The 144,179-nt window shown below is 43.2% G+C and overlaps 3 protein-coding genes and 2 long non-coding RNA genes across 5 annotated transcripts; 3 read left to right on the top strand and 2 right to left on the bottom strand.

Moving 5' to 3' along the window:
• Positions 1–72,020: 72,020 nt before the first annotated feature.
• LOC308290629 (GTPase IMAP family member 9-like) lies at positions 72,021–84,544 on the top strand (the record flags this gene model as incomplete). The annotated part of the gene is made up of 3 exons (XM_080732539.1): positions 72,021–72,648; positions 83,681–83,834; positions 84,460–84,544. The coding sequence occupies 3 exons, from the start codon at positions 72,021–72,023 to the stop codon at positions 84,542–84,544; spliced, it is 867 nt and encodes a 288-aa protein (XP_080588665.1).
• A 474-nt stretch (positions 84,545–85,018) lies between these two features.
• On the top strand, positions 85,019–86,854 carry LOC308291691. Its single transcript, XR_013962355.1, has 2 exons — positions 85,019–85,066; positions 86,270–86,854. It is a non-coding gene; the product is annotated as an uncharacterized lncRNA (long non-coding RNA).
• Positions 86,855–87,271: 417 nt separating this feature from the next.
• Positions 87,272–89,081, bottom strand: LOC308291692. Its single transcript, XR_013962356.1, has 2 exons — positions 88,735–89,081; positions 87,272–87,434 (listed from the first exon to the last, which is right to left on the bottom strand). It is a non-coding gene; the product is annotated as an uncharacterized lncRNA (long non-coding RNA).
• Positions 89,082–109,947: 20,866 nt separating this feature from the next.
• Positions 109,948–110,778, top strand: LOC308290628 (GTPase IMAP family member 9-like; the record flags this gene model as incomplete). The annotated part of the gene is made up of 1 exon (XM_080732538.1): positions 109,948–110,778. One exon carries the CDS (start codon positions 109,948–109,950, stop codon positions 110,776–110,778), a length of 831 nt encoding a protein of 276 aa, XP_080588664.1.
• Positions 110,779–121,403: 10,625 nt separating this feature from the next.
• emilin3a (elastin microfibril interfacer 3a) lies at positions 121,404–134,204 on the bottom strand (the record flags this gene model as incomplete). The annotated part of the gene is made up of 11 exons (XM_080732537.1): positions 121,404–122,467; positions 123,170–123,372; positions 124,597–124,784; positions 125,742–126,107; positions 126,877–127,128; positions 128,040–128,205; positions 128,948–129,086; positions 129,657–129,944; positions 130,839–131,488; positions 132,743–132,862; positions 134,056–134,204. 11 exons carry the CDS (start codon positions 134,202–134,204, stop codon positions 121,404–121,406), a joined length of 3,585 nt encoding a protein of 1,194 aa, XP_080588663.1.
• Positions 134,205–144,179: the final 9,975 nt, after the last annotated feature.

The raw sequence follows: 144,179 nt of genomic DNA, 5'->3' as shown, positions 1-144,179 counted from the left end.
GAAGGACTTGAGCCTCCTCAGGAGGTAGTCTGCTCTGTCCCTTTTTGTAGGCAGCCTCTGTTGTTTCTCCAGTCCAGATCCTTGTTCAAGTGGACCCCTGGAACAATCTCCACGTCTAACCCCCAACCCCCCTGGATGGTTTTGGGTACTGGGGTCCTCCTCTTGCTCTGTCTGGCGTCTATCCAGCTCTTTGGTTTTCTTGCAGATGTTCAGCAGTAGCAGGTGATTTTGTTCAGCCCAATTAACTCCTCATCATTGTCATCAGTAATACAACGCACAATGGGTAAATGATAGTTGGGAACCAATTTGGACTGGGTTGGGATATGTAACTGTGACTGTGAGAGTGTACACTGTACAACATTTTTGTACACATTTCACACATTTGTACACTCTGTGTTAAATTAACATTGATTCTACAATATAAATTGTGGTCTCCAGAGATTTAAAAAAAAGAAAAAAGAATGCAGTAAATGGGGCTCCGTAGCCTAATGAATGTGGGGGTAGTAGGCTACTTAATTGAAATAAAAATGTGTCAAAGTTTGAGAACTGTTTTAACTTTCTATTCAGACAGACCAAATCACTTGATACACAACAGCCTGAAATTATATCTCTACTGCCCTCTTGTGGTTTCCCACTGTTATAGGTTTGTCATGTTTAGAACTGGTTTTGACGTGAACCAAACATCATAGCTGACTGCTCATTATGTTTACAGACAAATAGTCAGTGGTAAAGAAACTGCTTTATTTGAATATCAATTTAAAACAGCACTATACATGTGAATGACGTTATTTAAAAATAATTAGAAATACAAATGTTTATTTTACGGAATCAGAACACACAAAAAAAACAACAAACGGTATCTTGGACACTTGCTATTCTACACATTTACTATGTGCTAAAAAATAGCCTATTCAGTACACAAACACTAAACATGTAACATGTGTGCAGTGGGAGCTGGCTTCTACTTGGTCTACTAATGTAGTGATTCTCCTTTTTTTTTATTTCAAGGACCACCAAATTCATATGCGATACAGGCCACAGACCCCTATTTGACAAGATGCTTCTCTTATTCTTCTAGACTCTCAGTCTAGAGTGACACACACACACAGTGGAGGTCAGGTGACCAGGTTGGAAGCAAGATGGCGGCGCCCTGTTACCCACCGGCAAACTTCGCAAACTTTGCAGACAAAATCTGACTTTTTTCAACCTACCAAAAGCGGTGGAGTTGTAGAAAGGAAGAGCAAGGAAATGAAAAAAATGCCACTGGGTAAAAATACTCGATCAAACCCAACGATGACGACGGAGAGCGACATGGAGGAGTTCCGCAAGACGCTGGGCTCCCTGTCTACTGACATGTCTAAAGCCCCGTTTTCACTGAGTCAAACTTCTGGAAGTTTTTTCCAAAATTACGGCAATTTTGAAATTCACGCCATGTGAAAACGGCCACTTATTTTGTCTTCCGTGAGTTTTGGTGTCCCAAACGTGACGGGAAAATACCTAGTATTTTTTGATGAAAGTACTGGGAGAATAGAAATGTCCCCACAGTGAAAACGGCATACCGTGATTTTTACTTTTTTCGGACAAGCAGGTGCACGCAAGGAGCCAATATTAACAGTTAAAGTAATTGGGATTGAAAGCTTCAGAATCCATATTGCATTCGAATGTTATGTAAGCCTGCCAAACACAGAAGACAGACGTCTATTTCTTTCTACAATCTCCAGCCTATACGATACGGCCGCGGTGCTGATAAATGCAAGCTTAATGCTAGATCAATTCATGGTTCAAAATTATTTGTAGGCTATTCTATAGCCTATTTGTAATTAAGCTGTGTGGGTTTTGATACAAGTCCGCTCTGGAGACAGGAGTACAGGACGCGATGCACTCGTAATGTGATGAAAGCTGGAATCTTTACCAACTCTTTTTACGGTGCTATAGCCTATTTTTTGTCTGATTGGGACGCAATGCGCTCATTTGGCCTATGCTGTGATGAAAGTTGGAAGCTACCAACTCAAAGAGCGGCATCATTAGTTAATAGTTTCTCGTCGTAAAGTGTTTTACTGAGTGAGCAGCGAGCGAGTGGATGACCAGCATCCATCGGTGACGCGTGAAGAAAAAAAACAAGCCCACAATCCCACATGTGCAACACGTTGCATAAGCGATCCTTTCTGAACCTTATGTGACACACACATAAGGTTCACATGTGTTGTTTCATGAAGAATATTTCTTGTAACTTGTTAAATCCATTGGTGAGAGAGAAAAGGAGAGACGAACAGACGTGAGTCGCTGCTGCTTTAGCAAGCGACCAAGCGTCCAGACAGTCAGTGTGGTGCGCACTGGTTGCCATGTCTGCTAATTATAAGCGACTATGGTCTTGATTTCCGTAAAGTTGCTTGTTATATTGATCGTTTCTTGCTGCGTTTTATTTGTTGTGATCATTTAGATCGGTAATTGTCAAGTAGCTGATGTGGCGATGCTTATAGTTTTAAATGGCTTGTGTGGCCTAGATAATATCACTTTTTGGGGCTTATTTTCGTACACCTGGTTGCTTATTTCTCTCGCAAAGTCTGGCAACACGGACTTATACCGCGACAATGCTGTAGTGAAAACGAGGTATTTTATAGCTATGCCAGCATTTTTGCTCATGTGAAAACACCCAAAAAACAAGTTGAAAATGATTATGCTAATTATTTTGCAGGAAAAATTCCTATGTAGTGAAAACATGCCTTAAGGTCCTGAAACAGCTCAGGTCGCTACCAGAGCTTGTTGCAGAAATAAAACAACAACTGAAAGATACAATCCAAGAGAAGGACAAAACCATTCAGCAACTGGAAAGAAGGGTGGATGACCTGGAACAATACTGTTGCTGACGGAGGAGAAGTCACAGAAGATGCGCCGATTGAAGAGCAGTTAACGCTGGAGGAACAAGTTTTCTTCTTTGAGAGCAGGAAAATCGATATATAGATGCAAACGGCATCTCAGCGTGCCACACTCTTCCTCGCAAGGATAAGAAGAATAAACCTGCTATCATAATTCGTTTTGTGAACCGTATGAACAAGACGGCGTTATTGATGCAGTGGAAGAAGCTAAAGGGAACCCAGGTTTATGTAAATGAACATTTAACCAAGAAAAACGCAGAAATTGCACGTGAGGCTCGTCTTCTGAAGAAGGACGGCAAGATCAAATCTACCTGGACCCGAAATTGCAAGGTGCTAATCCGGTCAAATGGAACCTCTCCAGAGGAAAGCAAGATAGTAACGGTAAGAGAACTCAAAGACCTTGAACCTTACAGATAATGTTACTATCTCCTCAAAGAGAGTCAACATGGCCTAGACATGTACCTATGGAAATAGCGCTGCTATTCTTCTTCTTTTTTCTTTTTCTTTTTGGACTTTTTTCCCCCACTTCATCAGCTTGCATGGATAGCCTGGGTTTTTGCATGGAACTTTTTGCATGGCTTTTGCAGGTCGCATGTACATTCTTTCTTATCTTTTTGCTTGCATGGAACTGTGCCTTAGGATTCATCTGGGAAGGACTAAAATGCCCCAGCTATGGCTTAATTTTGTGGCCTGGACTTGGCAATCTTTTCTCTATATTTTTTGCACGGATATACTGCCCAGTGTTTTTTGACGGAACAATGGCTATGTGGGGACCTTTCCGTGCCTTCTATGGATTTCATTTTTTGCTTTTTGCTTTTTTCTTCATGGATGGACCTACTGCGTGTTTTGCGTTGGATACGGGCGGTCTATGGTGTGTGTGTGCTTGTGTGTGCGTGTGCGTTCCGGAGGGTGCGCGTGCGTGCATGCATGCGAAAGTATGGGTGCTTGTGTGCATGAAAGAAGGTGCGTGTGCGTGCGTGCAAGCGGAGGCGTGTGCGTGCGTGCGTGCAGGTGTGCGTGCATGCAGGAATGTGGGTAGGATTGACAGACATAATCCCAGTTCCACTGAGCTGGGTCCATGTGTTGGACAGTTGTGTGTGTATGCAAATGTATACGTGCGTGCGAGTGTGCGAACAAATGTGTGTGTGCCAGAAGGTGCGTGTGTGTGCAGGCGTGCGGACCAGCAGGCTTGTGTGTGCGTGCGGACTGGTGTGTGTTTGTAGGCCTGGGGCGGTATCGACATTTTGTTACCGCGATTACCGTCTTCCCATTTACCGCCGGTACTGCGGTAATTACCGCACCCCCGTATCTATTAATTAAGGTTCGGCGATAAGCCAAAATATTGCAATCATCTTCCCAAAAGTCGCCTCTCCACAGCCTGACTGCCCGAGTTATACTTCTCCGCACAGCACAGCGGGTCTGGCTTTAAAAGGAGCAGATCTACAAGCTCAGAACCATAGAGTATATCAGATACGCGTCGCGGATGAGACGTGTTTTAGATCTGTGCCCTGTCGGGTTACCATAGTAACATAGGCTCCGTACTTTTCACACAGCTGTGTGTGAACAGGGGCGTCAATTGGGTATGGCAGGGATATGCAGCTGCCTTACAGGCCTGGGTCCAGGGGGGGGGGAGATAAAAGTTAGTTCTAAATGTAAATCCATAAACGTCTCTTTGTCTATCTGTACTGGTTATTATGTTGGTAAATTACAGTAAAATAACTACAAATGCAAAATGTAACAAAATGGTCACTTTAACAAGGTATTATAATTATATTATAGGTATATATAATTATATATTATATGTACTTCTTAAAATAAATATATCATGCCTGTTGCTAAGGTATGGCAACACCAGTCATGTTGCCATACCTTAGCTTTTTCTGAACTGACGCTACTGTGTGTGAACAAACCAGAAGAGAGAGACGGGTAGTCAGGATCGTGTAGGCTACAGTGATTCTGTAAACTCCATAACTCTATGGTAAACTCACGTCTCAAAACGCAGTGATTGAGTGCTGATACAGGTTTTAGTTACAAGACTTGACAGAAAAGGTTATAAAATCGCCGACGGGGCTCATCACGCGTCGCGGTTGAAAAAGTAAAATAGTTTCATTTTCGGTTAGTCCACGCGGCCCGCGCTCCGCTCGTAATCCGTATGAATAAAAAAAGAAACAGCCACAACACAAGGTATGTATTAACATACTTGTGTCGTGGATTACAGAGAAAGTTTACTCTGTTCCGTACTCCCCTACGACGCTGCTGCTGCTGCAGACCTGCACAGCAGGGCAGCAGCCACTCGGACAGTCACGAGTGACGTACACTGTATGTGGCTTCCAAACTGTGGTATACGGCCCAGAGCAGAGCGGCATGGAGCGCATGCGGTCCTCGCTTCTCCCCTGTTTTAAAACTCGCTTGTTTTCAATAAATAAATATACAATTTTTTGTCTTTTTTGACCGCGGTAAGGACCATGACACCGCGGTAGGCCTCGGTTTACCGCGGTACGGCGGTACGGCGGTTACCGCCCCCAACCCTATTTGCGTGCAGGTGTTTCTGCAAATATATGCGGCCTCTGCAGGACCTTTTCTTCATTATTATTACTATTTGTATTTTGCTGCTTCAGTCTTTTTTGTGTGCTGACACGCGTGTGTGCGTCGGCCTGTGATTCAAATGAACTTTGTAAGGAATCCATCAAAGAAACTGATAAATGTAACACAGTAAGCTTTGTGGACTTCTCAGAGCCCACACTACTGTTTAAGTGTTGTAACTTCAGGGGCAACTATCTATACCAACATCTCAGAATGTCATTATTGTTATTACCATATACTATGTTCTACTTTACTAAAACTAAAAAGATAAATGGCAGGCCATGAAGTAAACTACGAGCTTCCATTCTGGGACACAGAGGAGGGTGATGATCTAGTGGATATAACTAACAACAGTGCCAGTGGAGATCAGCTAGAAAACCTATGTAGAAAATATGAACATTTTAATTTCAAAAATTTTGATCCCACTGAATACAAAACCCATGATCCTGGAAACGAAATAGACCCCGAAAACAACCTCTATAATAACTTAATCAACAACTGTGAGTACTATACTGATTCCCAGTTTAAAGGACTAAACATGGAAAATGCCTTCTCTGTAATACATTTCAATAGTAGGAGCTTAAACAAAAACTCCAAACAAATTAATGACTATTTGGGCAAATTTCAAAAATGTAATGTTATAGCAGCATCTGAGACTAGGCTTGATGAGGAAAAAATGCAAAGAGCAGAAATGGAGGGTTATGAGCTATTTACAACCAATAGGACAAATAGAGGTGGAGGAGGAGTAGCTATTTATGTCGATGCTGCATTTAGATGCAGTTTGGTTAAAAAAAATGACAACTAGTATTGATGATATTATGGAGTGTGTCACAGTTGAAATCTTTGCTGAGAATTCTAAAAACATAATTATTTCATGTATATATAGAAAACCAGGGTCCAGCCTTGACACTTTTAATGCCACACTAGACAGTATGTTTGGTAGCATTAACACCTCCAAGGTCCATATAATCTGTGGTGATTATAATGTGGACATTCTAAATCCTCATGGATACACCAAAATACAACATTTCATTGATACCATGTTTAGCAATAACTTATTCCCACTAATCACCAAGCCCACTAGAATAACCATAGAAACAGCAACATTAATAGACAATATTTTTACAAACACTCTAGAAAGCCAAATAACAGCAGGACTACTCATCAATGATATAAGTGATCACCTCCCAGTCTTTGCCATTTTTCATAACTTATTCAATAAGGATCCCCAACACACTACACCCACCCAAGTGCTGACTCGCCAAAGAACGCCTGAAGCTATAACTTCCCTTAGAGATGATCTTTATACGCAGACTTGGAGTGGGGTTTATGCTGCAAATGAGCCAAATGAGGCCTATGAAGCCTTCTTGACTACCTTCATAAAACTGTATGACAAGCACTGTCCCTTTAAAAAGCCCTCACACAAAAACAAAATAAATAAACAAAAACATGAAAAGCCATGGATAACTAAAGGTATACACAATGCATGTAAAAAGAAGAATTTACTCTATAAGACATTTTTAAAGCACAGAACTATAGATACCGAAACTAGATATAAAATATATAAAAATAAATTAACTAATATAATAAGAACTAGTAAAAAAGATTATTATCATAAGCTATTAGATCAGCATAAAAACAACATTCAAGGCACATGGAAAATACTTAATGGTATAATTAAAGAGGGCGCAGGAAAACCCAAATTTCCAAACTTCATTAAAAAAGACGACAACATCATTGAAAATACAAGGGAAATCGCAAATGAATTTAATAATTTTTTTGTCAGTGTAGGACCAACTCTTGCTAGGGATATTGAGCAGCATAGTGATCAGGGTGGTCTGGGTGAGAGTCTCATTAACATGAACCCACACTCCATCTTCATCGGTGCTGTAACGGAACAAGAAATATTAAAAATTGTATACAAATTTAAGAATAAGACATCTACAGACAACACCAACATTGATATGAAGATAATTAAAGATATCATAGACACCATTGTAATACCATTTACCCATATTTGCAATCTATCATATTTCAAACAGGCATCTTCCCAAATAAAATGAAAACGGCTAAAGTAATAACAATATTCAAAAGCGGAGACAAACAACAACTCACAAATTACAGACCGATTTCTCTTCTATCTCAATTCTCCAAAATAATAGAAAAACTCTTTGTGGAAAGGCTTGACAATTTCATTGACAAACATCATCTTTTAAGTAAACACCAGTATGCCTTCAGAGCACAAAGATCAACTTCAATGGCAGTGGTTGAACTGGTCGAAAATATCTCATCATCCATAAACGATAAAGACTACACGGTGGGGGTCTTCATTGACCTTCAGAAGGCCTTTGACACAATTGACCACAGCATACTACTTAAGAAATTAAACAGATATGGAATAAGAGGCATTGCCTTGGCTTGGCTCCAAAGCTACCTCAATGAAAGAAAACAATTTGTGCATTTAGGTGGAGTAGAGTCCAATACCCTACCAGTTACTTTTGGAGTCCCTCAGGGCTCTGTCCTTGGTCCAAAGCTATTTATTCTATACATAAATGACATATGTGAAGCTCTACAGGACATGCAGTGTGTACTATTTGCTGATGACACCAGTTTATATTGTGCCGGGGCGGACCTCGAACATCTCCTGCAGGTTGTGGAAGACGACTTAAAAAATTTAAAAAAGTGGTTTGACATAAATAAATTATCCCTAAATATTAGCAAAACAAAATTCATTATATTTGGCAATAGAAAAGTACATTCACCAATCCAATTAACTATAAATAACAAAGAAATTGAACAAGTAAATCACATCAAATTCCTAGGAATTATCATAGATAATAAACTCACCTGGAAACCCCATATTGACAATTTAAAAACCAAATTATCAAAGACAATTGCCATCCTATATAAAATGAAAGATATAATAAATAGAAAATCACTACAGACATTATACAATTCCTTAATTATGCCTCATCTAACCTACTGTGTTGAAGTCTGGGGAAATACATTTAAAACAATAACTCATTCCATTTTTATTTTACAAAAGAAAGCTCTGAGAATAGTAAACCTGGCAGATTATTATGCACCTACAAACCCATTATTCATAAACAACCACACTCTGAAATTTGAAGACCTAGTAAACCTTAGTATCGCCGTAATAATGTACAAAGCACATAATAGGTCACTTCCTATCAACATGCAGGAGCTGTTTGAGCCAAGAGAGAGTAGATATGAACTTCGGGGAACTGCAATATTCTAAAAAAAAAAGGTTGCAAGGATAAAAACAATGGATAGATGCATATCGGACAATGGGGTAAACCTATGGAACAAATTAGACAAAGACCTCAAACTGAGTAACTCAGTAAAAATATTCAAAAGAGCCTATAAAGCAAAGGTAATTGATGGATATATGAAATTGTTATAATTACACAGTGACCACGTCTGTACATGTATGTACGTATGCTTACGAACATGCGTGCATGCATGTATATGAGGGTTAATATTAATATATATATATATATATATATATATATATATATATATATTAGTGTAAAGGTAGTGTAAAGGTTCATAGTACTGTTCTTCTTGTTCTTCCTTTTGTTTATTTCTTTTGTTAACTGATCTGTTGTCAAATATCTTGGTAGTCTTTCTTCTGGTTAGATTTTGTGTTATAGTTTTGTTGTGTTTTTTTTTGTTGTCTCTTGTTTTGTTTTGTTTTTTGTTGTCATTTGTTTTGTCTGTTTAGTTTTTTTTGTTGTCCTTATGTTTCCTTGTTTTGTTTGTTTGCTGTCATTATACTTTCCTCTAGTGTAAAACAACTCAATGGCACAAAGGGTAAGCGCAATAAGCTTTTAGCTTCAGCTTACGCCTTTTTTTTTGGTCTGTGAATGAAATGATTGAATGAAATGAAGGAAAACGCGTTGTACTATACAAATGACCAAAGAAAATAAACTAACTAACTAACTAACTAACTAAGAATATTTGTATTATTGTTAGATGTGATCGGATCTGTGGGGTTCATCCCCCATTCAGACATGCAGACACTAACCCTATACCTAACATCTATGGAAGTATCGCCATTCAGACAATTAGAAGTCAATGGCAGCATGTTGGAATGGAGAGCGGCCCCCGGATCTGTGGTTCACTGTTCATTTTGACAGTTGGATTTAGTTTTAGTCATATATTTTTGTCATTTGAAAAGTTTTAGTCTTAGTTTTAGTCGATTAAATATTATAAGATTTTAGTCGACTAAATGTAGAGTTTATTTTGTCCACATTTTTGTGGGCAGCTCTGCTGTTTTCAGAGCACAACACCCGAACATAAAATGACTTGACTCTCTCGCAAACATAAGAAAACACACACACACACACACACACACACACACACACACACACACACACACACACTAGGGCTGTCACGATTAATACATAATCGTCTATTCGCGATTATTTTTCATATTCGCGAATATTTTTCATATTCGCGATTATCGTCAATTATCTAATTTAATTAAAAAAGTAGTGAGTTTTGACAATGAAACCATTCTTAAACAAGTTAAACCTCACGTCAACACTTGCATTCTTGAATGCGCCTCCCCCTTGTTGCCACGGGGACCCGTGAACACTCAATGCTGGTCCTCTCGGCTCCTCAGTCAGTCAACACAACAGCAGCACGGCACGCACTGTCACACAGCACAGGCAGGCTGGCTGGCTAACTAAAAATGCTTAAACAGTTTGTTTTTTCCAGACGGTCGGAACAGACACATGTACCATACAAATCCTGGGACTATATATTCCTTTTGATACGATACAGAAAAAGGCGTTCACTTTCGTTTCAACACAGAGGACTGGAGTCAGTGCCTTTACTGCAGCTTAGCTTAGCATAGCTCTGGTCCATAGCGTTAGTGGAGTTCTCCCTCCACTAACGCTATGGACCAGAGCTAAGCTTAGCACTGCTGCTCTGCTGTGGAGAGAGAGGATGATGATGATGATTACACACAGACGGCGACTAACTAACTATAGATGTTGGATCGTGGTCGTGATAAACATTAGGCCTATTAGGCTACTGTCGCTATTTTCAGCTGTCGGCTATTTTTGCAGTTGTCTGCTATTTTCACAACGCAGCGCGACGCGTTGTGAGCTTGTAGATCGGCTATTTTCACAACCCACCGCGACGCGTTGTGAGCTTGTTGATCGGCTATTTTCACAACGCAACGCGACGCGTTGTGAGCTTGTAGATCGGCTATTTTCACAACGCACCGCGAGCTTGTAGATCGGCTATTTTCACAACGCACCGCGACGCGTTGTGAGCCTACAGATCGGCTATTTATTTTCAAATAGCTACGGTATAAAATAGGGCTAAAGTTAGCAAGTAAATGTACTTAATAGTTACTTTACACCACTGAACTGATGTTTAAAAAGCAATTAAATTGCTCATTAAGGTACAGTGTGAGTATGAGCTCAAAGCCTATTATCATAGTGGCATAAAATTAAGGGGGGGAAAAAGACGATATATTCGTCAATCGGCGATTATTTGTATGACAATTAATCGTCTGGAGAAAATCCTAATCGTGACAGCCCTAACACACACACACACACATACACACACACACACACACACACACACACACACACACACACACACACACACACACACACACACACACACACACAGACACAGACACAGACACACACACTCACCACCTTCTGCAGGAGACTCATTCTTACAGAATATCCCACAGTTTTGGGGCCAAACGAACTTTGGCTAAATTGTCTGTTATAATTTCTTTGCAGTAGGCTATTTGAATCATTAAACATGTTGCTGTAATTTTTCAGCGTGTTTGCAAGCGTGAGTGTGCCACGTCACGTGTTCACAACACCCGGGTATCGAGATAGGTAACTGAATTCGGTAGGCAAGCAACTCTGGTGTAACAGTCCGCCACATGGCCAGAGTTGCCGCAGTCTTGGGTCACAGGCCCCAGACGCCCCAAATCTTTTCTGAGCAGGGGTCTTGCCTTTCACGCAAACGGACATGCAAGTTCACACCTCGCCAACGACGCCAACGCTTTAGTGTCACAACAGGATGTTTTAACAAAGAAGAGACCTGTATAGTAGGTGTTGAGCGACGTGCGCGGGACGTCTCTAGTTAAGCAACCCCCTAAACATTGAATCACTATTGCACCACTGCACGTGGCAGTAGCTCATTGGTAGACTGGAGTTCCCAGTACGATCCTGGGCTCTCCCAGAGTTTGTTGAAGCACAATTTTTTGTATGACATTGAACCAAACCTGGACCAAAGTCAACAACAACAATAAGCCTATATCCTTTAAAAATGTGGTGCTTCATTCATAGGCGCCAAAGTTTATTCCACGCCACTTGGGGCTGAACCCATATTGAGCGCGTCCCCCGCCTCTGCCCCTTATTGTGGTTGAACACAGAAGCACTACCGGTACATCTGCAGTACAGGGATGATGATGATGATGTGTCCATGACCTCGAAGAATTGCTGTCTGTGCACTTCTTCTGGTGTTTGGAACTAAGTTGTATGGAGGATCACCTCCATCGTCAAATCGGCCAGGTGAAAACAAAATAAGTATAGGCCTATATTTGCATACCAATGGCAGCGCTCACCCCAATGGAATGTATACCCATGGGAGAGCGTGCCACAAATGAGCGAACTGGCTCAACCGGTTGTGGCCAGCCATTGCTGATCTACTGAATGTGTTTTGTGTTTTGGGCAAAGCGACACACAGTCGTACTCGTACTAGGCAGTATAAATGGGCGTGTATTAACTTCTATTAAGACGGTCGGAGATGAGTCAGGTGACAGGTCTCATGTTGCACGGCAGAAGAAGCACACACACACACACACACACACACACACACACACACACACACACACACACACACACACACACACACACACACACACACAGGAAAAATTATCTTCACGCAATCATTGCACTCAACAATCACGGCGCACACACACAGGTAAAGCATCCTGCATCTTTTCTTCTTGTTTGAAAACAAAACAGAAATATTTTGGAAAAAATACAAGTTAATCGGCTACTTTGAGTATGGATATGGATTTCCATTTGTTGCAATGTTTCCAGATATTGGACAGTAATAGGCTAGACCAGGGGTTCTCAAACCTTTTTGTTCTACAACCCACACTTTGTAGGCCTACTGCGCAAGTTCAACAAGCACATGTTGTTGAACTTGAACTTGCATATTTATTTGAAAATTGAATTACAGCACTGTTATCAATGAAATGAATGAATGTTATCAACCAAAGCAACAGAATGGTTTCTGTATAGTAGGCTACTGTACACATTTATAAAACGAGGCTTAATATGGGAAGGGTGTGCTTGTACATTTGACGATACATCTCGCTCTCTTTCTAATGTAGGTCTATTTCCTACTGGCGGAGGCTACTTTGTGTGAGTGACAGTGTGTAGCCTAGGTAAACTTTCTTTGTTCACCGTCTAAAAGTGTTTTTCAGCCAGTGTAAGCAATCGCTGATTCGTACTGGATCTGTTGCTGGTGGTGGTACTGTAGCTAACAATGAATAGGATTTTTTCACAGCTCATTCTCCCCAGTGTTCCCTCTGTCTTGTGGTCTGAACACTTCTCTGCTCTCTCTTCATCATCTGAGTTCATGCATTCGCTGCTGGTTTAAACAAAGTGAAATAAAAACAATCATACTTTTAATGACACGCCATCAAACATTCTGACATATTTTGATTGGCATAACATTGTATAACGATGATTAGACTCAGAGCAATAATCCACCTCTCCCCTGTCAGAGTTCAGAGTTTTAAGTATGTGCAGGATGTAATTTGTTGCAAATTAGTTGACTTCATTTAATTGACCCATTGTTTTAAAAAATATTTTGATTTTAAAATGTATAAAAATCCTCTCACTCTTTGCCAGTGTGCCAGTGATCACCCTCCCCTGTGCCAATGTTGGCACCCGTGCCTAAGGTTGCCTAGCCCTGGCCTAGCCTATTACTGTTTGTTTGTCTAGCCACTTGACAAACAGGTTAAGCTAAAACAAATAGGGAAGTGGAACTTAAAGGGATATTCCACTTTCAAAAAAACTTTTGGTCATTGTATGGTCTAATCAGGCTTGTATGAACACCCTGAACAGTTTTTAATTTGCTTCATTCAGTATTTAGATATTTGATGTAAATGTTACCAGGCCCAACACGCCCAGGCCCTCTCCACATACACACCCATTGTAACTTCAAACTCCATTTTAACCATGATAGATTCATTAAAAACACCCATTATTTTTTCTGGTGACTCATTTTACCTTCCTAATACGTGAGCAGACCGTGTTTTTTCAATAACTTTTTTAATTTATTTTCAATAAAATATTATTGTATTTAATGTTTTCCATTTTCCCAAAGAATTATTAAAAATAAAAGAAAAAGGTTATTGAAAAAACACGGTCTGCTCACGTATTAGGAAGGTAAAATGAGTCACCAGAAAAAATAATGGGTGTTTTTAATGAATCTATCATGGTTAAAATGGAGTTTGAAGTTACAATGGGTGTGTATGTGGAGAGGGCCTGGGCGTGTTGGGCCTGGTAACATTTACATAAAATATCTAAATACTGAATGAAGCAAATTAAAAACTGTTCAGGGTGTTCATACAAGCCTGATTAGACCATACAATGACCAAAAGTTTTTTTGAAAGTGGAATATCCCTTTAATTCCCTTGTTGACAAGCCTGTGGGGTGGGGGGAGGGGGGTGAAGCTGTTGGTTTCGCATTGTGAGGTTAACCTCGCCTACCAGGCTTTCTCCCGGGAGAGAGCCTGGTGTTCGTTCACAACAGACCGTTTGGTTTCCGCCTAAAGCGCGGAAACCACTAGAAGAAGCGGCGACGCTTTGATTTGGTTCCCACCGTTTGTTTCCCCAATCCCTATTAAAATGCTCCAGTAGCCTAGTGTGGTCTTGCCGGTCGCTAAAAGTTGGACTAAAACATGCATATACCAAACAAATTTTTCAAAAGCTACTCCGCATCGAGGAGTTTATTAGGTAGGCCCTAAAAGTATGTCCTTGAGCGCAGGGGAATTATTTTGGGTTAAAACTGTTTCCGGTGGATATTTCCGGCGAAATTGTAGTCCTTGAGTACTACAACATGACGTTTTGTGGTTTCCGCTCCAGACCGGTTACAAACCCGAAAAGTGAAGTGATCCCAGACTATTGTGAGGTAAAACAGAATGTGTTCCAGGAAGCCTGTGACCCACCTCTTTCTCATTTTGCATGTACTTTGCTATAAAAGACCACCAAAATCTTCTGGTATTCTGGAAGTGGGGGGGAAGGGGACGTTGTTATAATTTTCCAGCGTGTTTGCAAGCGTGGAATGTTGCCGTCGTGTGTGCTGGGCTCCCAGCGTTGTTGTAAAAGTCTGAATCGTCAGTGAGGCCATTTGATCACCTTACTGCTCCAAACATGTACACATCCAAAATAAAAGGTGCTCACCGCCTTGCCCCAAGTTTTCTCTATCCATTTGGAACCTCCTCGGGATGTGTAGTGCATGTCAGAAATTCAAAGCGAGGGTACAGCATTGTGCAAACAGAGCTATGTCGCATTGTGCCATTTTATGCAGGATATAAAGCTTTGGGAACAATAGCGTAGGATTGTTTTCCCTCAATGCAATTTAGATAGTATAAGAAAAAATAAAGACTCAGATGTAAAATGCATTTAAAAGTAGCAGCTCTGTTTCATACTGTATGTGCAGAAGAGTTCATTTGCAAAAACATTTATAAAAACTCCGTTTTTATAAATGTTCACAAATCCAGTTTTTTTATTGTGCACTCAAAGTAATATCAATCAAACTGAAGTTGGGTGGATTTGACCAAGTAAAAATGACTTAACAAAATAGATGTATCATAAAAAATGTAACTTTATTAGAAAATAGTTTTTCTTTTAATTTAAACTTATTTTTTTGGCAAAAACAGATAACTCCAACAGTCGTTTTTTATCAAAAACAGATAACTCCACAATTGATGTTTCACCATTGAATTTTGCCATATCGAGGATGCAAAAAGGATTTCCAGAATTTTACAGGAGAGCAAAAACAAAGTTTTGACAACATACTTAAGTAGTCTGTACTTTTATAGGGGCCACATGTAGCCACCAGGGGGCACAATAGGGGACAACTCAGGGGCCCCTGGGGTGCTAAAGGTGCACCGTTGCTAGAAATCAGCATCAAACTTGGCACAACCACTGTTCAGGGGTCTACCATGACAATAGTCACACCAGGGGCCACCTCACAGGCCACACCAGGGGCCCCAGTGTACCATATCAAGGGCCCCCGGGGGCCCCAGGGTGCCAAAGGCACACCATTGCTCCAATCTGCATCAAACTTAGCATGAACACTGTTTAAGGGTCTGCCATGACAATAGTCACACATTGGGCTAAACCAGGGGCCCCAGTGTACCATATCAGGGGCCCCCGGGGGCCCCGGGGTGCCAAAGGCACACCATTGCTCCAATCTGCATCAAACTTAGCATGAACACTGTTTAAGGGTCTGCCATGACAATAGTCACACAAAGGGCTAAACCAGGGGCCCCAGTGTGCCATATCAGTGGCCCCTGGGGTCCCCAGGTGCCAAAGGCGCACTGCTGCTCTGATCTGCACCAAATATGGCACAAACACTGTCCATGGGTCTACCATGACAATAGTCACACCAGGGGCCACCTCACAGGCCTCATCAGGGGCCCCTGTATATCAGGGGCCACTGGGAGCCACACGCCACATGGTAGACCCCTGAACATAGTTTGAGAAAATGTTGGTGCATAATGGGGCAACAGTGCGTCTATGGCACCCAGAGGCCCCTGGGGGCCACACATGGCCCCTGAGAGCCACACATGGCCCCTGGTGTGACTTTCCTCATGGCAGACCCCTGAACAGTGTTGAGACACTTTTGGTGCATAATGGGGCAACAGTGTGCATAATGGGGCAACAGTGCGCCTATGGCACCCAGAAGCCCCTGGGGGCCACACATGGCCCCTGGGAGCCACACATGGCCCCTGGTGTGACTTTCCTCATGGCAGACCCCTGAACAGTGTTTGAGACACATTTGGTGCATAATGGGGCAACAGTGCACATAATGGGGCAAAAGTGCGCCTATGGCACCAAGAGGCCCCTGGGGGCCACACATGGCCCCTGGGAGCCACACATGGCCCCTGGTGTGAATATCTTCATGGCAGACCCCTGGAACAGTGTTTGAGACAAGTTTGGTGCATAATGGGGCAACAGTGTGCCTATGGCACCCAGAGGCCCCTGGGGGCCACACATGGCCCCTGGGAGCCACACATGGCCCCTGGTGTGACTATCCTCATGGCAGACCCCTGAACAGTGTTTGAGACACTTTTGGTGCATAATGGTGGCAACAGTGTGCATAATGGGGCAACAGTGCGCCTATGGCACCCAGAGGCCCCTGGGGGCCACACATGGCCCCTCGGAGCCACGCATGGCCCCTGGTGTGACTATCTTCATGACAGACCCCTGGAACAGTCTTTGAGAGAAGTTTGGTGCAAAACGTGGCAACAGTGCGCCTGTGGCACCAAGAGGCACCTGGGGGCCACACATGGCCCCTGGGGGCCACACATGGCCCCTGGTTTGACTATCCTCATGGCAGACCCCTGAACAATGTTTGAGACAAGTTTGGTGCATAATGGGGCACCATCTTGGATCACATGGTCTAAACACGCTGCCCAATGGATTTATCTGTTTCTGCAAACAAAGAGCTATGTCACTTGTCTGTTTTTGCTACAAAACCTGATCTTTGAGGGCGTTTAGAATGGGATATATCTGCCTTAACAACAAAATTGATTTTATATTCTAATAAAACTCTAACTTAACTGTTATTTACAATAGTCATCTAATTTTTTTCCAAAATGGCTTTTATCTGTTTTTGCAAATGAACTCTTTTTATCCATGGTGCGCTTAGGGTGGTTGTGTTCCAGTCTCTAGCCTTCTTTTATCACAACAGTTCACAAATCTTGCTGCTGTGTTCGCACATTGTTGTATTTCTCCCAGTAATGGGAATTTTTTATTGTTGAGAAGGACATAATAGAGTCTGCACACTGGATAATTAGGTTTATTGCCGGTTAACGTTTCGATCTTAATAGATCTTCATCAGGACATAAAGGACTGCATGCACACCTGCATTTAAATAGACTGTCACCTATGCACTGATAGGCTGAGAGTAGAATTGGTCACAGCAGTCATTAATTGGCTGGCTTGGTGTGACAAATCACTTAAAAGGTGTGAACCCATCCAAAAATGCGACATACAAAGGCTGTACAAAATTTGCCTGGCATTGCTCATAATAAATTCCTCACTGCGTATCGGATATTAGTCTGGACTCGCAGGCAGAATTTTCTTTTCCAAGGGTGGGTTTAAAAAATGGCTCTGGACACATTTGGTTAGACCAGACCAATGGGCCCTGATTCCCCCAAATTTTGAGGGAGAGGAAATGGATTCACAACTGAGCGGGGCCAGACCCATATTCGCCAAGGGCAAGTTATTTTGCCCCCGCGGATTGGTTTGGTTCCAGGCTAGTACAAAATCCACATATCAACATTCAGATCTTAATACACATACTGTAGCAAACAACCCACTGTTTTTTCCTGTGATTGCAGGCACCCCATCACCAAAGATCACCACACAGCACAGCCAGTCAAGACCACTAGGGCCCCCCCAGCCCAAAGAGTCCCAGAGATGTGGCGGAGGAGAGAACGGGTCCGCCAGTGGGCACAGCGTCGCCGTTGTGCATCGGACCCATGGAGGTGTTCAACAATAGTGCTGTTAAATTACTAAAGGATTGATTGATTGATTGATTGATTGATTGATTGAAGAGTTTATTAGCAGTTTGCAATAGGAAAAAGTACAGTTTCATGACAGTACAAATCACTGGTACAATGTCAACTAAAAGGAGATCCTAGAAAGCCTTACGGCTTATTTACACAGGAACCACTTTATGTATCTCATATAACATTGAAAGACAGACGGATAGAACATACTTTACCTAGGATAACATCAATTTCAAAGGCAGAAAAGGAGGGGGGGGGGGGAGCATGGGGGCTTAGTCTATGTGCTGCCTAACTTTCTATTGTGTAACATTAGGGCGCTGAAACATCGTTGGCATCGTTGTCGATGAATTGCAGACTAATGCAATATATCTAATTATTGTACCTTCTGCGCTGCCTACGGGCACTTGGCTGCGGCAACGTAGGCGGTACAATAATTACGATACACCCACACCCTCTCGTGTAATATTGCTATAATATTCAACATCAACGGCTGCTGGACCTTGAGGATGATCACTTTGAATGTCTATGGATGTGGAAGGGACTACACCATGAATTTTCATTTTTCATATTTGTATTTATTTTGTTGGTGTCCCACCAGCACCTTCTATCCTCACAAAGTCCTATTTCTGACCATTGTATCTTTCTCCGTTTATGGCCGGATTTATGTAAGTAGGTCTCAAAACGGGCTGTCTGATTTTTTTTAGGTCCCTTTTGTGATGTCACAAAAGGGACCTACTGCTACTTCTGTGCTGTGTGCTGTGCTGAGTGGGGGTGAGCAGGAGGCCGGGAGGAGCTGGGAAAGGGTTGGGTAGAGGTGGGTAGGCCTGCTAAGCAGGAGGCGGGGAGGAACTTGACTTAAACCCTTTGCTCTTGGGGGAGCATAGGTCATTCATGAACTTCTTCCATCTGGTTCGGTGTTGGGCGATCTTCTCTGCTTCCTTCCAAGATGTTACTTTCTCCCTGAGTTCTGCCTCGACAGACCCTTTCCAGCTGTTTCTGGGTCTTCCTGGTTTTCTTTTCCCCTGAGGGTTCCAGGTTAAGGCCTGCCTGATTTTGTTGGATGGTGGTTTTCTCAGGGTGTGCCCGATCCAGCCCCATTTCCTGCGTTTAATTTCGGTTTCGATTGGTTCTTGCTGTGTGGTTTGCCAGAGCTCTTCATTTGTTATGGTGTTAGGCCAGTAGATTCCCAGGATGTAGGCGGGGAGGAAGGTAGGGCCAAAACTGGTTCAATAGCGCAGTCCTCCCACTCAGGACAAGGTGGCACTGCAGCTGAAAATGCTCTGAAAGCCGAGCAGAAATGACAGGGGCTCTGTATTCAGGAGTGGTAAGGGACAGAACGAAATTTATGGAGGGGGGTCACTGGAGGAAATGTATATGCCCTGATATAAAATGCTATGACCCTCCCTCTGTATGTGGGAAAAAATCAGTGGCCCTCCCCAACCAAAAAAAGAAAAGAAGATGGCCCTCCCCTAAAACATAACATTTTATACATGAGTAAAATGATCCCTAAAAACATAAACTTATTCATAAACGCAACTGCAGTAATAATAGCACTATATACGAGAACATGAATAAAGCAAATTCACCTCCCCTTATGAGACTCGAACCGGCGGCCCCACGGGACGAATGGATCGTTAGCACAGTGACTAATGCATTGAGCTATCTTCACAGATAACATTTTAGTGAATAAAAGTGAACTCTAGAACTTAAGCTACCACTTCTATATCATATGATGTTACAGGACTTAGGAGAAGGCTATGAATGTTTAATCTGTAAACTCACCGCTTCATCTATCTGTCTGGGAAATTTTATACGCAAATGTGAAAGTGAAGAAAAATGCTTTCCATTGGAACACTGCCATCCTTTAAGATGATCCACTGCCGGCCGAACTTAACCCTATATATTAAAACAGGGATGCCATATGTTTCATCAATGAGACTATCCCTAAAAGATTCCCGTTGTGGTGGAGAAAGAAAAAAAGACGAAAAAACCTCGAAGCCAAAATCAAAATCCAAACAGCCACACACACGCAATTCCAGTAGGACTTGCCTAACCCCTCTGATCTTCTTGTTGTCCGTGCTCTTCTCTAATTTAGTTTCGAGTCTGACAAGACTCTCCTCAGCAGAGAGGGTCTGCAGCGAAGCTCTTAAATTGTGATCCAAGTAACTTTTAGTATGCACATTTGTTCTCTTGATGTTGTAAGACGCCATGTTTGTTGTGTTCTGAACTTTTCCCTCTGACTAAAAGTATTGTCGCTGCCAGGAAGAGCGTCAGTGATTGGCCAGAAACTGCACACGCCTACTGGCTGGATAGGCCAAGCTAAATGATTGACACATAGAAGGAACAATGGGAAAGGCTCAATAGCCCAGCTGTTGGGAAAAACCAAGATAAGCAACGGAGGGGTGTCAATGACTATTGTTGTACTATTATTCAGGAAAGCTGTAAAGAAAATATGCATATAAAATCCGGGCTCATTTTAAAAATAAAAATTGGATGACCCTCCCTTGGACTCAAAGTAAAATTTGATGACCCTCCCTCAAACTAAAACTAAAAAGACATGACCCTCCCCTATTTTCCTCCAGTGACCCCCCTCCATAAATTTCCCTAGGTCCCTAACTGGTAATTAGCCTCAAACCTTTTGAAAAACGTTTTTGGGGTATAAGAAATATGATATTAATTATTTTTAAATGCATGGTGTAGAACCTTTAAGAACTGTCCAGGCACCATTCAAAATAGAGAGAGTCTGCCGGGCATTATGATCCTAGGTCAGTGGTTCTCAACCTGTGGGGCGGGACCCCTGGGGGGGTCCCCAAATTATTTTGGGTGGTCCCCAGATGATTAACTTAACTTTTTCTCACTCAACAGTAAACAAACCAACATAAAGTTTAAGTTTACAGTATGCACATTTCTAAAGTGACAATTTAAGGACTCTTTAACGGTGATACACCATGCATTTAAAAAGTATTTATGTCATATTGTTTATGTCCCAAAAACGTTTTTCAAAAGGTTTGAGGCTAAATTACCACTCCTGAATAGAGAGCCTGTCTCATTTTTGAATGGCTCTCAGAGCATTTTCAGCTGCAGTACCACCTTTGGCCTGAACTGCGCCACCCCCCCATATTCTTTTTGAAAAAAAAAGAAAAAAGATTTCAAAAACGGCCGATGATGACGTCATCATCGGCAGCAAATCTGGATAGTCTGTTTTGAGAACCCGTGGGATACTTTTAACCTTCGCCTTCTCAAAACCAGAGAAAGACACAACGGTCAGAATTGGGACTTTGTGAGGATAGAAGGTGCTAGTGGGACCCCAAAAAAAGGTTTTAAAATAGGAAAAGTGAAATGTAATGGTGTATCACCTTTAATACCTCTAAAATGACAAATTAAATATTGGTCAAATCGTCAAATATTAGAGGCAGAAAATTGTGAAAATAACCGATCTATGCGAGGTGTGAGTATGTAGATCTGCTATTTTCACAATAGAACCGTGTTAAACCGTGTTTACATTCATTGAAGCCTAATCTGTATTAAAGTATAGATTGCTTAAACATATTGTTTTAATTAAATAATTACAATCAATGGAAAGCTGTCCTGTGAAAAAAAATTAAATGTCACTTGGGCCCTTTTTGCTCCAAGCCCTCTATATGGACTGCGTCGTCAAGCACCTGTTTAAGGCTGGGTAGCAACAGTTTGAACCCTAGTAAACAACCCACTGTTTTTTCCTGTGATTGCAGGCGCCCCGAACTGCCAGTCAAGACCTTGAGGGTCCCCCCGGCCCAAAGAGTCCCAAAGATGTCGCGGAGGAGAGAACACGCCCGCCAGCGGGCACAGCGTCCCCGGCGGGCATCGGACACATCGAGGTGTTCAACAATAGTGCTGTTAAATCAGTAAAGGATGTGCTTCCTAAATTTCTATTGTGTAACATTAGGGCGCTTAAACATGAAGTCAATGAATTGCAGACTGTGACTCAAGTTAATGAAGTCGCAATTGTAGCTGTGACTGAGGCCCCGTTTAGACTGCAACGCTCTGTAGAGAAAACGGCATTGCCGTTGCGTTGTCACTTTTTTCCAGCGTTCATACGAACACATACCAGTGAATGAAACGATGTAGTTGACATGCCATGTCCATAGAGGTCGCTAGGTGGCGGCTACGCACTGCCAAGTGACGTAATGTCCGCTCTAGCTTTGTTTATGTTCTCCACGAAGTGGAAAAAGTACTCACATTCTTTACTTGAGTAAAAGTATCAATAATGCAATATAGAAGTAGGGCTACTCTGTTACAAGTAAAAGTCCGGAATTCAAAAGGTACTTCAGTAAAAGTACGAAAATATTGGCATCAAAAATGTACTAAAAATAGCCTATAGTCCTACCAAAAGTAAAATTACAAAATGTTTGAGAATATTAGATGCGACGTGTTGTGAGCTTGTAGATCGGCTATTTTCAAATTGTATATAGGTAAAAAGTGGTTAATGTATGTTTTATAACATTATAATGTTCAGCAAAATAACTAGTTACTAAAGTTTTCAAATAAATGTAGTGGAGTAATAGTACAATATTAGGATTCAAGATTTAGTGGAGCAGGAGTAAAAGTATTGGAAATTGGAAATACTCAAGTAAAGTAAAAGAATACCTCAAAACTGTACTTATGTACAGTACTTGTGTAAATGTACTACACCACTGCTCCATAGCTGAGCCGACGTCAGACATGACATCACACGTTTTGCTGTTTTCACCGTTTCTGCTGTTGACACCACAGTAGTCTTGCGCATAGCCAGACAACTATTCCACAATCTCCGAATGCTAGAGTCTGGAACGGCAGCTCCCGAACGGCGAGTATCGGAAGTAGCCACTGCTGCACTGAACTGTAGTCCCATTGGAAACATAAAAGAAACACAATAGCTCAGACAAAGTCATTCGAGCGGCCTATTCTTGTTATGGGTGTATAGTTTACTATATAGTTTACTTGGTGCAGTTTACGCAAACTGCACCAAGGGAGCGTTTGCGTCACATCCGCTTTATCTCGCACTCATCGTTTTCTATTTCCGTTTGCCAGACTGTATGCCGGGATCATTTGCCCAAATCACGGAGGCAACAGTCTGGCCTCGCGAGACTAACACCACAGAGATGTGAGGGGAGAGGGGAGTAAGCTTTTCCACCCAAAATTCCGGTCTTACTTCGTTCCGTTTTTAAACTCCGAAAATGCCGTTGTCGTCTGAACGGAAGGCATATCTGACTTTTCATTTTGCGGAATTATCGTTGCAAAAACGCATGCAGTGTAAACAACGCCTGAAACCTAGCTAAAGGAAACTGTTCCAGACTCAATTGTCAGTCTTCAGGGGCATAGTCTGCACAGAAATGCTCATGCTTGAGGTGTATCCTTGTACATAAAGCACAATATTCAACATCAACGGCTGCTGGACCTTGAGGATGATCACTTTGAATGTCTAAGGATGTGGATGAGGCCAGCCCGGCCTGCCACGTGACGTGGCATAGATTTTTTAGTGACTGACTACTGTTCTTTATAACCCTCCGACATCTTCTAAGGAGGCTTGATCTGATGCCCAGGTCCTGGAGCATCTTAAGAACTGTCTAGGCACCATTCAAAATAGATATAGTCTGCCGGGCATTGTGATCCTAAGTCAGTGGTTCTCAACCTGTGGATCGGGACCCCTAGGGGGGTCCCCAAATTATTTCGGGTGGTCCCCAGATGATTAACTTAACATGCAGCAATTTCTTCTCACTCAACAGTAAACAATCCAACATAATGTTTAAGTTTATAGAGGGTATCTGCACATTTCTAAAGTGACAATTTAAGGACTCTTTAATACCTATTTAAAAATTTAACATTGGCCAAATTGTCAAATATTTAGAGGCAGAAAATTGTGGGGGGAAAAAAACAATCTATGCGAGGTGTGAGTATGTAGATCTGCTATTTTCACAATAGAACCGTGTTATACAAAATGCCTCAACTCTTAGTGTTTTGACCTCACAGGCACCCTTACTTGTCAAACAGACGAGAAGCTCCTCTGCTCCTCCCCTCCCTTTCTAGGCTCTCCTCTCTCTGCTCTGGTGCAGAGCAGAAGCCCTTTGACAAGTAAGGGTACCTGTGAGGTCAAAACAGCGCTTTGGTTGGTCTCAGGACGTTGTGTAAACACAATCCAATAAAGAAAATACTAACTTTGAAGCTAAAGAAATAACCGCACTAGCAGGAGGGCAATCCACCATGTTAGTTATTAGAGGGCTCGTGAAATCTAGCAACAGGGGCAGCTATGAAAAAAATCGACTAAAGCAGGTATGAAGGGGTATGATAAAACGCACATTTAAACCTATATGTGTTTTGGTCAGGATGCCTCCTTTAAGGCTGGGTGGCAACAGTTTGAACCCCAGCAAACAACTCACTGTGTTTTACTGTGATTGCAGGCACCCCGCACTGCCAGTCCAGACCTCTAGGGCCCCCCCGGCCCAAAGAGTCCCCCTGCGGTCGATGCTGCTGAGGAGAGAACACGCCCCCCAGTGTGCACAGCGTCCCCGGCGGGGATTGGACCCAGGACCTACTATCTGTGAGGCAACAGCGCTACTGACTGCGCCACCATGCCCTAGGTAATGCTTGACAAAACAGAAAATCCCTCTGAAGTTGATCATCAAGCACTTATCTCACATAATTAATAGCTGAGCTGTGGTCTCATCAAGTTGAATAGAAAAATAAAGGCTCTGCTTAAGTTTTTCCACAACTTGGCTCTTAACATCGCCAAAGTGGGTTCTGGTGACCCCTAGGGGTCCTTGAGGTGGGTCAAGGGGGTCCCCAGGAAAATTATGTTAGTTGATAGTTGGGTTAGGGTTAGCCTAGACTACGGCATGGATTTCTACACTGAGGGCAATTCATCTACGTAGCCTACTGTCTGTCCTGCAAACGTTCTGTGGTGGAGAAATGCGTAATTGACAAAAATTGACTTTTGAATGTCTTTTTGAAAACGTTAATGCCACAAATCTTGTTTGGGGTCCTTGGCACAAAATACTTTCAGATGGGGGTCCACGGCCAGACATACTTGAATTTAGGGGTCCTTGGCATGAAAAAGTTTGCGAACTAACTGATGTAGGCTACAATGTCAGCCCATTGTACTGTACAGTATATGGGCTGACATATACTGTAGGGGTTTGGAATAATTGTCTCTTGTGAAGCTTGCAAAATATTAAGCATCACTTTGCCAAAAAATAACCAAAACAAAGAACTGCTTCTTTGTTGTGTTTTTGGCAAAGCGACGCGCGCTCTTTCTAGGCAGTATAAATGGGTGTGTGTTAAGATGGTTGGAGATGAAGCATAATTTGTACCTTTATTGTAAAGTGTTATCTGTCAGAATTATCCACTCAAACTGAAACCGATATAAACACACACACACACACACGCTCATAGAACACCACACACGTACACAGGTAAAGCATCCAGCATCTTTCCTTCTTCTTCTTACATAAATGTGTGCTATTTGAAAACAAAACTGAAATATTTTGAAAACATAATAAGTTGGCCGCCTATAATAGTCTAAGGCTACTTTGAGTATAGGCCTATGGATTTCCAGATATTGGACAGTAATGGGCTAGACCAGGTGTAGGCAACCATGGGCACAGGGGAGGGTGATCACTGGCACACTGGCAGAAGTGTGAGAGAGGATTTATTTATATTTTAAAATATTTTTTTTTAAACAATTGGTCAATTAAATGAAGTCAACTAATTTACAGGAAATTACATCCTGTACATCCTGCACATAATTCTACATTCATTAAAACTGACGGGGAGGGAGTCGGGGAGAGGTAGATTATTGCTCTGAGTTGAGTCTAATGATCGTTATAACAATGTCCTGCCAATCAAAATATGTCAGAGTGTTTGATGGCATGTCATTAAAATGTATGTCTACATGGCACACTGACTATCTAGAAAATAAAAACATGGCACTCAAAAAGGTTGCTGACCCCTGGGCTAGACCAAGGGTTCTCAAACTTTTTTGCACCACAACCCCATTTTATTTTGGAATTATTTTGGTGACCCCACACTGTATGCAGGACTTCTACGCAATTTCGACATAGAAATAAGGAATATCAAAGTAAAATTGTTGAACTTCAACTTGTATATTTATTTGAAAATTGAACTAGAAGCAGTGCTCTTCCGAGCACAGGTCTCCACCAGGCTGTGCGTCCTGGTGGTGCCACTGTATAATAGGCCAATGTAAAAATGGTGGCATATATGTTCTTCACCTTAGACCTTTCATGGCAATCGGACGCTGCATGCATGATTTGAAGAATTGTATTCCAAAAATGTATTTTGCCTGCTGGTGGCGCTGCTGGTGGCGCTATAACAGGCCAATGTGAAAAGGGTAGCATTTGTTCCTTGACATAGTGGGAATATGTGTGACAAATTTCACGGTAATTGCAAGCTGCGTTGATGATTTGAGGCATTTTGTTCAAAAACGGAGCAATCCTGCAAACTTTGGAAGCTAATATTAGCCAATCAGGATGGAATATGAAATATCAGACTGATCAGACTTGATCACATGACTATAGAGATACTGTGTACTGATTTGTGAAAGAAAATCTGAAGGAGCAATATCCAAAAATGTGTTTTACATAAGTCAGCCCAAAGGTGGCGCTATAAAAGACTGATGTGAAAAATGCAGGGCAAAGGTTTATCCTTAGCCTGTAGGGAGTGAGCTTACAAAGTTTGAAACTGATCGGTGGAGTTATAGGTAAAACCACAAATCGGCCTGTTATAGCGCCACCATGAGGCTGATTTAAAAAAATTGAAGTGGCATTTCTTCCTCGACCTAGTGGGAACGTGAGTGCGCGATTTCATGATAATTGCACTTTGCGTTTGGGATTTGAGGCATTTTGTTCAAAACGGCTCAATCCTACAAACTTTGGAAGCCAATCTTAGCCATCAGGATGGAATATGCAAAATCGGACAGATCCGTGTCGATCACATGACTGTCGAGATACTGCCTACCGATTTGTAGGATTTTTGGACAAAATGTGTAAGAGTAGTGCACAGAAATGTGTTTTGTGAACATCGGCCACTAGGTGGCGCTAGAAAAGGCCCATTTGAAAAATGTAGGGCAGAGGTTCTAGATTGGCATCCAGGGAATGTGTGTGCTCACTTTGGCAGCGACCGGGCCAACGGCGACTGAGATTAGGTGCACACAAACTGCGAGGACACACGGACGCACGCACGGACACACGGACGGACGCAGGGGAAAACATACCGTACTCTCCCCCATGCCTTCGGCTGGTGGAGACAATTACATCACTGTTATCAATGAAATAAATATTATCAAAACAAAACAAAAGCAACAGAATGGATTCCGTGTGTGTTCAGGTGGGTCTAAAATGATGCCACGGTGCCCACCCAATCAAAATGAATAAATGTTACAGATTTATTTTGTGGTATTCTTTTCTATTGGCAAAGGTGGGCAGGATGCACGTTTGGGTGCATCCCATTTCATCGCACAACACTTTGAATATGCAAGAGCTAATTACGCTAGTTTTCACTGCATTGACAATATGGACTGCGTCATCAAGCACCTGTTTAAGGCTGGGTGGCATTTCTTTCACCATCAGGGCTTGTTGGTGGAAAATGCAATGAGTCCAAACTGCGTGTGGGGCAACAGTCTGAACCCTAGCAAACAACTCACTTTTTTTCCCTCTCATTGCAGGGGCGCTGAAGGGTCACTGAAGATCCAGTCAACATCAAATTAAAAAGATACCAAACGTGCCACGACCTGTGTGCAAAAACGTCCAGCGACCAGCGTGCACCACTGCCCGGCGACGAGCGCGCACACCTTCAGCTGTCAGAGCCCGGGCTTGCACTTCAGCCACTGGACCCCGGGACTACTATTCAGCCACATCTCAGTTATCAGGTACCCCAGTCTCTGCATCCCCTGTCGTCTTTCTCCAAACCTAACAACCATGGCCGCCGCCTATGTTGCCAGTATTGCCATGGCAACACTACTTTTCCAGGTGGTATTGCCTGGCAACACCACACTTTGCCCTGGATCAATTGCATTTGTATTTAGTTTTGAGCACTTTTTTAAACTATAAACCTAGAAATGTGGTTAAAACTAAGTTAAATGTAATTGAAAAGTAGGTAAAAATCACAACTTTTCCTTAACAAACACCAAGCTGTCCGTCACTTGACTACAGAAGCAATATATGTAGGCCTACTTCGTCACGTAGCACGTACAAGGAAGCGGATGATTCAAATGTGTGGATGCAATGCCCAAATGCGGCTAGAACAGCAGAGAAAAACAAAATATAGCAAAACTACATTAAATGTATTAAATATTTCAACAAACACAAACGGATGCTACTGCAAGGACTTGTGCGGCGCCCCTGTGGGATGCAGTTAATATGGAAACGAAAGCTGGGTTTGTGGAGGTAGATGCTGGTGTACCTCGCTCTATCCCGCGCATGAAGAGGAAGACGTCATATCGATGAGGTCTCCCAGGCAGCCTCTCCTACTGTTGTTAGCTGCCTCAGTGTTTAGGGGCAGCGCTACGTTGGCTGCCGCGAACCGTGAAAGAGCAACAGCGTGTGCGTTTTCCAATGTTGAAATTGCTCTCAGAATGTCTCTCTGCTGTGTTTCAGTAGCGGGGAAAGAAAACTGGAAATTACCCAAAATAGATTGATTCATGCACCTGATACGTATGCATTATCATATCCTTGGGATGAGACTGTTATCAATATTGTCATGCATTAGCCAAGGCTCAGTAGTCAGACTACCAACTACCAGGAGCTGGGTAGACCCAATATCAGCCTTAATATCAGCCTTGGTCTTGTCATTACAATATGCATGCGCCAACACACGAGGGGCAAAAAATAAGTCACGCTGGGATTTGAGACTACAGGGTTGGGAATTCTAGCCATGCGTTCTTAATGAGGACGCTACTGAGATGGATGCACCGCTCCAACATTATTTTTTAGCATTAGGTTTAGCCATAGTTTTACTGAGGTTAAGGTTAGGGTTAGGGTTAGGGTTAGAGTAAGGTTTAGGGTTAGGTTTAGGGTTAGGCATAGTATTTTTCATCGCCGCGTCGCATTCCGTTACCGAGTCATGTGTAAAACCAAGTAAAAAAAAGAAAGTCCGTCAGCTGCCTGGTTAGCTCAGTCGGTAGCGACGGGGACTGGTAATCCGACGGCCCGGGTTCGATTCTCACTGAGGGAGCGACCAGTACATTGTTCCTGTGAACGTGCGTTGGCGCATGTGCATTGCAATGACAAGTCTATGGGTGATAACGGAGCTACCAGCTCCTGGTAGCTGGTAGTCCCACTACTGAGCCTTGGCCAAGGCATGACAGGGGTGATAACAGACCCATCCCAAGGGAGGATAACACGAACATCGGATGATTCATGACAACAGACTGAACCATGTGTTACACATTTTACAATCACACTATGTCTGCAATAACCACTGAGTCACAAAGAAACACAATAAGCCATTGTTTTGAAAGCCAATCTACAAGCTCACAACACATTTTCAGAAACGTTTCTCATTAGGCTACTCATTTATTTATTTACTTGGCCTTCAATGACATGCCTAACATGGGAGATGCCAGGGTTAAAGAGGTTACATATTCTGAAGAAAATCTTGATACTTCCAGGAGGTTAAGACAGGCATTAAATGTTACATGGTGAAAGTCTATTCCGTATTTTCCTGATCCCGAGCAACTTCCTCCACTCCCTCAGGGAGTATACCGAGGCGTTCCCAAGCCAGTTTGGAGATATAGTCCTTCCATCTGGTCTTTGGTCTGCCATGGGGTCTCCTCCCAGTGGGATGTGCATCGAGGACCTTCCTAGGAAGGCGCTCGGAGGGCATCCGTACTAGATGCCCGAACCACCTAAGCTGACTCCTTTCCAAGTCAGCGGTTCTACTCCAAGTCTCTCTCGGTTGACTGAACTTCTCACCCTATCTCTAAGGGAGATGCCAGCCACCCATTTGAGGAAACCCATTTCGTCCGCTTGCACCGCAACCTTATACTTTCGGTCATGACCCATGCTTTATGACCATAGGTGAGAGTAGGAACGAAGATTGCTCGGTAGACAGAGAGCTTTGCCTTCCGGCTCAACTTTTTTCTTCACCATAGTGCGATTTAGCACTATTTTCCGTCTTCCCGTTTCTCTCATTCGTGAACAAGACCCCAAGATAAGTACTTGGACTGCACAATCCATCGGTTGATGAGAAATCTTTTAACATGATGAGAAATTCTTAGACCTTGCATAGTTGTGATTCAAGACATGTGGAACAGGTGCCATGGCATTGGTCCGAAGGTTCATTAGTCCGAAGGTTCATTAGTCCGAAGGTTCATTAGTCCGAATTTGTTAAGAATACTATGCCTAACTCTAACTCTAACTCTAACCCTAACCTTAACCTCAGTAACCCTAACTAAATTCGGACTAATGAACCTTCGGACTAATGAACCTTCGGACTTATGGGCAGAACAATGGAAATAGAAAGGTCATGTACTGTACATGATGTACATGGGCATGGCAGGAGTTAAAGGAATGGAGTGTCATATACTTTCATGCAATGTCTCCTAACTTTAATCAGAGGTGAGCAGATTTATAAGCTGGAGGTCTGATGGTGATTGTGGACCCCAGGCTGTGGTCAGTGGTTTCCACTGACTATGATTGTGGAGTGTTACTACAGTTGTTATTTTTGGACACTTTCAAACACTTTCTCTCAAGGGAGAACATATTTTTCATCAAGCTTTACTTGCCCAGTGCTGCCCTCCTTTGCTTTTGTAGCAAATAGATCCTTCTGAACAGATCTGTTTTTGATCTTTTCCTGCACAATTCTTCACTGCGGTCCCATTGGCTTTAGTTGTTTCATTGTCTGACCAAGGTACCGTATTTTCTGGACTATAAGGCGCACTTAAAAGCCTTTAATTTTCTCAAAAAATCAAACCTCGGTTCGAAGTGGAGCGGTGAATCTGAGCAGCTATACCCTGTGTGTGTTGCTAAATGCCTAAACTGTAAACTGTGCCTGTGAGTGAGTGGTGAGTGTGCCTGGCCTGCACAAAACAGCGCCCCTCCTTTAACTAGTGTGTTGTGTGTGGCCACTCAAGGTATTGCCAGGCTACGGACACGGCCAGCCACCCAGCCACCCACCCAGGGACATACCCACGGACATACCTGTCTATTGGGAGCGCTTTCACCGCTCCAAAAACTACAGTGCGCCTTATAGTCCAGTGCGCCTTATATATGGATCATTCATTGACATTGACATTCCCTTTAGCACAGCTCCATCTGTTGGATGCATAACGCAACGGTAGCGTCTATTATGTGCGCCTTATAGTCCGGTGCGCCTTATATATGAAAACAGTTTGAAAATAGACCATTCATTGACAGTGCGCCTTATAGTCAGGTGCGCCTTATAGTCCAGAAAATACTGTAGTTATTATTAAGCATTACTTCTAGCTGTCTTGTTCTCATCTGATGCAATCATGCACGTACAGTACCATGTACAGTACAAACCACAAATCTCCTGCAACATAATAATGAGAAAGTCATCCCAAAACAATTACTGTAGGTACTCACCAAAGAAAATATTTATATAGACTATATTTTTCATTCAAAAGAAATAAACAAAACTAAAATGGGGCACAGACATAGACAAGTCTCGCCACAGACACAGTCATGACATTTTGATGACACCTTGTGTAAATGGGAGGGGAATACACAGTTAAGTGGGATACTCTGTCATTATCTTGTGTATAAACCCCCCCCCCCCCCCCCCCCCGCAAAGTACTCGCAAAGTATCCCGCTAAGTATCCCTGTACCCAGCAATATGTTGTAAAATGATGCCCACGGTGCCCACCCAATCAAAATGGATAAATGTTACAGATATATTTTGTGGTATTTTTTTCTATTGGCAAAGGTGGGCAGGATGCACGTTTGCTTTTTTGCCATTAGGGCTTGTCTATGAATGATGCAATAATGAATTGTAATGAGTCTAAACTGACCAACCCTCTGTTTTTTCCTGTGATTGCAGGCTCCCTGTCACCGAAGATCACCACCCAGCACTGCCAGTTCCCCAGGTAATGCTTGACAAAACAGAAAATCCTCCTGAAGTTGTCCATCAACTTCATGACTGACCAAATCAAACGCGAAGCGGATGACGGCAAATATAGCGGCATGGTCATGATGGACCTCCAGAAGGCATTTGACACCGTAAATCATTCTATTCTGATTGAGAAACTAAAAGCCATCGGTCTTGACAGCGCAGCAGTGAGTTGGATGCAGTCTTACCTGGTGGGGAGGGAACAGGTGGTGGAGATCAACGGTACCCTGTCCCCCCCCCCTCCCAGTAAGCTGTGGTGTTCCTCAAGGTAGCATACTGGGACCTCTGTTGTTCCTAATATACGTGAACGACATGGCATCTGCTTGTGACTGCAACCTGTTCCTGTTCGCGGATGACTCGGCTCTCCTAGTCTCGGGCAAGGACCACTTGCAAGCTGAAAAGACACTTAACTCTGAACTAAGTAAGATCTGCACATGGCTTAACGACAACAAATTATCAATTCACCTGGGAAAAACTGAGTCCATCCTCTTTGGATCAAATCATAACCTCAAAAAAGTCGATAACTTCACAATCAAAGTGGGTAACAAGGTCATAACACGAAAAAACAAAATCTCTTACTTAGGATGTATCCTTGAAGCTAATCTTTGCAGTGAAAAGATGACTTCTAAAGTAATAAATAAAATCAACCAACAAACTCGTTGCCTACAGAGGATCGCCCCAATGGTCAATTTCAACACACTGTCTTCAGTGTGTTGAAATTGACCATTGGGGCAATAATCCAGCCCCTCTTTGACTACGGAGTCCACGTATGGTATCGTGACGCCCCACAAGCCCTGAAAACGAAACTCCAAACAGCCCAAAATAAACTAATTAGGGTCCTGCTTAACCTTCCCTATCAGACTCACCTCACCGCTACTCACCAGTTAAGAGTGGGGTGGCTCAGAGTAGATGACAGAGTACAGCAACTTGCAATGGGCCTGGTGTACAAGATACACTACACCACTATGATACCCAAGTACCTGTCAAAATACTTTATAAACATTAAGGATGTCCATAATTACAATACCAGAGGCAGCGCCACAGATCACTTTCAACCCAGAGTCAAAACCAACAAAGGGTCAAACTCTTTTTTCTGCTATACCACCAAAATGTGGAAAGCCTTACCGAAGGCCATAAAGGAGTGTGGATCACTAGCATCCTTTAAAATTGCCCTGAAAAACCACTTACAGGCAGCAGCCGTTCGCAACTGGTAAAACAAACTAACCTAGCCCAACCCTACCCTCCCCTGCCCCTTCTTTGTACTTACTGTTTGTTTAGACTCTTTTTTTGTTCTCTAATTTTTCTTTTCTTTACATATCTACTGCATAGTACTGTGTTCTATTCGTCTGTCATTCAATGTTATATGAGATACTTAAATGGTTTCCTGTGGAAATAAGCTTAGTCTTTTCATGGATCTCCTTTTAGTAGACTTGTACCAGTGAACTGTACCGTCGTGAAACTGTACCTTTTCCTATGCAAACTTCTAATAAAGTCTTCAATCAATCAATCAATCAATCAATCATGCACATATTTCGCCCCTTATAGCTGGGGAGGAACTGGTAAAAAAACATCAATTTCGTTTAGATATTTTGTATCGTGTTAGGTATGGGTATAAGGTTTTCAAAACATCACAAACAAATTAGGCTCGTACATAGTGGTGTGTTTGCAATTAACCAAAATTAGATACATAAGTATATGGTTGAAACCCCAAATAATTGATAAAATTGGATTCTGTTACTATTGGGTAAACAACATGATAAAAAATCGCACCCGTGCGAAGTGAGCGGTGCAAACTAATTCCTGCAAGGGCGCCTGCGCGAATCAGTGTTGATAGGCATGCATGGCAATATTCTTTGTGTTGTGTATGATGTCAGTCTGGAGGTCTGCTCAGACTATATAAGGTTTTCGTGTGTCCTGACCTTTACACCGGCTCAAAACGAACACCTCCCAGGATTCGAAACAGCAACCATAGACTACAGGGTTTAATGTAGCGTGGTCGCTGTCTTGAATCCTGGGTGGGGGTCGATTTGCGCCAGAAAGGTCCAGGATATGCGGTTGGTCAGACTTTTTCCCTCTAACTTTGACTGACGGCCAACGCCAAGAAGTGCTGGGTTGCCTCTTGGAAACAGATTATGTCAGGAGTATATTATGCGCAACATACCAGCCAGGTTTGTTAGTATCCTTGACCAGACCAAAGGCTAATAACAATTTATCGTGCACATTCATGTGCACATTTATGTGTCACCAGAAACTCCATTTTGAGTAGCCGAGATGCAGGAGAAACTCCTAATTGTCGCTGTCTGAAACCAGATAGAGCCAAATAGAGCTTCTTGTGGGTTATAAAGCAAGGGGGAGACAGAGGGAGAACAGACAGGAGGTCAGACAAACAGCCTGGCCATTAACAGCCTGGTGGCAGTCAAAGAGTGAATAGAAGAGAAAAATAATATGCTGTCCAGACCAGAAGCTCAAACAAAACAGACAGAGGGCAGAACGGAGAGGGGGTTTAGGAAAAGTCCAGGATATGAAACAACCTGGCCATTACGCCTGGACCTTTCATGAACTTTAGACCGGTCTCAAGTGCAAGTGTAATTGGCCAAGACAGATCTAAATTAGCATGAACAACACAGCATTTGATTGGTCTGTTCTGTTTGGCTAACACATGTCGTCACGAGTAGAACGGTTTCTGATTGGTCGATTCTAATGTTTAGTTAATCAACTAGCCAATCGATGAAGAATGAAAGAATCGTCCCGTGCTAATATGTTTTAGCTAAATAAACCGAAAGTGAAATATAGGAGCGGTTTGCACCGCTCAATAAATAAACCGAAAGTGAAATATAGGAGCGGTTTGCACCGCTCAAAAAACATACTACAAATTCTGGAATAAAAAATCACACCCGTGTGAACTGAGCGGTGGAGGCTGTTTACCGCTGGGTGAGTGGAGCAGGGGTTGAGGTATATGGATAAAATACAAGGTTGCTCAACTGTGTGTGTGTGTGTGTGTGTGTGTGTGTGTGTGTTGTGTGTGTGTGTGTGTGTGTGTGTGTGTGTGTGTGTGTGTGTGTGTGTGTGTGTGTGTGTGTGTGTGTGAGAGAGAGAGAGAGAGAGAGAGAGAGCTTTGACTTTCAACCCCACCCCTCCTTTGGGGTCCTGAAATGCGACCGCCTAAAATTGGAACGATACAGAGAAGATACCATGGCACCATTTTAGCATAGCACCATCTCATATAGTAAGTGCAGAAGAGAAGAAGTGGTGATGGCTAGGTTAACTTGAGACTAGGTCACACAGGATTAAGGTCAACACTATTTATCATGGGAAAAAGTGAATCTAATATGTGTAAGGAGTGTGGTATTCTAGAGGACGTGGAGCATGTACTGCTGCAGTGCAGGAAATATAGAAATGAGAGGAAAGTGTTGTTTGACAGGTTATATGCTTTAGAGAGGCCATGCAGTTTAGAAGGAATACTGGGATACACAGGGCCGTTTTTAGCTATAGGCGGACTAGGCGGTCGCCTAGAGCGCCAGCCTAGAGGGGGCGCCGAGGGGGCGCCGAAATGGAGGGAGTGGACCCAAACCAGCCCAAAACCGACCCAAAACCGACTAAATTCACGGCAAAACCCGCGCATTCGAGAGAGCTCGCCTAGAGCGCCGATTAGGCGCGCTACGGCCCTGGGGATACAGTGCCAAGAGAATAGAGTGCTCCAAGGCTCTATTTATTTTTTAAGCGGTGAAAGCCGCTTCCAAGGAGTGATTTGTGTGTCCCATGTGTGTCCCATGTCCATATATGGTCATTTCAGTCCAGAATGAACAGGTTTTATCTGTCCCCTATGTCCAGAATATGTGTGTAGTGTCCGTCCCGGTCTGATGATTGGATGATTAAAAATGTCAAATGAGACCATACTTTGAGGATTGGTCAAGCTTCACATGACAATTCGGCCCTCCAGATAAAATCATTAATTTATTCAGAATTCAAAATTCTGAGCTCTGGAACTCTAGAACACATATCGCTTCACTTCGAACCGAATGTATGTATACAAAGTTCATAGCTCTAAAATACATAGAATAAAAGTTAACCGCTTCACTTCGAACCGAGGTTTGTTTTTTCTTAAAGATGCAGGATTAATTAAGAAGATATAGATTCTTTTTTTTTTTCTTCTCATTATTCCTTAACTGGTGATTAGATTGTAACCTGAAGAAGTACACCCGTAATGATTCACACGGTACAGTAGGTGGCGGTATTCACCTAGACACATTGGTTGTTACCCGCCATTAAAACTAATGAAGAAGAAGCATAGCACCATGCTAATCTTCTCTGTATAGTTCCAACTTTAGCACCACTTTACCTCACCCACCCCATAGTCTCAATAGAATATAGCCTCCCAAAAAGTACCGCCCCTTCTCAAGGGGGCCCAACCAAGCCCCCAGAACCCTGGGGGCGCCCTGAAACCAAATGGACATGGTGGCCGTTTTGAGGTACTGCAGTTGGGGCCACTAACCACATGAACGCGCATAGGCTTCTTTGTATTGACGCGCATTCATACCGGAAGAGCTCGTTCATGAATTTGAGCCCCAGCGCGTCCATGAACACAAACTATGGCGAAAAATGCATCACAGTGGCCCCACTACATCACGGTTTTACTACGCGGAAGGAGGGGTGAAAACGCCTCATGCGCTGGGTGAGCAACTCAATGCAAGTGGACGGTCGGGGATATCTGGTGTCCTCTCTATTCTTATTATAACTCTATGGGCCCAACAGGAAATGAGCCCAAAGGTGACCTAGACTGAGGGCAGATTTCAAAAGAGTATAATGACACGCCCATTCAGAAAAATCACTGAAATGAAAGGCAAGGCTTAGAGTTAATGAATTAATACAGTATCTGGCTTAAAGTCCTGTTCGCAATTTGGTGTTAGGGGAGTTTCTCACCTGAACTGAGTCAGTGGGTCCCTAGACATGAAAAATCACAGAGGTGCTCATCCGCCATAGTGGCACGAATGGCGCAATGGCCATATCAAATATGGCTGCCATCGGCTATGATGAAAATCCAACTTTTCTGTTTCTGGGTGTATATGCACATGTAATACCTCTATTTGGATTAATTGTGGTGTGGGGAATTCATTTCTGATATTGTTTTGACCATTTTGGGTGATTTGGACCTCAAAAGGTCATGGTCAAGGTCATTTTGCTATTCCGAAGACCGTGGGCCATAACTTGGCCATTGTTAGGAGTAAAAACAGGTGCAGTAGGTCTAAATAAACTAATGCTGACATGTATAATTCATTTCTGACATTGTTTTGACCATTAATTAACCCTATTTACGAATAACAGTGACAAATAAAAATCAAACACAAAATTAAATAACAATTTCCCTCAAAGTGCACCATATTGTGATTGTGTGCATCCAAGTTAGTATGATGTGTTTTTACAGGATGTATTTGCCATTGTTCCATGGCAAAATATGATGCACCGATATCCATCAGCAAGGCAGCGATATCCTCGAGAGTCGAAGTGTTCCTTGCATCCATCCATGTTCCATTGATTCTAGTCTTTCCTCAGGTTCCTTGGCTGTTGCAAGCAGGTAGCAAGACATGTAGAAAGGTGCCTTGTTGGTCTCAGCAGTTGTACTTCTCTGCTACCAATGCTGTGTCTTGTTCTGTCAAGGTCTTTGCCTCTCCAAAGTTTGTTAGATATTGTCTTCAGTCAGAAGCCATAGCTGCATGCTTAGTCCCCACCTGGCCCATGCAGTCATCTCCAGTTTCCAAGGCATATGTCCCCTGATCACTGTCGTGGCTAGTGGTGCTCCAAGATGAGAGACTGCTTGATGCTGTAGAAGCATGTGCCGCTGCACACCTAGTGCCATACTGCTACCAGATCTACTTAATCCCCAGTGCTTGGAAGTATCACTACGACAACTCTCTGGGGTCCACTCATAATCCTGGCGACCCATTATTCCCTCCATTAGGTTAGGGTTATGGGTAGGTTTAGTTATAATAGTGCCAGTTGACTCCACATGTACCAGCAACTTGGTGACAGCCTCCTCAATCTAGTTCAATCTTTGGGATCTCTTCACCTCCAGCCCTTTTGCAGGGAGCCACTCATCATCAGAGATAACAGAGTCAACATCAACTTTACAAATTCTGGGTGTCTGAGGAGAACAAACAGCTCTCCAGCTGTGTGTTCGGAATATGGTGTCCATTCAAGCTTGTGGCGATGTAGGTAGAACGGCTGCCTTATTTGTCGAAGTGTCCTCAAGCAAGACACTGAACCCCTAACTGCTCCCGATGAGCACCTTGCACACCTTGGTGTGAATGTATGTGTGAATGTGTGTGTTAATGGGCGAATGTGAAATACATTGTACAGCGCTTTGGAGAAGAGTGCTATATACTGTAAATGCAGTCCATTTACCGTTATCAGCTCTGTTGTCTCTGTTGATGATGTCGCTAGTGGAGAAGATCCCAGACATCTTGAATAGGATTGAGGAGGCTGACACCTGGTGCATGTACTGTACAGCCTTCATTATAACTAAGCCTATCCCTAACCTTCACTAACCTAATGGTCAGAATAATGGGATGTCGGAACTATGAGCGGACCCCAGAGAGTTGTTGTCTCCTTCACATTACTGCTATACTACACCCCATATTTCCAAGCACTGGGGATGAAGGAGATCTGGCAGCAGTATGGCACTGGTGAGACTCACTTCCACTGCATCAAGCAGTCTCATCTTGGAGCACCACTAGCCAAGACAGTGATCAAGGTACATACTGTATGCCTTGGAGACAGGAGATGACTGCATGGGCCAGGTGAGGATTAAACATGTAGTTATGGCTTCTGACCGAGTACAATATCTAACAAACTTTGGAGAGGCAAAGACCTTGACAGAACAAGACACAGTATTGGTAGAGAAGTACAACTGCTGAGACCAACAAGGCACCTTTCTAGCACATTTCTTGCCACCTGCTTGCAACAGCCAAGGAACCTGAGGAAAGACTAGAACCAATGGAACATGGAACAGGACATGACATGACATGACATGACATGACATGACATGACATGACATGACATGACATAAAGGCTTGTCCTGTTGTCCGGGACAAGTGCCCATACTATAGCCTCGTAACAGCCAGACTCTCCAAAAGGAGAGTCTGGGAGTTCTCCATAAACAATGCATTACGCGATGACGTAGTTACTAACTTTGACTGACAGGTCCATTCAGTAGTCATCAGCGCATCAAAACATCGTCGGGAGAACATCAAATACGTCTTTTCCAGACACAAATTCCAAAGGTGCAAACTGTTGTTGCTTTTTAAGTTATGAGATGCCGTTGATTTCAGATAAAACTTCGCTTAATGCAGCTTTTATTTGCGATTTGTGAACTCGCATCGGACATGGGGTCCGCCATGTTTATTTACAAAATGCGAGACCTGTAGCAGCCGCTCGACCAATCAGGAGCGGTGTGAGGCGGGTTTGCTTGTAATGCAGCCTTTTGATTGGAAATTGAAACTAAATTCTCATAAAGAGACTCGATGGGAGGGACACCAGACCGAGATAGGAAGCACATTGGTGATGACGTAACTCGGGATGGCTTGCGAGCCTTGTCCTGTTGTCCGGGACAAGTGCCCATACTATGGAGTGGAGGTAGCAAGGGGGGTCATTAGCCGTCCTTTTGTTATTATTTCAATGTATGACATTTTTATCCGGACAAGTGACTTTTGTCCCCAGACAAGTGAATGGGAAATATACTTGTCCAAAGGACAACTGCCTCAAAAAGTCAATGTCAAGCTCTGATGGATGGAAGGAGCACTTTGACTTTAGTACACTCCTGCCATGTCTGAAGCAAGAGACTCGACACTGATGGAGTTCTGTGCATCATATTTTACCATGGAACAATGACAAATCCATCCTGTAAAAACACCTCATACTATACTTGCATGCACACAATCACAATATGGTGCACTTTGAGGGAAATTGTTATTTAATTTTGTGTGTGATTTTGTTGTGTAATTGTATTTGTTACTTTTATTCGTAAATAGTCTTATTTGCTCATTTAAACACCCATTTAAAACCCCACATTAAAGTTAAATGTTGATGTTTACTTGTTGTATTTCTCACTAGTATGTCTTTTGTTATAAACAAAACAAACTTACTATAAAATAGTAACAAACTTACAAAAAATACTATAAAAGTTCAAGTAATGAACAAAATCGTTTTTGTAAAATGGCATTGACATTGATATTTCAAAGACAAGATGATCCTTAATGGTCAAAACAATGTCCGAAATGAATTATACATGTCAGCATTAGTTGATTTAGACCTACTGCACCTGTTTTTACTCCTAACAATGGCCAAGTTATGGCCCACGGTCTTCGGAATAGCAAAATGACCTTGACCATGACCTTTTGAGGTCCAAATCACCCAAAATGGTCAAAACAATATCAGAAATGAATTCCCCACACCACATTTAGTCCAAATAGAGGTATTACATGTGCATATACACCCAGAAACAGAAAAGTTGGATTTTCATCATAGCCGATGGCAGCCATATTTGATATGGCCATTGCGCCATTCGTGCCACTATGGCGGACGAGCACCTCGGTGATTTTTCATGTCTAGGGACCCACTGACTCAGTTCAGGTGAGAAACTCCCCTAACACCAAATTGCGAACAGGACTTTAAGCCAGATACTGTATTAAATTGGGTTTTTTGGGCTGAGAACATTAAATAAAAAAAATTAACTTAGAATAAAATATAAATAAATTGCCTATTTGTTACTAAAAACAGAGGCTATCTAAATAATTAATTAAGAATAAATGGTGATTTCATTTCTTCTAAAATTAATGCAACATTTTATTATCCAGTGGCTGCTATATAATTAGTGTTAACAGATGTTTAAAAGAAAATGTTTCCTGATTTTTAACAAGAACAAAGCGTTAATTGTAATCTATATTCATTGTTTTAGGTATTCGTCAAAAGTGTAATGCAGCATTTCAGAAGTGTCTTACCCCACACTGGAATTTCTTGAAACGTGTGAAGGACCAGCAGCGACAGGTGGAGGTGACGACAGCAGCTGCTGACCGAGGTGAAGCTCCTCCACTTATTATTATAATTTTTCTTTTTTTATTTATTTATTTTTTGTCTAGGGCAGGGACACCTTAGTTGAAAAAGAGATGAAGCGATGATGAAGACCCCCACTACATATTGTACCAGTAAGACTCCCTAATCGGGAGATAAGCGACCGTAGGTGGCTTATCTCCACAAATAGGGCAAAAATGTGTTTTTCCAAAATCTTCCTGATCCATGTTGATGACATGAGTGTAGACATGCTGTGTAGTGATATTCGTGATTTTATGGCAAAAACTGTAGGAGCAGTGTCCAAAAATGTGTTTTAAAAATCGGCCTGAAGGTGGCGCTAGAATAGGGCCATGTGAGAAATGAGGGGTGGGGTCTCCGCGTTGCCTTGGCGGACGAATAGGTACCGGCCCCGGCTCTCCCGGACGCTCCTAGCCCGAGTTACGGCATTGTATGTGCGCTGCAGTGGCAGGGGGTCCTCCACTGGGGGCGCCACCACTTTTGCATCCGTTCTGGAGCACCAGGAGTCGGTGGTCCCCGGGAATTCCCCGCGAGCAGCCCCGTTGGGGTGGTCATTTGATCATTTTTGCACATTTGGTCATTTTTTACATCTGGGGCCCCCCAGGGACCTGGGGGTCCCTGGGGCTCCGGGGGTCCTTGGAGGTTGTAGTTTGGCAGGCAAGGAGTGTGTGTGTAAAATCTGGCATGGATCGGGTCAACGGGTGCGGAGATATAAGCAGGGAAAAAGTGTGACGTGTGACGTGTGAGCACATTTGGTCATTTTTTACATCTGGGGGTCCCCCAGGGACCTGGGGGTCCCTGGGGCTCCGGGGGTCCTTGGAGGTTGTAGTTTGGCAGTCAAGGAGTGTGTGTGCAAAATTTGGCATGGATGGGGGCAACGGTTGTGGAGATATGAGCAGGGCAAAAGTGTGACGGACTGACTGACGGACAGACAGCCTGTGGAGGTTTTGGTAGTAAATGCGACCTACGGTCGCAATAATTTCATAGATACTTCATGACTTATTTGCTTATTAGTTTATGGATATTTTATATTGTTGTGAAAGGTGCTAGATGGACTGTTATTTTTTTCTTGTGCGCTATAATTGCAATTTACTATTAACTTGACTCTTGCCTGACTTGGCTCTATACTGTCTTGTATTTTCTTCCCATTTACAACAGAATATGTCTAGAGTTCAAGTGGTTCATGTTTAAAAAAGAAAACAAAATCTGAAATGCTTCTTTGTACATGCTAAAGTGTAACCATTAGTGCCAATACTTCGCCACATTTCCTCAGTTACTAATATATTATCCACCACAACTGGTCTTTTGATTAATTAAACATTTATTTAACCAGGAGAATCTCATTGAGATTAAGGCTGCCTCCAATACCTAAAAAATAGATACAGGCCTACATGCTTGATGAATTGAATCCATTGGAACACATGGAAACAAGCCATGTCTTTGCCATTGTTACGGACAAGGTTAATAAAGACTACATTAGAGTGGGGATCTGCTTTGGTTTCTATAGTGTGTGCCAGCAGCTACGTCATTGTAGTCCTTAGCGGCCATTTCTTGTGACAAAACACAGGTGTTTCAATTGTTTGATTGCATAGAACTAATGCTATAGTCTAATCAGAACACCTGTGTAAGGCTGTGTTGTCACAAGAAATGGCCGCTCTTAGAACTACATTTGGCACACCCTATATGTGCGCACGCCTGTCTAGGTCCCTGTCTGCAGATTCCTGCTGCCACTACGAGTGGAGGAAGGTTTTGACTTAATATCCTATTATCATTCTTGTAAAATTGTTCAGTGACCACTGACCAGTATTCATTCATTCAATCAATGCATACAGCGCATTTCAGCACCATGGACAGCGACCGCTAGCCTCGTAAACCAGTCTCCCTTCCTGCCTTCATTCGAACTGAAGATGGGAGGAGTCAGTTTACTAGGCTAAGCGACCGCAGCCTGATCGACCTATCCCCTCGGAGAAAATGTTGGAATGAAAAGACTGACACAAAAAGTGATTTTATAGTCATGTGGTTTATGGCATGCAGCTGCAGACCTAATATTTGGTGAAGTGATCTCTCTGCGCAAAATGCAGTCTCTGTCCCTCACATATTTCCTTATATCCGCACTTTATTGAATAACATGAACAAATATTCAAATATACGGGTAGTAATAATAATAATAATTATAACAACAATAATAATAATCTATCTATAATTCGGCACGCGCGTTCCCCGCCGCGGCACGGAGTGCAGTGCCGGGTCTCGACCCGACCCGACGCGCGGTTTTCCCGAACCGGCGCGAAACGTTCGGAATCTCCTTATGCGGGGTTGATTGTTGACATCAGGCTGTTCCGGAGGAAATCGGCGAAAGCTCTGACTCATTGTGACATCACTTCATAAAAGGCTCTGACATCACGTACGCCACATGAGTCAACAAAAAATCTCTGTGAGTGTGTATGTATGTATGTAATCCGCGTATCTCGAGAACCGTTCGTCCCACGGGCACGCGCGTTCTCCATATATGGATGGGCATAAAATGAATGCCCCCATATATGGGCATAAAATGGATTGCAGACAGACAGATACAGATATCTCCATATATGGACATAAATGGACAGAGGCAAACAGATGGTCAAAGATCTCCATATATGGGCATAAAATGGACGCAGACAGACAGATACAGATATCTCCATATATGGGCATAAATGGACACAGGCAAACAGATGTTCAAAACGGGTCCTATGACAACAGGTATAATGAGGTTTGCATTAAAGGGGAAACCGGCACTGTGTCTGCAACACAGTTGGAGGCACAGACAGATACTCCATATATGGGCATAAAATGGACGCAGATAGACAGATATCTCCATATATGGGCATAAAATGGACGCAGATAGACAGATATCTCCATATATGGGCATAAAATGGACGCAGATAGACAGATATCTCCATATATGGGCATAAAATGGACCCAGAACTATAACTGCAGTGATCTCCATATATGGACATAAAATGGACGCCGACAGACAGACAGACAGATACAGATATCTCCATATATGGGCATAAATGGACACAGGCAGACAGATGGTCAAAACGGGTCCTATGAAAACAGGTATAATGGGGTTTGCTTTAAAGGGCGGGGCATTCATTCCCTATTTACATTGTTCCGAGTTGGCCAGGTCGCCGACTAGACGCTGGCTTCTAGTAATAATAATAATACATACTTTATAAATATTTACACACCCTAGAAATGGACACTGGAGTTTGACTCAGGCATATCTCGTCAATGCTAAAAATAAATATAAAAAATGTAAACTTTCCCATTTGCTTTGGGAAGTGTAGACCTACTTTCAGGTATCAGCGGTATCAGCCATGATTGTATTGTCAAACGATCAAATCAATCAATAAAACGATATCAAGCAAACACCAAAGGTCGGGCTCCTAGAGCAGGTGAAACGTCTCTTTAGTCAATGGGGGGTCGGACCAAAGGTAGGTCGGACCGGTGCCATGTTACCTGATCCAAGTAGCTAGCAATTTGCTTCATTGTCTGCTCTCTTCTTATTTCACAACTATAGATTAACAAAATGCTTAACTGTACTGTGTTGCTGTATACAACAATGCTTATATAACTATTAAAAACGCTCATCTATAATTTTATATACACATACATACAAACAAATACAAATAAAATAAAACAAAACAAAATAAAACAAAATGGCAAGCATATAATGCTTTTTTGCCAATAAGGCAAGCTACAAACTCCGGATGCCACGACAATAAATAATTCACAAATCTAACATTTAGTCAGCCAGGTGATGCTATCTGAAAGACAAAATAAATTATATTCTCAAGGACCAGTTCGTCTCACACACAAATTCAATTCAATGTAGGGCATTTCAACATTGAAAAATCATCATTCAATTGTTGAAATGGTATCTGTAATTAAACATTGAATCAACCTAGCTTTTTAAACCTTAACCAAAAATAATAATAATAATCTGACCAAAATCCAACATTGAATTAATGTATTTTGCTAGCTGGGCTATTATACTTGCATCCTGGGGTCTTATATCTCCTGCCATATGGCAGTAGGTTGTACTCGCGGTTCAGTACATGCAAGGGTTCAGATAAGATGTTCCGAGCTTGTCTTACGAGCTTGGGGAGTGATCGGGGGCTTGTTTGGGCTTAGTCACTTGTCAAGTCGCTTGTAAATATTCATACTTGCGGGTTGCTTTTGTTTGGGCTTGTTGGGTCTCTCTCTCTCTCTCTCTCTCTCTCTCTCTCTCTCTCTCTCTCTCTCTCTCTCTCTCTCTCTTCTCTCTCTCTCTCTCTCTCTCTCCCTCTCTCACTCACTCACTCTGTGCTTGCATTCCTCATTTCTCTTCTGTCAGTACAATGTGGAAGGTTTCATTGACATCAGGGTTTTTGAGGGGGTGCCTATTACAGGAAGGCTGAGAGCTGCTTCTTTGTTTCTAATCTAGTCTTACATGAAATGTGGGTATCAGGATGATAGCCAAATCCGCTCTGCGTACTTCTGGCAGGGTTTTATTTCTCGTTAATGACCGCTGACCCAGACGTTGTGCCTTACCTACTGTATGAAAACAAACTTATGTTCAACTTATGTGGTCATAAAATTGGATGGCCTTGCTGCCAGACTGGGTTTTGCTGCCAGGGCATTTGGAAACCAAAGGTGGCCTTGACTCTAAAAGCATGAAATGCCAGGCCTGCCCATAGGTGGAGGGATGATTTATTGCAATTTGGTTACCAATTTCCACCATAAGTAAAACATGACCCTAGAGATGGAGATACAGTACAGTACACCGAGTGCACTTCTCCTGTATGATTAGCCCCCCCCCCCCCTCTCTTTCTGTCTGTCTTTTTCTCTCTCTCTCTCTCTCTCTCTCTCTCTCTCTCTCTCTCTCTCTCTCTCTCTCTCTCTCTCCACCAGCTCCCATCAATGATGACGAAGAAGTGGATGTTGAGACTTTGATGGATGGGAACACCATCCAGGCTCCGAAGCCTTCAAATCCAGGTTTGCATGCACAGCTGTGACATAGAACCCTTTTACCCTGATTAAACCAAGATGAAACCCATCAGAATATCAACTCATGAATTGATTTAGCTGCTCCTGGTCCCCATGTGTTCCTGGTAGGCTTAATCCAGTTCAAAGTTTAATTTCAGTTATAGTGAATTTATTATTTCTCTAATAATGAATGTCGTTGGCATAGAATCACTTAATCAATGAATTCATTCAGTCTTTTTTATTATTATTAAATGTTATATTATTAGTAATGATTTATTTATTTATAACCTTAATGTTTAGCATCCATAATGATTTAATTATAATCCACCAGCTCCAGAAGTGGATGTTCGGATCGTGATGGTCGGGAAGACTGGATCTGGAAAAAGCGCCACTGGAAACACTATCATGGGATATGAAGCATTTGAATCCAGGTTTGATGCGAACTCTGTGACACTGAAGTGTATAGAGAAAAGCGGTGTAGTGGGTGATAGAAGGGTCTCTGTTGTTGACACGCCAGGTATTTTTGACACTCAATTAACCCAAAAGAAAACCCATCAAAATCTGAAACCATGCATTGGGTTAGCTGCTCCTGGTCCCCATGCATTCCTGGTTCCAATACAATTGGGAAGATTCACAAAGGAGGAGCAGAATGCTGTGAAAATGATCGAGCAAGCATTTGGCAAAAAGTCACGTAAATACACCATGATTATCTTCACTCATGGTGATGAGCTATGTAAATCAGTTGAAGAGTTTCTTAAAGATTGTCCACAATTTAAAGAATTGGTTGACAAATGTGAAGGCCGCTATCATGTCTTCAACAACAAAACCAGAGATTGCACTCAGGTCACTGAGCTGCTGGAGAAAATCAACACGATGGTGTTGGAGAACGGAGGAAGCCACTACACCAATGAAATGTTTAAAAAAGCACAGCAAGAAAAGTGGAAAAGGGAAATTAAAGATGTGTTCCTGCATTGTGATAGCCAACATGCTTAATTTGGATTTGGATCTGCCATTGGAGTAGCTGTTGGGGTTGGGATTGAAGCTGGAGTTGTGGCAGGATCAACCATAGGCCCAGTTGGTTCTGCAATAGGGGCTGCAGTAGGGGGCGTTGTAGGGTTAGCAGTTCATACAGGAATCAAGTTTTGGGAAGAACGTAACATGTAAGGAATGAATTGCTAAGTCCCGGAAAAAAAACGCGCTGTGATTGGCCAGTCGTCAAAAGTATGGAGATAGTTCTGTAGCAATAATACACACGTGTATTTTGCGATTTGAGCAGTTGTAATTTGTGATTTGAGCAGTTGTAATAAATATCTGCGTTTGTATTTTGCGATTTGAGCAGTTGTAATAAATATCCGTTCAGTTGTAACTCGGAATTCGCACAGGTGTATAATGGAATCTGAAAAAAAATTGCTCATGCCCTGCCCTGCACACGTGCGCATTTCGATTTACAACCTCAAATCCCTGTCTACACTCTCAAATTAGTTGAAACTGTTGCTCTCGAAATTGCAACATAATTATTCTTCGATATGTTGTTGCAAAAGATTTGAGGAAGTGTACATTGAGATTCGCGTGTAGTGAGCAGACACATTTTGAGCAGTTGTAATAAATATCCGCGTTTGTATTTTGCGATTTGAGCAGTTGTAATAAATATCCGTTCAGTTGGAATTCGCACAGGTGTATAATGGAATCTGAAAAAAAAATTGCTCATGCCCTGCCCTGCACACGTGCGCATTTCGATTTACAACCTCAAATCCCTGTCTACACTCTCAAATTAGTTGAAACTGTTGCTCTCAAAATTGCAACATAATTATTCCTCGATATGTCGTTGCAAAAGATTTGAGGAAGTGTACATTGAGATTTGTGTGTAGCGAGCAGACACATTTACATGTCAGTAAAAGCATGAGGCGAGCGTGAGCAGAGACTTTTGCAGCAATTTGTGTGTGTGTGTTTAAAGCATAAGCCAAGCGAGCGCAAGCAGACCTCAGCTAAACCATTTGTAGGACCTGCAATGATTTTTCTTCACCAGCAGGGGTGCTGTTTTAACCCTTTCCAAGCCACGGGGAGCCACTTAATATTAAAACCGTTTTATACCGGACATCTGAGCAAGGATGTCTCAGCCGCGCTGTCTTTTACCGTACTGGGTCATTAAAAACGAAATAAATAATTTTTATCCGAAAATCGGCGATCGTCTAACCTTCCCTAGTCACCGCTCGTCCATCGATAGCTCATGGCTGCTCTGACATGAACCGGAAGTGACGTCAGGTCCTTTCCCTGCAGAGGCTTCCCAGCAGCCGTCCATTTTCTGTTTAGACGATAACATTAGCATAGCTGGAGTGCTAAGGGCTAAGCAAGCGAAAATGCTCACATCGACTGTTCAGTCATACCTGGACCATATGCTTGGATTATATGCGCACGGATCGCGCACGCGAAACGCACGGGGAGAAGACGCCTCGGCCAAAACCGCCACTCCATGCGAATGGAGATCCAGATATTCATGGTGAGCTAACGACCGGGGGATCGGAAAAAAAGAAAAGAAGGAGGGGTGGCGGGCTCATGTTTATGAACATAATATTATGTCTCAGATCATAATACAATAATAGAAATTTCACGGCTAATCTATCAACAAGCCATTCTATTTCGGCTGGCAAAGTGTTAATGTTGGTTGATTTTGTGTGTTATTTAAGCCTGCAGGGATCAGTGAAGATATCCATGGGCATATGACCAAAAGGGAGAGTATTTTTTTGCAGGTCTTAAGTCCGAGTGTATCAAAAAAGCAAATGGGTTAAGCACCATCGGTCCGACCAGTTTAACATTCACCAGGTTAGCATTCACCAGTGTTGGCAGGTTAGCATTCACCAGGTTAGCATTCACCAGCGTTAGTTTTACTGAGGTTAGGGCTAGGGTTAAGGTTAGGTTTAGGTGTATGACCAAAACTCATGCACCATACTAGCCATGTTGTGTTCTGTCAGCTGTCATCCACAGGGATGTCGCACCAAATTATGGGCCCTGGTATAGGATTCACTGCATGCGTGCCCCCATGAATGTTCTTCATAGCAGGAGGGGGTTTAATCCATTTAGACTGGGAACGCAGTACTTTAACTGTTGAAAAATAGCAGATATACAAGCTCAGAGCTGCGAGCTTGTAGATCTGCTATTTTTCAATACCGGTAGCTAAATAATTAAGGCCCTAGTTTTAATGATAATGTTATGTTTGATAGGCCAGCATCATTTTATCATTTCCTTGGTATGAAAACAATGTTAAACAGTTGCGTGAATGAAGTATAATTATTGATTTGACCTGAAAATGATTTGTTCTAACCTTACCCTCCCCTGACCCTTCTATTGTAAATATCTTTATTTATTTATTGCACTGTTTTAGTTTTTTTTTTCTTCTTTTTTTTTCTGCATAGTACTGGGGTCATTCAATGTTATATGAGATGCATATAAGGTTTCCTGTGAAAATAAGCCGAAAAGCTTACTATACAGGTAGGATCACCTTGACTTGTACCCTTGTAGCCTTCATCAGAGCATGCTCTGATGAACATGCTCTGACGAAGGCTCTTAGCCGAAACGCGTAAGCGTTCCGTTTTGGTGTGTGCCAATAAATACGTGGAAATGTAAGTACTTTGTCCTCCTGATTTAAATTTTTGGATGTGCTACCTTTTTGGAATTCAATTCCTGTTTTTATGTCTTTCTTACCTATTTGGGAGAAAGTTCTGTTATTCACAGTGAGACACACATAACAGCCTGCCTGCAGGCTGCCGTGCGTCGCACAGGCTGACACATGCACTGCAGCTATATGTCCAGTTGTATGTCCAGCGAAAAAGAACCGACAGTTGTAAAGTACTGTTATTTTATTGATTTTAAGCAGCTGTCAAAACCTGTTTAAAAAAAGTCTGTTTACTGTTATGAGCTAAATATATCCTTCGCACTTAATGAGAACCCATCTCTGCATCTGAGACCAGTGGTTGGTCACTTTTAGATGTCCACATCTCCCACAGCGAATGACATAATTCATTTGCCAGATTGACAGTTTGACGACGAATGCTCTTCACTGTACTCTGTACTCTGTTCTTTTTTTTATTCTTTTCATACTTCTCTGTAACTATGTAAATGTCCTTATACTACTGTGCTGCCTCCGGGCGACTGATTTTTACCCTTGGGATAATAAAGGTATCTATCTATCTGTATATCTCATTTATATTGATTTTGTGCATATAAAAATAAACTTTCCCTATGTAAAACAAAATGTTTCTTTTATGCCTCACACCCAAACAGCTATGTTAAATAACTGTAAATAATCTGAGCGATTATGATGATTAATTCAAAGACACATTTCAACAAAGGATTATGAAAATTTGCTACAAATGCACAGCACACCTCCTGTTTACAGATCGGCCCGTTCCGAGTCCAGACATTTTGTTTCACTCCCAGTCCAGTCTGCTATTTTAACTAATTGGTTCAGATCAGGGGACCCCTGCCCCAGGGGTCCTTGAGGGAGTTGCAGAGGGTCCCCAGCTAAATGAGATGAGATATACATTATTAATGGGATATGTAACTCAGAGAGTGTACAACATTTTTGTACACATTTCACACATTTGTACACTATCAGAGTTACATTAACATTGATTCTATAATATAAATTGATCTCCAGAGAGGGTTAGAAATGCTGTAAATGGGGCGCCATAGCCTAATGAATGTGGGGGTAGTAGGCTACATAATTGAAATAAAAATGTGTCAAAGTTTGAGAACTGTTTTAACTTTCTATTCAGACACAGACCAAATCACTAGACAGTAGACGCACAACAGCCCAAAATTAGATCTCTACTGCCCTCTTGTGGTTTCCCACTGTTATAGGTTTGTCATGTTTAGAACTGGTTTTGATGTGAACCAAACATCATAGCTGACTCCATTATGTTTACAGACACATGGTCAGTGGTAAAGAAACTGCTTTATTTGAATATCAATTTAAAACCGCTGAAATGCATAGAGAAGTGCATTTTAGCCACAGTCACAGAGAGTTATAGGCCTATCTATAACACACAATACATTACAAACACAACAGGCATTAGGCTACTCTGCATTACACTTACTGTAACATTGCAACAAGTCATATTCATACCATAATCATAAGGACATGGAATGCTTAAACCATATACCAGATATCTATAATAAACCCATGTACTAAGACACACAAACCTGAAATTGAGGCATACCGGTACATAATCTACATAGGCTATACTGCTACAGAGAAGGGGGAGGGAACAATTAATTTGCTGCTGTGAGCTCTTTAAACTTCAAGACCCCATATAGCATTTTGACACACACACACACACACACACACACACACACACACACACAGCTCACCACCTTCTGCAGGAGACTCAATCTTACAGAATATCACACAGTTTTGGGGCCAAACGAACTTTGGCTAAATTGCCGGTTATAATTTCTTTGCAATAGGCTATTTGAATCATTAAACATGCACTGTTCAGCTTAGTGCAGGCCATGCTTTTGAAGCTCATTCAATGTTCAACTAACTATGATGTACTATATCGTCACCTCAACCCCAGATACATTTTCAGTAGAGCAATGTTCGTCGCAACTTTATTTTGTGTTGCCGCGCTGGCTCCCATTGATTCAACAACAATGCAGCATTCATTCTTCCATACACAGACACCCACACAACGTGTCCCTGTTACACACATTGTAACACGTTGCTGTAATTTTTCAGCGTGTTTGCAAGCGTGAGTGTGCCACGTCACGTGTTCACAACACCCGGGTATCGGGACAGGTAACTGAATTCAGTAGGCAAGCAACTCTGGTGTAACAGTCCGCCACATGGCCAGAGTTGCCGTAGTCTTGGGTCACAGGCCCCCGACGCCCCAAATCTTTTCTGAGCAGGGATCTCGCCTTTCACGCAAACGGACATGCAAGTTCACACCTCGCCAATGACGATGTGCCAAGAGACCTGTATAGTAGGTGTTGAGCGACGTTCGCGGGACGTCTCTAGATAAGCGACCCCCCAAACATTGAATCACTATTGCACATTGGTAGAGTGGAGTTCCCAGTACGATCCTGGGCTCTCCCAGAGGCTGTGTTGCACAATTTTTGGAGCTGTGTGAAGCACAGGCTCCCTATACGTGGCTGTGTGGGTCTGTGTGTCTGTCTGTCTGTCTGTGTGTCTGTGTGTGTGTCTGTGTGTATGTAGCCTGAACTTCCTAAACTTCGGGCACGCTACTAGTCCCACAGTTTTGCCACCACACACTCGCGCCATATGTCAAATCGACCGGCTTACTCGGGAATCGTGGGCTAGTAACTTGCTAAGAGAAAGGTTCTATAGTTTAATTGATATTAATTTATTAGTGAATTAATTTTCCCCATTGACTTATAATGGGAATCGCAAAAACTCACATTCAATTATTTGTCTCTCGCAAACCATAAGGGCTAGAGTTTCAAGACTTGGAGAGGAGGTTCATAATGGTTTCAAGGATTAAATAAAAAATAATTGTGTCATTTGGCCGCATGGTGGCGCCATAACACCCCACTTTACGTTTTGGCCCGTAACTCTTGAACCGTAGGTCGGAAAATTAAAAATATTTTTTCCCTGGATTCCTTGGGTCATGACGCATCTCCCCATATAGGCCACGCCCATTTGCGCCATGATAGATTTTCCGCCATCTTGAATTTTCTCCAAAACACACTTTTTGCTCCTTTTCCTACATATTTTCTTCAAATGTCACAAAAATCGGTACACATGATCCACACACACACACATGATCCACACACACACACACACACACACACACACACACACACACACACACACACACACACACAGCTCCACTTCACACGGGTGTGATTTTTTGTATTACATTGAACCAAACCTGGACCAAAGTCAACAACAACAATAAGCCTATATCCTTTAAAAATGTGGTGCTTTTGCCTTATTATTAGTTTTATTCATAGGCGCCAAAGTTTATTCCACGCCACTTGGGGCTGAACCCATATTGAGCGCGTCCCCCGCCTCTGCCCCTGATTGTGGTTGAACACAGAAGCACTACATCTGCAGTACAGGGATGATGATGATGTGACCATGACCTCCAAGAATTGCTGTCTGTGCACTTCTTCTGGTGTTTGGAACTAAGTTGTATGGAGGATCACCTCCATCGTCAAATCGGCCAGGTGAAAACAAAATAAGTATAGGCCTACCGCCTACATTTGCCTACCAATGGCAGCGCTCACCCCAATGGAATGGATGCCCACGGGAGCGCGTGCCACAAATGAGCGAACTGGCTCAACCGGTTGTGGCCAGCCAATGCTGATCTACTGTATGATAATGTGTTTTGTTTTTTGGGCAAAGCGACGCAGGTGACAGGTCTCATGTTGCACAGCAGAAGAAGCACACACACACACACACACGCACACACACACACACACAGGAAAAATTATCTTCACGCAATCATTGCACTCGACAATCACCGCGCACACACACAGGTAAAGCATCCTGCATCTTTTCTTCTTGTTTGAAAACAAAACAGAAATATTTTGGGAAAAATACAAGTTAATAATTGGCTACTTTGAGTATGGATATGGATTTCCATTTGTTGCAATGTTTCCAGATATTGGACAGTAATAGGCTAGACCGTCTAAAAGTTTTTTCAGTGTAAGCAATCGCTGATTCGTACTGGATCTGTTGCTGGTGGTGGTACTGTAGCTAATAATGAATAGGGGGATTTCCACAGCTCATTCTCTCCAGTGTTCCCTCTGTCTTGTGGTCTGAACACTTCTCTGCTCTCTCTTCATCATCTGAGTTCATGCATTCGCTGCTGGTTTAAACAAAGTGAAATAAACACAATCATACTTTAGAATGCTATTTTGTCCCGATCCAGAGAAGATTGGTTTAAATGCATTTGAGTGAGTAATTTCTTTTTTTTTTCACTAGCAGTGAGCCGCTTCATTTTTCTGTGTGCAGCCCACCCCCATGGCACTCTAGTTAAATTGTATTAGTTGTATTTAAAGGACAATTTTGTTTTTTGTTTTACAACAAGGGTTCATATTTTAGATTGTAATTAGAGAAAAGAAGAGTGTTAAAACAGGCAGGCAGGCAGGCAGGCAGGCAGGCAGGCAGATAGTGAGTGAGGCAGGCAGGTAGACAGGCAGGCAGGCAGGTAGACAGGTAGTGAGTGAGTCAGGCAGGCAGGTAGACAGGCAGGCAGGCAGGCAGGCAGGTAGACAAGCAGGCAGGCATAAGCAAGGGATAATTGTCAGCAGCAGCGCACTGGTCGTTGTTTAAAAATAACCCTGGACAGGACCATTAAACATTGAGGTGACGTGTTTAAAGGGATATTTCACTTTTTTAAAAAAAAGAAAAGAACTTTTGGTCATTTTATCATCTAATCAGGCTTTTATGAACACCCTGAACAGTTTTTAATTTGCTTGATTCAATATTTAGATATTTGATGTAAATGTTACCAGGCAGTCCTCCTCCAGGGCTTCTCCCCTTACACACCGATTATAACTTCAAACTCCATTTTAACCATGATAGACTATTTTGATCATTCTCCTTGTGAATATTATACATTGTATTTGACATATCGTCGCTGTCAGGTGGAGACCAGGCTGGGGCACGTTGTGAGCCTGAAGCCCTTAGTATGTTTTGGCTACTTTTGCACAACACCTTTTTAAGAAGAAGTAGGACCTTAAAGAGAGAGATGTGGAGACATGGTTTCTGCCTGACAGTGACGATGTCTGACATTGTGTCTTTTGTGATGTTGCTTTGTTTCCATTGTTTCTCTATTCTTTACCCTTATGTCTCTTGTCTTTAAAGTAAATATAGGCCTTCAAAACATTGGTAGCTTACAGTAGAACTATGAGGATTAAAGCAGAGATGATGTTCAAGTCTTGTTTTGCCATTTTATTACTACTTCTATTGTTGTTGTTACATCACTATACAGAGTGAACATTGTGCCTAAACCTATTGTCTACTTTATAAATTCCATTTAGAATATATAGCTTATCATTTATGCCAGCTTGCTTTGGCACTTGTAAAAGTAAAAATCACACCTGTGTGAACTGAGCGGTGGTTTACCCACCAACCCCCCCCCCCCTCCCCCCTTCCCCCCTGTGTGTGTGTGTGTGTGTGTGTGTGTGTGTGTGTGTGTGTGTGCGTGCGTGTGTGTGTGTGTGTGTGTGTGTGTGTGTGCCTGGTCTGGCCTGGTCTGAAAACAGCGCCCCTCCCTTAACATGTGTGGTCAGAAAAGGTACTCCACCACAGGCTTGAGGCTACATACGGACGCACCCACCCACATACATACACACAGGCTTGAGGCTACATACGGACCCACATACATACACACAGGCTTGAGGCTACATACGGACCCACATACATACACACACGGCCACGCTATGGAGACGGTGTGACCACCGCTCAAAAACTTTCCCTATGCAAATCAAAATGTGTTGGTGATTTATTTTATTGGCCCACACGCCAACAGTTTTGTTCACTGTAAATAATCTGAGCGATTAATGATGATTAATCCATAGACAAGTTTCAACAAAGGATTATGAGAATGTGTTACAAATGCACTGCACACCTCCTATAGGCCTATTTGTTTACGGGAGATACAGTATCGGACTGTTCCGGCTCCAGACATTTATTCTCTCCCAGTCCTGTCTGGTAAACATTGGTTCACAAAGTGGGGTCCTTCAAGGAGTTCCAGGGGGTTCCCTGCTAAATGATAGTTAGGAACCAAATGGACCCTTATGGCTATGTAACAAATGGACTGATGAACAAATGTGGACAAACATTTTTTACACTCTTAGAGTTAGTTACATTAACATTGATTTTGCAATATAAATTGGGGTCCCAGAGATAGAGATGCCATTAAATGGGGTATGTAGCCTAATGCATGTCAAACTGGGGGTCTTTAACATTAAAATGGTTACTTAGGAATTACTGCTAGAGCCGTAAAAAACGTATCTTATCGGGGTCCCTGGCATATATTTTCAAATGGGGGTCAGTGGGCTGATAAGTTTCAATTTGGGGGTTCTTGACAAGAAAAGGTTTGAGAACCACTGTTTTACGGTAACTTACTATTCAGACAGACCAAAACTCTTGACACACAACAGGCCAAGATTTGATCTCTACTGCCCTCTTGTGTTTTCCCACAGTTATAGGTTTGTCATGTTGTCTGATGGGTAGCCAGATAAGTCGACCTCTTTCAAAGTCGACCCGACTCGTTTCCCAACGGGTCTGTGGCCTTAAACTAGATGCAGATTAGACTAAAATCAAATCTGTGCTTCTGGGGGTCCCTGGAACAAAAAAGTTTGCAATAGGGGTCCATCTGTGGAACAAACTATTTTGAGATGGGGGTCCACGGCCAAAAATACATTTTGGGGGTCCTTAACCACTGATAGGCACATTCTACAAATGTCTTCTAAATCATAACAATTTTCTGAAAAAAACTTATGTTGCCATCAGTGTTTCTCAAACTTTGTCATGTGAAGGACCCCCATAATGATATGTATTTGGCTACGGACCCCCATCACAAAATATTTTGTTCCAGGGACCCCCAGAAGCAAATATTTGATTTTTGTCTATTCTGCATCTAGCTAAGGCCACAGACCCGTTGGGAAACGAGTTTGGGGTCGACTTTGAAAGAGGTCGACTTTTCTGGCATTCGTCTGATGCTTAGAACTGGTTTTGATGTGAACCAAACATCATAGCTGACTGCTCATTATGTTTACAGACAAATAGTCAGTGGTAAAGAAACTGCTTTATTTGAATATCAATTTAAAACAGCACTATACATTATTTAAAAATAATTAGAAATACAAACGTTTATTTTACGGAATCAGAACACACAAAAAAACAACAAACGGTATCTTGGACACTTGCTATTCTACACATTTACTATGTGCTAAAAAATAGCCTATTCAGTACACAAACACTAGCCGCAAATTGCAACACTAGATTTTTTTATAATCGGATGAATCTAGGGTTGCAATACCTCCCATAGGCAGCCAATGCATCAAAACGTTATTTTGCTATCTGATTGTATTAAACGACATCAAACTCACCAATACTGCGGCTCTATGGAAAGCTTGGAATTTACTCTTTCTCTGCAAAGTGTTTGTTTCAGAAAAATCCACCACTGTCGGTAAGATATGAGCCAGTTTCTATCAAGAAATTTGGTTCAGGTGATTATTTTTTCTAAGTCCTGGAGTTTGGAAGCGCTTGTGGAAAATCGCTCAACGGTCCTGTGACCACCTGGTTCTAAATGTCACATAATGCAGGAGGCAGCGGGACGTTGCGTTATAGAAGACGAGCGCTCCCGAAGTTGAACACTTAGAAAATAAACCATGTCTGCTCGGATTTCTTGACAGAAAATAAATCATAACATGTTTACGGTGGATTTTTCTGAAACAAACACTTTGCAGATAGAAAGAGGATTATGCAAGCTTTCCATAGAGCCGCAATATTGGTGAGTTTGACGTTGTTTAATACAATCAGATAGCAAAAAACTGTTTTGTGGTTCACTGTTCATTTTGACAGCAAATTTGGATTTAGTTTTAGTCATATATTTTTGTCATTTGAAAAGTTTTAGTCCATTAAATATTATACGATTTTAGTCGACTAAATGTAGTTTATTTTGTCCACATTTTTGTGGGCAGCTCTGCTGTTTTCAGAGCACAACACCCAAACATAAAATGACTTGACTCTCTCGCAAACATAAAAAAAGGTAGCCGACGAACATTTTTTCATAGTTAAAAAAAAAGTAAAAAATGCTATGTATATGTGTGGAATACCTTGACACTTTCTCTATGATTTTAGTTTAATTCTAGACACGTTCTTGTCTTTATTTAATTTAACACACACACACACACACACACACACACACACACACACACACACACGCGCGCGCGCGCGCGCGCCCACACACACGCACACGCACACGCACACGCACACGCCCACACACACACACACACACACACACACACACACACACACACACACACACACACACACACACCAACAAATCCATTCAATTCTAGATTGAGTGATGAATGATTTGTTAGTTAACTATAACAACCTTACCTGGACATTGAAAGGATTGTAGTCTTAGTTATTGCATATTAGTTTTAGTTAACCCTTACCTGGACATCAGAAGTACTCTAGTTAAATTGTATTAGTTGTATTTAAAGGACAACTTTGTTTTTTGTTTTACAACAAGGGTTCATATTTTAGATTGTAAAACCGCTGAAATGCATAGAGAAGTGCATTTTAGCCACAGTCACAGAGAGTTATAGGCCTATCTATAACAAACAATACATTACAAACACAACAGGTTTTACATCTGCATTAGGCTACTTTGCATTACACTTACTGTAACATTGCAACAAGTCATATTCATACCATAATCATAAGGACATGGAATGCTTAAACCATATACCAGATATCTATAATAAACCCATGTACTAAGACACACAAACCTGAAATTGAGGCATACCGGTACATAATCTACATATACTGCTACAGAGAAGGGGGAGGGAACAATTAATTTGCTGCTGTGAGCTCTTTTAACTTCAAGACCCCATAGTAATATAGCATTTTGACACACACACACACACACACACACACACACACACACACACACACACACACACACACACACACACACACACACACACACACACACACACACACACACACACACACACACACACACACATACAGCTCACCACCTTCAGCAGGAGACTCATTCGTACAGAATATACCACAGTTTTGGGGCCAAACGAACTTTGGCTAAATTGTCTGTTATAATTTCTTTGCAGTAGGCTATTTGAACCATTAAACATGCACTGTTCAGCTTAGTGCAGTCCATGCTTTTGAAGCTCATTCAATGTTCAACTAACTATGATGTACTATATCGTCACCTCACACCCACATACATTTTCAGTAAAGCATGTTCGTTGCAACTTTATTTTGTGTTGCCGCGCTGGCTCCCATTGATTCAACAACAATGCAGCGTTCTTTCTTCCATACACAGACACCCACACAACGTGTCCCTGTTACACACATTGTAACACGTTGCTGTAATTTTTCAGCGTGTTTGCAAGCGTGAGTGTGCCACGTCACGTGTTCACAACACCCGGGTATCGGGACAGGTAACTGAATTCGGTAGGCAAGCAACTCTGGTGTAACAGTCCGTATTCTTGGGTCACAGGCCCCCGACGCCCCAAATCTTTACTGAGCAGGGGTCTCGCCTTTCACGCAAACGGACATGCATTGATCCCAAACCCCCCAAGTTCACACCTCGCCAACGACGCCAACGCTTTAGTGTCACAACAGGATGTTTTAACAAAGAAGAGACCTGTATAGTAGGTGTTGAGCGACGTTCGCGGGACGTCTCTAGATAAGCGACCCCCCAAACATTGAATCACTATTGCACCACTGCACGTGGCAGTGGCTCATTGGTAGAGTGGAGTTCCCAGTACGATCCTGGGCTCTCCCAGAGTTTGTGTTGAAGCACACTTTTTTTGTATTACATTGAACCAAACCTGGACCAAAGTCAACAACAACAATAAGCCTATATCCTTTAAACATGTGGTGCTTTTGCCTTTTTATAAGTTTTATTCATAGGCGCCAAAGTTTATTCCATGCCACTTGGGGCTGAACCAGTGGCGTATCCAGCACTCCACAGTTGGGGGGGACATATTTTGACCAGCCCACATTGGCCGTGCGCGAATCGGTTATTTTATGTTCAAAAACGGTTATAAATCGGTTATTTTTTGCCTTTGGATATTTTGGGTTGATTTACTGCTGGTTCTTCAACTTAGAGGTAATCTATTAGATCAATAGATATCAGATCACCATCAGACACACACTACTAGCATGAACTTACTTGGCTTCATCATCAAACTTTTCAGTCTTGGAGCCTAGAGTAATCCCATTTCCTGATTCCCTGTGTGCACAGAGCACTAGCATTTTGAGTCTAGAGCCTCCCTGAACAAGGCTGTGATTGGCCAATATAACCCCAGCAGGCAGCAATGTTCCCCATGGGGGAAAAAAAGACACTGAAATGTCCACAGGGGGTCGCTACATCACCCGTTTTGCCTACAGGCAAGATGTGAAATGGGAAAATAGCATCAAATAACGCCATCTTCTTTATATGGGCCATGGCCATGATGGTATGAACTGATGAACATCCAATTTAAACTTTATCAAACCCTATGGAAATCAAAATTCCAAAATATGTCTAGACACACCAGAGTCAAAGCTCAACTTTTATAGATTATAACATTATACTCAATTGGCATTTTAAAGCTTGCCTGCAACTTTTTGAAATAGTTTTCAGTTAATCTTTTCAGTTAAGTCATTCTCATTTTCATACGCTCCATAAGTTTTGCTATGACAAACCAGGAAACTTTGGAATATATATAATGGAGAAAGACAAAGGTACAGTCATTGTGTGGTGAACACAAATATTTACTTCTTTCAAAGTAGTAAAATATTGGTATCAAGACAAGTAACACTTCAGTGCGTAGGAATACAGTGCGTGCCATAGCAATACTGTTACAAGTACAATAATAAAAAAATAAGGGATAAGAGCCTGGGCAGCCCACCCTGGGCTGCAGCCCACCCTGGGCTGCCCACCCTGGGCTGCAGCCCACCCTGGGCTGCCCACCCTGGGCTGCAGCCCTCCCTGGGCTGCCCACCCTGGGCTGCAGCCCTCCCTGGGCCGCGGGCCCGCAGCCCACCTTGGGCCGCAGCCCACCTTGGGCTGCAGGCTGCAGCCCACCCTAGCGCAGCCCACTCTGGGCTGCAGCCCACCCTAGCGCAGCCCACCCTGGGCTGCAGCCCACCCTAGCGCAGCCCACCCTAGCGCAGCCCACCCTGGGCTGCAGCCCACCCTAGCGCAGCCCACCTTGGGCTGCAGCCCACCCTAGCGCAGCCCACCCTAGCGCAGCCCACCTTGGGCTGCAGCCCACCCTAGCGCAGCCCACCCTAGCGCAGCCCACTCTGGGCTGCAGCCCACCCTAGCGCAGCCCACCCTGGGCTGCAGCCCACCCTAGCGCAGCCCACTCTGGGCTGCAGCCCACCCTAGCGCAGCCCCCCCTGGGCTGCAGCCCAGCACCCTGGGTTGCAGCCCACCCTAGCCCTGTTATAAATCAGCCACTGACTAGCATGAACTAGCATTTGAGACACACACACTTTACAGTGCTCTAACTGAAACTCTGGACTCACTGGTCTCATTTCTATCCATAAACCCTTGGATATATAATAACCCCCAGGGGTCCACGGACCCCCGCGGGACCCTTTTGCCCCCCCCCCCCCCCCCCCCAAAAAAAAAAAAAAAAAAAAAAAATTTTTTTTTTTTTTGGGGGGGGGGGGGGCGGCGGCCCGGGGGGGACTTGTCCCCCCCGTCCCCCCCATTAGATACCCCCCTGGGCTGAACCCATATTGAACGCGTCCCCCGCCTCTGCCCCTGATTGTGGTTGAACACAGAAGCACTACATCTGCAGTACAGGGATGATGATGTGTCCATGACCTCCAAGAATTGCTGTCTGTGCACTTCTTCTGGTGTTTGGAACTAAGTTGTATGGGGAATCACCTCCATCGTCAAATCGGCCAGGTGAAAACAAAATAAGTATAGGCCTATATTTGCATACCAATGGCAGCGCTCATCCCAATGAAATGTATACCCATGGGAGAGCGTGCCACCAATGAGCGAACTGGCTCAACCGGTTTTGTGGCCAGCCAATGCTGATCTACTTAATGTGTTTTGTGTTTTGGGCAAAGCGACACACAGTCGTACTCGTACTAGGCAGTATAAATGGGCGTGTATTAACTTCTATTAAGACGGTCGGAGATGAGTCAGGTGACAGGTCTCATGTTGCACGGCAGAAGAAGCACACACACACACACACACACACACACACACACACACCCACACACACACACACACACACACACACACACACACACACACACACACACACACACACACACAGGAAAAATTATCTTCACGCAATCATTGCACTCAACAATCATGGCGCACACACACAGGTAAAGCATCCTGCATCTTTTCTTCTTGTTTGAAAACAAAACAGAAATATTTTGGAAAAAATACAAGTTAATCGGCTACTTTGAGTATGGATATGGATTTCCATTTGTTGCAATGTTTCCAGATATTGGACAGTAATAGGCTAGACCAGGGGTTCTCAAACTTTTTTGTTCTACAACCCACACTCTGTAGGCCTACTGCGCAAGTTCAACAAGCAAATGTTGTTGAACTTGAACTTGCATATTTATTTGAATTGAATTACAGTACTGTTATCAATGAAATGAATGAATATTATCAACAAAATCAAAGGAATGGTTTCTGTATAGTAGGCTACTGTACACATTTATAAAACGAGGCTTAATGGGAAGGGTGTGCTGACTAGCAGCAGCACACTACTCTACTGTGTGAGTGACAGTAACCCTATAGGTAACTTTCTTTGTTCACCGTCTAAAAGTTATTTTCAGTGTAAGCAATCGCTGATTCGTACTGGATCCGTTGCTGGTGGTGGTAGCTAATAATGAATAGGGTTTTTTCCACAGCTCATTCTCCCCAGTGTTCCCTCTGTCTTGTGGTCTGAACACTTCTCTGCACTCTCTTCATCATCTGAGTTCATGCATTTGCTGCTGGTTTAATAAATGAAATAAATACAATCATACTTTAGAATGCTATTTTGTTTCCGATCCATAGAGAAGGTTGGTTTATGCATTTGAGTGAGTGATTTCTTTTTTTTACTAGCAGTAAGCCGCTTAATTTTTCTGTGTGCATTCCACCCCATGGCATTTTTTTTGCCATTAGGCCTTGTCAGTGAATGATGCAGTGAGTCCAAACTGTGTGTGGAGCAACTTTCTGAACCCTAGCAACCAACCCACTGTTTTTTCCTGTCATTGCAGGGGCCCCGTCACTGCAGGACCCCACACAGCGCTGCCAGTCAACTAAGACCAGTATCACTCACAAACAAATCCAGTTCCCCCCCAGTTGCACGTAATAATGTAATGATATAATAATATATGCATGTAATAATGTAATGCTTGACAAAACAGAAAATCCTCCTGAAGTTGTCCATCATGCTCATATTTCACATACATTAATAGCTGAGCATCAGAAGAGATGTCTGTGGTCTCTGTGGTTCTGCTTAAGTTTTTCCACAACTTGGCTCTTAACATTGTCATGCAGTCACATCTTAGTTTTAGCCTAGCCTATCAAGCCCCTATCAGAGTCTACGGTGAAGAGCCTACCACCGCAAATGTATTATCCACCTAAAGTGAGAAAACAAGTGGAGGCCATCATAGTCAGTCACGGTGAAGTCCTATCACTGTGACTGACTGGTCTACATCGACCAATCAGTGAACGGGGTGATGGGCAGATCTGTCTGAAAGTAAAAACAGAGAGATGTGTCAGGGTTCGTGGTGGATAGCTCTTCACCGCGAGTAATGGCGTAATGTTGTAGTTTGTAGCTTAATTTACGGTTTTAAGACTACACCGCGGTGGATAGCTTATCACTGTGATGCCTACTATGATAGGGGCTTTACTGTTTGTTTGTCTAGCTGCCAGACAAATAGGTTAGGCCAAAACAAATAATTATTAGGGGTGGGGTTGACGATCACTGCAGGTGTTTTGAAGACAAAGGGAGTGGAACTTCCCTAAAGTGCACTTTTAACCAAACCGATTTGGCCACGAATCGGCAGCGGAAGAAGGCTTAAACCGTCAGTTGCCTCATCAGCAGGTTTTCAGTTACAGTAATGACCATGGCAATAAATGCCAGAAACCCCCTTCTTGTCCATACATATGCTCTGATTTGGCGCCTCTCTTTTCCTCCTTTCCTCTACCTCCTCTTGCTCTGCTCCACTTTCCTTTTCCTCCAGTTTCTTCACAGCGTCTGCATACGACATTGCTCCCTGCTTCCTTATCTGATTCACCTTCACTTCCCTGATTCTTTTAGGACACTAAACCGAACCAACATGGTGTTCCCCTTCAAAGTGTAAACACTTTGGTTTGCTTTGCTCTTTCTCGCACTTCCTCTCTTTACAGTCTGTCTTTCCACAGCTGCCACATCTCGTTTCTGCTCTGCACACTGCAGCTATGTGGCCATACTCTTGGCAACAGTAGCACCTGAGAGGTGCTACTTCGAACGGCCTAACTCTGTAACTAACAAAGTCGTGATAAACTCTCTCGGGTAGTTCCCCTTCAAAGGTCAAACATATTGACTCGCTTTCCTCTTTCTTCCCGTCCCTGAACCTCATCATTCTCCTGACTTCACACTCACAGACACCTTCAACCTTCTCAAAAGCATAATCATATATCCAGTGACACGCCGCTGATCACTCCTCTCTTCCTTGTGCTTGTTCCCAGTTGAAAACATTTCACAGCTGTTTTGTTCCACTCGTCAATCCTCAAGACTTCTTTCATTTGTTTCTTCGTTTTACATTCAATAATGACCATATTCCACTGCGTGTAATCCTCACTGATTTTATGTCACCAACGTTTCTTGCAAGGCTCTTTCCCACTTCATGTGGGTCGCTGAACATGCAGCTTTTCTTAGACTCTGATATCATGCCAACGGTATACTTCTCCTTTTCCTTGCTTTCACTTCCTGAGCTAGGGATTCTCCTTTTCTTATTTTTGCTTTCGATTCCTCTCATATCATCCTGACTAGTTTGTACTTTGCGCTCTGTCTCCAACTCCATGTTTTCCGTCACAATGGCTGTTGGCGTGCCGAACAGGATTGTGAATGATGTGTGTACGACGCACCAAAAAAACGCACAGAGTAAAATCTCTGCTTCCCCCGGTTGCCAGATTCTGTGAGTGAAAAAGATTTGCTTCGTTTTTTGCAGTTCTTTGCAGTCTGTGAACAGTTAGAAAGAGTCTCCTGTAGTATTTTCAGTGTGGAGGCACCTTAAAGGAGTCATCCAGACCAAAACACATATAGGGTTAAATCTGCCTTTTATCATACCCCTTCATACCTGCTTTAGTCGATTTTTTCCATAGCTGCCCCTGTTGCTAGATTTCGGCTGCCCCTGTTGCTAGATTTCGCAGGCTCTCTCATAACTAACACAGTGGATTGTCTTATGCTAGTGTGGTTATTTCTTTAGCTTCAAAGTTAGTATTTTTTTATTGGATTGTGTTTACACAACGTCCTGAAACCAACCACACCACTGTTTTGACCTCACAGGCATGCTTACTTGTCAAACAGACCCCTCCCTCCCCTCCCTTTCTAGCCTCTCCTCTCCCTGCTCTGGTGCAGAGCAGAAGCCATTTGACAAGTAAGGGTGCCTGTGAGGTCAAAACAGCGGTTTGGTTGGTCTCAGGACGTTGTGTAAACACAATCCAATAAAAAAATACTAACTTTGAATCTAAAGAAATAACCGCACTAGCCTAAGGACAATCCACTGTGTTAGTTATGAGAGAACCCGCGAAATCTAGCAACAGGGGCAGCCGAAATCTAGCAACAGGGGCAGCTATGAAAAAAATCGACTAAAGCAAGTATGAAGGGGTATGATAAAAGGCAGATTTAACCCTATATATGTTTTGGTCTGGATGACTCCTTTAAGTTGACTCCTGGCAAGCCTGGGGGAGGTGAGGGGGTGAAGCTGTTGTTTTGAGTCGCGAGGCAAAACAGAATATGTTCCAGGAAGTCTGTGACCCACCTCTTTCTCATTTTGCACGTACTTTCTATAAAGGGCCACCAAAATCTTGTATTCTAAATTGTACACTACATCGGTATGTGAAGAAGTGTGGGGGAAGGGGACGTCGTTGTAATTTTCCAGCGTGTTTGTAAGCGTGAGTGCGCCATGTGATCACAACATCCGGGTATCGGGGTAGTTCACTTCGTTCGCTTCGTTCTTTCTCCAGCGTTTTTATGTTGTTGCAGTAGGGTGCATCTCTCCATTCCGACATGTCTCCTTTCCGACAGACACTAACCCTTTCTCTTACCCTAACCCTAACCCTAACCTCTATGGAAGTGTTGCTACTCCGACAATAAGAAGTCACTGTAGGAGTGGCAACATGTCGGAATGGAGAGAGCCCCCCGTTGCAGTACATCTGTGGTCTGTGGCCAAACAAGGTTGAATGTTTGGCTGGTTTGTGGTCAGGTGGTTCCGTGGAATGTTGCCGTCGTGTGTGCTCCCAGCGTTATTGTAGTTGTTGAGAGCAGAAGAAAAGGCAGAGAGGCAGAGAGGCAGAGAGACATTTCAGGAAGTGTCTGGTTTACGAGGCTACTCTGAAATGGCTTGCAAGGATAAAACCAGTTCAGCCAGTTCAATTCAATTCATTGGCATGAGAAAACATATGTTTACATTGCCAAAGCAAGTGTCAAAAATAAAATAAAAACAGTTGAAAAGGGGGAACATAATACAGTTGGAGGGGGTACAGCATTATGCAAAGCAAAACAGCTATGTCACATTTGTGTCATTTCATATATGTAGTGGGTTGAGCATTTTATTATGTTATGTGACTCCCTAATTAACCAATATTCAGGACAGCTGAGACACCTGGCTGCTGGCTGTATAAAGGGGAGCCACACCCGGCTATCAGTGTGGCTGGCTGGCTTGTTGTATTCGCTTGGTGGCGTGTTGGGTTGTAGGTGCAATATGTCTTTGACGGCATCCGACAGTGGGAATCCCGTCATGGGATAGGCTGATTTCCCCCATCTGTATTCTTCACAGCTTCACATCATTGTATGTGGATCTGCTGGTTTCTTATAGCTCCAAGCTCCTGTTTCAGTTGCATGCGGCCCGTGGACCAGTTGGGAGCGCTGATTGTGTGGCCTCCCACGCCATACCCTCATATGCTTGCATGTGGTGCTTTTCAGTTCCAGTTGGTTCAGTGCAGTGCGGCTTCATGGGATAGAGTGCTGGGCTTTTCTCAATCTGGGGTAAACGCCTACCTATGATGTATTTATAGTATTGTTTTATGGTATTAATTTGTATTCTTATAAATGTTGTCTTTCCTTTAAATAGGAGCTCTGTTTTGCCTCTGCTGTTTTTGTCCTCTTTATTGTTTTGTTTGTTTAGATTCATGTTTTTTAGGTTTTGTTTTGTAAACCAGCTGATTATTTTAGTTAAATCATTTAACAGATACATTTGGCTCCGGCCATGCCAGTAAACGGGTGGGTCAGTAGTCCGACAGGGGGTGCAGGTCACAGGAGGTGTATAGGCTGTATTTGGGGTTGTGCTAAGCTATAGTGCATGATGATTAGCTGCTGCATGCTTTATTATACAGTTTTTATTTTGAGTGTTTGACCGTGTGTTTCTCTTGCAGTGAAGTGTGTGTGCGCTGCCATGTGTGCACTCTTTGGTGGCGGTTTAGACTTTCCTCACTCCTTCACCCCTTGCCTCCCTCCTGTGTGCAGGACGCATACCGGTATATAGTGTCATGTGAAGCCTGTTTGATATGGATATTGATATCTTATAATCTTTTTTAAATAGTCTTTTGTAATTGATATCGGTAACTGGAACCACACGTCTCTGCTCCCATTTATTATCAAACCTGTTGTTGGGTATTTATGTACATAGTGCAATTTAAGGTATTCTCTGGGTGAAGTTCCCAGAGTGGCGTTGTCTGGTTGCCTGTTTCCGGGCCTAAGTGCCCTGGTCACATACAACTGCTCAAAGAAATGAAGGGAACAAAATGTTCCCTTAATCCTTTGAGCTTTCTTTGAGCAGTACAGTACTACAGTATACTATACTCAAATAAATCCAAATAAATTAAGGGAACATTTTGTTCCCTTCATTTCTTTGAGCAGTATATATCTCTCTAGGTCGTCCTCAGACGAGCCTTCCATCGTCGCTTCCAGTCATCCCGGTTCTCCATACATCTGGCCAGCTCGTTGGTACTTTGCGCTCCTACATCTTTCTTGAGTACATCCACGTATGTGATTGTGGGACGTCCTCGTGACCGGTGCCCATGTGTTGGTTCCCACAGCACCAGTTTGCTGGCAGGAAGCTCCTGGTGTCTTTGGCAGTGTCCTGCTAGTCTCATTCTTCTGGCAGCAATTTTCTCGCTCACCCTTGGTATTCCCTCATACAGGTTCTTGTTGGTAACATGTGCACTCTTACTGATGTTAAGTACTGCACGCAGCATTCTAGTGTAGCACCCGTCAAGAGACTTCTGCAGGGTTGGCTTCAGGGTCCAGCATTCACTGCCATAGAGGAGAACAGACTCCACCGTTGCAAAGAAGAAGCTGAGTTTGATTTGGCGGGAGAGGTTGGAGTTCCATACACTGTTCATGCCATTCAAGGCCACTTGAAGATCTTTCTCTGTTGAGTTGACCCATGCGCCCAAGTACTTGAAGTCCTTGACTTCCTTCAGCACAGCGCCTCCTGTTGTTGTCAGAGGTGGGTGTTCTGGTAAGTTATAGGTGATAACCTAATATATACAGGATATAAAGCTTTTGGAACAAATAGCAGCAGTGTTTTTCCTCAATACAATTTAGGGTTGGTGTTAGAAAAAATAAAGCGTCAGAAGTAAAATGCATTTAAAAGTAGCAGCTCTGTCTCATACTGTATGTGCAGTAGATACTGATGTCAATCCATGGTTTGTAGTGCTTAGGGTGGTTGTGTTCCAGTCTCTTGCCTTCTTTTATCACAACAGTTCACACATCTTGCTGCTGTGCACATTGTTGTATTCCTCCCAGTAAGTATGGGAGTTTTTTATCGTTGGTCATGTTTCCAAACTACCTTTGGGTGTGTGTACTCTGTGGGAAGTATGTGTCTGATGTCTTTGTATAGTGGGCAGGTGGTTAGAAGAGTGTAGCTCTGTTCCTACCACATTTGTGTGCAGAGGGAGCATAATCTTCCCTTGGGAGCGGGGTCTGTATGGGGTGGCCTTCATTTTTCTATGGGGCTTTTAAGCCGTGACATCATTTTGTAGGCAGAGGAGAATCTGCCCCCAGAGCATTTTCTGTCCCTCGCTATTTAAAAAAACAACGACTAAAAAATAACGACTAAAGTATAATTCTAACTTTCCTTTCAACAACAAAGAGAAGAAAAATGTGTAAATAGTAAAAATAGTAAAAAGATTCACGGAAACTGGGGGCAGAAATTCTCCTCTGCCTATACAAAATGATGTCATACTTAACAGCCCCATTGCAAGGCTGTGTTCGCTGAGTCTGTACCTATCAAGGCTGAGTTTTGGGTCGTTTAACGTGCTCAGATATTCTGCTAATGTATAGTGAAACAATATTCTCAATATTCTCTTTTTAGTGCTAGATAGCGTTCCATTTTGCTTTGGTTTTGGGTTGTCTCTTTCCAGTATGTTAGGTAGCTTTCTTTTTGTTTTCTTATAATCTGGTTTGGTCCAAAGTGTTTTTTTGATTATAGAATTTAAGTGCTCTCTATTTTACTTTTATAATGAGTGGATATTGTCCTAATTCTGCCCTGCAAGCATTGTTTGTTGTTTTCCTTTGGGTGTGGAGGATAGATTTGCAGAGCTCTGCGTGCAGACTGCAGAGTCGCAGTTTGGTGCTTTTCAAATTCTTGGTTGGCAAGGGGTAACACTTTCAGTAACGCTGGCCTGCGACTGTTGACAGTAAATATTCATAGTTGTGGGTTGCTTTTGTTTGAGATTGCTTCTGGAGTAGGGATCAGAGGTCTGTGTGTCTGTCTCACTCTCTCTCTCTCTGTCTGTCTGTCTGTCTGTCTGTCTGTCTGTCTGTCTGTCTGTCTGTCTGTCTGTCTGTCTGTCTGTCTGTCTGTCTGTCTCTCTCTCTCTCTCTCATATAGTAATAATCAAAACCTCAAGACAGACGAGAAGATGAGTGCATATTCAAGGATTACTATGGGAGATGATGAATGTACCGGTATGTATCTTGCCAGGTGACACAACACTTTTTTAAATACATTATGTCAAGACAAGCAAAGACAACATCTAATTTATTTTATTTTATTATAATCCACCAGCTCCTCTCATTGATGATGAAGAAGAGGATGTTGGGATTTCGACAGCCGGGACGACAGCCACAGGTAACACAATCCAGGTTTGCATTCACAGCTGTGACACAGAACTGATTAAACCAGAGTTGAAACCCATCAAAATCTCAAATCATGCATTGATTTAGCTGCTCCTGGTCCCCATGTGTTCCTGGTGGGTTTAATTCAGTTAAATTCATTCCGTTTTTAAGTGTGCCTGCCATGCAATGCAATGGCAAAACACTTATTGTAATCCGCCATACTTAAGTAAGTCAGTAAATCATGTTCTTGCAAATTTCTGCACGTAATAACTGCCGCACAATTTACGCCACCCACGCAATATATACATCAAAACGTGCGGCTTGGCCGGGAATAGGTTGCTATTACTTTTCTTTCCGATCCGCGTTACCATGGCGACGTAATTCGCAAAAAACGACGCCCAAAAACCCCATTGACTTAGAATGGGGGAAATTTCAACACGTAATAACTGCCGCAAGATTTACGCCACCCCCGCAATATATACATCAAAATGTGCGGCTCGGCCGGGAATGGTGTGCTATTACTTTTCTTTCCGATCCGCGTTACCATGGCAACGTAATTCGTAAAAAACTACGCTCAAAAACCCCCCCAACCCCCATTGACTTTGAATGGGGGACTGGGGGAAAAAAAAAACTTTGTGGCCACATAACCCTGCCATACTTTTGCCTAGCAACGTGATTTAAACTTTAAGATGCACACACAACTTTGGTCTTTTTCCGGCCAATAGGGATGAGCTGTAATTGATTAAGCCCCGCCCCCTTTGTAACAGGAAGTGCCCTTCGCCAAACAGGAAGTGCCTCTACATCTCATGAACCGTTTGTCGTACAGATGCGTGGATGGTTTCATATGACTTGATTAAGAGTCCTTGACCTTAATTGGGGCCTATTTCGCCAAACAGGAAGTGCCCCTTACCAAACAGGAAGTGACCCTTTACCTCGTGAACCGTTTGTCGTACAGACGCGTGGATGGCATCAAATGACTTGATTAAGAGTCCTTAACCTTAATTGGGGCCTATTTCGCCAAACAGGAAGTGCCCCTCACCAAACAGGAAGTGACCCTTGATCTCGTGAACCGTTTGTCGTACAGACGCGCGGGTTGCGTCAAATGACAAGATTAAGAGTCCTTAACCTTAATTGGGGCCTATTTCGACAAACAGGAACTGCCCCTCTCCAAACAGGAAGTGAGCGTTTATCTCGTGCACCGTTTGTCGTACAGACATGTGGGTGGTGTCATATGAAGAACCATAATGTTAAAGCTCATGCAAAAAATGCTAATGTTAAACAAATTAACGCTAATGCTAACACCAACCGCTACACAAGGTTGAACAGACTTAGCGAGCTGCAGGCACACTTAAAATTTCTTAGAAATTGTCTTTTCTAGTTTTTATTATTATTAAATGTTATAATATTAATAATTTATTTATTTTTTATTTTGGTATTTATTTATTTATAACCTCAAATGTTTAGCATCCATAATTATTTAATTATAAACCACCAGCTCCCATAATTCATGATGAAGACGTGGATGTCCGGATGATGATGGTTGGGAAGACTGGATCTGGGAAGAGCGCCACTGGAAACACCATCCTGGGTTCTGAAGCTTTCGATTCCGAATGTGACTTTGTATCTGTTACAAAGGAATGTAGGGAGGAGAGAGGTGTAGTGGCTGGTAGAAAGGTCTCTGTTGTTGACACACCAGGGGTTTTTGACCCCGAATTAACAGAAGAAGAAACCCATGAAAAGCTCAAACCATGCATTGAGTTAGCTGCTCCTGGTCCCCATGCGTTCTTGGTTACAATACAATTGTCAAGATTCACGAAGGAAGAGCAGAATGCTGTGAATATAATTGAGCAAGAATTTGGTCTAGATGCAGACAAATACACCATGGTTCTCATCACTCATGGTGACAATCTTAAACCAGGTAAACGAGTTGAAGAGTATCTTAAAGATTGTCCAAAATTAAAAGAATTGGTTGACAAATGTGGAGGCCGCTATCATGTTTTCAACAACAAAGAAACCAAAGATGACACTCAGGTCACTGAGCTGCTGGAGAAAATCCACACGATGGTGTTGGGGAACGGAGGAAGCCACTACACCAATGAAATGTTCCAAAAAGCACAGGAAGAAAAGAGGAGAAAGAAAAGGATGAAACGTTTAGCACAGATTGGTGCTGCAAGTGTTTCATTTGGCTGTGCCGCTGGAACTGCAATTGGAGTTGGGGTTGAAGCTGCAGTTTTGGCAGGAAGTGCAGCTGTAGCAGGGCGTGTAGGAGCTGTGGCAGGATCAGCCATGGGCCCAATTGGTGCTGTAGTAGGGGGTGCAGTAGGGACCGTTGTCGGGGTTGGAATTCAACTAGGAATCCACCTTTACCAGGAGCGAAAGGAAAAAAAAGAATGAGCAACAGTGGCATATCAGAAACCACATCAGACAAGCAGTCAGGAAGGCAGGGATGCAGGCTGGTAGACAGACAGACAGGCAGGCAGGCAGGTAGACGACGGCAGGCATAAGCAAGGGATAATTGCCAATGGCAGCGCGCTGGGTGCTTGTTTGACATTTTATTACTATTTCTATTGTTGTTGTTGTTGTACATTATACAGAGTGCTTTAATGTCTGTAGCATGTAGCCTATTGTCTTCTTTATTTATTCCATTTATAGTAGAATAATAGCTTCTCATTTATATTGATTTTATAAAAAAATATAAAAATAAAGTCTTTTGGAAAAACAATATAAAAATAAACGATTTTTTCTAAAACAAAATGTTTGTTTTTGTTTTTTTTGTATACATTTTTATGCCTCACACCCAAACAGTTATTCACTGTAAATAACAATTTTGCTGCCATTTTAAACATAGCTGTAGTAAGCAGCTGCCAAATTGTCCTTACCTTTTAACGTGGGCACGTGCACGCATAGTGCATGATCTTTGCGCGACTCATGTAGTAGACCGGTAGACAAGATGACAGCTTTCGAATAAAAAAAAATCCATTGGAATAGACAAATCCATTGCCAGGCTGTTACCCCTGCTGTAGCCGCCAGTGTTACATAAGAAAACATTGCCAGTTGTGCGCTATGGTAACACGTGGACACATTCGCGCACATAACAGACGATATGTGCGCGGATCATATGCCAGGCGGGCACAAGAATCGAAAAGCTATCAAATAAAAGAAACCGCGTGAAAAAAAACGATGAAATGAACGTGCTGCTCCTTCCTCTGTTTACAATGTAAACAGATGGGACGGAAGCTACGATTGGGCCTTGGACAGGATACGGAAACCTAGATCCGGTCAGAACTGGAAATACAGCAGGATACAGTTAGGGGGTGGGCCTAAGACTCTGAAGCGGCCATATACAGCGATCATACTTTTAATTGTTTCATAATGATTAAAGCTAATTAAATTTCCGGGAATGACGGGCATCGCAGAGAGGTACAGCGGGAAATCAACGGTTTCGACGGGGATCGCAGAGTATGAGATAATCTGAGCGATTAATGATGATCAATTCAGACGAATTTCAACAAAGGATTATGAAAATGCGCTACAAATGCACCACACACCTCCTGTTTAGATAGCCTATCGGCCTGTTCCGGCTCCAGATATTTTGTGACTTATCGCTTAATTCTCTCCCAGTCCTGTCTGCTATTTTAACTAATTAATAATAATAATAATAATAATACATTTTATTTATAACGCGCTTTACATTCTTGCGAATCTCAAAGTGCTATAAAGGCAAAAAAATGCATAAAGAAGCAGCATATAAAGGCAATCAGTAAAATTACATTGGACTAAAATCAGGGCAAAGACAAAAAACAACTAGAATAATTAAGAAAATGCTTTGCTAAAAAGAAATGTTTTAAGTCCATTTTTAAAAACATCGGTGGACTGAGGAGCTCTCAGGTGTTCTGGGAGAGCATTCCACAGGCTTGGGGCTGTATAGCTGAAGGCCCTATCGCCCATGGTCCGGAGGTGTCCGGGACAAGGAGAAGGTTGGTGTTTGAGGAACGGAGGGTCCGAGTGACTGGTTTTGGTTTTAGCAGTTCTTTGAGGTAGGGGGGGGGCATTGCCGTATATACAATGATGTGTGAGCAGGGAAATCTTGTATTTAGTCCTGAAGGTGATGGGGAGCCAGTGAAGTGAACGGAGGCAAACCAGTAATAAAGCATTGTGAATGATGTAAACCTTTAGTTATTACAGGTTATAGGACTATTTACTAGGTACGAAGGAGCAGTAGGTTGTATCGAGGAAGAATAAATTAGATCACAGACCATTGGTAGGTTTTATAATAGCCCCACGGGCCACGGCTTGTATTAACAGTTCACTAGTAAAGACCACACCATCAAACAATATCAGTTGGGTTGTATTTATTGAATGGATACAGTGTGTATGAATGGAGACTGATTGAGGGATGTACTGAGGATGGTGTGGTGTAGATGAGTTGTGTGGTGTAGATGGGTTGAAGAGGCATGGGTGCTTGTTGATCTGGGTGCTAGCAGGTGGCAGTTAGTGGTTCCAGGGGGCGATGAACCCTGGGTGTTTGGCTTTGGGGTCCTCGGATCTGGAGTGGCGCCGAGGTCCATGGATCTGGAGTGGCGCCGATTTACGCTTTAAGGCCCCAAAAAGTGGTGCTTTGTTTGCCACGAACACATGGCATGGGCAGGGTTGGACCACTGGAACTGATGTAGACGGACTTCGCAGGTAGAGGATCGAGGCATTCGATTATGGGATGGTGGGAGGTATGGAGAGAACATCTGTGGAGAGAGTCAGGACAGGGAGAGAAGTGGACAGATAGTTGGGCCATGCTAGAAATTCAGAGGGATAGCATCGTTGGTGTAAATTAGTTGTAAGTTAAGTCAGATGGAATGTTGATCCATGCATTAGTTAGAGGCAAGCGCCCTTGAGGTCTTTTCCTGGGAACAACCCGGGAGAGTAAAGGAAGGTTAGTTTAGTTCGATCGGTGTGAACGATATGGGGTGTAGATAGGGGTGACAATTGGTTGTACGGGTGTATGAGGAAGGAGCGGCTGGACAGTACGGGGGCCCAAAAGAAGCCGCGACAAGATCTGGTGGATCTCAGATGGCACAGGTGGACAGGAGGAATGGGTTAAGGTAATCGTAGCAGTAGTTTGATTTAGTCTTTAAGAGTAAATTAATAGGATGCACTAGATCAGACCAAAATGGAGTAGGCTGAAGCCTGGGCTTTTGTGCCTGCTTTAACCTTTAAATGGACTTCGCAACTGGAAATTGTATGACAAAACAGACAAGGGAAACGTGAACAGATGCAAAACGGACAACAACGAAACGAAGACGTTTGTGACATGGAAACATTGTGACATGGAAATGCATTTGGTATGGTGGAGGCTGAAGTGGGGAATATAGAAGAATAATGGAATGAATAATGGAATGAATACTGGAATGAATGCTGGACCTGAAATGAATACTGGAATGAATACTTGACCTGGGATGAATACTGGACCTGGAATGGATACTGGACCTGAAATGAATACTGGAATGAATACTGGACCTGGGATGAATACTGGACCTGGAATGGATACTGGACCTGGAATGGATACTGGACCTGGAATGAATACTGGACCTGGAATGGATACTGGACCTGGAATGGATACTGGACCTTGAATGGATACTGGACCTGGAATGAATACTGGACCTGAAATGAATACTGGAATGAATACTGGACCTGGGATGAATACTGGACCTGGAATGGATACTGGACCTGGAATGGATACTGGACCTGGAATGAATATTGGACCTGGGATGAATACTGGACCTGGGATGAATACTGGACCTGGAATGAATATTGGACCTGGAATGAATACTGGACCTGGGATGAATACTGGACCTGGGATGAATACTGGACCTGGGATGAATACTGGACCTGGAATGAATACTGGACCTGGAATGGATACTGGACCTGGAATGAATACTGGACCTGGAATGAATAATGGAATGAGTAATGGAATTAACCGGCGTGGGTTAACGGGGGGAATGGGGATGGTGGGAGACGGACCGGGTACAGAGAACCTGTTGAGTTGCATTTATTGAACATTTGTGACATGGAAACATTTGTGACATGGAAATGCATTTGGTATGGTGGAGGCTGAAGTGGGGAATAGAGAAGAATCTGGTTGGTGGCAGAGAGGGAAAAGGCGCCTTTGGGGCTGAAGGCTGGTGAAGTGCCTTCGGGACAGAAAGGCGGGCCAAAACGCCTTGGTGACTGAAGGAGGAGGAGGCACGCTGTGCCGGTCAGAGGGGGGAGGAGGCACGCTGTGCTGGTCGGAGGGAGGACTGGTCGGAGGGAGGAGGAGGCACGCTGTGCCGGTTGGAGGAGGCACGCTGTGCCGGTCGGAGGGAGGAGGAGGTATTCATCAAGGGCTGCTTTGAGGGAGCCTGGAGGTGGTGGGTATGGGTGGGCATGCGACATGGGCTGTGGAACTTCGTACCTGGAAATTGCATGACAAAACAAACAAGGGAACAGTTGTGAACGTGGTTAGCACTGGAAGCCAAGTAGGCTGTCACTGGCTATATCGCTGCTGGACTGAAGGCAGCTGTGGGTGGGAGGGGATGTTGTAATGGTTTAGCACTGGAAGCCAGGTAGGCAGTCGCAGGCTATGGCTGCTAGGCTTAAAGGCAGCCGTGATAGTAATGGCTAGGAGGGGATGTTGTAGTGGTATAGCACTGGAAGCCGGGTAGGCAGTCGCTGGCTATGGCTGCTGCCTGGGCTGAAGGCAGCCGTAATTGAAATGGCTAGAGGGGGAAGTTGTAATGGTTTAGCACTGGAAGCCAAGTAGGCAGTCGCTGGCTATGGCTGCTGGGCTGAAGGCAGACGTGAAGGAATGGCTAGAGGGGGATGTTGTAATGGTTAGCACTGGAAGCCAGGCAGGCAATCGCTGGCTGTGGCTAGAGGCCTAGACCAGCTATGGATGCAATGTTGGTAGGTGTAGTTTGGAATAAATGCTGAGCCTGCCTTAAATGGTGCAATGGTTACTGTGGAATTCTGCCTGGGCATACGAGGATAGGGACAGAATGTAATGCGACGATGTGATGTCACGACGATGTGTTGTCATGGGTCAGCTATAGACATACAGCATAGCATTCAATGGGCATACGAGGGACATTAGCAGAATAAATTCCACGATGATGTGATGTCGCAACAATGTGATGTCGTGGGTCAGCTCTAGACATGCGGTATAGCATACAAAGGCATACAAGGGACACAGGCAGAATATGATGTCACGATGAGATGTCACGACAATAGATGTCATAACGGGTTAGCAGCTATAGACATTGAGGCATTACTCACTCACAGACATACGTATGGACAAGGTGTGACAGTTTTCATAGTTAACTGTGACCTACGTTTGCAAGACAATTAACACATGGAGGTGGCAGAGAGCACGTGCGTAAAAATGTATGCATGAAGATTAGGTGGTGGAGAATGTGGGGAGGTGAGTGTTTGTTTTGCAAATGGATGATGTTCCATGCATTGTGAAGGTAAAATGTCACGTTTTAATCAATAGAGCAATGGGACGCTGATGAGAGAAATAGTGTGGGGAATGTAGGGCTGCAATGGAAATGATCATTGTAAAATACCATTGCTCTAGCCTGTATTGTTGTTGGGACTGATAGTATTCAGTGAATCAATGTAGAATGGTGGAGGTTGACGAATGAGTAGGTGAGGATGTGCTGTGGGTATAGGAGTCGGGTGTGTGAAAAGATACTTAGCTTTGAGTGTTGGACAGGAAATCATGGGCGCGGCTGAGCAACTCTGGATCTGTGAGTGACGTCATCGCTGTGGGTTGTAGCGGAGTCCCGTGGAGCGAGCCGGCTTTGAATGGCGGCGTGGGAGAAATAGGCTATTTCGCTAGCCGCGGAGGTGTCTTGAACACTGTGGCGGTCGGGACTGGACTGACTGGTTGTGTGAGGATAGGACTGGGGTGGTGTTGTGATGTGCCGGACCGGGACTGCCTCGAGACGGCGTGTGGAGCCGGGCCGCTGGCGAAACATGTTAAAGTTAGTGGCCACGGAATGAAAACAGGACTGTAAGGTTGGTGTTTGATCTCGCTTGCTGGTGCTGGATAGAAGTGATGGCATCGCTGGAGTACGAGCTGGCATCTGTTGTGGGTTGTAGGAGGAGGAATTGTAGGCCTACGTTTGTAGTTAATATTATTTAATCGGTTCGGTTGACCCAGGGACGCGTTGGTGAGCCTGAGCTTGTGTGTGTCCATGCGAGAAACGGATCAGAGGATAGCAGGTGGAGGTGGTCGTGTATAAATACAACCCTTGGTTGGTTTCAGGGAGGAGATAAGGGAGGAGTTGTTATCAATGGGATCACGAGCAGGTGAGCTTGGGAGGAGTAGGAGTCAGCCAGATTGAAGGCAATAACATAGTGGGGAGATAGTTCTCCGGTGTGGTCTTTCCTCCCAAACTTATGTTGTACCAACAGCATCAAATAGAATGGCAGATAGACAAAACAAACATTGACATTAATCACTAAACAAACAAAACAAAAGAAAACAAACTGTACTTAGACAGTTGAGTATCACCAAGTAAAGCACCTCCTATTAAATTCTACGCTCCCACAGGAAAGCAGGTAAGCACTTTTTAATCCTATTTAAGTCTATTTATTCACTATTTATTCACTATTTTAAATCCGTTTACAGATAAGATCAACTTAAAGGGATATTTCACTTTCAAAAAAACTTTTGATAATTTTATCATCTAAGGCTTTTATGAACACCCTGAACAGTTTTTAATTTGCTTGATTCAATATTTAGATATTTGATCTAAATGTTACCAGGCCCAGGGCCTCTCCCCACACACACCCATTGTAACTTCAAACTTCATTTTAACCATGATAGATTCATTAAAAACACCCATTATTTTTTTCTGGTGACTCATACCTCCTAATAACTTTTTTCATTTATTTTTAATAATTATTTTTTGTATTTAATTTTTTCCATTTTTCCAAATGAGTTGCAACTTTATTTTGTGTCACCCGTGCTGGCTCCCATTGATTCAACAACGCTGCAGCATTCATTCTTCCACACACAGACACACACACACAACATGTTACACACGTTGTAATTTTCCAGCGCGTGTGTGCCATGTGTATCGGGGTAGGTAACTGAATTTGGTAGGCAAGCAACTCTGGTGTAACAGTGAGTCCGCCATGTTGCAGTGTCGAAGCACAATGCACAATTATTTTGTATTACTTTGAATCAAACCTGGACCAAAGTCAACAACAACAATAAGCCTATAGCCTTTATAATTGTGGTGCTTTTGCCTTATTATTAGTATTATTCATAGGCGCGAGTTGTCCACACCACTGGGAGCTGAACCCATATCGAGCGCGTCCCCAATGCCCACGGGAGAGCGTGCCACCAATGAGCGAACTGGCTCAACCGGTTGTGGCCAGCCAATCTACTGATCTACTCTACTGTATGATAATGTAAATTTCGACTCTGCATTCGCTGGGGGCTGGGAATTACTGCCAGGTGCTGCAGCAATATTAATATTACATTTATTTCCATTGGTACTCAGCAATCACCGCGCACACACACAGGTAAAGCATCCCGCATCTTTTCTTCTTTTGGAATATTTTGGAAAAAATACAAGTTGGCCGCCTATTACAGTCTAATAATTGGCTACTTTGAGTATGGATATGGATTTCCATTTGTTGTAATGTTTCCAGATATTGGCCAGTAATAGGCTAGACCAGGGGTTCTCAAACTTTTTTGTACCACGACCCACACTTTGTAGGCCTACTGCACAATTTCAACAAGCACACGTTGTTGAACTTGCATATTTATTTGAAAATTGAATTACAGCACTGTTATCAATGAAATGAATGTATATTATCAACAAAAGCAAAGCAATGGTTTCTGTATAGTAGGCTACTGTTCACATTTATAAAACAAGGCTTAATGGGAAGGGTGTGCTGACTAGCAGCAGCACACTGCTCTGTGAGTGACAGTGTGTTGCCTAGGTAAACTTTCTTTGTTCACCGTCTAAAGGTTATTTTCAATGTAAGCAATCGCTGATTCGTACTGGATCCGTTGCTGGTGGTGGTAGTTAATAAGGAATAGGGGGGTTTCCACAGCTCATTCTACCAGTGTTCCCTCTGTCTTGTGGTCTGAACACTTCTCTGCTCATCATCTGAGTTCATGCATTCGCTGCTGGTTTAAACAAAGTGAAATATACATAATCATACTATAGAACGCTATTTTGTTCCGATCCATAGAGAAGGTTGGTTTATGCATTTGAGTGAGTGATTTCTTTTTTTTGCTAGCAGTGAGCCGCTTCATGTTTCGGTGTGCATCCCACCCCCATGGCATTTTTTTTGCCATTAGGGCTTGTCGGTGAATGATGCAGTGAGTCCAAACTGCGTGTGGAGCAACTTTCTGAACCCTAGCAAACAACCCACTGTTTTTGACCACAAAATCATTAGTGTATTTTGAATTCATATCAATTTGTGTTTTCAGATATTTAACCACTTGAACTGTCAATACTTCTCCCCTCTATACGTTTCTTTGCCGAAAATAGCCGATCTACAAGCTCACAACGCCTCATGCTTTTCTTTCTATCACACAAAGATTTGGAGGACCCCCTTTAGTAACTCTGAGGACCCCCTAGTGGTCCCGGAACCCCTGTTGAAGACCCTTGTTATAGGGTACTTGTGAGGGCCAAATGTCCCCACAAGCATAGCAGAATAGTTTCATAGCTCTCATCATAGGTAACTCCATAGATTTGGGGTGGCAGTGGCTCAGAAGGTAGAGTGGTCGGCGAGGTATTTCCCAGTTCGATCCCGGGCTCCCCCAGGCCAGAGTTATTGTCAAAGTGTCCTTGAGCAAGCCACTGAACCCCTAAATGCTCCCGATGAGCAGGTTGTTGCCTTGCATGGTTTCCTCTGCCATCGATGCATGCATGTGTACCGTATGTGAATGTGTGTGCATGCGCTTTGGAATAAAGCACAATAAAAACGCACCATTTATCATAGACTTGTTGGACAGACTCTGTCATCAATGTTGTGGACATTTAAGGTGTGGCCGAGGAGGCTGTGTGTATTCCTCTGTTGGTCTTCTGTATGTGTGTGTGTGTGTGCGTGTGTGCGTGCGTGCGTGCGTGCGTGCGTGCATGCGTGCGTGTAGTAAATATTCAAAGAATCCCCTATGATCTTGGGCTACATCACTGAGGATATGTCCCAGTTGCATCCATGCAATGTTTTATTCTATTTCCATTAAAGCTGCCTTTAGACATTTAGATTTAGCGATCAGAGACCTCTCTCTATCTGTCTCACTGTTTCACTGACTCATTGTCTCTCTGTTTCTCTGTCTTTCTGTCTCACTCCGTCTCACTGTCTGACCCCTGTCAGTCTAGCAAGCCATGGCCAGGAGTAGTACCTTCATGAAGGAGCTAAAGGTGCAAAAGGAGAGAGGTGATCGTGAACGTATGTATCTTGCCAGGAGACATAATACAAATACAATACAGTATGTCAAGACGAGCAAGGACAAAATATCTAATAATTAATGCAGTTGGCATAGAATCAATATTAAAAAGTATATTCATTAATTGTTATTATAATGTTTTTATTTAGGTATTTATTTATTTATAACCTCAAATGTTTTCATCCATAATTATTTCATTATAATCCACCAGCTCTCATAAGTGATGATGAAGTAGTTGCTGAGATCGTGACGGCTGGGAAGACTGGATCTGGAAAGAGCGCCGCTGGAAACACCAACCAGGATTCCGTAGCATTCAAATCCAGGTTTGCATTTACAGCTTTAGACAGACAGAACGCTTTAATATACACAGAAGATGAAACCCATCATGCATTCATTTATCTGCTCCTGGTCCCCACATACATACACACGCACGCACATATGTGGGTTTGATTGATTGAAGAATTTATTAGAAGTTTGCAATAGAAAAGAGTACAGTTTCATGACAAATCACTGGTACAAGGTCAACTAAAAGGAGATCCTACTTTAAGTATCTCATATAACATTGAAAGACAGATGGATAGGTGTATGTATGTGTGTGTATAAATGTGTGTGTGTGTGTGTGTGTGTGTGTGTGTGTGTGTGTGAGTGAGTGAGTGAGTGAGTGAGTGAGTGAGTGAGTGAGTGAGTGAGTGAGTGTGTGTGTGTGTGTGTGTGTGTGTGTGTGTGTGTGTGTGTGTGTGTGTGTGTGTGTGTGTGTGTGTGTGTGTGTGTGTGTGTGTGTGTGTGTGTGTGTGTGTGTGGGGACAGGGAATTACTACTTTGTGGGGACCTCATGTCCCCACAAAGAGAAATCGGAGAAAAGAACCTTGTGGGGACAAATGTTAGTGTCCCACAAGGTGTTTAGGGGTTAGGTTAAGGGTTAGGGTTAGGGTTAGGGTTAAAAATGAATGGAATGTCCCCACAAATATAGTAGACTATGTGTAATGTCCCCACAAAGTAGTAATTGCAAACCTGTGTGTGTGTGTGTGTGTGTGTGTGTGTGTGTGTGTGTGTGTGTGTGTGTGTGTGTGTGTGTGTGTGTGTGTGTGTGTGTGTGTGTGTGTGTGTGTGTGTGTAAAAGAGATAAATGAAAATCGAGAAATGGAGATAAAAGCCATTTTTTTCTGTCTGTCTGTCTCTGTCTCTGTCTCTGTCTCTCTCTCTCTCTCTCTCTCTCTCTCTCTTCTCTCTCTCTCTCTCTCTCTCTAACCCTCTAATATAGTAATCAGAACCTCAAGACAGACATGGAAGAAGTGGATGTTCGGATCGTGATGGTCGGGATGATTGGATCTGGGAAGAGCGCCACTGGAAACACCATCCTCGGTTCTGAAGAATTTGTGTCCGATTTTGCATTCGGAGCTGTGACACAGAACTGTAAGGAGAAAAGTGGTTTAGTGGCTGGTCGAAAGGTCTCTGTTGTTGACACACCAGGAGTTTTTGACCCCAAATTAACCGTAGATGAAACCCAAAAAAAAGCTCAAACCATGCATTGAGTTAGCTGCTCCTGGTCCCCATGTGTTCCTGGTTGCGATAAGATTGGGAAGATTCACAAAGGAGGAGCAGAATGCTGTGAAAATTATTGAGCACGCATTTGGCAAAAAGTCAAGTACATACACCATGATTCTCTTCACTCATGGTCATGAGCTTAGAGGTAAACCAGTTAAAGAGCTTCTTGAACAGGATAGTACAGGATTAAAATAATTAGTTGACAATTGTGGAGGCCGCTATCATGTCTTCAACAACGAAACCAGAGATCGCACTCAGGTCACTGAGCTGCTGGAGAAAATCAACACGATGGTGTTGGAGAACGGAGGAAGCCACTACACCAATGAAATGTTCCAAAAAGCACAGAAAGAAAAGTTGATAAGGGAAATTAAAGATGTGTTCCTGCATGCTAATACCCCACAGGTTTCATTAGGAGTTGGAACTGCCATTGGAGTAGCTGTTGGGGCTGGGATTGAAGCTGGAATTATGACAGGATCAGCCATTGGCCCAGTTGGTTCTGCAATAGGGGCTGCAGTAGGGGGCGTTGTAGGGTTAGCAGTTCATACAGGAATTAAGGTTTGGGAAAAACGTAACATGTAAGGAATGAATTGCTAAGTCCCGGGAAAAAACGCGCTGTGATTGGCCAGTGGTCAAAAGTAACAACAATCAAAGTATTTCCTTGCTTACAGTAATGAAAGTATTCCATAAGCGTTGTGTTGGCTGCCTGTCCAGCACTACACTGTCGCCTCGGAAAATAAGGACGTGTTGATTAAATAGAATTCTGCTTACTGCGTTGTCTATTTCTCTCTTCAAATTGTAAGTGAAGTTGTAAAAGACAATGTATTGATAGTTGTGCTTAAAGGGGAGCTCCGGTCGTTTTCAAGGGCTTTTGTAACCCCATATTATCATATTCTAACTTGGAAAACAAAAAAGAAATTTATTTTTGTGGTACATTTCCATTTTTTGGGAAACGCGAAGCTATGACCTCACTTCCTACAGCACCAACCTCACTTCCTCCAGCACCCATAATCCTTTGCGCAAGCAGCGCTTGGAGAAGAGAGCCAAAGCTAAGCTAACAGCGTAACCATAATAACATCCTCGCTGCGTTGCTGTTTTAGTTTGTTTGTTGCTGTTGGTTGGAAGTCACGTAGTAAGAAGATGGGATGTTATGACCGCAGTGATGCTGAGCAGTTGTAGAAGTTTTGAAACGTGTGCAACTGTGTCGGTGAAACAACATGGCATTGTTGTTTTACCGTGGTGTTATGATTGAATGAAGCCGAGCGACGGAGCGAGCCCCGGGTGCTGCTGCTGCCTGCAGAACGATGGGACATGAATCTGCGGTTGTGTAGTGATTAGTAAACATTTCACAACAGATGACTTCCACCGAGATGTAATGGCAGGATTGATGGACACAATGCAAAGCTAAATGTCCCTTGTAAAGCAGAACATAGGTATGTACTGTATGTTTGGAATTAAAATGCCACTCTACGAAACATAATGTATAATGTACAAGCAAAGGTTGCAACTTGATTCATGTTTGTAACACTTATTTTGTTCCCATCTAATGGGTGGAGAGGCTTCATATCAAGGTGTATTCTTTCAAGAGGTAGGACTACTTTTAGGCTATTGTTATTGCTAGCGATGCTAATCTAAGGCCCATTCCCACTGGGCCAGATAACAGATATCTGGAGATATTTCTCCAGATATTTTTCCATGCAAAGTGGATGGTAGATACAGATAAAAGAAAAGTCTACCACAGATATTTGCCACAGATACTTTTATCTGTGGCAAATATATTTTTTATCTGTATCTACCATCCACTTTGCATGGAAACATATCTGGAGAAATATCTCCAGATATCTGTTATCTGGCCCAGTGGGAATGGGCCTTAAGCCTGTAACAGCAGTGCGGTTCCAACATTAATGTAAATGTGCGGGGCACCCAAAAGTGGTGAGATAAAAGTCAACAGAGGGGACTGTATTATAATGTATATGAATCGACAAACAACCCCTCCCCCAGTGGCTGCACAGTAATTATGATGTAACGTGAGCTATTATAAAAGATGATGATGATGATGATACTACACTCTGATTCCTAGTGTAGGCAACCAAACGTTGGGTACTTACAACTGTGAAGTGTGTGAATCACTAGAATATATTTTATTCAGACAAACTCATAAACAAACTGAATCCACATAACTCCATTAAAACACATAGCAGTACTGTAACACTCCCCTTCCCTCATTGACCATACATGAAGCTAGATCGCATTGTTTTTTTTTTAAATGTTTTTTACTGATGTGCGTGGTCTAAATGTTATTGTTTTCTAGATTGATATTGCTATGCATTTGTTATATTGTTGTTGATGTACTGACATTATCCTATTATATTGATATACTGTATTACCTGCTTATTGTACATCGCTTTGGATTAAAATCTGCTAAATGCCTAAATTGTAATCATCCAGCACTTTTGCCAGTTACTTTTTATTCTTTTGTACTACACTGTTTTATAAAGTAGGGTTTAAACTTACAAACAAAAAACTGTTTAAATATGGAGATAAGAGGTTTGTGCCCGAGAGCAACCCCCCAACATTACATGAAATATGTAACATGGTAAAATGCAGTGTTACTGTTGTTAGTTTATAGATCTGTTCTTTTTTTTTTAGCAAACTGGTTTAGGATTCTCATTATTGCATGGTGTGATTACTAGAAATGGGGTAAAAGCTATGGCAACATTTTGAAATGTCATTGTAAATAATCTGTGTACCCTGAAACATTTTTCCTCCTCTTTGTCTATAATTGCATAAGGTGCTGACACATCACATAATCCACCATGTCCAAGATGATGTCCATAGCAGTCCTGCGGGAAGACAGCGGTACAACTGTCTACATCGCCCTCTGAAGAGATGCCGTAGAAGAAGCAGCTTACAAGGAACTCCCAGGAATATTATTTACTCTCTCGATTCATACAGCAATGTGATCTAATTTTTTAATATTAGACTACTCTAAAGCCTCTTTCAACTCTAATGTTGCCTCGCCTGTGCTCTGTACACCCAGTAATAAGCTTGTTATTTTAATAAGTCAAATTGGGAAATAAGATAAAAGTGAGAGAATAATTTTCCAAATCCTAGGGAGAAAAATAATCATTTACAAGAATCGTGCTGCCCTTCTGCAGATATAAGTGTCTGCTAAATTTCTAAATTAGATCAGCTAACACAGGGAACATGTCAGAACCCTAAAACATCCGGGACAACCATGTCCTAGCTCTGGTCGAGAGTGTGCGCTGCTCAACCCATTTTCAGTATTGGCTACAGCACAAACTATTAGAATAACGGTTTCAATTTCAGGTGGACTACACACTAAAAAGGCTAATAAAAACAATATATAACATCATGAGCTTTTTGGTTTCATCCTTGCAATCTGTCATGAAAATATGTATTTACCGGTAATATATTATTTGCTGGAGTAGAGCAGTGGTTCTTACTCTGGCGTCCCTGCAACAATCATATTTGAACTGGGGACCCCCCACCCTGATAAGCACTTAGACTGTAGGAGTTGAGGCATTACATTCTGCTCGATTCCGTTCCACAGATAAATATTGTGAAACTAGCCGATCTACAAGCTCAAACTCCCAGACTCAAAGGTTGAGAACCACTGGACTACAGTAATGCTCTGAAACAGAAGTACTTGCCACTGTGTTTGTTACATTGTACTGTGTTTACTGTGTTACAAATGGCAGGTTCACACAGCACTCCATACTGTGTACATTATATTTCTTACAAGTAAAAACAGAAAAGAAGGAAAATCAAATGTATTGAATCTATTTTATTATCTATTATGACAAGGATCATAGAAATGTTCACATCTCTATGCATTTGTTATGTATAATACAATATAATGATGCCAGGGTAAGAAGACGTCGACTCTCCACTTGCGACGACTCTCCAGGACACTCCAAACGATACCGCAGTGCCTGCAGTGAGAAGAAGAAAATACTGTAACATGTTGCATTGTCTTTGTCACACACAAACGGTTCATCGCCATGGCAGCTTATCGTGTACATCAGGGTCTGCAACCTTTTACAAATGAAAAGTGCCATGGTTTTATTTTTTTAGATAGTGTGCCATGTCAACATGAATTTTAATGACAAGCCATCATAAGTGTGGACATTTTGATTGGAAGGACATAACAATCATTAGACTCTGAGCAATAAGTCACTTATCTCCCAGACTCCCTCCCCAGTCAGAGTTCATAGCTTTAATGAATGTAGAATTATATGCAGGATGTCATTTGCTGCAAATTAGGTGACTTAATTTAATTTACCATGTTTAAAATATATATTTGAAATAAAAATCCTGTCTCACACTTCTGCCAGTGTGCCAGTGATCACCCCCCCCCCCCCCCCCCCCCTGTGCCAATGTTGGCACTCGTGCCTAAGGTTGCCTAGCCCTGGTTTTTGTCATGGACATACAAATATTAAATATGACCAGAGACAGATCTGCTAGCCCTAAATATTAGCCTACTAGTGCTGTTCTCAGTGTGTTGAGGGACCTTCAGTTGAAGATGGTTCAAATGGATCACAGGTCTATTTTCTGAGAGCAGTGGTGTAAGCAGTGCTTGTAAAATGTTGAGGCTTTTGTACTTTGAATAATTTCCAGCTTTCTGTACTGGTACTTGACTCGAGCTCGAATCCAAATATAGTACTTGTACACCATTACAATCATTTGAAAACTTGAGTTACTTTGCACATAAATGATTATATTATAAAACCTAATTAATCAACTTTAGCCCTATTTTATATCCAGGCTATTTGAAAATAGACGATCTACAAGCTCACAATGTGTTGATGCGATGTGTTGTGACTTTGTGGATCTGCCATTTTCAAACATTTTGTACTTTTAAAGAATATTTTGATGCCAATACTTTAGTACTTTTACTTCTTACAGAACGTTTTCTATATTGCAGTATTGATAGCCTACTTTTACTCAAGTATCTTAGTCCTTTTTCCATCTCTGTCAGAGTGTAGACCTACAAATGGGACCAAATAGACCCATAGGAGGTACTGGAAAATAAAAGTTTTGAGAGCCACTGTACTAGTGGACTCCTAATGTGAAATACATAGTAAAATCAGTGCCATCATACATATTTTAAAGTAAACTTAGGCCTACAGACTTTACATTCTGTAATTGGGATTAATATAGGAATGTGCATGCCAGGACACATTGATGATGACACTCACATACACAAATAAGTTATACATGAATGAAACATACCATTGGGTCTCGGTTGTCTCTTCCAGTTCAACTTGGGGATCCTAGCAGCATGGAGCAGTAGTCACAACAAACGGGCAGAATAACTTGGGTGCAGAGAATGGTCCTATGACAGTGTGTATGATGTTAGCTTAGTGGAGTCCCAGCTGGCAGAGAGACGCCTCGTCTTTTCTCTCTGGTTCACGTCGCTGCTTTTTTTTTTTTTTTTCTTCCTTCTTCTAATGTAATGCATAGCCTACTCCAGTTCATATAAAAAGTAGTTCTACCGAAGATTCTGCCAGCAAGTCCCTATGTCAGTAGAAAACATGTCTGAAACAAGTAACAACCATACTGTTGTTGCTAACTAGCGTTCACGCTACGGCAACCACACCGGGTCAAATCCTACTGTAGTTTCTGCAGCAGTTTCTAAAAATAAACTTTCCCTATAAACAAAATGTTTCTTTTATGCCTCACACCCAAACAGCTATGTTAAATAACTGTAAATAATCTGAGCGATTAATGATGATTCATTTATTGACAAATTTCAACAAAGGATTATGAAAATTTGCTACAAATGCACCACACACCTCCTGTTTAGATATCGGCCCGTTCCGGGTCCAGACATTTTGTTTCACTCCCAGTCCAGTCTGCTATTTTAACTAATTGGTTCAGATCAGGGGACCCCTGCCCCAGGGATCCTTGAGGGAGTTGCAGAGGGTCCACAGCTAAATGAGATGAGATATACTTTATTAATTCCCAAGGAGAAATTAAGGCGTAGCATTAATTAAAGCATAGTGTGACAACAAATAAATAAACTACTAGACAAACAGGAACACAACAGGCACGAAATGGACACAATCACAAAAACAAGGATCGATAATATACATGAGGGAGAGAGTTCTTATAAGTGTTCATTGTATGTCTGATGGCAGTTGGCAAGAAAGAGTCTGTATCGCTCTATGCATTTTTTGGGAGTGTAGTTTGTCCCTAATCTTCTTCTCTGCTACTGACTGCAGCCCTCGATTCAGAGGTCAACTACTGAGCGGGCCTTCTTCATGGCTTTATTTAGCTTGTTCAACTCCCAGGCCTTAATGCCCCCTCCCCAGCATTACTACTGCATAAAGTATAGAATGCTGGATACAACAGACTGGTAAAACATGTACAATAATGCCTCCCCCTGGCCAGCCGGGGCGCTTGATGGAGGGGAAAGGAACTGGTTGGAATAACAAACGTGTTCCTTCCACGCACTACGTCCATCCCGGGGAAATCCCCCCTGTCAGGTGAAAAGAAACAACTTGGGCTACTCATGCATTGAAGAAAGCATGAGGTCAGTCCGTTGTCTCCCCAGGCGCAGCAGAGGGAGAGCAGAGCCCAGGATTACATAGGCCATAGACGGGTTTCTTGTTTACAAACATTGAGACTAAATGCACAGCTGACTGTATCATGTAATCAATTCCGTCCAATCCCCAAACCTGTTGTTTTGGGGAGCGCTGGTTTCATTGGCTAATTTTGGTACCGACCCTGCGCGCGCATCTATTTCTTATCAGTGTAACGTGGACCAGAAACCCGTCTATGGGCACTGGGTGAAAAGGGGTTGCAAAATCGTGGGATAAAAACTATATATATAAAAAAAAAGGGTAAAACATGTAGGTCTACAGTAGCCTGCTACACACATTGAAGGACTTGAGCCTCCTCAGGAGGTACAGTCTGCTCTGTCCCTTTTTGTAGGCAGCCTCTGTTGTTTCTCCTGTCCAGATCCTTGTTCAAGTGGATCCCTGGAACAATCTCCACGTCTTCCCCCAACCCCCCTGGATGGTTTTGGGTACTGGGGTCCTCCTCTTGCTCTGTCTGCTGGCGTCTATCACCCACAGGGCCGGATCTAGCCCTTAGCACTAGGTGGGGCAGGAAGAAATGACAGGGGAGGTCACCTCCAGCCCACGCCGCTTTGCGTGTTGGGCGAAAAAGAATGGGGGAACAAACCCCCTAAAACACCCGAAATGGATATAGAAAACTAAGCATTTTGGCACACTTATCTATACTATAATTTTGCGAATGTCTGTCTGAGTGAGTGAGTGTCTGTCTGTCTGTCTGAAACAGCGTTTCTCCTCAGTGGCTGGAGCAATTGATCTGAAATCGCATCACCATTAGCATATGAACACACCTGACATAACTGTGAAGCCCGTTTGTCACTTTCACAAATCATATACTGTATATTAGCATTTTTATGGTGTATCTACTATCTATTCTGCATCTAGCATGAGGCACATCTATTCTGCATCTAGCATGAGGCAACATGTTTAACCAGCTCTCTGTGTGTGTGTGTGTGTGTGTGTGTGTGTGTGTGTGTGTGTGTGTGTGTGTGCAGGCAGGCGGGTGTGTGCGCAGGCGGGTGGGCCGGTGGGTGGGCGGGCGGGCTGGGGGGGGGGGGGGGGGGGGGGGGGGGGGGGTAGCCATTAAACAAAACGGGTATTTCTTACATTGATGCTCCTACATATTATCATGCAAGCACCAGTTAAAGTTACTTTCCATCCCTCATATACTGTATGCACAGTGCACATCCCATAACCCACACACTGCACATCATTTTGGAGCTCATATCTTTGAACGGGTAAGGGCTAGTACCCATAACACGCAATACAAACAACAGGTCTTACAGCTATCTATCTGTCTCTCTAATATCTTATCAGTTTATCTATCCACCTACCTAGTTGTAGCATAACATTTAAATGGTTTAATCTTTTTGACATTTCAGATTTTTGCATGCCATCATGTCTGGTGGGGCAGATAGGGCATTTAGGGGGCATTTTTAGTTTAGTTTAGTTTAGTTTATTTGATCACTCACATTTTTACAAGTCATACATCCACTTAGTCATTGTTACATGTGGTCAAAAGGAATAGGCTGAAGCTGAAAGCTTGTAGAAGCCTATCCTACTTATTCAAGGAGTAAAATACAGTGATTAGTTATAGGAATGTTTGAAATTCAAGGATACATCGGCCTCATAGCAGATATGAGAGAATGGAAAATTAAAAATTAAAAAATAAATGGAAAATTAAGAAAAGGGAAAAAACATGTTGGAAGAATTTCCATATACATCAACACTAGCAATTCAGGAATCAGAATATGTTATAAGAGTATACGATTTTACCTTCTGGTGATAATGAAATAAATGAATAGATGAATAATCTACTTTTTTTCTCAAAAAAATGTAATTAAATAAATGGAGATAAAGGAAACATGATACAAGGATAAGTGCAATAATAATAATAATAATAATAACTGAAAAGGAAACATGATAGAATGAATGTACTTTTTTTTTTTTTTTTTTTTTACTTATAATAATTTAAAGTGTTTAGGATTTAAGCATACATCAGCCTAATAGCAGGTAAGAGAAAATTAAGAAAAGAAAAGAGAAAAAGAAAAGAGAAACAAACAGACTAATAATATGGGTAATAATAGTAATCATAATAATAATAATAAGTGTAATAATAAATGGAGGTAAAGAAACATGATAGAGTGAATGTAGTTTTTTTTTCTAGGTTTGTGTCCATGATTACGCATTGTCCATGATATTTTCCAGGTTAATTCAGTTGTGGCCTCCCTTTTGTTACGCTTCAGTTCAAATATGGTTACAGTACGTGCACATCCACTTTGGCTGGGCAAAGCCCGTGTTTTGCATTCTTTATCTGAGTCAGTTTGACATTTTTCTGTAGTAGAGTTGGCGCAGTGTTTTGGCTACAGGGTTATCAAGCGGCATGTCCTTGAGACAAGGGATTTACTGTCTGTTATACAGAAGCAGCTGTCTTGGGCACACATGGCAGGAAGAATTAAGCACAATTCACTAGTTTGCAAATCCCGCCCCATTCTGCCCTGTTACTATGATGGGACATTTGACCCTGGGCAGATTGTTTTTATAGTGGCAGTGAATGGGATTTTTTTTATTTTTTCATAGCCTCATTACAGCTATATAAAGTACCAAAGGAAAAACATCTAGGTGATATTAATAAAAAGGGAAGACAAAGGTACAGTAGTTACATTGCAAAACAGGGGGTTTCCCCGAAAATATATGTTTTAATTTGTTTAATCCCAGTGGGACAGAATCACCCATTGCAGATTCTTTTATAGTGGCAGTGAATGGGATTTTTTATTGTTTTCATAGCCTCATTACAGCTATATAAAGTACCAAAAAAACACATCTACGTGATATTAATAAAAGGGAAGAAAAAGGTACAGTAATTACATAGCAAAACAGTAGTTTTCCCCCAAAAATATATGTTTTAATTAGTTTAATCCTCTGGATCAGAGATAGAATAGAAATAGAAAGCGAAAGCGCATTGCATCTTGGGTAGGAAGAGGACAGGCAGATTATAGTTCTCCTCACATAATAGGCTGGCTTTTCGTAATTCTGCCCATTTAAATTATATGTACCCAATCGTGACTCTTAGACCATTGATAAGGTCCATGTGAACTAGTTTGTTGAAGCTTATTCGTTATGATGAGCGAGATCGCTTGCCGTCGCTATCACGTCCCGCGGCCGTACCGGGCGAACTCCGTGTCGCGCAGTGCGGACAGTTGTTGAAAGGCACATTCAACATTCTCCACTGCACAAACTCCACCCCCGATAGCAAAAAGTGAATGTTTTTTTCTGGTTGGCCAGTCAGGGAGTCTCAGGGACCAATCAGAAGGCTGACAAACGGTGAATTCATTTGTATTTGTCCCGTTCTTTCTTGTCTTGGTAATTCTGCTTCACTAATAAAAATGTCAGAGTTTCAGTGTCTCGTACAGAAGCAGCTATCTTGACGTTTTGCCAGGGTAGTCAAAGCTGCAAGAGTCCTCGAGTTTTACAGTCTCATGCACAGAAACAGCACCTTTCATTTGTAATCATCCAGTTCCTTCAAATCACGTACCACTGTTACCTTGGCTGTATCTCCATTTGGTTTTATCATCACTTTGCAATTTCTGCTCCAAATACCTTGAATTTTTTCCTGTTTCTTAAGGATGCGTGCCTCCCTGGCAATTTCAGCATTCTTTTTTGTTAGATGTTCATAGATGTTCCCCCCTTGCCTATGCTTAGATCCGGCCCTGGACCCAGCTCTTTGGTTTTCCTGCAGATGTTCAGCAGTAGCAGGTGATTTTGTTCAGCCCAATTAACTCCTCATCATTGTCATCAGTAATACAACCTGTTACATCCACAAATAATAAGGCACACGACTAGTTGAGTGAACTGAACATGGTAGTGTTTACTTTGGCTTAAAGAGTGCGCCGGCAACGCACAGTACAAACCGGTAGCAGCAGTGTACACGAGCCAACAACAACAAACGTACAGACATACGGCAGCACTCCTTTACTAATCTGGGTTCCCAGAAGTTTTTCACTTTTTGGCCACTAGGGGCGCGGGGGGGGGGGGGCGTGCTCAATGTCGCAACTCCCCAGTGACGTAAAACCCCAGAGCCAAGGTGCGCTCATACATAACACAACCCACAATGGGTAAATGATAGTTGGGAACCAATTTGGACTGGGTTGGGATATGTAACTGTGAGAGTGTACACTGTACAACATTGTTGTACACATTTCACACATTTGTACACTCTGAGTTAAATTAACATTGATTCTGCAATATAAATTGGGGTCTCCAGAGATAAAATAAATAAATAAATAAAATGCAGTAAATGGGGCTCCGTAGCTTAATGAATGTGGGGGTAGTAGGCTACTTAATTGAAATAAAAATGTGTCAAAGTTTGAGAACTGTTTTAACTTTCTATTCAGACAGACCAAATCACTTGATACACAACAGTCTGAAATTATATCTCTACTGCCCTCTTGTGGTTTCCCACTGTCATAGGTTTGTCATGTCTGATGTTTAGAACTGGTTTTGATGTGAACCAAACATCATAGCTGACTCCATTATGTTTACAGACAAATAGTCAGTGGTAAAGAAACTGCTTTATTTGAATATCAATTTAAAACAGCACTATACATGTGATTGACATTATTTAAAAATAATTAGAAATACAAAAGTTTATTTTACGGAAACAGAACACACAAAAACAACAACGGTATCTTAATTGGACACTTGCTAGACATATTATTATTCTACACATTCTACACATTTACTATGTGATAAAAAATAATCAGTACACAAACACTAAACATGTAACATGTGTGCAGTGGGAGCTGGCTTCTACTTGGTCTACTAATTCAGTGATTCTCAATTTTTGTTATTTCAAGGACCACCAAATGCATATGCAATATAAGCCACAGACCCATCGTCACCTCACACCCAGATACATTTTCAGTATTCAGTAGCATGTTCGTTGCAACTTTATTTTGTGTTGCCGCGCTGGCTCCCATTGATTCAACAACAATGCAGCGTTCTTTCTTCCATACACAGACACCCACACAATGTGTCCCTGTTAAGCCGACATCATAGTCGCCTGGGCGGTGGAAGGCTTTACACCGCGGTGTAGTCTTTTCGAGTCTTTTTGAGTCATGAAACTACAACGTTACGTCATTCCTCGCGGTGGAGAGCTTTACACCGCAAGTCCCAACACATCTCTCTGTTTTTACTATCAGACAGACAGGCTCTACACCTCGTTCACTGATTGGTCGACCTGAACCGGTCTAGCGTCTGAACCAGAGGGAGGCGGGGGAGGACTTCACCGTGGGCCCCGTGACTATGATGTCCTGCACTTATTTTCTGACTTGCGGTGGAAAGCTCTCCACCGGTGGATAGCTCTCCACCGTACACTCTGATACGGCCTTTACACACATTGTAACACGTTGCTGTAATTTTTCAGCGTGTTTGCAAGCGTGAGTGTGCCACGTCACGTGTTCACAACACCCGGGTATCGGGACAGGTAACTGAATTCGTTAGGCAAGCAACTCTGGTGTAACAGTCCGCCACATGGCCAGAGTTGCCGTAGTCTTGGGTCACAGGCCCCCGACGCCCCAAATCTTTTCTGAGCAGGGGTCTCGCCTCTCACGCAAACGGACATGCATTGATCCCAAACCCCCCAAGTTCACACCTCGCCAACGACGCCAACGCTTTAGTGTCACAACAGGATGTTTTAACAAAGAAACGTGCCAAGAGACCTTTAAAGTAGGTGTTGAGCGACGTGCACGGGACGTCTCTAGATAAGCGACCCCCCAAACATTGAATCACTATTGCACCACTGCACGTGGCAGTGGCTCAGGGGTAGAGTGGAGTTCCCAGTACGATCCTGGGCTCTCCCAGAGTTTATGTTGAAGCACCATTTTTTTGTATTACATTGAACCAAACCTGGACCAAAGTCAACAACAACAATAAGCCTATATCCTTTAGGCGCCGTACAGACATCTGCGTGAAATCGTCTGAGAAATCGTCTGAGAATGGCCACTGGGAGCGCTGTACTAATGCATTCTCAATGGAAGGTTGTTTGGTGTTTTGTCGTTGCCGTGTCTCTTGGCCAAAAGACAGGCTGCGGTTGAGCTTGAGACACAAAACCAAACAACCTTGCATTGACAATGCATTAGTACGGCGCCCCCAGTGGCCATTCTCAGACGATAAGATTCGATGCGTGACGCACATGTGTGAGTCCGGCCTCAAAGATTTGGTGCTTTTGCCTTATTATTAGTTTTATTCATAGGCGCCAAGTTTATTCCACGCCACTTGCGTCTGAACCCATATTGAGCGTGTCCCCCGCCTCTGCCCCTGATTGTGGTTGAACACAGAAGCACTACATCTGCAGTACAGGGATGATGATGATGATGTGACCATGACCTCCAAGAATTGCTGTCTGTGCACTTCTTCTGGTGTTTGGAACTAAGTTGTATGGAGGATCACCTCCATTGTCAAATCGGCCAGGTGAAAACAAAATAAGTTTAGGCCTACATTTGCATACCAATGGCAGCGCTCACCCCAATGGAATGTATACCCATGGGAGAGCGTGCCAACTGCCACCAATGAGCGAACTGGCTCAACTGGTTGTGGCCAGCCAATGCTGATCTACTGTATGATAATGTGTTTTGTTTTTTGGGCAAAGCGACTCACAGTCGTACTCGTACTAGGCATTATAAATGGGCGTGTATTAACTATTATCTATTAAGACGGTCGGAGATGATCAGGTGACAGGTCTCATGTTGCACGGCAGAAGAAGCACACACACACGCACGCACGCACGCGCGCGCACGCACACACACACACACACACACACACACACACACACACACACACACACACAGGAAAAAATATCTTCACGCAATTATTGCATTCAACAATCACCGTGCACACAAACAGGTAAAGCATCCTGCATCTTTTCTTCTTGTTTGAAAACAAAACTAAAATATTTTGGAAAAATACAAGTTAATAATTGACTACTTTGTGTATGGATATGGATTTAAATTTGTTGCAAAGTTTCCGGATATTGGACAGTAATAGGCTAGACCAGGGGTTCTCAAACTTTTTTGTACTACAACCCACACTTTGTAGGCCTAATGCACAATTTCAATAAGCACATGTTGTTATCTACAAAAGCAAAGGAATGGTTTCTGTATAGTAGGCTACTGTACATTTATAAAACAAGGCTTAATGGGAAGGGTGTGCTGACTAGCAGCAGCACAGTGTAAACTTTCTTTGTTCACCATCTAAAAGTTATTTTCAGTTTAAGCAATCGCTGATTCGTACTGGATCTGTTGCTGGTGGTGGTAGGCCTACTGTAGCTAATAATGAATAGGGTTTTTTCACAGCTCATTCTCTTCAGTGTTCCCTCTGTCTTGTGGTCTGAACACTTCTCTGCTCTCTCTTCATCATCTGAGTTCATGCATTCGCTGCTGGTTTAAACAAAGTGAAATAAACACAATCATACTTTAGAATGCTATTTTGTCCCGATCCAGAGAAGATTGGTTTATGTATTTGAGTGAGTGATTTCTTTTTTTTCACTAGCAGTGAGCCGCTTCATTTTTCTGTGTGCATCCCACCCCCATGGCACGTAGTTAAATTGTATTAGGCCTAGTTGTATTTAAAGGACAATTTTGTTTTTTGTTTTACAACAAGGGTTCATATTTTAGATTGTAATTAGAGAAAAGATTGAAGAGTGTTAAAATGTTCTCATTTACTGCTTTCTATCTTTCTAGTGATTTTAATTATGTTGATTTCAGTGGGTGGGGGCATACAGGGGCAAGTGGCTAAATAGGCTATGTCTTTTTAGACACAATAAGCCCATTCCCAAGATGCACTGCAATCTTCCTGTTTTGAGATAGAGAAAACAACAATGTATTGTAGATGATCGCAGTGTGTAGCCCAGTCATAATCCCTAATTTAAAAAAAAAGAAAAAAAACATAGTTGCTTACAGAAACATAAACCGTGACTGAGATGGTCCAGACTGACACATACAAACAGGGGTGCTAACAATTTAGGGTGAAACACCACATAATCATTTGTGTTTTGTTATACTTTTATGACTAAATGCAAAATTTACTCAGCATGCTTGAGTAGATTAAGCATTAAAAAGGTCATTGAAGACAGTAATGTAAAATAAATAAATAGAGTAAAACAATTGATCATACAATCCCAACCTAACAACAAGGTTACTTTTAAGTCATTTATGGATGTAAAATCCCAACCCAACAGCAGTATCACATTAACCCTACAGTAAGGTCACTTTTAAGCAATTTTTTGGTATACCTGTACAGTCCCAACCCAATAAGATGATTTCACCCTTTACCCAATCTGTTGATTTACACTTACCAGCCAATGCTGATCTACTGTATGATAATGTGTTTCGTTTTTTGGGCAAAGCGACGCACAGTATTAACTTCTATAGGCCTAACCTATAGAATAGGGCTAAATCAGAAATTAGCCTACAAAACAAATATGTTGCTACATACTGTACATGTACTGTAAGCCCCTCCCAAACAGCAAAATGTGTTCCCGGCCTGAATGGGTTAAGACGGTCGGAGATGAGTCAGGTGACAGGTCTCATGTTGCACGGCAGAAGAAGCACACACACACACACACACACACACACACACACACACAACTCACGCAATCATTGCACTCAACCATCACCGTGCACACACACAGGTAAAGCATCCTGCATCTTTTCTTCTTGTTTAAAAACAAAACAGAAATATTTTGGGAAAAATACAAGTTAATAATTGGCTACTTTGAGTATGGATATGGATTTCCATTTGTTGCAATGTTTCCAGGTATTGGACAGTAATAGGCTAGACCAGGGGTTCTCAAACTTTTTGGAGCTGTGTGGAACACAAGCTCCCTATACGTGGCCGTGTGTGTAGGTATGTGGGTGGGTATGTGGGTATGTGGGTGGGTGGGTCTGTATGTAGCCTGTATGTAGTAACCCTGGGTGACCAGAGAGGTGCTGTTGAGTCTAGCCTGCCCTGAGCATCAACTGCAATACACACACACACACACACACACAGCTCCACTTCGAACAGAGGTTCGATTTTTGTTCTACAACCCACACTTTGTAGGCCTACTGCACAATTTCAACAAGCACATGTTGTTGAACTTCAACTTGCATATTTATTGTCTCCACCAGCCGAAGGCATGGGGGAGAGTATGTTTTCCTCTCCGTCCGTGCGTCCGTCCGTCCGTCCGTCCGTCCGTCCGTCCGTCCGTCCGTCCGTCCGTGCGTCCTCGCAGTTTGTGAGCGCCAAATCTCAGTCGCCGTTGGCCCGGTCGCTGCCAAAGTGAGCACACACATTCCCTGGATGCCAATCTAGAACCTCTGCCCTAAATTTTTCAAATGGGCCTTTTCTAGCGCCAACTAGTGGCCGATGTTTGCTAAACACATTTCTGTGCACTACTCTTACAGATTTTGTCCAAAAATCCTACAAATCGGTAGGCAATATCTCGACAGTCATGTGATCGACACAGATCTGTCCGATTTTGCATATTCCATCCTGATTGGCTAAGATTGGCTTCCAAAGTTTGTGGGATTGAGCCGTTTTGAACAAAATGCCTCAAATCACAAACGCAAAGTGCAATTATCATGAAATCGCGCACACACGTTCCCACTAGGCCGAGGAAGAAATGCCACTTAATTTTTTTTTATCAGCCTCATGGTGGCGCTATAACAGCCCGATTTGTGGTTTTACCTATAACTCCACCGATCAGTTTCAAACTTTGTAAGCGCACTCCCTAGAGGCTAAGGATAAACCTTTGCCCTGCATTTTTCACATCAGCCTTTTATAGCGCCACCTTTGGGCCGACTTATGTAAAACACATTTTTGGATATTACTCATTGAGATTTTATCCAAAAATCATGCAAATCGGTACACAGTATCTCTATAGTCATGTGATCAAGTCTGATCCGTCTGATATTTCATATTCCATCCTGATTGGCTAATATTAGCTTCCAAAGTTTGCAGGATTGCTCCGTTTTTGAACAAAATGCCTCAAATCATCAACGCAGCTTGCGATTACCGTGACATTTGCCACACGTATACCCACTAGGTCAAGGAACAAATGCTACCTTTTTAACATTGTCCTGTTATAGCGCCACCAGCAGGTAGACTTTAGCAAAACACATTTTTGGAACACAATGCTTGAAATCATGCATGCAGCGTCCGATTGCCATGAAAGATCTAAGGTGAAGAACATATGCCACCCTTTTTACATTGGCCTATTATACAGTAGCACCACCAGGACGCACGGCCTGGTGGAGACCTGTGCTCGGAAGAGCACTGCTTCTAGTTTGAATTGAATTACAGCACTGTAATCAATGAAATTAATGAATGTTATCAACCAAAGCAACGGAATGGTTTCTGTATAGTAGGCTACTGTACACATTTATAAAACAAGGCTTAATGGGAAGGGTGTGCTTGTACATTTGACGATACATCTCGCTCTCTTTCTAATGTAGGTCTATTTCCTACTGGCGGAGGCTACTTTGTGTGAGTGGCAGTGTGTAGCCTAGGTAAACTTTCTTTGTTCAACGTCTAAAAGTTTTTTTCAGCCAGTGTAAGCAATCGCTGATTCGTACTGGATCTGTTGCTGGTGGTGGTACTGTAGCTAATAGTGAATAAGGTTTTTTCACAGCTCATTCTCTCCAGTGTTCCCTCTGTCTTGTGGTCTGAACACTTCTCTGCTCTCTCTTCATCATCTGAGTTCATGCATTCGCTGCTGGTTTAAACAAAGTGAAATAAACACAATCATAATTTAGAATGCTATTTTGTCCCGATCCAGAGAAGATTGGTTTATGTATTTGAATGAGTGATTTCTTTTTTTTCACTAGCAGTGAGCCGCTTCATTTTTCTGTGTGCATCCCACCCCCATGGCACGTAGTTAAATTGTATTAGTTGTATTTAAAGGACAATTTTGTTTTTTGTTTTACAATAAGGGTTCACCCCCTGATATGCATAGAAAAGTGCATTTTAGCACAGAGTCACAGAGAGTTATAGGCCTATCTATACACACAATACATTACAAACACAACAGGTTTTACATCTGCATTATACTTACTGTAACATTGCAACAAGTCATATTCATACCATAATCATAAGAACATAGAATGCTTAAACCATATACCAGATATCTATAATAAACCCATGTACTAAGACACACAAACCTGAAATTGATAAATGTTGTAATTGAGGCATACCGGTACATAATCTACATATACTGCTACAGAGAAGGGGGAGGGAACAATTAATTTGCTGCTGTGAGCTCTTTAAATTTCAAGACCCCATAGTAATATAGCATTTTGCCGCACGCACGCACGCACGCACGCACGCACGCACGCACGCACGCACGCACGCACGCACGCACGCACGCACGCACGCACGCACACACACACACACACACACACACACACACACACACACACACACACACACACACACACAGCTCACCTTCTGCAGGCCTCAGGACAGCTAGGAGACTCATTCTTACAGAATATCCCACAGTTTTGGAGCCAAACAAACTTTGGCTAAATTGTCTGTTATAATTTCTTTGCAGTAGGCTATTTGAACCATTAAACATACACTGTTCAGCTTAGTGCAGTCCATGCTTTTGAAGCTCATTCAATGTTCAACGCACTATGATGCACTATATCGTCACCTCACACTCACACCCAGATATATTTTCGGTAGAGCAATGTTCGTTGCAACTTTATTTTGTGTCGCCGCGCTGGCTTCCATTGATTCAACAACGCTTCAGCGTTCTTTCTTCCATACACAGACACCCACACAACGTGTCCCTGTTACACACGTTGTAAGGCCGAACTCACACATATGTGTGAAACATCTTCTCCGTATCGTCTGAGAATGAGGGGGTGGGTGAAGTCCAATGCAATGTCAATGGAATGTTGTTTTGTTTTTTGTCGTTGCCGTGTCTCTTGCTCAACCGAAGGCTGTCTTTTGGCCAAGAGACACAGCAACGACGAAAAACCAAACAACCTTTCCATTGACAATGCATTGGACTTCCTCCTCTCCCCCCTCATTCTCAGACGATACGGAAAAGATGTTTCACGCATATGTGTGAGTCCGGCCTAACACGTTGCCGTAATCTTTCAGCGTGTTTGCAAGCGTGAGTGTGCCACGTCACGTGTTCACAACACCCGGGTATCGGGACAGGTAACTGAATTCGTTAGGCAAGCAACTCTGGTGTAACAGTCCGCCACATGGCCAGAGTTGCCGTAGTCTAATAAGCGACCCCCCAAACATTGAATCACTATTGCACCACTGCACGTGGCAGTGGCTCATTGGTAGAGTGGAGTTCCCAGTACGATCCTGGGCTCTCCCAGAGTTTGTGTTGAAGCACAATTTTTTTGTATTACATTGAACCAAACCTGGACCAAAGTCAACAACAACAATAAGCCTATCCTTTAAAAATGTGGTGCTTTTGCCTTATTATTAGTTGTATTCATAGGCGCCAAAGTTTATTCCATGCCACTTGGGGTTGAACCCATATTGAGCGCGGCCCCCGCCTCTGCCACTGTTTGTGGTTGAACACAGAAGCACTGTAACGTCACGGCCGGGAGGCGAACTCAGGACCCCGGTTTGCCAGGTATGTGCGCTGACCAGTCAGCCAAAGTGCCAGGCACGTTGGCGAGAGCCAACGCACATACCGTATAGCCTACAGTCGTCCCCTCTACCTGGAAGCGCGACCATGCGCGCCGGCCAGGATCTAAGATCGACTTTGAAACCGGGGGGTTCAAACGCAACTCAGGGGGGAACAGTCGTCGACTACTAGCCGGCCAGGTCTACAACGCCGAGGATTAATTCTTCCTATCCCACCGCTGCCACCAATGTAGCATCACGGCCGGGAGGCGAACCCGGGACCCCGATTTGCCAGGTATGCGCGCTGACCAGTCAGCCAAAGTGCCAGGCACGTTGGCGAGAGCCAACGCACATACCGTATAGCCTACAGCACTACATCTGCAGTACAGGGATGGTGATGTGACCATGACCTCGAATAATTGCTGTCTGTGCACTTCTTCTGGTGTTTGGAACTAAGTTGTATGGAGGATCACCTCCATTGTCAAATCGGCCAGGTGAAAACAAAATAAGTATGGGCCTACATTTGCATACCAATGGCAGCGCTCAACCCAATGGAATGGATGCCTACGGGAGCGCGTGCCACAAATGAGAGAACTGGCTCAACCGCTTGTGGCCAGCCAATGCTGATCTACGGTATGATAATGTGTTTTGTGTTTTGGGCAAAGCGACACACAGTCATACTCGTACTAGGCAGTATAAATGGGCGTGTATTAACTTCTATTAAGACGGTCGGAGATGAGTCAGGTGACAGGTCTCATGTTGCACGGCAGAAGAAGCACACACACACACACACACACACACACACACACACACACACACACACAGGAAAAAATATCTTCACGCAATCATTGCACTCAACAATCACCGTGCACACACACAGGTAAAGCATCCTGCATCTTTTCTTCTTGTTTAAAAACAAAACTGAAATATTTAGGAAAAAATACAAGTTAATCGGCTACTTTGAGTATATGGATTTCCATTTGTTGCAATGTTTCCAGATATTGGACAGTAATAGGCTAGACCAGGGGTTCTCAAACTTTTTTGTTCTACAACCCACACTTTGTAGGCCTACTGCACAATTTCAACAAGCACATGTTGTTGAACTTGAACTTGCATATTTATTTGAATTGAATTACAGCACTGTTATCAATGAAATGAATGAATATTATCAACCAAAGCAAAGGAATGGTTTCTGTATAGTAGGCTACTGTACACATTTATAAAACAAGGCTTAATGGGAAGGGTGTGCTGACTAGCAGCAGCACACTACTGTGTGAGTGACAGTGTGTAGCCTTTAGGTAACTTTCTTTGTTCACCGTCTAAAAGTTATTTTCTGTGTAAGCAATCGCTGATTCGTACTGGATCCGTTGCTGGTGGTGGTAGCTAATAATGAATAGGGCTTTTCTCCACAGCTCATTCTCCCCAGTGTTCCCTGTGAAATAAACACAAACATACTTAGTTAGGTAAAGTTAGCCAAAAGTTAAACCAATCTGGGAACTAAGTCAAAATCAATATCTTTCTTCACAAATGTGTTCATAAAGGTCTCAACTATCACCTCTGAACATTCTCAATCACAACTCCCTTGGGGAACTTTGTGGGAACCAATAAAAGTTGGGGGTATCGGGATACCTGGGCCTGGGATTAAAGGGGATACAATTAAAAAAAAATGCCAATATGAGCATATGGGGTGGGTAATTAGGATATTCTTGGGATGCTGAATCCATTCCAACCATTAGTTTTCAGTTTAAATGACTCCTTGGCCATAAAATAGGCCTAATTGGCTAAGGCTTAGCCAATCATGTCATTCGAGTTCACCGGTGTCCTCCCTATGCTTTAAACCCTTTTGAGTGTTCCTTGTCAGTTTGTATCATGTTATCATGTGTGTCATGATGTGCGCTTACCCACCTGATCTTGAATAGTTTTCATGTAGTTTTCATGTTTTCAGTTTTCAAACCCTTCTCCAACCATTTTTTTTGACAATATTATGTCTTGTGGACACAAAAAGGTAGTTTGTTGTGGCCTATTTTATGGCCAAGGAGTCATTTTTACTGATAACTAATGGTTGGAATGGATTCAGCAGCCCCAAAATACCCTAATTACACACCTCATACGCTCATATTGGCCATTCTCTTCCCCCCCCCTTTAATCCCAGGCCCACGGGATACCCCCAACTGTGATTGGCTCCCACAAAGTTCCCCAAGGGAGTTGTGATTGAGAAAGTTCAGAGGTGATAGTTGACACCTTTATGAACACATTTGTGAAGAAAGATATTGATTTTGATTTAGTTCCCAGATTGGTTTAACTTTCGGCTAACTTTACCTAACTAACTTTAGAATGCTATTTTGTTCCGATCCATAGAGAAGGTTGGTTTATGCAGTTGAGTGAGTGATTTCTTTTTTTTTACTAGCAGTAAGCCGCTTAATTTTTCTGTGTGCATCCCACCCCCATGGCATTTTTTTCCACCATTAGGGCTTGTCGGTGAATGATGCAGTGAGTCCAAACTGCGTGTGGAGCAACTTTCTGAACCCTAGCAACCAACCGACTGTTTTTTCCTGTCATTGCAGGAGCCCCATCACTGCAGAACCCCACACAGCGCTGCCAGTCAACTAAGACGAGTATCACTCACAAACGAATCCAGTTCCCCCCCAGTTGCACGTAATAATGTATTGATATAATAATATAGGCATGTAATAATGTAATGCTTGACAAAACAGAAAATCCTCCTGAAGTTGTCCATCATGCTCATATTTCACATACATTAATAGCTGAGCATCGTCTGTGGTCTCTGTGGTTCTGCTTACGTTTTTCCACAACTTGGCTCTTAACATTGTCATGCAGTCACATCTTAGTTTTAGCCTAGCCTATCAAGCCCCTATCAGAGTCTATGGTGAAGAGCCTACCACCGCAAATGTATTATCCACCTAAAGTGAGAAAACAAGTGGAGGCGGCGGAAGAAGGCGGAAAGCGTCGGTTGCCAACAGGGAGCTCATCGGCAGGTTTTCGGCAGCGGGTCGGGAACGCTATCGACCAGTATCGACGGAAAACTGGAAGACTGGACTTGCTCAGTTGTTGAGTCGCCCCTGGACGTTGGTAGGATTGAGGGAGTTGTAGAATGGACCATTAATTTGCTACTGCTGCAAAACCAAGCCAAAATAAGCCAGAGACATTTTCCCGTCGCACATTTTTACTAAATAGCATATTCACAATCTCAACTCTCAATTTCCTATACTAATCAACTCCAAAGCAACGTTAGTAGGCTAATAGTGATGTGTGTTGTATTGATAAGAGCAGAAAAAAAAACACAGCACTTCTTCTTCTTCTTCTTCTTTTTGATTTCCGGCAGGCTGTACACTTTCGTGCATTGCTGCCCTCCCCCGGTTGGCGAATATATCGCCTTTATCACTTCATCACTTTGCAATTAAAATATATTCCACCCGTGTAACTCCCAATCCATTCAATTCCACACTTTATCTCTCATTGTCCGCACCGTTTATATTCCAAATAGCCTCTGTTCAATGCTTGTGTCGGAGCACAGCCCTCTCTCAGCTTGTCGACCATGGCAATAAATGCCAGAAACCCCTTCTTGTCCATACATATGCTCTGATTCGGCGCCTCTCTTTTCCTCCTTTCCTCTACCTCCTCTTGCTCTGCTTCACTTTCCTTTTCCTCCAGTTTCTTCACAGCGTCTGCATACGACATTGCTACTGCTTCCTTATCTGATTCACCTTCAATTCAATGATTCTTTTAGGACACTTTACCAAGCCAACATGGTGTTCCCCTTCACAGTGTAAACACTTTGGTTTGCTTTGCTCTTTCTCGCACTTCCTCTCTTTACAGTCTGTCTTTCCACAGCTGCCATATCTCCTTTCTGCTCTGCACACTGCAGCTACGTGGTCATACTCTTGGCAACAGTAGCACCTGAGAGGTGCTACTTCGACCGGCCTAACTCTGTAACAAACAAAGTCGTGATAAACTCTCTCGGGTAGTTCCCCTTCAAAGGTCAAACACATTGACTCGCTTTCCTTTTTCTCCCCGTCCCTGAACCTCATCATTCTCCTGACTTCACACTCACAGACACCTTCAACCTTCTCAAAAGCATAATCATATCCAGTGACACACCGCTGATCACTCCTCTCTTCATTTCAACTTTGAAAACATTTCACAGCCGCTTTGTTCCACTCGTCAATCCTCAAGACTTCTTTCATTTGTTTCTTCGTTTTACATTCAATAATGAAAATTCCACTGCGTGTAATCCTCACTGATTTTATGTCTCCAACATTTCTCGCAAAGGCTCTTTCCCACTTCATGTGGGTCGCTGAACACACCGTTTTTCCTAGACTCTGATATCATGCCAACGGTATACTTTTCCTTGCTTTCACTTCCTGAGCTAGGTATTCTCCTTTTCTTATTTTTGCTTTCGATTCCTCTCATATCATCTTGACTAGTTTGTACTTCGCGCTCTGTCTGGCTGTTGGCGTGCCGAACAGGATTGTGAATGATGTGTGTACGACGCGCCAAAACACAGCACAGAATAAAATATCCGCTTCCCCCGTCCGGTTGCCAGATTCTGTGAGTGAAAAAAATTTGCTTAGTTTTTTGCAGTTCTTTGCAGTCTGTGAACAGTTAGAAAGAGTCTCCTGTAGTATTTTCGGTGTGGAGGCACCTTAAGTTGACTCCTGGTAAGCCTGGGGGAGGTGAGGCGGTGAAGCTGTTGTTTCGAGTCGCGAGGCAAAACAGAATGTGTTCCAGGAAGTCTGTGACCCACCTCTTTCTCATTTAGCACGTACTTTGCTATAAAAGGCCACCAAAATCTTGTATTCTAAATTGTACACTACATCGGGCTGGTTTGTGGTCAGGTGGTTCCGTGGAATGCTGCCGTTGTGTGTGCTCCCAGCGTTATTGTAGTTGTTGAGAGCAGAAGAAAAGGCAGAGAGGCAGAGAGACATTTCAGGAAGTGTCTGGTTTACGAGGCTACTCTGAAATGGCTTGCAGGGATAAAACCAGTTCAGCCAGTTCAATTTAATTCATTGGCATGAGAAAACATATGTTTACATTGCCAAAGCAAGTGTCAAAAATAAAATAAAAACAGTTGAAAAGGGGAACATAATATAGTTGGAGGGGGTACAGCATTATGCAAAGCAAAGCAGAGCTATGCCGCATTGTGTCATTTTATATACAACTGCTCAAAGAAATGAAGGGAACAAAATGTTCCCTTAATCCTTTGAGCTTTCTTTGAGCAGTACAGTACTACAGTATACTATACTCAAATAAATTAAAATAAATTAAGGGAACATTTTGTTCCCTTAATTTCTTTGAGCAGTATATGTACAGGATATAAAGCTTTTGGAACAAATAGCAGCATTGTTTTTCCTCAATACAATTTAGGGTTAGGGTTAGGGTTAGAAAAAATAAAGACAGTAAAGTAAAATGCATTTAAAAGTAGCAGCTCTGTCTCATACTGTATGTGCAGTAGATACTGATATCAATCCATGGTTTGTAGTGCTTAGGGTGGTTGTGTTCCAGTCTCTTGCCTTCTTTTATCACAACAGTTCACACATCCTGCTGCTGTGTTTGCACATTGTTGTATTTCTCCCAGTAAGTATGGGAGTTTTTTATCGTTGGTCATGTTTTCAAACTCACTTCGGGTGTGTGTAATCTGTGGTAGTAGAAGTATGTGTCTGATGTCTTTGTATAGTGGGCAGGTGGTTAGAAAGTGTAGCTCTGTTTCTACCACATTTGTGTGCAGTGGGTGCATAATCTTCCGTTGGGAGCGGGGTCTGTCTGGGGTGGCCTTAATTTCTCTATTGCAAGGCTGTGTTCGCTGAGTCTGTACCTAGTCAAGGCTGAGTTTTGGGTCGTTTACCGTGCTCAGATATTCTGCTAATGTATAGTGAAACAATATTCTCAATATTCTCTTTTTAGTGCTGGATAGCGTTCCATTTTGCTTTGGTTTTGGGTTGTCTCTTTCCAGTATGTTAGGTAGCTTTCTTTTTGTTTGGTCCAAAGTGTTTTCCGTCTGGTAGTTGTGCTTCTGTTTGTGCACAGAGTCCCTGGGCCAGCTGACTGAGGGGGGGCATCCCTAGGTTTTCACTATGGTTGAGGCTATATTTTATGGAGCATGTCTGGATTGCTTTCTTTTAGGTGATTATAGAATTTAACTCATCTGCTGCCATTTAACAATACCTTCGTACTCCCACCTGCCATAAGTCTCCATAGACTTCCATGTAATTCATAGTGCACGGATCATGCACACCCATGCCTAGATCATGCACCACGTGTGTCCACATTGCTCACAGTGTAATTTCCGGGATTTACGGGCTTGGCAGGGAGGTACAATGGGATTTTTCCGGGATTTTCGGGCTTGGCAGCAAATGAGTTTTAAGCTCTCTATTTTACTTTTATAATGAGTGGATATTGTCCTAATTCTGCCCTGCAAGCATTGTTTGTTGTTTTCCGTTGGGTGTGGAGGATAGATTTGCAGAGCTCTGCGTGCAGACTGCAGAGTCGCAGTTTGGTGCTTTTCAAATTCTTGGTTGGCAAGGGGTAACACTTTCAGTAACGCTGGCCTGCGACTGTTGACAGTAAATATTCATAGTTGTGGGTTGCTTTTGTTTGAGATTGCTTCTGGAGTAGGGATCAGAGGTCTGTGTGTCTGTCTGTCTCACTCTCTCTCTCTCTCTCTCTCTCTCTCTCATATAGTAATAATCAAAACCTCAAGACAGACGAGAAGTGCATATTCAAGGATTACTATGGGAGATGAATGTACCGGTATGTATCTTGCCAGGTGACACAACACTTTTTAAATACATTATGTCAAGACAAGCAAAGACAACATCTAATGTATTTTATTTTATTATAATCCACCAGCTCCTCTCATTGATGATGAAGAAGTGGATGTTGAGATTTCGACAGCCGGGACGACAGCCACAGGTAACACAATCCAGGTTTGCATTCACAGCTGTGACACAGAACTGATTTATCCAGAGGTGAAACCCATCAAAATCTCAAATTATGCATTGATTTAGCTGCTCCTGGTCCCCATGTGTTCCTGGTGGGTTTAATTCAGTTAAATTCATTCAGTCTTTTTTTATTATTATTAAATGTTATAATATTAATAATTAATTTATCTTTTTATTTTGGTATTTATTAATTTATAACCTCAAATGTTTAGCATCCATAATTATTTAATTATAAACCACCAGCTCCCATAATTCATGATGAAGACGTGGATGTCCGGATGTTGATGGTTGGGAAAACTGGATCTGGGAAGAGCGCCACTGGAAACACCATCCTGGGTTCTGAAGCTTTCGATTCCGAAGGTGCCTTTGTATCTGTGACAAAGGAATGTAGGGAGGAGAGAGGTGTAGTGGCTGGTAGAAAGGTCTCTGTTGTTGACACACCAGGGGTTTTTGACCCCGAATTAACAGAAGAAGAAACCCATGAAAAGCTCAAACCATGCATTGAGTTAGCTGCTCCTGGTCCCCATGCGTTCTTGGTTACAATACAATTGTCAAGATTCACGAAGGAAGAGCAGAATGCTGTGAATATAATTGAGCAAGAATTTGGTCTAGATGCAGACAAATACACCATGGTTCTCATCACTCATGGTGACAATCTTAAACCAGGTAAACGAGTTGAAGAATATCTTAAAGATTGTCCAAAATTAAAAGAATTGGTTGACAAATGTGGAGGCCGCTATCATGTTTTCAACAACAAAGAAACCAAAGATGACACTCAGGTCACTGAGCTGCTGGAGAAAATCCACACGATGGTGTTGGGGAACGGAGGAAGCCACTACACCAATGAAATGTTCCAAAAAGCACAGGAAGAAAAGAGGAGAAAGAAAAGGATGAAACGTTTAGCACAGATTGGTGCTGCAAGTGTTTCATTTGGCGGTGCCACTGGAACTGCAATTGGAGTTGGGATTGAAGCTGCAGTTTTGGCAGGAGGTGCTGCCATAGGCCCAATTGGTGCTGTGGTAGGGGGTGCAGTAGGGACCGTTGTAGGGGTTGGAATTCAACTAGGAATCCACCTTTACCAGGAGCGAAAGGGAAAAAAAGAAGAATGAGCAACAGTGGCATATCAGAAACCACATCAGACAAGCAGTCAGGAAGGCAGGGATGCAGGCTGGTAGACAGACAGGCAGGCAGTTAGACGACAGGCAGACAGGTGGGCAGGCCAGGTACAGGCAGGCATAAGCAAGGGATGATTGCCAATGGCAGCGCGTGGGTGCTTGTTTGACATTTTATTACTATTTCTATTGTTGTTGTTGTTGTACATTATACAGAGTGCTTTAATGTCTGTAGCATGTAGCCTATTGTCTACTTTGTTTATTCCATTCATAGTAGAATAATAGCTTCTCATTTATATTGATTTTATACAAAATATAAAAATAAACTATTTTGTAAAAAAATATATAAAAATAAACCATTTTTTCTAAAACAAAATGTTTCTGTTTTTGTTTTTTTGTATACATTTTTATGCCTCACACCCAAACAGTTATTCACTGTAAATAACAATTTTGCTGCCATTTTAAACATAGCTGTAGTAAGCAGCTGCCAAATTGTCCTTACCTTTTAACGTGGGCACGTGCACGCATAGTGCATGATCTGTGCGCGACTCATTTAGTAGACCGGTAGACAAGATGACAGCTTTGCAATAAAAAAAAATCCATTGGAATAGACAAATCCATTGCCAGGCTGTTACCCCTGCTGTAGCCGCCGGTGTTACATAAGAAAACATTGCCAGTTGTGCGCTATGGTAACACGTGGACACATTCGCGCACATAGCAGACGATATGTGCGCGGATCATATGCCAGGCGGGCACAAGAATCGAAAAGCTATCAAATAAAAGAAACCGCGTGAAAAAAAACGATGAAATGAACGTGCTGCTCCTTCCTCTGTTTACAATGTAAACAGATGGGACGGAAGCTACGATTGGGCCTTGGACAGGATACGGAAACCTAGATCCGGTCAGAACTGGAAATACAGCAGGATACAGTTAGGGGGTGGGCCTAAGACTCCGAAGCGGCCATATACAGCGATCATACTTTTAATTGTTTCATAATGATTAAAGCTAATTACATTTCCGGGAACGACGGGCATCGCAGAGAGGTACAGCGGGAAATCAACGGTTTCGACGGGGATCGCAGAGTATGAGATAATCTGAGCGTTAATGATGATCAATTCAGACGAATTTCAACAAAGGATTATGAAAATGCGCTACAAATGCACCACACACCTCCTGTTTAGATAGCCTATCGGCCTGTTCCGGCTCCAGATATTTTGTGACTTATCGCTTAATTCTCTCCCAGTCCTGTCTGCTATTTTAACTAATTAATAATAATAATAATAATACATTTTATTTATAACGCGCTTTACATTCTTGCAAATCTCAAAGTGCTATAAAGGCATAAAAAAATGCATAAAGAAGCAGCATATAAAGGCAATCAGTAAAATTACATTGGACTAAAATCAGGGCAAAGACAAAAAACAACTAGAATAATTAAGAAAATGCTTTGCTAAAAAGAAATGTTTTAAGTCCATTTTTAAAAACATCGGTGGACTGAGGAGCTCGCAGGTGTTCTGGGAGAGCATTCCACAGGCTTGGGGCTGTATAGCTGAAGGCCCTATCGCCCATGGTCCGGAGGTGTCCGGGACAAGGAGAAGGTTGGTGTTTGAGGAACGGAGGGTCCGAGTGACTGGTTTTGGTTTTAGCAGTTCTTTGAGGTAGGGGGGGGGGGGGGGGGGGGGGCATTGCCGTATATACAATGATGTGTGAGCAGGGAAATCTTGTATTTAGTCCTGAAGGTGATGGGGAGCCAGTGAAGTGAACGGAGGATGGTTGTAATGTGATCAAACTTTCGCACCCTCATCAGGATCCTAGCAGCGCTGTTTTGAATGTACTGGAGCCTTTGGAGGCTCTTGCTAGGGATCCCGATGAGGAGTGCATTGCAGTAATCCAGCCTGGAGGAGACAAAGGCGTGGATGAGTTTCTCAGCATCTGGCAGGGTGAGTGTGGAGCGGAGTTTGGAAATGTTACGGAGATGAAAAAAGGAGGTCTTGCACAGATGTTTGATGTGGGCCTCGAGGTTGAGCTGCGGGTCCAATTTCACCCCGCCCGAGGTTGGTGACTGTGGATGAGAGGGGATGAGAGGGGACTTTGAGAACTGTGGTTCTCAAAGTGGGATCAGGGGACCCCGGTCCCAGGGGTCCTTGAGGGAGTTGCAGAGGGTCCAGCTATGAGATGAGACATACTTTATTAATCCCCAAGGGGAAATTGAGGTGTTACAGCATCATAATGTGACAACAAATAAATAAACTACTAGACAAACAGGAACACAACAGACACACATGGACACGATCACAAAAGACCAGGATCGACAATATACATGAGAGAGAGTTAAGTGTTCATTGTACAGTCTGATGGCAGTTGGCAAGAAAGAGAGTCTGTATCCCTCCCTCCATATGCATTTTATCCTGCAGATTACCATAGAATGGATGGGAACCAAGATGGAGTTCAGTTTGTCCCTAATCCTCCTCTCTGCTACCGACTGTAACCCAGAGGCCAACTACTGAGCTGGCCGCCTTCATGGTTTTATTTAGCCCTAGAATGTCTGTGATTAAAACAAATAAGTATTTGTGTTTAATACTCAGCCATAGAACGCCCCCATAGGACTGCGGTTAGCAGCTAATCTGCGCGGCATTAAAGTGCTGCGCGTTACTTGTGTACTCACCCAATAATTTATTCCTCAGCCTGGGAGAAAGAAATTGTCCTGTAGTGTCATATCCATTTGAAAGTTCAGGCTGAAAACGTGTACTTCGTGTATATCTCCACTTATCACGAGCCAACACGGACGACTTACACGACCGGGCGAGGGGCCCGGAATGACTGCTGGACTGAATAGCATAACTTCCTTTTGGAAGCACAAAACGTACGGGGCACACAATCACGCAGGTGGTGTGATTAGTCACCCCACTGCAATCACAAGCACCTGTCAATTGTCCTATGGGGGCGTTCTATGGCTGAGTATTAAACACAAATACTTATTTGTTTTAATCACAGACATTCTAGGGCTAGGTTTTATTTAGCTTGTTCAGCTCCCAGGCCTTAATGCCACCTCCCCAGCATTACTAAAGCAGAATGCTGGTTACAACAGACTGGTAAAACGTGTACAGTAGCCTGCTACAACTGAGCCTCCACAGGAGGTACAGTCTGCTCTGTCCCTTTTTGTATGCAGCCTCTGTGTTGTTTATCCTGTCCAGATCCTTGTTTAAGTGACAATCTCCACCTCTTCCCCCTGGATGGTTCTGGGTACTGGGGTCCTCCTCTTGCTCTGTCTGGCGTCTATCACCAGCTCTTCGGTTTTCCTGATGTTCAGTCGTAGGTGATTTTGTTCAGCCCAATGAACTCATCATTGTCACCGGTAAATGATAGTTAGGAACCAATTTGGACTGGGTTGGGATATGTAACTCAGAGAGTGTACAACATTTTTGTACACATTTCAGACATTTGTACACTCTCAGAGTTAAATTAACATTGATTCTACAATATAAATTGGGGTCTCCAGAGATAGAAATGCAGTAAATGGGGCTCCATAGCCTAATGAATGTGGTGGTAGTAGGCTGCTTAATTGAAATCAAAATGTGTCAAAGTTTGAGAACTGTTTTAACTTTATATTCAAACACAGACCAAATCACTTGACACAGCACAAAATTAGATCTCTACTGCCCTCTTGTGGTTTCCCCACTCTTATAGGTCTGTCATGTCATGTTTGTGAACCAAACATTGTGCATGGTGACTGCTCATTATGTTTACAGACAAATAGTCAGTGGTAAAGAAACTGCTTTATTTGAATATCAATTTAAAACAGCACTATACATGTGAATGAAATTATTTAAAAATAATTAGAAATACAAAAGTTTATTTTACGGAAACAACACACAAAAAAACAACAAACGGTATCTTGGACACTTGCTATTCTACACATTTATTATGTGCTATTAAAAAGAAACAGTAGGCCTACACAAACACTAAACATGTAACATGCGTGCAGTGGTAGCTGGCTTCTACTTGGTCTACTAATGCATACTAATATGCAATATAGGCCACAGAACCCAATTTGACAAGATGCTTCTCTTATTCTTATTGACTCTCAGTCTATAAGAATATTTGTATTATTGTTAGATATGATTGGATCTGGGGGGTGCATCCCCCATTCAGACATGCAGACACTAACCCTATACCTAACCTCTATGGAAGTGTCACCATTCAGACAATTAGAAGTCAATGTCTGAATGGCAGCATGTCTGAATGGAGAGCGGCCCCCGGACCTATGGTGTACTGTTCATTTTGACAGCAAATTTGGCTTTAGTTTTAGTCATATATTTTTCTCATTATACGATTTTAGTCGACTAAATGTACCGTTTATTCTGTCGACAAAACATTATTTTGGTGGGCAGCTCTGCTATTTTCAGAGCACAACGCCCGATCATAAAATGACTTGACTCTTCTCCCTCCCAAACATTTAAAAAAAGGTAGCCGACGAACATTTTCCGATATAGTTAAAAAAGTATTGGGTACTCTATTATTGAATGATTTGATGTCATTCGGTCCACAATTCCTTGACTGTATATGTATTGTTGTAGGTACAGAGATAACGTTGAAAGTCTATAGACAAAATAGACATTCTTGCGCATTCTGTAGTTGTATTTACTTATACATGTAACAATGTGATGCTATGCGATGAGAGACAGCGGAGTAGCCGACACTAACTGGTGACTCCTGGATCGCTGGCCTCCACTCTCTCCTATCCAGCATCAAGTTCCAGAGCTCTGCAGTGTTGCTGGCTCTGCTGTGAGCCATCTGTGATTGGCTCTATACACAGCAGCCATATTGTGTACTTCCTTCACTGGTGTTATCAATGATGCTAATGAAGGCACTGTTCCATTCTGGTCAAACAGAGTCAGGCAGGGTGCTGATATTGTGCATGTTGGCAACTTGGCTCACTGGAAACACTCTGCCTGTCTGTCAAGTGAGTCTCAAAGTGTGGTCCAGGTACCCTCATGGTTTCCTTGAGGGGGTTCCGAATGGGCCCTTATGGGTGTGTAACAAAAACATTGCCAGTTGTGCGCTATGGTAACACGTGGACACATTCGCGCACATAGCAGACGATATGTGCGCGGATCATATGCCAGGCGGGCACAAGAATCGAAAAGCTATCAAATAAAAGAAACCACGTGAAAAAAAACGATGAAATGAACGTGCTGCTCCTTCCTCTGTTTACAATGTAAACAGATGGGACGGAAGCTACGATTGGGCCTTGGACAGGATACGGAAACCTAGATCCGGTCAGAACTGGAAATACAGCAGGATACAGTTAGGGGGTGGGCCTAAGACTCCGAAGCGGCCATATACAGCGATCATACTTTTAATTGTTTCATAATGATTAAAGCTAATTACATTTCCGGGAACGACGGGCATCGCAGAGAGGTACAGCGGGAAATCAACGGTTTCGACGGGGATCGCAGAGTATGAGATAATCTGAGCGATTAATGATGATCAATTCAGACGAATTTCAACAAAGGATTATGAAAATGCGCTACAAATGCACCACACACCTCCTGTTTAGATAGCCTATCGGCCTGTTCCGGCTCCAGATATTTTGTGACTTATCGCTTAATTCTCTCCCAGTCCTGTCTGCTATTTTAACTAATTAATAATAATAATAATAATACATTTTATTTATAACGCGCTTTACATTCTTGCAAATCTCAAAGTGCTATAAAGGCATAAAAAAATGCATAAAGAAGCAGCATATAAAGGCAATCAGTAAAATTACATTGGACTAAAATCAGGGCAAAGACAAAAAACAACTAGAATAATTAAGAAAATGCTTTGCTAAAAAGAAATGTTTTAAGTCCATTTTTAAAAACATCGGTGGACTGAGGAGCTCGCAGGTGTTCTGGGAGAGCATTCCACAGGCTTGGGGCTGTATAGCTGAAGGCCCTATCGCCCATGGTCCGGAGGTGTCCGGGACAAGGAGAAGGTTGGTGTTTGAGGAACGGAGGGTCCGAGTGACTGGTTTTGGTTTTAGCAGTTCTTTGAGGTAGGGGGGGGGGGGGGGGCATTGCCGTATATACAATGATGTGTGAGCAGGGAAATCTTGTATTTAGTCCTGAAGGTGATGGGGAGCCAGTGAAGTGAACGGAGGATGGGTGTAATGTGATCAAACTTTCGCACCCTCATCAGGATCCTAGCAGCGCTGTTTTGAATGTACTGGAGCCTTTGGAGGCTCTTGCTAGGGATCCCGATGAGGAGTGCATTGCAGTAATCCAGCCTGGAGGAGACAAAGGCGTGGATGAGTTTCTCAGCATCTGGCAGGGTGAGTGTGGAGCGGAGTTTGGAAATGTTACGGAGATGAAAAAAGGAGGTCTTGCACAGATGTTTGATGTGGGCCTCGAGGTTGAGCTGCGGGTCCAATTTCACCCCGCCCGAGGTTGGTGACTGTGGATGAGAGGGGATGAGAGGGGACTTTGAGAACTGTGGTTCTCAAAGTGGGATCAGGGGACCCCGGTCCCAGGGGTCCTTGAGGGAGTTGCAGAGGGTCCAGCTATGAGATGAGACATACTTTATTAATCCCCAAGGGGAAATTGAGGTGTTACAGCATCATAATGTGACAACAAATACATAAACTACTAGACAAACAGGAACACAACAGACACACATGGACACGATCACAAAAGACCAGGATCGACAATATACATGAGAGAGAGTTAAGTGTTCATTGTACAGTCTGATGGCAGTTGGCAAGAAAGAGAGTCTGTATCCCTCCCTCCATATGCATTTTATCCTGCAGATTACCATAGAATGGATGGGAACCAAGATGGAGTTCAGTTTGTCCCTAATCCTCCTCTCTGCTACCGACTGTAACCCAGAGGCCAACTACTGAGCTGGCCGCCTTCATGGTTTTATTTAGCCCTAGAATGTCTGTGATTAAAACAAATAAGTATTTGTGTTTAATACCAGCCATAGAACGCCCCCATAGGACTGCGGTTAGCAGCTAATCTGCGCGGCATTAAAGTGCTGCGCGTTACTTGTGTACTCACCCAATAATTTATTCCTCAGCCTGGGAGAAAGAAATTGTCCTGTAGTGTCATATCCATTTGAAAGTTCAGGCTGAAAACGTGTACTTCGTGTATATCTCCACTTATCACGAGCCAACACGGACGACTTACACGACCGGGCGACTGCTGGACTGAATAGCATAACTTCCTTTTGGAAGCACAAAACGTACGGGGCACTCACGCAGGTGGTGTGATTAGTCACCCCACGGCAATCACAAGCACCTGTCAATTGTCCTATGGGGGCGTTCTATGGCTGAGTATTAAACACAAATACTTATTTGTTTTAATCACAGACATTCTAGGGCTAGGTTTTATTTAGCTTGTTCAGCTCCCAGGCCTTAATGCCACCTCCCCAGCATTACTAAAGCAGAATGCTGGTTACAACAGACTGGTAAAACGTGTACAGTAGCCTGCTACAACTGAGCCTCCACAGGAGGTACAGTCTGCTCTGTCCCTTTTTGTATGCAGCCTCTGTGTTGTTTATCCTGTCCAGATCCTTGTTTAAGTGACAATCTCCACCTCTTCCCCCTGGATGGTTCTGGGTACTGGGGTCCTCCTCTTGCTCTGTCTGGCGTCTATCACCAGCTCTTCGGTTTTCCTGATGTTCAGTCGTAGGTGATTTTGTTCAGCCCAATGAACTCATCATTGTCACCGGTAAATGATAGTTAGGAACCAATTTGGACTGGGTTGGGATATGTAACTCAGAGAGTGTACAACATTTTTGTACACATTTCAGACATTTGTACACTCTCAGAGTTAAATTAACATTGATTCTACAATATAAATTGGGGTCTCCAGAGATAGAAATGCAGTAAATGGGGCTCCATAGCCTAATGAATGTGGTGGTAGTAGGCTGCTTAATTGAAATCAAAATGTGTCAAAGTTTGAGAACTGTTTTAACTTTATATTCAAACACAGACCAAATCACTTGACACAGCACAAAATTAGATCTCTACTGCCCTCTTGTGGTTTCCCCACTCTTATAGGTCTGTCATGTCATGTTTGTGAACCAAACATTGTGCATGGTGACTGCTCATTATGTTTACAGACAAATAGTCAGTGGTAAAGAAACTGCTTTATTTGAATATCAATTTAAAACAGCACTATACATGTGAATGAAATTATTTAAAAATAATTAGAAATACAAAAGTTTATTTTACGGAAACAACACACAAAAAAACAACAAACGGTATCTTGGACACTTGCTATTCTACACATTTATTATGTGCTATTAAAAAGAAACAGTAGGCCTACACAAACACTAAACATGTAACATGCGTGCAGTGGTAGCTGGCTTCTACTTGGTCTACTAATGCATACTAATATGCAATATAGGCCACAGAACCCAATTTGACAAGATGCTTCTCTTATTCTTATTGACTCTCAGTCTATAAGAATATTTGTATTATTGTTAGATATGATTGGATCTGGGGGGTGCATCCCCCATTCAGACATGCAGACACTAACCCTATACCTAACCTCTATGGAAGTGTCACCATTCAGACAATTAGAAGTCAATGTCTGAATGGCAGCATGTCTGAATGGAGAGCGGCCCCCGGACCTATGGTGTACTGTTCATTTTGACAGCAAATTTGGCTTTAGTTTTAGTCATATATTTTTCTCATTATACGATTTTAGTCGACTAAATGTACCGTTTATTCTGTCGACAAAACATTATTTTGGTGGGCAGCTCTGCTATTTTCAGAGCACAACGCCCGATCATAAAATGACTTGACTCTTCTCCCTCCCAAACATTTAAAAAAAGGTAGCCGACGAACATTTTCCGATATAGTTAAAAAAGTATTGGGTACTCTATTATTGAATGATTTGATGTCATTCGGTCCACAATTCCTTGACTGTATATGTATTGTTGTAGGTACAGAGATAACGTTGAAAGTCTATAGACAAAATAGACATTCTTGCGCATTCTGTAGTTGTATTTACTTATACATGTAACAATGTGATGCTATGCGATGAGAGACAGCGGAGTAGCCGACACTAACTGGTGACTCCTGGATCGCTGGCCTCCACTCTCTCCTATCCAGCATCAAGTTCCAGAGCTCTGCAGTGTTGCTGGCTCTGCTGTGAGCTATCTGTGATTGGCTCTATACACAGCAGCCATATTGTGTACTTCCTTCACTGGTGTTATCAATGATGCTAATGAAGGCACTGTTCCATTCTGGTCAAACAGAGTCAGGCAGGGTGCTGATATTGTGCATGCTGGCAACTTGGCTCACTGGAAACACTCTGCCTGTCTGTCAAGTGAGTCTCAAAGTGTGGTCCAGGTACCCTCATGGTTTCCTTGAGGGGGTTCCGAATGGGCCCTTATGGGTGTGTAACAATGGAACCAAATGTACAGGTCCATTTTGGTTCCATATTTACACTGGCTGGAACCCCCTCAAGGACTCTTACTGCATGGTCCCCTGGTCCCATGATGACAGATTGTCATCAGAGCTGCCACCTGTGGATTCATTTCGTGCCATAATCAAAATAAAACTAGTAAAACATTGTGATTTCAGTGCTGGTTCTAAACCTTACAGCATTGTGCAGTAGGCCTATGTTATAAATATATTCTCATGTCAACCACACACTTCTCATATGTACCCGCTGTGTATTCTACTACTTCACACACAGTGGTGGAAAGTAACTAAGTACATTTACTTAAATACTGTACTTAAAATCTTGAGGTACTTTTACTTTAGTCGAGTATTTCCATTTTTGATTCTACACCCCCTACAGCTAAGGGGCAGGTATTATACTTTTTACTCTACTACTTGATCATTGAAAATTTTTGCTACAGGTTCCTTGGCGATGTTAAGATTATTATTGCAAAACCTACATAATTCACTTGAACCCTATTATTACATCAGCTATTAAAAATTAGCTGATCTACGAGCTTGTAGATCTGCTATTTTCTTTAAAGTCTGAGAAATGTTTTGTGAAAGGGCCATAAATAATGAGCACTTTTACTTTTACTTTTTATAGGCCTTTTCCTCGTAGCTGGCCGGGATGTAGGCCTCGTATTTCTACATTGTGGTATTAGCTACTTTTCTTTTTACCGGTAAGTGAAAAAGAAAACAACTCTAATACACTTTACAGTACTTCTTCCAACTTGTCTCCATCGTCAAAAGCAGTGGTGTAAAGTAACTAGTACTTGTCTTTTACCTCTACTCCACTACATCTCAAAGACAAATATTAGACTTTTACTCCACTACAATTATTAGAAAACTTGAGTTACTACTTACTTCAGCCCTATATACATTTCACAATAGCCGATCTACAAGCTCAAAATGCGTCACGATGCGACACATTGTGAGCTTGTAGATCTGCTATTTTCCAAAGAGTACTTTCTATTTTCCAGAGTACTTTCTACTTGTGTTACTTTAAGTACATTTTGACACCAATACTTTTGTACTTTTACTCTAGTCAATTTTGAATTCCGAACTTCTAGGCTACTTGTAACGGAGTACGTCTACGTTGCAGCATCGATACTTTCACTCAAGCACAAAACATGAGCACTTTTTTTCCCACCACTGTCCAAAAGGGAAACAGAGCTTTTTTTCTTTCTTAAATCGGGGTAAACGTGTCTCCTCTCGTCTCCAGAGGGGGAGGGGGCACGGTGTGCTGCTGGGTGGGTTTTGTCTCCGCCCTGGGGGTGGTGGTGGCGGCGGCGGCGGTGCCCTTGGTAGTGTGCTGGGTGGGTTCTGTCTCCGCCCTGGTGGTGATGGCGATAGTGCCCTTGGTAGTGTGCTGGGTGGGTTCTGTCTCCGCCCTGGTGGTGATGGCGATAGTGCCCTTGGTAGTGTGCTGGATGGGTTTTGTCTCCACCCTGGAGGTGGGGCCGTTGGTAGTGTGCTGGATGGGTTCTGTCGCCGCCCTGGTGGTGACAGTGATGGTGTCGTTGGTAGTGTGCTGGATTGGTTCTGTCTCCGCCATTGTGGTGACGATGGTGACAATGGTGCCGTTAGTAGCGGTCGTGCCGTTGGTAGTTTGCGGAGTGGATTCTGTCTCCGCCCTGGTGGTGACAGCGATGGTGTCGTTGGTAGTGTGCTGGATGGGTTCTGTCTCCGCCCTGGTGGTGACAGTGATGGTGCCGTTGGTAGTGTGCTGGGTGGGTTCTGACGCCGCCCTGGTGGTGACAGTGATGGTGCCGTTAGTAGTGTGCTGGGTGGGTTCTGACGCCGCCCTGGTGGTGGGGCCTTTAGTAGTGTGCTGGATGGGTTCTGTTTCTGCCCTGGTGGTGACGACGGTGCCATTAGTAGTGTGCTGAGTGGGTTCTGACGCCGCCCTGGTGGTGGGGCCTTTAGTAGTGTGCTGGGTGGGTTCTGTCTCCGCCCTGGTGGCGGCGGTGCCGTTGGTGCAGCTCAGCAATCCGTCCCTGAGCCAGGACAGCTGCTGGGCGTGGCTGGTGAGCGTGCCGTTGACCTGGGAGAGCAGCGTGTCGGCCTGGCCCTCCAGCTCGCCGCGCACCCTCTCCAGGTGGGCCTCCATGTCCTTCAGCCCCTTGCACTGGTCCTCCACGGTGGACACGCGGCCCCCCACCTCCTCCACCTCCCTGCGGACCCCCAGCGCCGTGGTGCGGCAGCCCTGCACCTCCCCGGCCAGCCTCTTCTTCATCCCGGCTAGCTCGCCTTTTTCAAGAAAAGGAAAGGAGTGGATTAAGGTGGGAAATCAAAAGATGTTCATTTAGAGCGGTGTAACAACATTAACAGCGATACGAATGGAATTGTCTCATACATAAATTGGGCCTCTTCCTTACTTCCTTCACAGGTCTTTGCAGTTATACTCTTACAGTACCAATTCTGCTAATGAAGGGAGGCTCTGTTCCATTTAGCAAATTTCAAGGAACACCATAACTCTGAGAGTGTACAATTAGAGCCAGATGGACCTGTACGGGTCCATTTGATTCCATTCATACACTCTCGTTCCGCCCATGTATGGGCCCATTTGGAACCCAATCAAGGACACTTTGAGGCCTACTGGTGTAGCAGAGTGTTTCCAGTGAGCCAACATGCACAATATCAGCTCCCTGACTCTGTTTGACCAGAATGGAACGGAGCCTTCATTAGTATCATTGGTAACACCTGTGTTAAATGTATAAATGTATAGTGCAGGATTTGTTATGTGTTATTATTATGTGTCTAAATGAGTAAACACAACAATTCACTAGCAAATAATACATACAGACATTATGAGAGAGAGAGAGAGATCATTTTTTCACAAATGAATGCCCAACATAATATGTCAAACTAAATTTGTGAAAATAGCCAAATCTCACAACATCAAAAGCTAAATGAAAACGATGACAACAATATAATCTCATGCTGCGCTACCTTTCAGGCGGGTCAACCTGCGGTCCCCGGCCCCCAGCATGGACGCCTGGCGGCCCACCAGCTGGACCACGCCCCTCATCTGGTGGGCCAGGCGGCCCTCCCTCTCCGTCCAGGTGCTGTTCACCTGCTCCATATGTTGAGCCACGGTCCCCACCGAGTCCGTCAGCCCCGTCAGGCTGTCGTTGAAGCTCTGGATGTTGAACCTGAGGCCAGCGGGGGACAGGAGCCATAAGAACATTGAGTACAGTATACTTGAGTACAGATTTGAGGTACCTTTTACTTTACTTTTGTTGATGCTTTATGCAACTAAGCAGCAAATGCAATATTTACTGCCCTACAATTATATGAAAACTTGAGGTAGATTTGTCCCAATATAGTAGTCATTCAACTACTATAGACAGAAGTATTGCTATTATACATTCAACTACTAATATAGACATACACGTAAGTAATTAAAGTCATGTTCACATGTTTGTGATTGGAACAGCTGAAATCAATAATATATCAGTATTCCCACATTCCGATATAACCTGCGGGCCACATTAAGTGAAGTTGGGGGCTGCATGTCGTTCCCAAACCTTTTAGCCCGTGGCCCAAAGAGAAATTAGACATTCGCCCAAGGACCCAAACTAGTGAAAATAGCAGATCTACAAGCTCACAGCGTCTCTATTTTCACTACGTCTTAATTATCATTATATATTTTATTTATGGAATTTCTTCAATTATTATTTTTTTCTAAGAATAAAATTATATATTTCAAAAGATTTTCCATCTTTTTAAATATACATTTTATTTTATGTAGGGATAGAAAATTTGATTTTTACTCGAGTTGTGAACCATCAAAATTGGTCCGCGACCCACAAATGGGTTGCGACCCATACTGTCTGTGGAAACAGTGATTAATTTAGGCCTAGAATTATTGAATGCTTTAGCTATAGAAAAATAGCAGATATACAAGTTTGTAATTCTGCTATTTTTGAAAAGGTCGTGAAAATGTCTGGGGGGTCCCTGGAACTAGATATTTTGAGATGGAATGCTTTACCCGATGGCCAAATAAATATCAGTTCGGGGGTCCTTCACATGAAAAGGTTTGAGAACCACTGACATAGTAGTCTCTCAAGAACAGACTAACTGAGCTCCAGTTAAGTGAAAAGGACCTTTTCTTTGACGGTGGATGGCCAGATTGCTGACATAGAAACATTGGTTTTTCAAAAAACCTTTAGAAGGATTCAAAAGACACTTATAGAATCGGGTCAAAATTCTAATTTTCAAGATTTTTCAAAAATAGCAGATCTACAAGCTCGCAGCGCGGCACTCGGTGCCGCGCTGTGAGCTTGTATACCTGCTATTTTTCAATAGTTAAAGCATAAAATAATGATACACAATAATGTGTACCCGTTCTAAATGGGTTAACAGAGAGTACTGACCTGAGGATGCTGAGCTCTCCCTGCACCGAGGGGCCTCCCTCCTCCTCCTGTCCCTCCGGGAGGCCCCTGAGGGCCCTGTGGTTGAGGAGGCCCTGCAGGGTGGCGTTGAGGCGGTTCAGACGCTGGGCCTGAGCCTCCAGGGCCATCCTGGCGTTCTCATCCACCTGGCCGGAGACGCCCGCGTCCGCCTGCACACAACAACGTTAGTATAGTTTCGATTAGAACTTTACATTGTATATTTATTCATTCATTCATTGTTTTTTACTTTGTTTATAATTTTTTGTTTAGTTTTTATAGTTGATCTTTGGTTTGAGTTCTTATCATAATATGGGGCATTTGTCTGGGGTGAGATAAAGACAATGTCAGAAAAGGTATTGTGGAAGAAAACACCATTGTACGTTTTATTGCGACCGAAGCTCACAGTTTAGTATGAGGTCTGGACGTGTACACGTGTACGGTCTATGGGTTTGCCTGTGATGTCAGGGTAACCACACTAACAGTACCACATCGGACACATACCACAATAACAGAATCCATATATGGCCAAGACAGATGGCCAAGACAGCCCATATCTGTGTGGCTGGTTCTACAGAGAGGGATCTCCATGTATGGGCATAAAAGGTTTGTATGTATGATGTCAGATGTCATAGACGTCATGGGTCTTTCACATAACGACTAGCTGAGAACTTAACTATAAACCTTACCTGGACATCAAGGATATTGGTTTTATTTAAAGGGGAAGACCACCCATTTTCAATATTGAAATATGTCATTAATATACCTTAGAGGAGTTGTGTGGAAATAAAAAAAAAGTTCCCCCTCTTCTGTGTTGCCTAGAACTGGAGGATTGATTTTGGGGTTTGTATTGCAAATCACAACTTGATGACATCACACATTGTACTTTACAATACAAACCCCAAAATCAATCCTCCAGTTCTAGGCAACACAGAAGAGGGGGAACTTTTTATTTATTTACACACAACTCCTCTAAGGTATATTATGACATAGTACAATATTGAAAATGGGTGGTCTTCCCCTTTAACTCTAAACCTAACTTGGACATCAGAAGGATTCTAGTTCAATTTGATTTGTTTTATTTCACTATAAGCCAAAATCTATTAGTCGTATTCAACTCTAAAGCTCACCTGGACATCAGAGGAAACGGAGTGTGTCGCCACGCAGCGCAGCTCCAGGTCGTCGATGTGTTTCTGCACTCGCTCCACGTCCATCTCCAGGCGGCCCCTCATGCTCTCCAGGTCGGTGGGCAGCACCACGTGGCCCTCCAGCGTGGCCCCGGCGGGCTCCGTGCCGTTCCCCACCAGCTCCTCCACCACCAGCAGCAGACGGCCCTCCAGGGCCCTCAGCTTGCCGTCCAGGTGGGCCTCCAGGCCCCCGGGGGCAGCAGAGTCTGCCGCAGCGTTGGAGCCGCCCAGCACGGCCCCCGATTCCGTCAGGTTGAGCATGGCCTCCACGTACTCCAGCCTGCCGGCCACCATGCCCTCCATGTGGTCCTAGATGGGTTGATTGATTGATTGATTGATTGATTGATTCATTCATTCATTCATTCACTGATTGATTCATTGATTGACGTTTTTATTGATAACATATCCACAACTTTCCAACGTCCCATCGTGCATTGCGCAGAAGGTGTGCGGCAGCTTCCAGCGCCGCAGCCGAGTGTGATCTACAAGCTCACACCGGCTGCATCTGCGACGCGACGTGAGCTTGTATGTCTGACTGCTGTTAACTGGAAGTGTCCCGCAGATAATGCTACAGTAAATTCTCGCGGAAACAGGTGGATACTGTAAATGACTATTGCTGTCGGGCAGAAACCTTCTGTCGCCATATTCCTTTTTACGTCTCTAGATTGTCTTTTTTCTCCCATTCCAAAAGTAACAGTTCTGGACATTTTCATCCGACAGCGATCACCCCTGTATTTTGTACATAATCTACATAATCTGCAAGTTTGTACATCTGCTATATATATTTATTTCAATTAGAATATATACAGTATACACTGTATATTACAAAAACATTTTCAGATGGTGGTCCGTGGCCAAATACCCATTAATTTGGGGGGTCCTTTCGAAAAATTTTGAGAACCACAGAGATTAGACTTTGCCTTGCCTGGGACCCATACTAGATCTACAAATGGGTCCGGAGCCAACTCAGTGGTCCCCAAACCTTTTAGCTCAAGACCCAAAAAATAAATGAAACGTTCCAAACTAGTGACAATATAAGATCTACAAGCTCTCAACGCGTGGTCTAATCATTACTAACCTTGTGTCCTCCCAGCTCGACTCTCAGGTGCTGCTGGGACTGGTTGAGGCCGGACACGGACTGCTCCAGCAGCGCCACCCTGTGGTCCAGGCCGGTGGTGCGGCCGCAGCAGCTCTCCTCCATGCTCTCCATGCCATGGATCTTGGCCTGCATGCTGGCCAGGTCCCTCCTCAGGTGGGTGTTGCTGCCACTCAGAGCCTCCTCCATCTGCTCCCGCCCCTCACCACGCTCCCTCTGGCACTGCCGGCGCATCTGATTCATTCATTGATTGGATTGAAGACTTTATTAAAAGTTTGCAGGGGAAAAGGTACAGCACAATGCAGTTCACTTAGACTAGTGATTCTCAACCTTTTCAGGCCGCAACCCTCAAAATAATCATATTTTAACTGGGGACCCCCCTACCCTGCACAAGCACTTGGAATTGTAGGCGTTGGCATTACATTTAGTTTGACTCGATCTATTCCATTGTGAAAATAGCCGATCTACATGCTAACAACCCGTCCTGAGCATGTAGATCGGCTATTTTCACAATTTCTGCCTTTGGCAATTTGACCAGTGTTTGACCAGAGGTACTAAAAAGGTATTTAAAGTCCTTAAATTGTCACTTTAGAAATGAGCAAATACTCCTGTACCCCTGTACTGTCGAGTGAGAAAACAATGTTAACATTTAGCTAAACATCTGGGAAACCCAAAATAATTTGGGGACCCCTCTGGGGGTCCCGACCCACAGGTTGAGAACCGTCGATTTAGACAAGGTTGACTAAAAGGATAAAGACCACTCAATTCATATGACATTAAATGACAGACAAATAACATAAAAGTACTATGCAAAGAATATCATAAGACAGTCGAAAAACAGAATGAAAAATAAATGGTATTCACAGTAAAAAGGTCAGTGGGAGGTGAGGATAGGCTTTGTCTTTTTTTAACAGTTTCGAGTTGCGAAGTAAGTTACTTCTTTTAAAGGAGGGTATAGGGATTAACACTCCTTTAAGGCCGTCTGTAGGGCATTCCACATTTTTGCGGCAAAGCAGGAGAATGAATGTAACCCTTTGTTTGAGCCAAATCTGGGTTGGACATGATTTGTGGAGCTGCCTCTGGTGTTGTAATTGACATTTTGGAAGTATTTTGTCAGGTATATGGGTATGTAGTGTATACTGTACCTCGCCCGTCTTCTCCTCGCAGCGCTCCTCTGCGCTCTCCACGCGCCTCTCGAAGCCCCCCAGGATCTCGGCGCGGGCGGCGCTCATCTTGGCGTCCACCAGCTTCTCCATGGCTCTCTGGGCGTCCTCGCCCAGGAGGACAGAGCCCCCCGATCCAGACAGCTGGCTGCAATTCACAATGCGGACGTTTAGCGGACGAGCAGGCACGCGCACACATAGACACCAAAGGGGGCTTGAGCCCCTGCCATTCATGGTCTCCAGACCATGAATGCAGCTTTTACTATAGTGAAAGAAATGCAAATGCCCCCATATATGGCATACCCTGAAGGCAGCATTCAGGAGAATCGCCTTTTTCCGAACTCTCCTGAACTTGAATGCAGTATATCGAAGAATTTGCCCTCTGTGCAGAAATCCATGTCGTACGGGCAACTTCAGTATAGCTAAAGAGTGCGGAGTCGTGTCCCGAAAATAGCTGATCCACAAGCTCTCAACGCGTCGCATCACGTTGTAGATTTGTAGATTTTGCCCCTTTTGGGGAATTTCAGCCCCTGCCTCTCTAAAAATCCCTGCACGTCCCTTGGCAGAGGCTCTTGAGCGACTTATAGAAGTGCGAGATGGGAATAAACATGCATCAAATTTGCATCAAAAAATATATAATATCAAAAGTAAAAGTACTCATTATACAGTAGTCCTATTTCAATCTTTTTTTATCCAGAAGTTTCATAAAGTTCCATATTTGTTCAAATCCTTTGAAAACAGCACACCGACACAACACATTGTGGTGTGACCCAGTGTCGATCTGCTATTCTTTGCGTTCAGGCCTAACTGGCGTCTGCTAAATGCCTAAATCCTAACATAGAGCTGAATTGGTTCCTGTATGTTTTGACAATAATACTAATGTAACTGACCTGAGTGCTCCGTCGTGGCCCATCACCGTGGCTCTCAGCTCCTGCAGTTCAGCAGCCTTGGACAGCAGCTCTGCTCTGAGAGCCTCCAGCCTGCCGTTCAGCTCCCCCAGGCCGGGTAGCCCGACCCCCGCCAACAGACCTGCAGCAATCAGTACATAATCGCATGATTGTTAGTCACAATTATCTTCGCATAATCATCAGAAACGGTTGCATTCGTCTGTATGATGAATTAATCTGTTGGAATGTTGAAGATATTCACTCATTTTCTTTCATTCATAAAAATAGACAATCACAAGCTCAAAACACGTCACATCGTATACACTGTTTTTAAAACATTTATACAATTATTAAAGCATATGGCCTGTTTGGCCTGTCATAGAACATTTTTGTATTTGGATTATGGATTACTGGTCCTTGTTGGTAATGTATAATGAACATATTTGCCATGTCTGCCCCAGTTGTAGGACAAAATGTGATGCCAATTTGAAAAAGAAATTGGGAATATTCATGTAAAGTTCCCACGGGAATCAGACCAGCGGTACCCATGATTAGCTGTTCACAGACTGACAGACAGACTCACAGGACCGAAAACATAGACTCCGGCTTTAGGCCTTCCAGCCCGGCGGAGACAAAATAATCCAAAATTGCAGCCCTGAAATTAAACGTCGTCTACAATGTTATGACCATGACATCTCTCTGTATATCTTACCTGCCGGTCGTGCGTCCATGTCTCCCTCGGGGATCTCCCCGCCGGGGATGTCCCCGAACCCCACGGCGTGGTGGCTGGCCGTCATGGCCGGGGCGGCCAGCGGACCACCAGGGGCAGCAGTGAGCAGGGCGGACAGCATGCGGTTGGCGTCCTCGCGCAGCGAGGCCCTCAGGCCTTCCTCCAGGCCGTTGACCGTCCCCCGCAGGGTCTCCAGCCCCAGGTTGAGACGCCTCACGTCCTCCTCCATGCGACCCAGACGCTCCTCCGTCTCGCCGTCCACAGCCTGACCTGAAGACATGAGAGGGGGGTGGGGTTAACCAGTGATGTAAGGCAGTTTTTCTTTGAAACTTTGAAATTTAAGGTTTCCCCTTAACTTTGACAGTGTACAAATGTGTTCCATTTGTACACTGTCAAAGTTACAGACTTGTAAGGATCAATGTAGACCCCCATAAAGGAACCTAGAGTCCTTGAAATCCACTTTGAGAACCACTGATGTAAGGAGTGCTCACTCAGGCTTATTGAGAAACTATAAGCCTTTTACTCGAGTACAAGTATCAGTATCACAATGTACAGTAGAAACACTCTCTGTATTCCTTGTCCTTCCTTTTACTTGAGTAAAAGTGGGAAAATGTATGGGCATCAAAACCTAGTTACAGTACCAAACTAAAACATCATGAATGGCCCCTTTCACAATTTCTTTGGTCGAAGGGTTAGGGTTAGGGATTATTTTCTTCTCGCTTTTGCTCGCTCGGCGGTGTCTCACATGGGTCAAGTCCGCTTGAGACGGCGCGCCTCCGACATGGTCAATAGCTCTACTTTATACGGCGCAGCTGCTAAGAACTGTCGTTAGATCAGTAACTTGCAAACAAAGTTGTGATGAACACTTCAGGTAGGTCAGTATCTCAGCTATACTGCACCATTCAATGGTCTGAATACACGTGACAAATTCCCATTCAGTGCATTGATATCATTCGAAAGGGGTGGAAATGTTATAGTTTGAGAACCATTGATTGATCCATTGATTGATTGAATACTTTATTGGACAGAAATGCAAACAGTACAAGTACAGTCATACACTTGGTCTAAAAAGGATAACCCCCCAAAAAAGTCCTATACAGACTTCCAATGAGGTCCTATGTATTCAATTCATCAACTATCTATACTGATCTACAGGATATATACCTTCGACGTCTTCACCGCCAGCAGGGGGAGCCGTTTCCTCCGGGACGTGCTCCTCGGGCTCGCTGCCGCCGCCGTGATGCTCGGGCTCGTGCTCGTGCACCTGCTCGTGCACTCGCTCGTGCTCGTGCGCCTCCTCGTGCTCGGCGTGGTGGGGGTGCTCGTGCGGGTCCTGGGCCTCCGGCTCGGACGGGTACGGCTCAAACTGGCTGTCCGGGTAGGACGGAGGGGAGTGGGGGGAGGGCACGTGAGGCCCGAAGTGGCGCCCCGCGGGGTAAGAGCCCGGCATGGGACCACCGTGGCCGTGAGCTGCGTGGTTTCCGCTCCACGGCATGGACTTTACGTTGTGCTGAACGGGCGGGCCCTTGAACACGGGGCCTTTCATCGGTGGGCCCTTAAACTGAGGTCCCTTGAACTGAGGGCCCTTGTACTGCATCTGAGGGCCCTTGAAGTACTGCTGAGGGCCCTTGTACTGCATCTGAGGGCCCTTGAAGTTCTGCTGAGGGCCCTTGAACGGCGGCAGGGCCTTCATGCTGTGCGGGTAGTGTCCCTCCATGCAGCCGTACCCGGAGAAACCCGGGCAGCAGCGCCACTCCAGCTCGGTGACGCTCTTGTGTGCCACCTTGTACATGGGCTTGTACATCAGGCGATACCTGGGCGAAATGAACGAAACAAAGGAGTTAAAAACACATGAACCCCGGCCTATAGCATCTCTGTTCTAGGGTCAAACATTCGCCTTGCGATGCGTCCCGAGCTTGTAGATCGGCTATCCTTTGCGGAAGAGATTTGGAGTAGAACAGCCAGGGGCGTCCAAACTTTTTTCAAAGGGGGCCATATTTCTTTTCTCACATGCATGCACTGCATTGCTTTCATATTTACGGTCCAGTAAAGTGTATTTTGTTCAAATGGCACTGGTAGCCAAATGTAATCGGAGAAAATGTCTGTACAAAAGAAAAAGTATTGCATTAAAATATAAATAGCCTCTCTTTCACATCTCGAATGTGAAAGAGATCAAGCAGTTAGGAAACCTTACAAATTCTACTGAGAGACATTGCCCATTTCCCTATGTTAACTCTAGATTTTAACGACTTTAACCATTATATTATGCTTTAACTACCGGTATTTCAAAATAGCAGACATACAAGATTATATACGTCCTGTGAGCTTGTAGATCTGATATTTTTGTGAAATCTTGAATATATCTTTTTTTAAAACGAACATTTGTAACTCAAATCTTTCTTTCTCAGGGTCCCTGGAACAAGATATTTTGAGATGGGGATGCACGGTCAATGACATGAAAAGGTTTGAGCACCACTTCAGAAAACAGTTAGGATTTTGAATACTTTTTAAGGCAGGGGTCTCAAACTAGCGGCCCGGGGGGCATTTGCGGCCCGCGAAATGATATTTTGTGGCCCCCACCGTATAATATGAAAGTTTAATGTTAGTGCGGCCCGCGAGTTTTATATGAACCTCAAAACAGTTAATAATACAATACAGTTAACAGTACAGTATATGTTCCATAAGTTAAACACAACTTGTTTACGCCAGGGTCCTTGTTCATCTTATTTTGTGTTAAAAAATAAAAAAGATATTTGAGAAGATTGGATTTTTTTTTTTTTTTTCGTTGATGGGGAGATAGATACAGTAGTTGTTAGACTGGTATGAAACTACAGTATAATAATAAAACAAATTAGTGCACATGCACTAATTAGTTTTATTAGTGCATGTGCATCTCAGCCAGACTCTGCCTCCAGCGGCCCCAAGGTAAATTGAGTTTGAGACCCCTGTTTTAAGGTATTTTTGGGGTTAAAAGTGGTCAAAACTAATCCATATATGGTGGACGGAAATGACAAGGAACGATTATTCAGAGAATAATGATGTGATTGGATGACATGTGTTTTACTCACTGGAGAGCTGGGCATTTCTTCCCCCAGGCACACTTGTTGTACTCTGCCTTCACCACAGGTGCTGCCCCCGCCTGGACGGTGAAGGTCACTGTCTTCTCGACCACAAAGGCACAGTGGTTCCTGCAGGAGAGGAGAGGGAGAGGATTTCACATTTTACTGACAGATCAAAGCCAGATCTGAAGAAAAACACTTGTATGTATGTACAACAGTTAATTGAACTATAATCGATTTAAACAATTCTAAAGAATAAGCCAGTGTTAATCGGTAAAAAGTTCACAATGTATTGCATCGTGATGCGTTGTGAGCTTGTAGATCAGCTATTAGCATTTTTTGTGTGAGCTGTACACGATGGAGTATAAAATAGGGCTTAAGTGTATAATCAGATCAATCGATTGAGTAAATTATATTCTATTTGATCTGTCAGGTCGATTTGTCAATAACAAAATGTATTTTCTTTTTGGGGCGGCATAGCTCAGGGGTAGAGAAACCGTTATTAGAGCACGAAGGGTTCCCGAAGGGTTCCCAGTTCGAATCCGGGCTCCCCCTGAGTTAATGTCGAAGGGTCCTTGGGCAAGACTCTGAACCCCACATTGCTCCCGGTGAGTAGGTTGGTGCCTTGCATGGTTTCCTCCGCCACCGGTGTATGAATGTGTGTGTGAATGCGTGAATGTAATGCACAATCTCTGTAAAGCGCTTTGGATAAAAGCGCTATATAAATGCACCATTTACCATTTTATTTTCCTCCAAAGAAAACATGCATGATTTTCGATTATTCGATTTATTCGAAAATGTAGGCTAATTGGTAGAATAATCGGTTAGAAGATATATAGGCTAATCCAGGGGTCTTCAACAGGGGGTCCGGAGCCCCCTGTCAGAGTTACTACAGGGGGGCCACCAAATCCTCGTGTGATAGGATCATTATTTTCAAATAAAAACTTTGAACCCTTGCATCCCTATTCTGAGGAGAACTTTAGCCAAAAATAGCAGATCTACAAGCTCTCAACGCCTCGCAGCTCGAGGCGTTGAAAGCTTGTAGATCGGCTATTTTCAGAAAAGAGGTTTGGCGTAGAGGTAAAAAAGAGCAGACCAAGTACAGAGTGAAAGGTCAAGTTTACTACATATCGACGATTGAAGTGGCTAAATGCCTGAAAAAACATTAACACAAATCCAACATAGACTGATAGGGCTGTCAAACAAGTCAATGAAAATCTGACAAAAATGTAGAGGGGGGCCCTGCTTCATCTCTCTTAGCTAAGGGGTCCTTGACCTGAAAACATTGAAGACCCCTGGGTTAGAAGATAAGGCCTACTTACTTGTGTCTGGCGGTGGGAGCAGGCTCATGGTGCTGGCTGGGCCCAGACTTGTAGAGGTTGTACTGGACCGGTCTGTAGTACTTGGCCTCGGCCAGTGACAGCACCAGCGCCACCAGAACCACGTGGCTCGCCGCCTTCAGGGAATGCATCTCGTCGATCGGTTATCCACCAGCCGTGCGTCACAACTTCCGGCCAACACAGGAAACCTGAAAACAACGCTGTAAAATACGAGCGCTGCAGTAGGCCTGCATCAAAACAAGGCCAGTTTCTCCTTGAAACAGGTGGGCGAAATCGTAGGGAGCGAAAAAAGTTGTAAATCCTAACTATTTCGATGCCGTCCACTTGATGATCTGAAAATGTCCCGAGATGTCAGGTCTCTGAGCGGGACATGATATCACAAAAAATAAAAATAAAACCCTTCCACAAACCTCCAAAAACCAAGAAATAAGAATTTACTCCTGAATTTCAACAGTGGCAAAAGTCAGAGGAGAAAAAGAAGCAGGACAGCACAAGCTGTGTTCTGGTGTCAAGGTGTGGTCCAGTGCAGTGCAGGGAGCGTTGGTGACGGAGTGGAGTGGTGACCTGACTGGGGTGACAACAAGCGTCCACTGTGAGTTTGGGAGAGCTGGCGGATGGCCCTAATAGAGTCCCCTGCCTCATCTGCATACGGTGTCCCCTCCCACTGCCACCCCCAAGAGGTAACACCCCTGTGACACTGCATGGGGACTGGGTGGGGGGGACGCAGGGGGACGGGCGGGGGTCTGTGATGGAAGTCGTGTCATACAGCTATACCTGGGGTTTGATTTAAGTCCAACATGTTGTCCGTCATGCTGATGTGTTGCTTCTGTGCTCTGTGATTTTTGATCTGTGTTTTATTTGTATTTCCATATTTTTATCCGTGATGATGGGTGTTGTATAGTTGTCCCAAAAACAGTCTTATAACATTTTGTTTTTGTTGTTTTTTCCCAGTGCACTGGACTAGACTGCTTATTTGGAGTTCCATGGGGAACGGTCACATTAAATCCAAAATTCATCTAATTTATGCATGTTTTGTTACTACTGTATACTGTATACTGTTACTATACAATATACAAATCCATTACACAACAGCCAAGGAGACTATCTACCGTATATAGTAGGCCAAATCTTTGTGTCTATTCATCACATTATTCTGTTCAACTATGTGTGGAATGTTGGATTTTTTATATACCAATAAGGCTCATCATTTTCAGATTTCTAGTTCCTATCAGTTGTCACTGCCAGGCAGTGTTTCTGAAGCAATCGGCGCCTTTGCGTTGCAGGCCTAAAGATAATGCACGTTTAACTTTAAACTTGAACAATAAGCAATAGTGTTCCCAACATTTTATTGTGATATGGGTTGATTTTTTCTTATAGCCGATATGTCGCACCAAATTCTGGGCCCTGGGTACAAGGATTCAATATTTGAATATTTCAAATCCTTCTAAGGTTTTTTGAAAAAAATCATTGTTTCTATGTCAGTGGTGCTCAAATATTTTTCATGTGAAGGACCCCCAAAATTATATGTATTTGGCCACGGACCCCCATCTCAAAATATTGAGTTCCAGGGAGGGACCAGCCCCAGAAGTAAAATTTGAGTTACAAATGTTCGCTTAAAAAATACATATATTGAAATATTTGCACACACTTTCACGACTTTTAAAAATGAGCAGATCTACAAGCTTGCAGCGTGGCAGTCAGTGCCACGCTGTGAGCTTGTATATCAGCTATTTTTCAATAGCTGAAGTATATAAAATAATTAAGGCCCCTCCACCTTGGGCCTTAGTAACTCAGTCCCACTTCCCCCCCCTTTGTGACGCCCCTGCCTCAATGTGAAGGGTTGGGCCTCCTTGCACACACGTTGGAGACGGAGTCTCACACTGACGCAGATGATCTCCAAACCTCACAGCAAACTGACAGGAGAAGGAACAAACAAACACTAATGCTGTGTGTTGAAACCCCGCACACATGCCGGTGTGCCTTTTCACTGTCGCTGGCCCATAAACCAACACACACTCATTCAACAATACACACACACACACACACACACACACACACACACACACACACACACACACACACACACACACACACACACACACGCACACTGCCACAGTTTGTCTTAAAGGGTTAAACCCAGAACCTTGTATAACTTGAAACCAGTGTTAATTTTGACAAACAAATGTTTTTTTCTTTTTGTCTTTTGAATACAATTCCCTTTAGTTGCGACCGTCAGGTCGCAGTTACTATCAAAACCTCCACTGTCTGTCTGTCTGTCTGTCTGTCTGTCTGTCTGTCTGTCTGTCTGTCTGTCTGTCTGTCACACATCATGTCACACTTTTGCCCTACTCATATCTCTGCCACCGTTGCCCCTATCCATGCAAAACTTTGCACACACACTCCTTGGCTGCCAAACCACAACCTCATTTCTCATATGGCCCTCTTCTAGTCTCACCATGAGGCCGATTCTTGCAAAACACATTTTTGGACACTGCTCCTACAAATTTTGCCCTAAAATCACGCAAAGCGGTACACAGTGTGTCTACACTCATGTCATCAACATTGATCTGTCCCTTTTAGCGCCACCATCAGGGTGATTTTTTCAAACACATTTTTGGACACTGCTTCTACAGATTTTGCCCTAAAATGACGCAAAGCAGTACACAGTATCTCTATGTCATCAACATGGATCCCCCCCCCCCCCCCCCCCCCCCCCAAAATAATTTGGGGACACCCCTGCATGGGGGTCCCGACCCACAGGTTGAGAACCACTACTGTATGCATGCTGAAAATAGCTGATCTACAAGCTTGTAGATCTGCTATTTTCTGAACGCAACACCCGAGCGCAACCAAACATAATATTGCCGTACTTCTCCACTATTTTGTTTTAATTTGTTGATGACATTTTAGTTATATCCTCATGGCTTAGTTTAGTTTTTATTTAGTTTTCATCAATGAAAAAAAGGTAGTCTAGTCTAGTCGCAGTTTTAGTCAATGAAATGAACACTGCTTTGAACTGATACAGAGTTCCCAGAACTCATGGGTTGCTAATACCTCCTGAGAAACCTGGTCTGAAACGCAACCGTAGTGTACGGAAACAAAGCTACTGACTTTACATGGAGCAGAACCATCTCTGTAGACCAGTGGGTTCTCAACCTTTTCAGGCTACAACCCCCAAAATAACCATATTTGAACTGGGGACTTTTTTATTGGCCAGTTGTTGCGACTGTGAGTTTGTGGCTGACCACCATCTATGAAGATGACAATTGACAAAAGTAACAAATATCATTACATATCATTAAAACAATATCATTTAAACAATCATTCATTAATGGGCAATAAGTGTTAAATGGCTTTACAGTATATTGTATATTATAGTACTGTAATAACTTGATCACCTCTTTTCTTGATTGTTAAACATGACGTCATGGGCCGCTTTGCTCGATAACAAGCTTGATAAGCCCAAAGCTTATTGATACCGGGCACTCAATAAATGTGTTATCGGGTTATCGGGCTACCCTTGTTTAGGGCTCCATCCCGAGTCCTGACCCACAGGTTGAGAACCACTGCTGTATCAGACGTGAGTTCAGCGTGTGTCCAGTCCAGCACTAGTAAAGGACCACCATGTCAAAGTGCTCCATGCTAGCCTGCTATTATAGCTGCCAGCTGCCAGAACAGGAGTTGCATTGTGGCCATTATTTCACTGTTAGCCCGTTGTTAAAGGCCTATTTCCTGTTTCCTGTTTGTGTCAGGACCCGCCCCTCTGGTACCTGGAAAACCCCTCCTCCCTGTTCCCACTCCCAATACAACAACAACACTGTGGTGTGTGTGTGTGTGTGTGTGTGTGTGTGTGTGTGTGTGTGTGTGTGTGTGTGTGTGTGTGTGTGCGTGCGTGCGTGCGTGCGTGCGTGCGTGCGTGCGTGCGTGCGTGCGTGCGTGCGTGCGTGCGTGCGTGCGTGCGTGCGTGCGTGCGTGCGTGCGTGCGTGCGTGCGTGCGTGTGCCTGTGCCTGCGTGTGTGCGTGCGAGACTATACTTGCCTAAATGTCCCCAAAAGAATATTAGAAAGAGATATTGATTGGACAATGTTTTTGGTCATCAGAAGATAAATGAGTGTTAATGATTAAACATAAGTCCATTTTACAGTAGGGCTGAATTTAGGAAAAGATTCATGTTGGGTTTGGATTAGGCATTAAATGCCTAATATAAATGCATCATTTACCATTTAAACAAAATTTTTGTTTAAATGGTAAATGATGCATTTATATGGTGCTTTTATCCAAGGCGCTTTACAGAGATTGCGCATTACATTCACCCCATTCACACAAACATTCATACACCGATGGCGGAGGAAACTACATGCAAGGCACCAACCTGCTCACCGGGAGCAACTAGGGGTTCAGAGTCTTGCTCAAGGACTCTTCCACACTAACTCTGGGGGAGCCTGGGATCGAACTAGGAACCCTTCGGGAACCCTCCGTGTTCTAGAGTTGTGTCATGTATCTATCTGCATACTATAGGCCTGGCTATGTCCGTGGTACACAGTTTTGTTTAAACGTCTTCCTCAGCCCCTGATTGAAGCGCAGCGCTGTAAACAAGCCTGTATTGTGGCTCATTTTTACAGCCAGGCCACAGAACCCAGCCCTGCTCTTTCACTGCCTCCATAAAGACAAGTTCACCTTTCTTCTCCCAGGCAACCCCACCCCGAGTGTTGCTTCAATGACATCACACACACGCACAGCACGTGCGCGCGCCAACGCACGCACACACACACACACATACACACTCCCAGCTGTCACATGCTCCATTCACCTGCTACTTTGTATACACCCACTGGGGAAACACATACTCACATTTTTTACATGAGTAAAAGTATAGCCTACAGTACATTTTGTTGTAAATGAATGCCCAACTTCATCATGCAAGAGTGTCACGCTCGCGCAAAAGTAGTGAAAATAGAAGATCTACAAGCTCACAACGCCTCGGAAACGCAAGGCGCTGTGAGCTTGTAGATCTGCTATTTTCAAATAGCCACAGGATAAAATAGGGCGCATGTAGCTGATGTAGAATCTACTCGGTCCAAGACTCTTAGGAGACCTGTGGGAAGTTCAGAAATCCATCGTCTTGTGACATCATCATTTTCCAAAAGAAAAATGTATCAATATTATTGAAAAAAATATTTCGATTTTTATCATCGCGAGAACAATGGCTTCCACTTTAACATTGCAGCTTTTCAGGAGTAGAAAGCCTGCATTTTCTATTAGCTTGGATTCCCAATCGATGACGTCACAAGACGATGGGTTTCTGACCTGCCCACAGCCCTCCTCTGAGAAAAAAGAAAAGAAAAGGCTACTTTTGAGTGAGGACCAATTATATGAACATAGGTTGAAAAGTGGTGGTGTGCCCCTTCAAGTAAATATAATTACGGTAGTTACTTTCCACGGCTGCTTACGTCAGAGCCGAGGCGTTCGCATAGCTTTCAGGACTCCTGTACCTGCATGGAAAAAACACGGCAAGAATTGGGCAGCCCAGCTCTGTATGTGTGTGTATGTGTGTGTGTGTACGTGTATGTGTGTCTGTGTGCACGCGCGTGTGTGTGTAAAAGTGCATTTATGTTGCCAGATATGACTCTAATATATCCATGTTTGACCCTCAAAAGCCCACTGCTGTGTCAGATAATGCAGTATTAAACATGATAACTGGGGTCATTTCCGCCTCAAAAGTGCCAACCGTCGGGGCAGAATCCTCTCATCTCCATATTTAAACGTTCCATATTTTGTCGTAGATTAATAACCTATACTATGTCACTTTGTCAAACGTTTTGAGCTTGTAGATCTGCTACTTTTTGCTATAATTTTAAAGCTGAAAAGTAACCGTTTTTGGACATAGGAGGTTTCCACCCAAGTCCGACAGAGACGACATGTAGCCTATATCGTCACTGTCGGGCAGAAACCTTGTATCTCCAAGTTTCAAAACAGTATGTTCTTTTGTAAATGAATCGTCACACAAGAGTGTCGCACAAAAGTAGTGAAAAAAGCAGATCTACATGCACACAACGCCTTGCGGCGCGAAGCGCTGTGTGCTTGTAGATCGGCTATTTTCACTGCTTTAACTAGTTTTTTTTAAAATAATGGCGGCTTTGGACATACATAGGTTTCCACCCCGACAACGAGGATATATGTTGATGTTGTTTGCGTGTTCCTGTACTCTATAGTGACCTTCCGTTTGTCTCTGTTTGCTTTTGCCACCACATGGCCACATTCTGAGGCTGCTTGTAAATCCTTTTAAAGTAGCATCTTGTGTTTTCACCCTCGGCCGGTGTGTTGTCAGAGATGACAGGCGTGAGGCCTTTGCTCAAATACTAAGGACTGTTTGCTTCCATAAGAGCAACTATAGAGCTGCCAACCATTCCTTGAAATGTACAAGACAAGTGGGTCTCTTATTGCAAGGGTTCCCAAACTGGTATGTCTCCCGTTACCCCTGTAAATAACATTTTGAAGGAAAAGATGGGCATGCCTACAAGTTGGCTGAATATGTATTTTTTAGACACAATAAGCCCATTCCCAAGATGCACCGCAATCTTTCATGGGCAGATGTGACTTATGGGGCCTAGAAGTGTTACTGTAAACAGTAATAAAGAAATCACCAGCTTATTGTGTCTAAAAATACATATTTTGCCACTTGTAGGCATTCCCCCCCAGTTGCAACCACTGAAATCAAAATCGCTAAAATGGCTAAAACAATAGAAAGCAGTAAATGAAAACATTTTAACACTCATCTTATCTTTTCTCTAATTACAATCTAAAATATGAACCTGTGTTGTCCGTTAATCCACCGCACCCCTGAATTACGTTGTTATTTTATAGCACCTTACATTTATGTCAAATATTGTAAATCTTTCCCCCGGCCTAAGTACAGTATATGTCACTAAACTTGAGAGAGTATCTGTTTCCATTGGGACAGATTGAAAATAACTTTTATACTTGACTTTTAACCACTTAAACCTCAGCATCGCAAAACCTTGCGATGGCAAACCTTGTTCCTTGGTTTTGAGGGAATCAATCAATCAATGGCACACAAGCTCGGGCTGTGGTCTCGAACCATTCCAAATTTAAGGCTGTAAAACAGTTCAGGAAAAACGTAGTCAGATCTTAGGAACTGACAAAAAAAGTAGAGACTAACTGTTCGCAACATAGAGGACACACATAATGCCCCTTATTCTTATTTTCAATATCATTATAGTATTATCACCATTATAGTTTAGCATTATTAGTATTAGTGACGTGAAACATGAAACGTCAAAATGAAATAATAAATTCATATTAAAGCAATATCAATGTAAAAGCAATAAAATGGAATGGAGCTTTTTCCTGCCAGTAGAGGGAGGGGGGGGGGACGTTCTCATTCAAATACATTGGCGAAATCGGGAATCCACTCTCATAGGTAATTTGGTGTGACCGACTGACCGTACCCAAGCAGATTGGTGGTATTGCTACTTTAACTTAAGTAAAACATTTTCCACCACTGAACAGAACCATAAACATGGAGAAGCCCCTCCCATCTGGAGAACAAACACCCATGGGAACCTGCAGGTGATGAGACCTGGGAGAGCCTGCTGTTGGTGCACAAACACTCTTTAACACTGATTACTATCAGAATATAGCCTACTGCCCTGCCCTACAAAGCCAAGTGCATGGCGTTGTGAGCTTGAAGATCTGCTATTTTCACCATAGTTATCGGTGGAACAGAGTCAAACGAATGGATATCAAGTGCTTGTCAGGGTGGGGGGAACTCGAGTTCAAATATGATTATTTTTGGGGGGGGATTCCCAGTTCAAATATGATCACTGATCACAGAAGTCACTTTCAGGACAGGAAGGCTAGCTGTATGTTAAAGTCACACAGACACTTTTGACTGTTGACCGCTATGTCACAGAGCAAACAAGGCCTCTGCCAACACAGACTTCCTGTCCCCAAACCCCCCCCCCCCCCCCCCCATACACACACACACACACACACACACACACACACACACACACACACACACACACACACACACACACACACACACACACACACACACACACGCGCACACACACACACACACACACAACTTCATATCAACTCTGTACATGGCTGCTTCTCAAAGTGAGCTCCAGGACCCCCCCAGCGGTCCACAGGGGAGTTTACACAGGAGTCCCCAGTAAAACGAGGAACAGTTTGAGTTTAACCACTGAAGCAATTTAAAAAAAAAACAGGCATCAGAATACGCTTTGTGAGCGTGTAGATCAGCCATTTATTTTCGCCATTAAAAAAAAACACCAGGTTGAAAGTGGTTAACTTCACAATAGTTTTGCCAACTAAAGGTTTCTCTCTCCTCGGCTGCAGTCTTAGGGTCGATCCATACCGTTATAAGGAGCCTAACAAAGTTCGGTTCGGCACTAGGCGAACCCAAATATGGTTCGCATCTCCCGGTTCGGGGGGGCGTCAACCGACTAAATTCGGCTCTACGGTGCTGACGAAATGTTGTGACCTCCCGACTTAATTTCGGTACTCAGCGGTGTCTTCTAATTCATTCAGCCCGGCTTCAAGTGCATATTCTCGGCTGTAAATCCAAGGAAACAGCGGTCATTTGGGAGGGAGACACGCCGACTTCCAAATGCTTGTGTGGCCGTGTGTTGGGCATCGCAGAGCGGATACATACAGCTGCCTCTCACTCTGGAGACGAGTGGTGGACTGGGAGGCGCGCGCGACACACACACACACACACACACACACACACACACACACACCCACCCACCCACACACACACACACACACACACACACACACACACACACACACACGCAGCTTTGGTGCATGTCTTGCTAGTGCTACTCGCCGACCGTTTTAAAGAGAAAAGAAAAGCATAGACACAACTTTGCTAATGTTCCTTGTTGTCCACGACGAGTTGTGACTGCGTGATGATATGCATGCAGCAAGAGAGGCGGCCGCGGCACGTCTATAATGTGAGCTTGTAGATTAAATGTTTTCGACGTTTGTGAGAGTGAGTGAGAGAGAGAAAGAGACCTAGTATGGAAGAGACCCCGTGTCCCCGTCACTGGCGCTGCTGCCTGCTGGAGCTGCCTGCTACTCACTGGACTTCAAGTCATTCAGCGTGCAGCGCCAGGGCAAGTCAAATATGTATCCGCCCTGCAATGCTCATTCATCGGCCACAAACGTTGTCATGCCACGGACCTCCAATATTTAAGCGACTTCGGCACTATAGCCGTTAAGAAAGTATGGATGAACTCCCCCCGAACCTAAATAATTTCGGGTCGGGGAGCACTCCCGAACCGAAATTAGTTAGGGTCCTTATAACGGTATGAAACGACCCTTACAGTACAGACAGTTGCAGAATTCTGCACTTACTTTATTATATCAAGAAAGATCTTCTCTTATGGGGGTCCCTGGTTCAAGGTGGCTTAATGGTATACATATCATTTTGTGAGTCCTTTGACATGAACATTTTTGAGTAACACTACATAGAAGTAGTGTTGATTTCGTCGACTAAAACTATGACGACATCTTTTTGTTTTTAACTGACTAAAACCAAATAGAAACTAAATAAAAACTAAGCTATGACGACTAAAACTAAGACTACACATATTGACGATTTCGTCAACAAATAAAAACTAGACTGGCGTACAAGAGATCCAGTAGAACTAAAAGACAAGTCGTTTTAAGTTTGGTTGCGCTCTGGTGTTGCGCTCTGGTGTTGCACTGCGACGCGTTGTGAGCTTCCATTTCTATAATGTCAGAGTTACAGACTTGTAAGGGTCAATTTAGACCCCCCTAAAGGAACCTATGAGAGTCCCTGTTATCCACTTTGAGAACCACTGCTACGTACAAAGGGTTTGTTGTGAAAAGTGAAAAATGGGTGAAAATGAATATTTCACTGTTATGTTTAATGATAAACATTTGAGACAACCTTTGTGTGAACCTGATGATTTGTGATCATCATTTTTAAAGTGTTAAACCAAATGCAAAACAATGCATAGTATAGAATGCATTACAGATTATGGATAGAATGCGACATCTACTGTTACGCTGTCTCAAAAACGGCACAC

Source organism: Nannobrachium achirus, assembly GCF_963921795.1.
Source record: "Nannobrachium achirus genome assembly, chromosome: 9".
Lineage (NCBI taxonomy): Eukaryota > Metazoa > Chordata > Actinopteri > Myctophiformes > Myctophidae > Nannobrachium > Nannobrachium achirus.
The sequence above is the reverse complement of the archived record's forward strand: the minus strand, read 5'-3'. Positions and strand labels throughout refer to the sequence as shown.